Source organism: Coenobita brevimanus, chromosome 33 (assembly GCF_032717465.1).
Source record: "Coenobita brevimanus isolate Jiangsu-jjx chromosome 33, ASM3271746v2, whole genome shotgun sequence".
In the NCBI taxonomy this organism is placed as follows: domain Eukaryota; kingdom Metazoa; phylum Arthropoda; class Malacostraca; order Decapoda; family Coenobitidae; genus Coenobita; species Coenobita brevimanus.
In genome coordinates, this window is record NC_136986.1 from 108867 (window position 1) to 253045 (window position 144179).

At 40.7% G+C, this 144179-nt stretch overlaps 1 protein-coding gene across 1 annotated transcript; it reads left to right on the forward strand.

Moving 5' to 3' along the window:
- Positions 1-6680: 6680 nt before the first annotated feature.
- Positions 6681-104669, forward strand: LOC145395703 (ionotropic receptor 93a-like). The gene is made up of 12 exons (XM_080269244.1): positions 6681-6752; positions 16507-16623; positions 16955-17187; positions 62423-62559; positions 63254-63428; positions 63966-64137; positions 66749-66825; positions 68872-69031; positions 73116-73381; positions 74285-74419; positions 82200-82386; positions 104391-104669. The coding sequence occupies exons 1-12, from the start codon at positions 6681-6683 to the stop codon at positions 104667-104669; spliced, it is 2010 nt and encodes a 669-aa protein (XP_080125370.1).
- Positions 104670-144179: the final 39510 nt, after the last annotated feature.

Sequence of the window (144179 nt, forward strand, 5' to 3'; positions counted from 1 at the left end):
TGCTACATTATGTGCTGGACTGTCCCGCAACATCTCGGCTTCGGTACGGTATTGGCGAGTGGTTTCATAATAGGGATAATGACTTTCAATTGGCAGCAGAGATTATTGCACAAGCACCTATCTCTGTGATTTTGGGGGTTGGAGCCATGTACCCACCCCCATCCTAGATTCTGTTTCTTGATTTAAAAGCACATTTCTCTGATGGGCTTTTGTTTGCCTGTGTCCTCCCTATGGGGAGGCAAATCTAAACCAACCAACCAACCCAGTGTGCACTATCTTTGCACAGGATGGATTGGCGGTGTCCCCAGTGCCATCTCCAAGGATGCTTGCAAAAAACGAGGAAGAAGACATCAGGCTTGCTCCTCTCACAATCCCAGCCTGTAAGATACCTACTGTCCACCATCATCTATGCCCAGTAGCAGTGCTTAAGCAGTGCCTGGAAGTTTCAATAGGTGCGGACTGGAGAGAGACATTGTTCTGTGCAGATTCGGGTGCCCCTGTTTTCAGTGAGGGCACTCTCTCTTAGCAGAAAGTCTACTAGTAGAGTCTATTATCACCCATGAAATAATAGCAGAAGTAGACTTGGTAAGTGATCCGTGAACACACGGTCTTTGGGGAATAGCGGCATCCCTGGCATTTCTCTATGCACACACTCACTCTCACTTGCACAAAGAGGTGGCCGGTGCAATTCAGCGTCATCCTTCATCATAACATACATAAATCACGCCTGGGGGATGCCCCATGCATAGCAGTAAGCGTTTTCCCAGGCAATAACCAAGAAAAATAACACTGTGCTCCATATCCTCACAGAAGTGATGCTTACGCTCTCTCTCACCGTCACGCTACTCCATACCAGTTAGGAGATGCCTGTGCAATGTGCTCCAGTCCACCACTGGGTGAGGAGGGCAGCAGGCGTCCATTCATCACAAGAGGTAGCGTGGTGCACCTCCCTTGTGCTCTTTATCACAAGATTATTTCTCTGGTTCGTTTGTGATCTCGGCAGACAAAGAAAAAAAGAATTCAATCAGTGTAAGCGAATGACAGTGAAAAAATAAAAATAAAATATGGGTGATATAATGTGAAAAGGTGAAAATTAATGTGTACCAACTGTACGTCTCTTGTGTGCTATGCGATCCATCAATGTGATGACTTGGCCCTAGGACCCCTTACCATGCACATGCCTTGTGTCAAATCAGGCACTGAAAAATTTATCTTTTACACACGCTGTTCACATAAAAAAATGAGAAACAGTGAAAAAAAAAAAAAAAGTGAATGTGTCAGATGAAATGTCCAGTGCTATAATACGTAGCCTCCGAGCTATAGTCTGTGATCCTCAGTGCACAGTATATGTTCCTGTCAAGCATTAAACCTTACAAAAAGGACACTGTGTTGTTTTATTATCTCTTTCCATCCTTTTGGTATGGAGCTACTCTAACTAAACGCAAACTCCTCAGCCTTGTCTTAACACCAGCTTTGAAGATGAATGTGAAAAGGCTCTATGTCAGGGGTGAGGGGGTGTTCACGTTTATCATGATTACCCACCCCACTTCACATCCTCCCCAAAGGTGCTCTGGTGTTATGACAATGACCTGCATTAAGCAAGCGAAGGGCAGAGATGGGGTGAGAGGGTAAGACTATGGAGGGGATTTTACACGCATTTGTTAGTTTTGTCAATGTTTTGGTGAACATCATCCTTGGCATAAATAGGGATTTCGTCTTAAACTTCAAAGCCAGTATTTATATAAGTCACAGCAACTAGAGGAAAAAGCAATTATTAACTTATTACAGAAGTGCTTTACATGGATATGAACCTTTACTTAAGATACAACAGCCGTACATTAATATACATTTGGAAGCCCTTTGAAATGTTTCTTATATTTCCAATGCGATATACATTTTTTACAAACTATATGGTAGGTAGGCGTGGCCACCATCCATTTCCTCCATGTAATGCATCTTTCTGGTGACTACCTGAGTGGCAAGCCAAATGGTTTCTTCTAATCTAGGGAAACATATACCATGATGGGAGGTAACTGTTTAACCAAATCAACGCTTTCTGGTCTATTGGATTTCCAGTCTGAGGGTTGTTTCGGGATCACTGCTAAAACAATGCCTCTCGGGCTTATCAGGGTTTGTCACCCTTGCCTTAAATGCCTGTACTTAGTATCGTGGCACCAGACCCGTAACTACTGATGAGGAAAGGAGTATTGTATGACAGATACATGAACTTTCCACATTGTTAAAAGGCTGATTGCCTTCACAGATATTGGCCCTAAGGATGATGAAGCTTGGTCTGCTGCTGATCATCTTCTCTGATGCTGCATGTGATGCAAGGAGCTCTTTGCTTACGCCTCTTGCAGGTACAGTTGCTTAAAATACACACATTCAGTGCACACATATACCTATATGCATATATGGTAATTATTACATGATAATCAAATAATTTTCACTCACATATGAGTCGGTCTCACACTATACCTTCTTGGGCTCAACCAGCACATACCTAATTTCCCTTGTGAACCTGTTCATTGGATCCTTTTCCCCCACTGGCCTGTTTCCTCAGGAGCTTTTTGTCCCTCATGGCCAATTATCTGCCTCTTACCCACACCAATTTTTTGCCACTAACTCATTTCCTACATGGTGGTTATACCTCCCCCTGAACTTATGTTTCCCTTATACCAGATCAATCTCTGGACTAATTTTCGTCATGGAATTATTTAACTTATGACCTGTTTACTACATGGAAGTATTTCTGATCTGTGGAGACATTTTTCTACATTCATATTATCCTGAATGGACTTTTCTTCCTTCATGGGTGAATTTCCTCAAGTAATTAAGTTTCCACAAGAGATCTTTATTCCCATAGGCCAATTTCCTTTCCACAGAATAATAGTAATGGTAATAGTAATAATAGTACTAATGCCAATTCTGATAATAATCTATCTATCTATCTATAGCCCGACGCCCTAATCCCGCAAAGGGTGGCCGCAGACAAAACGCCTCCAAGTCACTCTGTCACCCACCATTTGACTACCCTCCCCCCAACTCACCCCCCCCTCCCTCATATACCTCTCAACTCCATCCCTCCACCTCATCCTCGGTCTACCCCTCCCTCTCCCTCCCTCCCTCCACCTCACCTACATACACCCTCTTAGTCAATCTTTCATTCTCCATTCTCTCCACATGTCCAAACCACCTCAGTGTATTTCTCCTAATCTTCTCAACCACATCCACATCTACCCCACAACGTTCCTTCACTTCTTCATTCGTCAACCTGTCCCTCCACGTCACTCCACATGCTCCTCTCAAGTAACTCATTTCCACTGCTCTCACTCTTGACTTGTTCCCCTCTTGCAAGGTCCACGCCTCGCTTCCATACGTCAGGGTAGGGATCACAATAATAATAATAACAATAATAATAATAATAATAATAAGAAGAAGAAGAAGAAGAATGAATAATAATCATACTCTATCTGTCTATCTATCTATCTATCTGTCTATCTATTGCCAGACGCCTTAATCCCGTAAGGGGTGCCCACAAACAAATCGCCTCCATGTCGCCCTGTCCTCCGCCATTTCATTACCCTGCTCCCAGCTCACACCCACCTCTCTCATATACGTTTCCACTCCATCCCTCCATCTCATCCTTCGCGTCCCCATCCCTCTCCCCCCTCCACCTCACTCACACACACTCTCCTTGTCAGTCTCTCGCTCTCCATCCTTTCCACGTCCAAACCACCTCATTGTGTTTCTCCTAACGTATTTATCACATCCACATCCACACCACAATGCTCCTTCACTTTCTCATTTGTCAGTCTGTCTCTCCATTTGACTCCACATGCTTCTCTCAAATAACCCATTTTCACTGCTCTCACTCTTGACTTCTGTCCTTCCAAAAAGATCCAAGGTTCACTTCCATACGTTAGAGTTGGTACCACAATACTGTCATGTAGTAACTTTTTCACTTCCACGCTCACTTCCTTGATTCTTATCACTGCTTTCAAGGAACCAGCAACCTTTCTTCCTTGTTACACCCTTTCAAGCACTTCACCCTCTGAACTTCCATCCTTACCCATCACACTACCCAAGTACTTAAAAGTACATAATATTGATAATATTAATAATAATACCTAGAACATGGCAAAATTGTCCAAGGAATATTTTGATAAAGAATAACTTCCCATAACCATTACCTACTAGAAGCCGAGCTATAAAGGGACCTTGAAGTCAAGGTTTCTGATATTTTACCAATTTTGGTGGCTGTATAATCCTTCATGGAAGATCAAGTGACATGCAAAATATAGGGAAAAACTCCGTTTTTTTTTTTTTTTTTTTTTATACCCCAGCCGATCTCAGGAAATAATCAACCGAGTAGCACCATATTTCTTTCTGCACTGTGCCTGCATTCAGTCTATGTTTCAGTAAAATTTTAGCTTCCTAGCTTAAGCGGCTCTTGAGATAGGATGACTAAATCACTTTTCTATGTTCGGGGTAACATCCGGAAAGCCAGTTGACGGATTGCCGCCGTTTTTGGACAATAGAAAATAGACAGTTCTTTAAGCTGACCAAGATACAGGACTCTAGGCCAAACAGAAATTAAAATATCGACTTTCTGCTAAAGTGATGATAATAATAATCACTAGAAAAATAAACCCTTCCACAGCTTTGTGGAAAGTCTTGATAAAAATCATTTGCCATCGGAATCTATCTTTAATATTTTATAGACTTATGTTTGCATTTGGGCCTAAATACCCAAAAACCTATTACTTTACGGGGCAGTTCCAGCAACGGATCATTTATCCACGATCCTTTTCCCGACTGGACCAAACTTACACACACACACACACACACACACACACACACACACACACACATATATATATATATATATATATATATCATCAGCCATAACTAGTCCACTGCTGAACAAAGGCCTCCCCCAACCTTTTGCACGAATTCCTTGACTGAGCCAATCTTTGCTACGTTTTCCCTGCAAATTTCTCTATCTCATCTCTCCATCTCCTGTCTGGCCTTTTTCTGCTACGCTTACATTCTGTCGGTTTCTAGTCAGTCAGCCTCTTGCTCCATCGGTTATCCCTTATTCTTGCTATATGGCATGCCCACCTCCATTTCTATTCTTTTATAACTTCTATAATATCTTTGACTTCAGTCTGCTCTCTCACCCATGTTGGTCTTTTCCTGTCTCTGAAAGATATTCCCAACAATGACCTTTCCATTGCTCTCTGAGAACGCATTAATTTATTTTCCATTGATTTTGTCAGTTTCCAGCTCTCACAACCATACGTCATAGCTGGAATTATACACTCGTTATATACTTTTCGTTTCATATATACTGGCAAGCTACTTTTCATAATGTCTCTATGTTTACCGAAAGCTTTTCATCCAATTGTGATGCGTCTTTTTATTTCATTATCATGATCTTTCTTTAATTTTAGTATTTGTCCCAAATAGTTGTACTCCTCAGCTTCTTCAAGAATTTCATCGCTTATTCTGATGACGCTCTTTGGTGTTTGTGGATTAAACATTAGTTTTACTTTGGCTCATCTTCAGTCCTACTTTCAGACTTTCTTTGTTCAGATTATTTAACATTTCTTGCAATGCCTCTGCTGTTTCTGAGATTAGGACAATGTAATCTGCAAATCTTAAATGGTTTAGCTTTTCTCCATCAATGTTCACTCCTTTGTTTTCCCAATCTAGCTTTCTGATAATACTTTCTAGGCATGCTGTATATAATTTTGGTGAAATTGTATCTCCCTGATGCATGCCCTTCTCAATCTTAATTTTTTTGTGAGTCCTTATGTAATATAAGTGTAGCAATTCCCTCTTTATATATGTTTTCGAGCAGGATTACAATGTTCTCATTCACTCCTTGTTCTCGCAATGAATTTATAATTGCTATGTGCTCCGCTGAGTCGAAAGCCTTTTCGTAATCAACAAAACCTAAGCATAGTGGTTTATTATAATCTATAGTTTGCTCAGTTAGCTGGTTCATTGTATATAGATCATCAATGGTTCACCGTGGTCCTCTCGCTGCCTTTATTAACGTTTCCCAACACACGTACATACACCCCCCCCCTAACCCCTACACAGTTCAATCCCATCTCCTTGCACAAGGCTAGTGAGAACTATCGTGAGCTATCAACTGCGTTCCCCCTTGGACACGGGTTAAGTAGAAATTCGTCACCATCGGAAATAAGTGGGAGGTGTTCCTGTAGACTGTCTCGGGCGGTATGGTAGTGACGATAGTAGGCTAGATCCATAGGTAGGCTGTTCCGTTTGTTACTATCAAAGTACAGAGTGTTGCGTACTTAAGTGATAATTCCTCTGTTGCGCAGTTTTCTCTAGTTTACGGAGTGTGAGTGCCGGGGTCTGCGTTATTTTCATAACGCAGTGGAGGCCGATCATCTAAAACTACCTTGTTGTCTTTTTGTAATAGCCCCGGGCTGGCGCTACCGAAACAATATATATATATATATATATATATATATATATATATATATATATATATATATATATGGGCTGGCGTTACCGAAACAATATATATATATATATATATATATATATAAGAAGAGAGGACAACTGCAGTAGGCCGGTTGGCCCATGTTAGGCAGCTCCTAGAAAATTGAATGAACTACTAGAGTGAGATAAGGATAGGAAAGATGAAAGCTCTCCCCCGTCCTCCAAACCCTCCAGATAAAGCCGGCGGGAAAAAGTCAGAAGAACACCACGCAGTATAGAAAAACTGGCGTGGGGATTTTATAGGAGTGTCAAACGAGAAAGAGAGACTATCATAGTGTAACCTGAAAAGGAAAAAGAATGAATTAGTGTTGGTTGTTAGAATGTATTTTTCTGTTTAAACTCATCCCTTATTTGTCATATGTTTATCTAGCCTATGCTTGAAACTCTCAATGGAAGAGGCAGCACCTACTCTACTAGGTAGCTTATTCCTTTCGTCTACAACTCTATCACTAAACCAATTTCTACTTCTTTCCTTACCAAAACGGAATTTTTATGGTTTGAAACCATTATTTCTAGTTCTCTCCTGGATGCTCACTTTAATTAAGTACCTTGCTAATATCTCCCTTATTTATTCCCTTCGTCCACTTAACCACCACAATTAAGTCCTCCTTACTCAACGCCTCTGTAGTGAGTGCAGACTTAGACTTTTTAGTCTGTCTTCATATGGCTGGTTCCGAACATCATGTATTATTTTTGTCATTCTTCTCTGTACATTTACTAACGAGTTAATATCCATTCTATAGCAAGGACACCAAAATTGTACGGCGTAGTCTAAATGTGGCCTTACTAGTGCTACATCAATTTACAATATTACTTTTGCTGAGCTATTGTGCACGCTTCTCGAAATAATTCCTAGGCCCCTATTTGCATTATTTCTCACATTAATACACTGTTGCCTTGGTTTGAGGTCTTTGCTAACCATATCTCGTAGATCTCTCTCGCATTCTGATTTACTAATTTCTTTGTTATCAAAGCAGTATTTAGTATCTCCAATGGTCTTACCTACGCTAAAAACTTAACCATTTTCAACATTAAATTCCATTTGCCAAGTTTTACATCACTTGGATAATATATTGAAGTTCTTTTGTAATTTATGGCAACCGTCAGTCAAGTTAATCACAGTGTGGAGTTAATGATATGCCATATTTTTGTATCGTCGGCAAATATGCTGATACTACTAGTGATTCCTTAGTCCAGATCATTTACAATTGCATAATAAATAATAAGGGACCGAATACTGAACTCTGTTGTACACCACTAGTACTAATCCCCAGTCTGACTTAGTTCCACTTATTAGTACTTATTAGTAGAAGAGAGAAAAAGTGAGCAGATGGAGAGAACACTTTGAGAAATTGTTGAACATAGAGGATGGAAGTAATGCGAGTATAAGTGGCTGGAGAATGGCTGGGAGAAGGAGGGAGGTGAGAAGACAGGAAGAAATCAGTAGGATAGAAGTTGTGGAAGCAATGAAGAAAGCTAAATTGGGGAAAGCCCCAGGAATTGATGGAGTGTGTGGTGAAATGTTGAAGCATGGGGGAGAGATAGTAGTAGAATGGATGTGGAAAATGTGCAGATTGGCCTGGGAGGAAGGTAGAGTCCCGGAGGATTGGAAGTCAGGTATAATTATTCCCTTGTACAAAGGAAAAGAGGAAAAAGAAGTGTTTGGTAATCATAGGGGCATTTGTCTTCTTAATATAACAGGAAAAGTGTATGGTAGGATACTTATTGATATAGAGAAAGAACAGAGGAATTAGTTGGAGAAGAACAGGGAGGTTTTAGAAAGGGAAGAGGTTGTGTAGATCAGATTTTCATTCTTAGATCTTTAGTGGAAAAGTTTCTAGAGAAGGGAAAGAAGTTGTATGCAGCTTTCATGGATTTGGAGAAATCATATGACAGGGTGGATAGACAAGGATTGTGGAAAGTATTAAGAATATATGGAGTAGATGGGAAGTTGTTGAATGCTGTGAAGAGTATGTATGATGGTGCTAAGGCTGCAGTGCGTGTAGATGAACTAAGTGAATTTTTCTCTTTGAAGGTTGGGTTGAAACAGGGATGTGTCATGTCTCCATGGTTGTTCAATCTGTATATGGATGGGGTAATAAAAGAGGTACAAGGAAGGGTAGTAGATGTTGGAGTGGCCCTGGTGAGAGAGGATAGTGTTTGGAAACTCCCTGTATTATTATTTGCAGATGATACTGTGTTGTTGAGTGAAGACGAAGGGGAGCTGCAAGACTTGGTGGACGAGTTTGGGAGAGTCTGTAAAAAACGGAATCTTAAGGTGAATGTAGGGAAGAGTAAATTGATGGTCTTTGAGAGAGGTGAAGTCAGTGAATGTAGAGTGAGGTTGGATGGTGAGGAATTGGAAAATGTGAGGACGTTTAAGTACTTGGGTAGTGTGATGAGTATGGATGGAGGTTTGGAGGGTGAAGTGCTCGAAAGGGTACAGCAGGGAAGAAAGGTTGGTGGTTCCTTGAAAGCAGTGATAAGAAAAATGGAAGTGAGAATGAAAGTGAAAAAGTTACTACATGACAGTATTGTGATACCAACTATAATGTATGAATGTGAAGCCTGGACGTTGTTGGAAGGACACAAGTCAAGAGTGAGAGCAGTGGAAATGAGTTATTTAAGAGGAGCCTGTGGAGTCACATGGAGAGACAGGCTGACGAATGAGGATATAAAGGAGCGTTGTGATGTGGATGTGGATGTGATAGGAAGCGTTTGGAGGAATACACTGAGGTGGTTTGGCTATGTGGAGAGGATGGAGGGTGAAAGACTGACAAAGAGAGTGTATGTGAGTGAGGTGGAGGGGGGAAGAGGGAGGGGGAGGTCGAAGATGAGATGGATGGATGGGGTAGAGAGAGATATGAGAGAGGGGGGTGTGAGTTGGGAGCGGGGCAGTGAAATGGAGGGGGACAGGGCGACGTGGAGGCGATTTGTTTGTGGCCACCCCGAACGGGATTGAGGCGTCTGGTAATATATATATATATATATATATATATATATATAGATAGATAGATAGATAGATAGATAGATAGATATATCCCGCAAAGGGTGGCCACAGACAAAACGCCTCTAAGTCGCTCTGTTACCCACCATTTGACTACCCTCCCTCCAACTCACTCCCCCCTCCCTCATATACCTCTCAACTCCATCCCTCCACCTTATCCTAGATCTACCCCTCCCTTTCCCTTCCTCCACCTCACCTACATACACCCTCTTAGTCAGTCGTTCATTCTCCATTCTCTCCACATGCCCAAACCACCTCAGTGTATTTCTCCTAATCTTCTCAACCACATCCACATCCACCGCACAACGTTCCTTCACTTCTTCATTCGTCAACCTGTCCCTCCATGTCACTCCACATACTCCTCTCAAGTAACTCATTTCCACTGCTCTTACTCTTGACTTGTTCCCCTCTTGCAAGGTCCATGCCTCGCTTCCATCCGTCAGGGTAGGGATCACAATACTATCATGCAGTGACTTTTTATCTTCCATACTCACCTCCCTATTTCTCATCACTGCTTTCAGTGAACCAACAACCTTCCTTCCCTGGTGTACCCTTTCACGCACTTCATCCCCCCAAAGTTCCATCCTTACTCATCACACTACCCAAATACTTGAATGCACTCACATTCTCCATATCCTCACCATCCAACCTCACTGTACATTCTGTGACTTCATTCCTCTCAAACACCATAACTTTACTTTTGTTTACATTAACTTTCAGCTTCCTCCTCCTACTCACTGTCCCAAATTCATTCACCAAACCTTGCAACTCCCATTCATCTTCTCTCAACAATACTGTATCATCAGCAAACAGTAACACCGGAATCTTCCAAATCTCACCCTCATTCATTAGAGCCATCCCCACATCCACTGCCCTCCCTTGCACCTCCTTTACAACCCCATTCATGTATATATTTAACAGCCATGGAGACATCACACAACCTTGTTTCAGTCCTACACTGAGATCAAAGAACTCACTCAGCTCACCATCCACTCGCACCGTAGCCCTAACTCCTTCGTACATACTTTTCACAGCACTCAACAATTTCCCCTCCACTCCATATATTCTTAATACCTTCCACATACCTTGCCTATATATTCTGTCATAAGCTTTCTCCAAGTCCATGAAGGCAGCATACACTTTCCTTCCCTTCTCTAGATACTTCTTCACTAAACATCTTAGAACAAATATCTGATCTACACACACTTTTCCCTTCCTAAATCCCCTTTGTCCTTCTCCAACTAGCTCCTCTGTCATATGCCTAACCCTATCAATGAGTATTCTACCATATATTTTACCAGTCACACTAAGAAGGCAAATACCTCTATGGTTACCACATATTTGTCTCTCCCCTTTTCCTTTGTATAAAGGAACAATCATACCTGATTTCCAGTCCTCTGGAACCCTTCCCTCTTCCCGGGCCAATCTACACAACTTCCATATCCACTCCACAACAATCTCACCCCCATACCTCAGCATTTCACCACACACTCCGTCAAGTCCTGGGGCCTTTCCCAACTTGATCTTCTTCATTGCTTCCATTACTTCCGTCCTACTGATCTCTTCCTCCATCCTCTCATCTCTTCTTCTCCCAGCCATTCCCAGCCACTTATACTCGCACTGGTCTCACTCTCTACATTCAACATATCCTCAAAGTGCTCCATCCATCTCCTCAATTTCTCTCTCTTCTCCACCAACAATCTATTATTCCTATCTTTCACTTCCCTACTATTTCCCCTTTCACACTGCCTTACTTTCTTTACGTCCTTCCAAAACAATTTCTTACTCTCCCTCCATTTTTTCACTCAGATTCCTCCCAAACTCTTCATCCACTTTCTTCTTACTCTCCTTCACCAGTCTCTTCACCTCCCTTCTCCTGCTCACATATACCTCTCTCTTCTCTCTCTCATCTTCTTCTCTACCTCTACTCGCTAACCATTCACTATATGCCTTCTTCTTTTGTTCCACAGCTCGTTTCACTTCATCATTCCACCATTTGACATTTTCAATCCTAGGCATCATAATCATGTCGTGTTTGTATTTTTATCATAGACATGGTGTTTACTTTGGTTTTTATTATATTTTCCCTAAGTTTCAAAATGACAAATGAGTTGTCGAAACGTCACCGATTTATAAAGTTGTTCCTGGTCATGTAGGTGTTTACCTATCTGTCTATCTGTCTATCTACCTACCTATCTATTTATCTATATGTATATAAATATCTGTCTGTCTATATATGTATGTATGCACTGTATCTACAGTATCTATCTTTCTCTCTCTCTCTCTCTCTCTACATATATATATATATATATATATATATATATATATATATATATAATGGAGAGATAGATAGATAGATAGATAGATAGATAGAGAGAGAGAGAGAGAGAGAGTCATTATTTCATTACAGATTCTAGAGATCGTCTGTGGGAATCGGTACAGATGGTTGGATCAGTGTTGGAAACTTGGCTGCAAGGCAGTTGTTTTTCAATGCTGCTCACGGACTACCTAGTAGCAAATAGCACCATAATAAAGGTAATACGAAAGAATAAGTTCAAGGATGTTAAATTAGGCTCAAGTAATGGATGAGATCCATACTTTGATATCTTATTTAATTACCAATCCGATGGTCTCACAGCTAGAACTGAGTTTTTATTTTACACTGAAAGTTTCATTTACTACTCAGTAATACGTAGATTTTTTTTTCTTTTGTCAAAGACATTACTGTACTGTAATAAATACCTTGATAATTAGGAAGGAGGTAAAGAGAGACAAAGTGATAAAGAATAAAGTAGGGGAGTGGAAGATTAAATGACTGATTGCTAGTGGTGAAGGGAGAAAAAGTGAACAGATTGAGAGAACACTTTAAGGAATTGTTAAACAGAGGGAATGAAACTGATGTGAGTGTAAGTGGCTGGGGAGTAGTTGGGACGAGGAGGGAGGTAAGGGACGAAGTGATCAGTAGGTTGGAAGTGGTGGAAGCAATGAAGAAAGTCAAAATGGGGAAACCCCAGGAACTGATGAAGTGTGTGGTGAAATGCTGAAGCATGGGGGAGAGATATTAGTGAAGTGGATATGGAAGATGTGCAGATTGGCTTGGTAGGAAGGCAGAGTCCCAGAGGATTGGAAGTCAGGAATATTTTTTCCCCTGCATGAAGGAAAATGGGAAAAAGAAGTGTGTGGTAATCATAGTGGGATTTTTCTTCTAAGTGTAGCAGGAAAATTATATATATATTTTTTTAAATAAAACAGATGGAGGAAAAACAATTAAGTAAAAACAAATTAGTCCATTAACCAGATTACTCGTGTCCTCCATTCATAAAATATCTGTAACATTTGAACACGAACTGCTGTTGGTTGAAGTTTGGAGGGAAACAACTCTGGGGAAGAGAGTTCCAGAGAGATGGATTTCGGAGAATTAAAGAATTCTGAAAAGCAGAAGTTCTGCAATATGGCTGAGTGACGTTCCAGTCATGAGCGCTGCCAGATGCCCGTGCAGCACAAGGGATGGCATGGAGAGGTGGCACAAGGGACGCAACTTCGTCTGAGCATTTGCCACAAAAACACCTGTAAACTATTGCAAGGGAGGCAACACTCTTTCCATAATGGCAGGGTCATTAACATTTCCAGCTGCTCTTTTGTGAATTTTGTCTACCTCTCCACATCCACTCCACAAGGGTGAGCAATATTCAAGCTAAGAGCGCACATGACTCTTATAAATTATAGCTAACTGCTTATCAGTGAAGAAGTTACAGACTGTACAATAATCCACGTTTCTTTGAGGTGGTTTTGGCAAGTGATCTGACAAGAGAGGTCCAGCTGAGGGCACTGTTAAGCGAGACACCAAGAACTTCAATACTTTTGGAGATGGGAATATTAGTATCATTGAAGGTCATATACGAATCTTTCAATATCTGTCTATTAGAAAATTGTATATATTTACCTTTACTAGCATTGAATGAGACAAGGTTGTTTTGTCTGCATTCACTGATCGTAATAAGTCTTGATTTATGGAGACGGCTGTACTGAGTTGAGAATTAGAGATAGTAGACTTTGTAAATGGGTGTCTGAGTGCGAATGAAGCATGAAGTGTTGAGTCCTATGCGTATGAATGAATGGGATTGCTGGTAACGGACAAGAGATCGTTAATATGAACCAGGAACAGGATTGGCGTCATAACTGATCCCTGTGGCACGCCGGCATTAATTGAGTGGAAGTTGGAATATACATCATCTACTGTTACGCTTATTTTTTTGTCGCTGAGATATGAGGAAAGCAGAGGAACAAAAGATCTTAGTCCATAGCAATGGAGTTTGGACAACAGGGAACGGTGCCATACTCTGTCGAAAGTTTTAGAAATACCAAGGGCTACTGCATAAGTTTCTCCATGTAGGTCGATTGACTGATGAATGGTATGAGTCAGCAGATTGAGTACGTCAATGGTGGATCTTTCGTGGCGAAAACCATATTGTCTATCACTAATTAAGTTGTTGGATTCAAGATGTTTAACTATTTGCTTATTAATTAAAATTTAAAATACTTTACTAAGAGAAGATGTGACAGCTATTGGTCTGTAATGAGAGGGGTCAGAGGAACTTTCTTTCTTTGGAATTGGATGGATGTTGGCTTTTTTCCATGAATTAGGGAATGAAGTACGTATGCTTAGTGTGAATAATTTAGCTAGAACAGAGGCAAGTTCTGGGGAACACTTTTTCAAAACAATTGGCGGAATTCCATCTGGGCCTGAAGCTTTGTTGGTAGGTAAATTGCCTAGAATGGATTTTACGTATCTTGTCTGTATTTTAAGTGGGGCAATTTCGGGAGAGTCAAGTTCTAGTACTGGGACATTCTGGCTGGTATCGTCTATGGTAGAGTTTCTGGTAAACGTACTGGCAAACATAGCTGCTTTTCCACGCAGTGTTAAGAATGTTAATCCCGCTTGATGTCAGTCGTAGGTGAATTCAAAGTCTCGGAGCAGTTTTCTAATAATATATTAAGCACCGTCTTATATCTCCACACAACAGCCGTATGTACACCAGCCTTATCCGTCCCCAGACCGTTGCTAACTGCTTGACTCTTACCGGCTAGGGCGGTGGTGCGGCCTCAAACCCATGGTTCAGCAAATTTGAATCAGGCTAGACATTAGTAAGTGATCAATAGTGCCCTACTTGGATCACACTTAGAATACTTACATGCTGTACCTACATACTACATATTATTACAAATGGTTACAAACATCGGGTCATTTATAATGTTACCTTCTGAAGATTTTAGTGGAGGAATGGATGATGTCTTGTTAACGTTATTATTGAAAGAATCTAGCATTGACTAGAATATTCTATTGTCATTAGGGTTGGCAAGGTTTACCACAGCCTTTGCATAGTTTCTAGAAATTTTAAACAGAGAGAGTAATTCAGATGTTTTTGATTTTAAGTAAGAGTTACATGCTAATGACTCTTGGGCTGTTGCTCCGGCACAACCGCTATCAAACCATTTTGGAGAGTTCGATATTTAAGTGAGCTGTTGACTTGGTATGAACAAATCCACACCAGCTAGTATTCAGTCGCAAATGTGGTGGGATTCTCATTGACAGAGTTAGGGAAATAACAGTGGAATGAGTTAGAGAAGAAAGGGAGGTTTTAGGAAGAGATGAGGTTGTGTAAATCAGACATTCGTCCTAAGATCTTCAGTAGAAAAGTTTCTCAAAAGGGAAAGAAGTTGTATATGACCTCCATCGATCTGGAGAAAGCATACGGCTGAGTGGATGGACTAGGAATGTGGAAAATATTAAGAATACATGGAGTACTGTAAGTGAGAAGCTGTTGAATGCCGTGAAGAGTATGTATGAGGGCGCTAAGGCTGCAGTACGTGTGAATGGTGAACTGAGTATATTTTTCTGTTTGAATGTTGGATTGAAACAAAGACTTATCATTTATCAATGGTAGTTCAATCTGTATATGGATGGAGTTATAAAAGAGATACAAAGTTTGGCGGTGGATGTTAGACAGGTCCTAATGAGAGAAGTCAGCATTTGGAAACTTCCTGTTCTATTGTCTGGAGATAATACTGTATTGTTAAATGCCGACGAAGGGGAATTACAAAGCTTGGTGACTGAGTTTGGGAGAATGTGTAAGAAACGGAATCTAAAGGTGAATGCAGGGAAGAGTAAAGCTGTGGTCTTAGACAGAAAAGAAGTCACTGAATGCACAGTGATGCTGGATGATGAGGAAATGGAAAATGTGAGTTTATTTAAGTACTTGGGTAGTGCGATGAGTAAGGATGGAAATTTGGAGGATGAAGCCCAAGAAAAAGTACAACAGAGAATGAATGTCCCTGATTCTTAGAAAGCAATGATATGGAATAGGGAAGTGAACATGGAGATAAAAAAGCCTCTGCATGATAGGATTGTTATACCAACATTAACACATGGAAGTGAAGCTTGAACATTGTTGGAAGGGCACAGGTCAAGAGTGAGAGCAGCAGAAATGAGTTATTTGAGAGGAGCATGTGGCGTTACATGGAATGACAGACTGACAAATAAGGAAGTGAAGGAGCGTTGTGGTATGGATGTAGATGGGATAAAAAGCGTTAGGAGAAATACACTGGGGTGGTTTGGCCACGTGGAGAAGATAGGGAACGAGAGAATCACAAAGAGAGTGTATGTGAGTGAGGTGGACAGGGGGAAGAGGAAAGGGTAGACCAAGCATGAGATGGAGGGATGGAGTGAAGAGGGATATGAGAGAGGAGGTTAGAGCTGGGGGAAGTCAGCAAAAAGTTCGGGAACAGAGCAACGTGGAACCGATTAGTTTGTTGCCTTCCCTTGCGGGATTCAGACGGCTGGCTATAGACAAAAAGATAATTAAGAAAATATTTTAAAGTAATAATACACTTTCCTAGCTGGCATCGTAACCCTATGAAAACTAATTTACTATGAATAATTATATACTGCTTTTTATTAGAGTATTGGTGATGTTGGAGCAGCACAGGGTGTGGGTGTGTTCGAGGCGGGTGTGGACGGCCAGGACGCTAACGTGACACAGGCACAGCTCTCCCCGGTGGTCAGCCAGGCTCGTCGGGTAGGTCACTCTTACATTCATTTGCTCAGGTGGGTAGGTCATTCTAACACTTCCGCTGTGGTGGGTAGGTCACTTTCACATAACTCTTGAGGCAGTCAGGTATTCTCTCATTACTACTGAGGTGGGTTTGCCACTCTCACATTACTGCTTAGGAGTGGTAATGCGTATAGGTCACTTTCACATTAGTGTAGAGGCAGGTAGGTCACTCTCAGTACACTGCTGAGGTGGGTATGTTATTCTCACATTACCGCTGAGGTGGGTTGGTCAATCTCACATTACCGCTCAGGCGGGTAGTTCACACAGCTAACCTGTACCATGGTGGCGTCAGCAGCTGCGGCAGGTGTCGTGGTGCGTGATGGTGGTGGTGGTGAGTGACGACCCAGCCTTCCTCACTGCCTTCGCCGATTGGTCCCTCAATGGCCGCCTCCTGGTGTGGTCGACGAGGCTCCTGGTGATCACTCGCCTGCCCAGGGAGGACCTCAGGGCTCTACTTGTTTCCCACTGGACATTTTCCATGATGAACACCTTGGTTGTAAATGATGAAACCTCAGCATCTGACAAACGGTATGTTATTCAGCAATGAAGAATGTACAGTCTCCAGCAAAAATAGAGCTACCGGCTCAACGACCAGGTTGGTATATGTGGCACTGCCGCACCCCCAGTTTCAACCCCTCCCCCTCCGGGGCTGTTCGGCCAGACTGCTTAGGGAACAACTACTACTACCCCTCTCCTCCCCCCTCCTTCGTTCCCATTCATTCGTCTACCCTCCCTCCCCACATTCAACAGCAAGAGAGTAAGGTCTACTTGCACTGTCTCAGCCACCCTTCCATCATCCACCTGTCTTGGGAAATAATGGTATTGTTGTTATAACGAATAAAAATACATCACACAGTGTTTTACTCCACAGTATAGTTATTTATACACCACGATCTGAACTCAGGGTGATATAAAATAATAATGTATTTGTGTGATAGTGAGGTTTGTAATCATACTATTTATCATTTTGACGGTTGTATCCGGTCAGTGTGTAACATTAAACAGTCGGAAGCTATAAGTAGATACTTGTAGTGGTCGGTGGAGTGTGTGGTGGAGGTGGGGTAGCTGGCCGTCACACGTTGTGGTGGTGGGGGCATTAGGAAAGAGAGATGGGCCTGGGGGTGACGACTCTGCCTGGGATGGATAGTGTATGTGTGTGTGTGTGTGTGTGTGTGTGTGTGTGTGTGTGTGTGTGTGTGTGTGTGTGTGTGTGTTTTCTCCACCAATGCTCATAAACACGTCTTTATCACCATGAAGTGTGCATTACAATACTGTCCACTGCGCCATATAATTATGATATTTATAGTTTTAACGATATGGCAAATAAGCATTTAATGATCAGTACACAGTAAGACCTTATTTTCTATATGTTATTCAGTCAGACATGCAGTGCAATAGCAGATTATAATACATTAGTTTGAACGTAGCCTTTAACTCTGCAGTGTAAGTCATGCTAAAACACCAGATATCTAATAAAACATTCACTGTTATCACTATACCAAATGTTATTGTAGGACTACTGGAACAGGGTGATAACAAAGGTGGTGGGTGATCCTACTCGGTGTTGCCATAGTTACCTTATCACTCGCCAAGTTACCCACATCATTCCATTATCATATAAATCCATTGTCTGAATCATTGTTTCATATCGGTTTAAAATGTGTTCTTAAATATACCAGTAGTCACTCAGTCTTCCTTATCAAATATTTGTGTAACCAAAACTTATTGTCCATTTGAACATCCATCCCACTCTGAGCCAATTGACGTTTCGGCTGACTATAGTTAATGGGAAAAACCATGGCCACACAGAGATAGAGGAAAGTAGTAACAGACATGGGACACAAGTTGAAGAGCAAATAATAGATCGCTAAGTCTATAACGTTGCTATAAGTAACATTGACCATTGTGAACTGTAACTCGTCAAACCTTTGTTGAAAACGTTCTCATTCAAAACCAATAAACTGAATTGTCTGTTGTATGGCACGGTAATGTTGATTAGAGTAACCTGGAATTGAGACAAGAATGTTTGGTTACTATGTGGATCATCCATTCGGCCAATTTAGTTATTGGTTACCCTTTTTTCGAAATACGTCGTGTTATAATCGTGTGAATCGCAAATTACACCCTACTGCAGTTATAATTATGTAAGGTAAGGTTATATTCCTGATATTGTTATCAGGTGGTGGTGGGTCCCTCGCTAGAGTGAGTGGCGGTCAGTGGCTGAGGCAAGGGGTGGAGGGGGTTGGTTGTATGCAGCGCCGGATTACCCATGCTGTGGCTTGGTAGGCAATGCAGACTGTTGGTCTGCATCATATAGATCTCTTTTTTCCGTTGTTTCCAGTGAAATTTTGGCATGACATATAATGGCCTTTATGATGATCTGATGGGTGATGACACTTATTTGGACGCCCAAAGCATATATTTATTCTGCTCTGGAAGTCTGGATGGCCTGTGACAGGCCGTGGCCTGGTAGGCAGTTGCCCATTTTGCCTATACCTGGTAATCCAGTTTTGGTTGTATGGTGTGCACGGGGTCAGCACACCACACGGCTCACTCTACTGTTGGCTGTCCTCTGTATGAAATTGACCTTGATACTTATAATACTGTCAGCAGCGGTGAATGGCATCTAACTATTGACTGACCTTTGGTAATACCAGCAACCACGTCATGGCCTCGGCTTGACCAGCTTAGGCAGTTTAATCACCAGACATGCTGTCATCCAGTCCCTGTTTCCCAACTTTATCCGATAACATGTATTAACCCACCGCGTCCCATCGATGTATGAGTACGTTGCAACATTTTGCATTTGCCAGTCCCGTCGACGTACCGGTGCGTCGCGCAATTGCTAGGTGCATAATTTCCACAATTTTCAAATTTTGCGCTTGATTTTCGGTACGTAGGGTCGCTCGACCTTCCCCTACCTGCCACCAGGTGGAGACACTCGGCGACCCCGCGTGACCCGCACTCACCCGCGGCTCGGTCACTCACCTGTTAGCAATGGTCCTGCTCAGACATGGCGAAGAGAGGTCTCTCACAGGACGAAATTCAAGCCGCCCTGGACGCCTTTACAGGCGACAGTGATTCCCCACTGAACGACGAGGTTGTAGACAAAGATTGTGTGCAGCCAGAGAAGGAGGAAACCACAGGCAATGATGAGGAAGGCCCGTCCCCCAGGAAGCGGCATTATGTGACTTACCGTGCTGCTAGAGAGGGGTAGCTGGCCAAAAAACAACATGGAACATTCTCTGCCCAGCCCCAACGTGACGTGGAGCCCGAATTTGATGACGAGGACGAGGACGGAGCCGTGGGACGTGCTGCCACATGGCATGGACGTGAGGTGATAAATCATCGTGGCCCCGAACGCACACCACGTCAGACGAGCAGGTATGGGCCTAGTCTTTTGTTTGGGGAGGTAGGAAGTGCCGTGGAGGGAGTGGGGAGTGGAAGGGAAAGTGCAGGGAGGAGTATGGAAAGTGAGAGTGGTGGGAGTGAGTCAGTGCTCTCCCATGGTGGTGTGAGGCGGCAGAGTGTATCACGTGGGCGAGTGAGGGTGCGTCCTGAATCACGTGGGGTTGTGATGGAGGGGGAAGGTGGGGAGGAACCACTCCCCAGCATGTCTTATGCCCCCCAATATTCCCAAACACATGGGTGAGTGAGGGTGCATGAAAAATCACGTGGTGTTGTGATGGAGGGGCAAGGTGGGGAGGAACCACTCCCCAGCACGTCTTATGCTCCCCAATATTCCCGAACTTCATCCCCACAACCCCCTAATGTTCCTCAAGGCAGTAAGTGTAAGGGAAAGGGAAAGGGTAAAGGCCGAGGGAAGAGGAGTGTGAGTGGAGAAGCCCTCCACACTCCTTCTCCCCAACCTCCCCCACCAGCATCTCCTCCCCACCCAGATGAAGGCGCTGATAGGGACGATGAAGACGAGGGATTTGTGGGATGGAATTGGGAGGATGGGAGTGATTTTTCTCCCCTCATTCACCCCTTCACTGAGCAGGGGCTGCACTGCTCCCGGAATTCACCCTAATTGCACCAGGCTGGATTTTTTCCACCTGTTTTTCAGTGAGGCTTTCGTGGAGCAGATAGTTGACCAAACCAACTGTTTTGCAAGCAGCCAGTGCCGTGAGAGTGAAAGACTGGGAACAAGGAGCAGGCATTCTCTCATATATGAATACCCTGTCTCCCTTTCAGAAATGTCCTTATTTTTTGCCCTGGTCCTTTTGATGGGTATTATACGAAAGAACAGAATTCCGGCTTACTGGACAAGGGACCCTGTTATGTTTACCCCAATATTTGGGCAAGTGATGAGCCGTAATCGCTTCCAACAAATTCTAAGTCGCCTCCACTTCTACGATGCTGATGATCCTGCAAATGCGAATAACACAGAGAAGATGAGGCGAATTAGGTTGGTCTTTGATCACCTGAGGCAGACATTTCGTTTGTCATGTTATCCCTATAGAGACCTCGTCATAGACGAGAGTCTCGTGTTGTGGAGAGGCAGTATTTCATTTAGGCAGTACATACCCAGCAAAAGGCACCGTTTTGGGTTCAAGATCTTTGTTATGTGTGACTGTAGGACTGGTTATGTGCATGACATAGTCTTGTACACCGGTGCACAGACAAACATAATAGAAGATCGGAGTATTGGACTGTCGGGAGCAGTGGTAAAGACAATGATAGAAGACTACCTTCATCGTGGTCATGTCCTCTACCTGGACAATTGGTACACTAGCCCTCTTCTCGCTCGTTATCTACACATGCATGAAACGGGAATCTGTGGTACCGTCAAGGTGAACCGGTGTCACATGGTCAAGGTAGGGCGGAAACTTGACAGGAATGAGGTTGTCTTCTTCAAGGCCAACAACATACTTGCAACTGTGTGGAACCATAATAGAGAAGTAAGCCTCTTGTCCACGGTTCACTGCCCCTTGATGCACTGTACAGATTCCGTTGATTACCAGAGCGAGAACAGGCGGCACATATGGAAACCTGAGTGTGTCCTAGATTATAACATAAACATGCGCCTGGTGGACCAGTCAGACTCCATGATATCGACGGTCGAGTGTGCCAGGACCACGATGAAGTGGTATAAGAAACTGTTCTTTCACTTGCTAGATATCACTGCTCTGAATTGCCACCACCTGCACGCCATGACAACAGGAGTTCAGGAAACCTTTGAAGGGTTTGTGAGGGAGCTCACAAGAGAGATGTTTGCACGGTATGCTGTTGAAAGGCCCCAACATCGCACCCGCACTGCCCCTATTGCCCAAACTCCCCTGAGAATATCTGGCCACCATTTCCCCACTCCTATCCTTCCCCAGCCCAATAGACCTAGGCCCCAACGCAGGTGTCACGTGTGTAGCAATTCCCGGGTGAGACTCACCACACAGAGGAAAGACACTCGCTATGAGTGCGTCGAGTGTGACATGTGTCTCTGTGTTCACCCATGTTTCAGCGAGTATCACACCTTGATGCAGTTCTAATATGGTGTGCATGTAATAGGACGCTGTTACTCTGAAGTAAATGCGACAAACAGACGCTCAGTGTAACTATAAGGCCTGTTGATCTGTAAATAGTTGTATGAAGTGGATATGCGTATAACATAAGTGCAAAAATAGTATGTCAGTGTATAAATATGACCTAAGTGGAAAGATACCTAGTGAGGCTATTTTGATGCGATATTCTGACGCTTAGTGGAATAAATAAGGCCCGTAAATATGTAAATATTATTATGGAAAATGCACATGGGTGTAATATAAGTTCAAAGTTTGGTAAGTGCTGAAATATATTCTAAGTCAAAATATTCCTAGCAAGTGTATCTAGATGCGATTTCCTGACGTTCAGTTGAATGAATAAAGCCCGTAAATATGTAAATAGGAGTCTACAAGTGGAAACGGGTGTAATGTAAGTGAAAAATTAGTATGTAAGTGTTTGAGTATTATCTTGGTCGAAACATTCATTGCAAGGGTATTTTCGTGCGATATTCTGATGCTCACTAGAATAAATAATGCCAGTATGTACAGTATAGTGCAGTATAGGGATGTAAACGTGTGTAATATAAATGGGAAAGTATATTTGGAGTGAAAAAATAAAGTAGAAGATGAAACACTAGTGTTTGAGATTGTGCTTGCAACGTGAATATGTGCTAGCATTTCGCTAAATGCCCTCGTAATGAATGTAAAGAACTGAAAACATTTACAGTGGTGGAGGAAAGGTTCTATGTAAAGAAAAAAATAATAGGAAAGTGATAAAACAATTGGGTATGTTGAAATACGAGTCATAGCGAGTGCACTTAGTAAGCAGATGTGCACTATACTGTACATATGCTACATGTCATCGTAATGAATGAAAACAGCTGAAAACATTTACAAACAGTAAAAAATGGTAAAATGTCATTGAAACAGAAGTATACAAGTAGAAAAAATGATATGTTGACTGAAGCAAGAAACTTAGCACATAGGATGTTACCACTCGGACCTAACTCGTTATGCTCGTGCGAAGGTACAATACTTATTTTTCATATATATGTCATTAAAATTCATTATATTGTTATTCTTTTTGTTTATTAGTTCAAATCCAATAAATGTAGAGGTGTTGTTGGTTGTTTCTCCCAAAATTTCCAACATAGAAAACGTGAGCGACTCACACGTCAATTAAAGAATACGATACCTGGCGTGGGGGACCTCACCTGTTCCGACCACTTATGGACCACGGTAAGCCCTTTCTTGGTGATTTTCCTTCGTTTCTCAACAAAAGCAGAAGTTTTAGCCAAAATCTTTTTTTTCCAAAATAGCTTGGGATTGGGGGGTGTCGGAGGTGCGAAAAACCTTGGAACGTGACGGGTTAAGACACCAATAACCAAGATATAACTGATTATGTGTTTTACTTATCAGCAGCACTTTGGTATTATCACACATAAGGTATTAGTAGTAACCAATGGTACTGACCTATAACAGGGTTTATAAAGTAATAGTGATTACATCGAGTAAAGGAACAAGCACACCACCGTCCACAACAAACATCTATTTATAGCTTCCGACTGTTTAATGTTACACATTGACTGGACACAACTGTCAGAATGATGAATTGTATGATTACAGACCTCACTATCATACGAACATATTACTGTTTTCACCCTGCCTTCAGATCGTGGTGTAGAAATAACTATGCTATGGACTGAAACACTATGTAATATTTTTTTTCATTATCATAACAAAAGCACTAATTCCCAGGACAACAGGATGACAGAAGAGTGCTTGAGACAATGCGACTAGACCTTACTCTCTTGCCGTAGGATGTGGGGAGGGAGGAGGGTAGACGAATGAATGAGAACGAGGGAAAGGGGGGAGGGGTCGAAACTGGGGGTTCGGTGGTGCCACATATACCAACCTGCTCATCAAGCCGGTCGCTCTATTATTGCTGGAAACTGTACCTCTAATGCCAAAATTCTAATTTGTGGTTTTTTGTAGGATGCCACGTATTTGAAAGTGGTGTATGGTTACTTTTTTTTTTTGCCATAAAAATAAAATTGATTATATCCTTTGCTAATCTAATACTAATCTTGGCCTTGTGTACTAAACCCACCTGTCTTCAACACTTAAACATTCTAATCTTTTATAATCATTCGTCTCAGCTCATGCAACCATTTTTAGTTTCCTGTGTCTCACAAAGAGTTTCTAATCAAAATCTTAAATAAATTGCCTGCGCTACCTTTCTTACAGTACCAGTCTACAGAAAGTGTAGATCTACTCAAGCCCCGTGAACAGGGCTTCAGTCACCATCGGTACCACATCTGTCCATTATCATATTACCAACAGCTTCAGAATGTAGTTTCCCAAGTATTACGCTCACTTCAATCTTAATCCCTAAATCTTCGGGTTCTTGCAAGCCAAGACCATTGCGTATGCATTTTTTCCTTGAAAGTAGGCTTTTTCAAAGTCATGGTTGCATAGTTTCAGTATACTGAACTTTCAATTAAAGACCAGATTATTCACCTGTCCTTCATCTTCCCACTCTAAATGTCTCCAAGTCGGCTCTAGGTGGAGGCATTGTGGAGGTAGGAGGTGATGAATGGAGGTAATTTGGGGAGTCCTGAAAGGATGTTTTCGTACAGGGGCGAGTTAGTAGTTACAGCCCACAGCCCTCGGCTGAGCTGGGACAAAGAGGGATTCCGTGCTTGCATACACTCATGCATCCACATTCCCGACTTGTCCTTGACACTCCTTTCCACTGCCACATGAATGAATCATCACCCCTTATACGTTTGGCTAACTCAGTTTACTTGCCCAATTTTTCCGGTTTATTCAGAGTAACAATGTTCATGTTGGATGGGAGAGAGAAAAGAAATACCAAGGTTTAATACACATGACTAGGCATTACAATTTATTTTACTTTCTCTGCGAGTATGTTTTCTGTGTCGCATAAATCACTTGAGCTATCCCTGTGGTCATGTCCATTTCCGACACGTGTAGTTTTCATTTTTTTCTAAAGCACTTATTTGGCTAAGTTCTTATTGCACGAGAGGAACCACACACACACACACACACACACACACACATACACACACAATACTAGTCTACTATCACAAGAAACCCAGTTTCCATGTATGATGCACTATATTGCAGTAATTCCTTATTTTAACCCGAGGCATCCCATTGACGTATGGGTACGTTGCAATGTTTTGTCACAGCTAGTCCCGTCTATGTACTGATACGTTGAGCAATTGCAAGGTTTATAATTTGAACAATTTTCAATTTTCACGCATGATTTATGGTACGTATATGCGGGACACCTTCCTCTATTCCTCTACAAGATGCCAGGCAGGGACAATGCCTTACACCACATAACCTCCCCCCCCCTGCACGCCATTGTTTCAGCAATTCACCTCTTACCAGTGACCTGGCCAATAAAGACATTTAGGGCCAGAGTGATTCCCCAATCGATGACAATGTGGAGGACAAAGTTTACATAGCATTAGAGGAAGAAACAGTCAGAAATGATGATCAGGTAATGTCGCCAAAAAAGGTCAGGTATGATGATGAGTTAGTGAGTGAAACAATGCTTATAATGCCTATATTACTGTTTGAAAACCAATATACTCTCGTACTACATATAAATTCGTACCAAATAAATAAATAAATTCCGTTTATGAGTGGTGTAGAATAGTTACCCTCCCATAGAACTCGTTTTCTTTGGAGCCAGCCTGATAGAAAACTCAGTAATGTAAGGAGGTACTGCTTCCTGTATCGAGTATTTTAAACCTCAGGTGAGCGATTTCTCTATGAATTTTCGATGTTTCTCACCAAAAGTGGAGGTTTTAGCCAAAAAAAAAAAAAAAATCGAAAATAGCTCGGGATTGGGGGGTGTCGGAGGTGCGAAATAGCTCGGGACGTGTTGGGTTAATGCAAGAAAAAAAATAAAAGCTACAAGGCTGCAAACTGATTCCCCTCAGCAAAAATAAATACACGATAATAAATTCCCAAATTGAGGATCTGTTCAAGATGCTTGGACACACTGCATTTAAAAAACTGGAGGTCATAGGCAGTAAAGAATACATACGGAAGAAGGCAGTTCCAGAGCTGAGCTGCTGTACACATAAAGGACTGGCATTAACAGTTAATTTGTGCATTAGACGTTTGGACAGAAGAGGGATAAGAGTTTGCATCTAACCTGGTGCTACTTGCCTGCCATAGTGGTTGAGGGATGCAAGCAGAGAATTCTGAGGACCAGTGACCATTGAATTAACGAAAGAAAAGAGTCAAAGATGCAACAGCACGGCAAAGAGATAGGGGTTGAAGGCAGCTAGTAAGAGGAGGAGAGTTAATGAGATGAAAAGTCTGACTTTTGTTGTATGTTGGGGGCCCTCCCCACACATTAAAATAATGGTGTACACAAGGGCAAATAAAACCCCTGTATAAAGTCAACAACTGTGCAGGGGTAAAGAAGGTACAGAGTCAACATAGCACACCTAATCACTTGGAAGCAGATTTTAGAAAGGGAGGTAACATCATCTTTTAAAGATAAATTCCGAGAGAATCAAACCCCAAGTATGTTCAAAGATGATGCAGGATTGAGTTGGGTATTGTTAAAAAATAGAGAATATTCCTATGGCAGATTTTAATGAGTCGTAATATGTAAGAACTGGGTTTTCGATGCATTAAAAACAAAATTACTTTTACCTGAATCAGAGGTATGAGCCATGTCAGATATTAAGTGTGCCATAGACTCAGCCCTCATTTGTTGAAGTAACTGTTGAGATGGATGCTGCGGGAAGTAGATGGAAAGGTGAGGGGTAGAGTCATCAGCATATAAGTGATTAGGGTTACATGTAAACCTTGGTGGGTCATTGGTGAATAAAAGGAAAAGAGTTAGTGACAGACCGGTGCCCTAAGGAACACCATTATTGATAGCTCGAGGAGAAGAACGGTGGCAGTCTACAATGGCATCTATAGAACGAGTAAATGCACATATAGGATTGAAACCGTTAGAGGCCAGTAAATTAAAGATTTATGCCAGACTCGATAGAAAGCTTTTGAAATGTCCAGCTCAATGGCAAATCTTTCTCCGAAGTCCCGAAAGGAGGATGACCAGGTGTCTTGAAGGAAGGTGAAAAGATAGCCAGTGGAGCACCCCTGACTGAGCCCCTAATGACAATCAGAGAAGGTTATGATAGGAGAGGCGCTTTATTTTTGTTTTTAATTATAGAATAGTTTCAAATACTTTACAAATACAGGAGGTTACTGTAGTTCTGTAACAGCATGTATTTCAAAAGTTTTTAAATCCATTCTTAATCAAAAAATTTTAAAGGATCTTTCCTGTCACAACGTTCTTTCTGATCGTAAGTATGGGTTTCACCAGAGATGCTCCACTGGCAATCTTCACACCTATCTTTCATATTTGTGGTCATCCTCCTTTCGGGACTTTGGTGAAAGCTTTGTCATTGAACTTGATATCTCAAAGGCTTTCGATCGAGTCTGGCATAAATCTTTAATTTCCAAACTGCCCTCTAATGGTTTCAATTCTATCTGTACCTTTATCTACAGTTTCCTGTCTGGTAGTACTATAACTGCTGCTGTAGACTGCCACCGTTCTTTTCCTAGAGCTATCAATAGTGGTGTTCCTCAGGGTTCTGTCCTACCACTAACTCTCTTTCTTTGGTTCATCAGTGACCTTCCATGCTGTACATCTAACCCCATCCACTCATATGCTGATGACTTCACCCTTCACCTTTCCATCCATCGCAGCACGCACGTCAACAAACAAGGGATGAGGCTATAGCACATCTGATGTCTGACTTGGCTCATATCTCTGACTGGAGTAAAAGTAATCTTGCTTTTTTAATGCATTAAAAGCTCAATTCTTATATCTATCAACCCAACAAAATCTTCCACGGGAGTACCATCTAATTTTCAACAATATCCAGCTTAATCCTGCATCATCTTAAAACATACTTGGGGCTTTATTCTTTCGGGATTTATCATGAAAATAACATATTACCTCTCTTGCAAACTCTGCTTCCAAGAGATTAGGTGTGTACAAAGTACAAAGGAGTACAAAGGAGACCAAACAGCAAAAGACTTTATTGTCCTTTCAAGGCTGTTTGTTACAGAGTAGACTATGACTACGAGATCTAACTCTACATGCTGAAGGATAAGGATAGTAAAGCAAGAAGGCTTTCTCCACCTCCAAACCCTACAGTTAAAACAGGCAAAGAAAAGTGAGAGGAATCACCATGTAGCATGGAAAAATTGACATGGAAATTTCATAGGAAAGACTGAAAACGAAAAGCTACATTCTATAATACATTATCTATAAGCTACCAGTATGAATAACCTGAAAGAGAAAGTAGTAAAGTAAAACGAATAATCGGAAAAATAACTAATGCATGTCACTATGTACGGGTACATTGAGTTGATGGGGCGTCTGCAGACACAGTACGGAAATTGCACAGTGCACAGTGTGGATATTAAGGGGCGGTGCAGCAGCCTTGTCTGGCGTTATTCAGGTAAGCAGCAGTCAATCAGGCCCCAGCTCCATTGATTCCACTGAGCTTAGAAACTCTCCCATGCGGGACAAGCTCGCAAGTCACCTCCTGAAGCAGTGACCCCTGGTACATGAAATAATTCCTGGTGGTGGCCACTTAATTAAAAGGGACCCTCAGTGATCCACAGCCCATCACAGATCGAAAGTATGAGTAGTGACCGTTAACTCATGGCTATCTGTGCATATCCTAGTCTGTGAATATACTATCTTTGCATTTAATAAATTGATCCAGGCTCATAAAAAAATAAAAAAATAAAAAAAGTTAAACATCCACAAGTGCTTTATTCATGGGTAAACATACTCCCCATGGGGGTAGGAGGGTTTTCCAAGAATACTCCCCCAGTATCCCTGCTTGGCGTAAAAGGCGACTAAAAGGGTTGGCGGAGGGTCAGTGCTCCTCCCCGGAAAACAACTAACTAAAAAAACAAACAAGAAGCCTCGGACAAGGACTTACCAAATGATGACAACCCAGGACCAAACAAAGGACTTGGTAATGACTGCGTGGAATGTAAGAGGGGCGAATGATGAGGTGAAAGAGAGAGAGATTGTCCAGGTGCTTGAGGGTGCAAAAGTGGATGTATGTGGAATGACTGAAACAAAATGGAGAGGAGAAAGTGTGAGAGAATGGGAGTATGGATGGGGTATATGTGCAGGAGTAGGTGAGAATGTCAGGGCAAAGGAAGGAGTATGTATAGCTGTGAGTAAAAGATGGAAGAAGAGCATAAGACAGTATGGATCAGTTGGATCAAGGATTATGTGGGTAAAGTTGAAAGTTGGAATACAAATGAGGGCGATTGTGTGTGTGTATGCGCCAACGCAAGATCGTGCTACCAGAGTGAGAGAAGAGTTCTGGACAAATGTGAAAGTGTGCATGGAAAAGTTTGGAAGGAACGAGAGAGTGTTTTTGATCGGTGATATGAATGGTAAAGTAGGGAATGTGAAGGTGGATGGAATAGTTGGTGAGTAGGGTGTTCCTGCTGTGATAGATGAGAATGACAGTGCGTTAGTGGACATTTGTGCTGGTAGGGGGTTGATGATAGCCAATACCCTCTTCAGGCATAAAATGATCCACAGGTATACATGGTGAGTGATGAGAAGGGTGGGTGGTGAACTGAATGAAAGGAAGGCAATGATTGAATATGTGTGTGTGGATGAAAGGATGCGAAGATGTGTAATGGATGCAAGAGCTTATAGAAATTGGGGGAGTGGACTTTCTGACCACTACTTGGTGGTGGCCAGAATTAGGATTCAAGTAAGATGGAGGAATAGAAGAAGGGAAAGACGAGAGGAAGGAGTAGTTGCAAGGAGACTGGAAAAGTTACATGAGGATGAGAAAAAGGCAGAGTATAAGAGAGAAGTGGAGGAACGATTCGGCAAATATGAATTGGAGCAGATGGGGGATGTGGAAGGTGTGTGCAGGATATTTACAGAAGAAATATGTGCAGCATGTGATGTGGTGTGTGGGAGGAAGAGAAGACGGAGGGGGGGGTGCAAGGAACAGCGTGGTGGACTGAAGAGGTGAGACAGGCTGTGGCACAAAAGAAGAAAGCATACAATGAATGGATGAGATATAGGGGCGTGGAAGAAGTTGAGAGGCGGAAGAGAGAGTCATATGTAGAAAGGAGGAGAGATGTGAAAAGATTAGTAAGAGAGAGTAAGAAGAGAGTGGATGAGGAATTTGGAAGGAATTTGAGTGTAAAGTGGAGGGACTGTAAGAAGATGTTCTTGAAAGAGGTGAAGAGAGTAAGACAGGGTGGAAGTGAGGTTAGCAGGGGAGTGAAAGATAAAAATGGTAGATTACTATTGGAGAAGGGAGAAAAAGTGAGCAGATGGAGAGAACACTTTAAGAAATTGTTGAACATAGAGGATGGAAGTAATGCGAGTATAAGTGGCTGGGGAATGGCTGGGAGAAGGAGGGAGGTGAGAAGACAGGAAGAAATCAGTAGGATAGAAGTTGTGGAAGCAATGAAGAAAGTTAAACTGGGGAAAGCCCCAGGAATTGATGGAGTGTGTGGTGAAATGCTGAAGCATGGGGGAGAGATAGTAGTAGAATGGATGTGGAAGATGTGCAGATTAGCTTGGGAGGAAGGTAGAGTCCCGGAGGATTGGAAGTCAGGTATAATTATTCCCTTGTACAAAGGAAAAGCAAAGGAAAAGGGGAAAAAGAAGTGTGTGGTAATCATAGGGGCATTTGCCTTCTTAGTATAATAGGAAAAGTGTATGGTAGGATACTTATTAACAGAGTTAGAGAAAGAACAGAGGAATTAGTTGGAGAAGAACAGGGAAGCTTTAGGAAGGGAAGAGGTTGTGTAGATCAGATATTCATTCTTAGATCTTTAGAGGAAAAGTTTCTAGAGAAGGGAGAGAAGTTGTATGCTGCTTTCATGGATTTGGAGAAAGCATATGACAGGATGGATAGACAAGGATTATGGAAAGTATTAAGAATATATGGAGTAGATGGAAAGTTGTTGAATGCTGTGAAGAGTATATACGATGGTGCTAAGGCTGCAGTGCGTGTGGATGGTGAACTAAGTGAATTTTTCTCTTTGGAGGTTGGGTTGAAACAGGGATGTGTCTTGTCTCCATGGTTGTTCAATCTGTACATGGATGGGGTAATAAAAGAGATACAAGGTTGGTTAGTGGATGTTGGAGTGGCCCTCGTGAGAGAGGATAGTGTTTGGAAACTCCCTGTACTGTTGTTTGCAGATGATACTGTGTTGCTGAGTGAAGACGAAGGGGAGCTGCAAGGCTTGGTGGATGTGTTTGAGAGAGTGTGCAAGAAACGGAATCTAAAGGTGAATGTAGGGAAGAGTAAAGTGATGGTCTTTGAGAGAGGTGAAGTCAGTGAATGTACAGTGAGGTTGGATGGTGAGGAATTGGAAAATGTGAGTACGTTTAAGTACTTGGGTAGTGTGATGAGTAAGGATGGAGGTTTGGAGGTTGAAGTGCTTGAAAGGGTACAGCAGGGAAGAAAGGTTGCTGGTTCTTTGAAAGCAGTGATAAGAAACAGGGAAGTGAGCATGAAGTGAAAAAGTTACTACATGACAGTATTGTGATACCAACTCTTACGTATGGAAGTGATGCTTGGACATTGTTGGAAGGACACAGTCAAGAGTGAGAGCAGTGGAAATGAGTTATTTAAGAGGAGCCTGTGGAGTCACATGGAGAGACAGGCTGACGAATGAAGATATAAAGGAGCGTTGTGGTGTGGATATGGATATGATAGGAAGTGTTATGAGAAACATACTGAGGTGGTTTGGCCATGTGGAGAGGATGGAGGGTGAAAGACTGACGAAGAGAATGTATGTGAGTGAGGTGGAGGGGGGAAGAGGGACGGGGAGGCCGAGGATGAGATGGAGGGATGGGGTGGAGAGGTATATGAGAAAGGGGGGTGTGAGTTGGGAGTAGGGCAGTGAAATGGCGGGAGACAGGAGGACGTGGAGGCGGTTTGTTTGTGGCCACCCCAAACGGGATTGAGGCGTCTGGCAATAGATAGATAGATAGAAACATATTACGTTAGGGGTACAAATACTTATCTGGGCGACCTTTAAAGGTTTATACTGTATTACAGTTTACTACACTGGTGGGCAATTTATTCCATATATTTACAACTCTATTGAAGAAGAAATGCTTAGCTTCATGCGACTGGAATCGTTTGCCAATCATTTCGTGCCCATTGTCTCTAGTATAATTCAAGTGATCAACTGTGAAGTATTTATCGACAGCCATGTTATCATGTCCTTTGAATATCTTGAATACTTGAATTGAATCTCCTCGTATCCTCCGTTTTGTTATGGTAAAGAGATTCAGGGTTTCTGAACGTTCCTCGTATGGAGTATTTCTCAATCTAGGTATCATCTTAATCATCCTTCACTGCACTCTTTCGAGCTTTTCCATATCCTTTTTATAATACGATGACCAAAACTGAACGCAATACTCCAAGTGCGGGCATACTAAGGAATTATACAAAGTGAGGACAATATTATCTGATTTATATTCAAATGCTCTGCCTATTAATCCAATCAATTTATTAGCTTTTTTCACAGCTTCTGTACACTGTTTGTTTGGTTTCAAATTATTTGTTATTAGCCTATAACTCCTAAGTCTGTTTCATGGTTTACTGTATCAAGTTGGACATAATTCATGCTATAACCTGATCTTATATTTTTACTGCCAGTGTTTAACACTTTGCATTTATTAATATTGAAATCCATTTGCCAGATTTGGGCCCAGTTAAACAGTTGATCAAGTTCTTTCTGAATTGTCTGCCTTTGCAGTGCTGTATCTGCTCTGTTACCTTCTTTAGTATCATCAGCAGAATTTGAAATCGTGCAACACAATCCTTCGTCAGTATCATTTACGTATATTAAGAAAAACATAGGACCTAACACTGAACCCTGCGGCACTCCACTTGTAACGTTTATCCAGTCTGACTATTTTCCACCATTTGCGGGATTAGGGCGTCGGGCTATAGATAGATAGATAGACTATTTTCCATTTATTACAACTCTTTGCTTTCATCCGGTGAGCCAATCTTTTACCCACCCGAGAACAGTGCCGCTGAAACCATATGCCTTTAGCTTCTGAAGGAGTCTTTTATGTGGAACTTTGTCAAAAGGCTTTTGAAAATCGAGGTAGACCACAAACAGATTTAGTCTCGTCGTACATGTTCATTATATCGTTGAAAAGTCCACCAGATTCGTGAGGCAAGAGTGATTATTATGAAAACCCTGTTGCAAATCATTTATGAGACTGTTTGTTTCTAAGCGTTTCACAAACTTGTCTCTGATAATAGTTTCAAGCAATTTGCAAACCACCCATGTTAAACTAATTGGGTGGTAGTTTTCTGGTTGGCCTCTGGTGCCCTTTTTGAATACTGGGGTTACGTTAGCAAGCTTCCATTCATGTGGCACCTTACTGCTCTTAAGTGATAAGTTAAAAGTTCAGATAAAGGCTTTGATATTTCATTCTGTAGTTCCTTCAATACACTTGGTGATACTTTGTCCGGTCCTTGTGCTTTATTTTCTTTTAATTTGTTTATTGCAAGCAGTACGTTGCAATCGCTAACTGTAATGTCAGTGAATATGTTGCCCTCATCTATAGGAATGGGGGAAACAATAGGAATTGTATGTATATTTTCTGTTCTAAATACTGACGTGAAGAAAGTATTACGAATTTTCGCCATCATACTTTCATCATCAGTGTGCTCTCCTTTATCTGTGATTAAGGGACCGATTGATGGAGTTATTACCTTTTTGCTTCTTATGTAACAGAAAAATTCTTTGGAATTTGATTTACTGATACTTGCAATATGTGTCTCAAGGTTTTTCTTACTGCGTTTAATTATTTTTTTGGGCTTTTCGCCGATGGGCATAGTATTCATTTTTATCACTTTGACTCACTGTGGTATTATAATTCTTATATGCAAGGTATTTTGCTTCTAGACAATGTTTAATGTCAAAGTTCCACTATTTAGGTTTAGAAGTTTTGGTGGGCCTTCCACTGTGCAGTGGAATACATAACCTGACAGCACTGTTGAGAGGTTCTGTAAAAAAATTCCATGCATCATTCATATCTAATGTTTCGACGATGGGATGCCAGTCACCTGCACCTGCGATTGCCTTTAATTTCTTAAAATTTGCTTTCTTAAAGTCGGGCACTTTCTCCCAACTGGCCTTGACACAGTCTTCACTTAATTTAATGTTAAATGTAACTATGCGATGATCACTAGTATTAAATTCTTCTCCTACAATAACATTACTCACTACATTTTCTGATGTGGCTAAGACAAGATCTAGGATGTTAACTCCACTTGTCAGATAATTTACAAATTGATACAAAGAACTTTCTTGCAAGTTTGTATATAGGTCTGACCCTGTGTGTGAGGATAGGGTTTCTCCCTGTTTTGGAACAGGTAAATTAAAGTCACGAAATATTACAGTGCTTTGCATACAAGATGTTTCGGCAATTTGATTGTACATTTCATTATCGATGTTGAGTGGCTGACCAGGTGGACGATAAATTAACCCAAGAGTGATTTTATGACAAGATTCATTTCTAATCTGAATATAAATAGTGTCAATGTTTTCAATACATGGCTTGGTAATTTCGACTGGATGAAATCCTGATTTAATATATAGCAACACTCTGTCCCCTGCTTGATTCATCCTTCACTACTGAAAATATGATAGTCTGGTAAATTAAACTCTGCTAGAAAATCTCTGTTCAGTATTTATCCACGATTCTGTTCCACCAATTACATCATAATCTTCGGTAAAGACAAGGGGCTCTAAATCAGAAAATTTATTATGTAGACTACGCGCATTTTCAAGGATTGCTTTAATGTGTTTTCGTTTCCGATGCGGGAAGCTTCTATTATTTACTAATTTATCAGATCGTAGGACACCTACGTTTGCCTCCCATGATGCTTGTTTTTTCTCCAGAAAAAACTTATGGCATCACTAAGCAAACGACCGAGACGGGCAGAACCAATGGCATTCAAGTGTTGTCCATTGTTCACAAATAGTGTTCGCTGCTCGTAAAACTGGTTCCACATATCAGTGAACTCAACTCCTTCCTGTAAGCAAAGTGACTTGACTGTTATTTATACTAAATGCTCTGCTGATGAAGGCATTCCCTGCATTAATCCTTGGAAGTATGCCTGAAATTAAAATATGGTTAGTTTTCTCCTCGTAGCGTCGAATCATCTCTCTGTACTTCTCCATCAGCTCCTCTGATCAGGTTCATATGACATCATTGGTACCTGTACGAATAACAAGGCTGTTATTTTCCGCATTCTAAAAAACGTCATCGACAGCCTCTGTTACGTCATCTATTCCTGCACCTGGAGTACAAAAACGCTTTAGTTTAGAGGGTGCCCAGCCGCAAAATTCCACCAGCTGATCACAGATGATGGAGTCCTCCACAACCCGTGCCTAGTGGGGCTCTTCCTCTACTTCTGCGAGAATCTGAAATTTGTTATATGTAGTTACTGGAATGATGCTCCTTTTTCTCACAAACCTGGCACCATTCCGCACTGGCTGGAATTCATTCTGTATGGTGGTGTAGTAACTACAGCGGGAGGATGATGGCCAGCCTGGACAGTGGTTGGCTGAGCAGTGAGGCTATCCTCCAAAGTATGTCCAACGTTGCTGGCAATGAACTCTTCCAGCACATGAACTTTATGGGTCAGGCTGTTACTTTTATTTGTGGCTTCGTTCAGCTTGTTTTCCAAGCTCTGACGTAGTTTGCACATCCTGCAAACAAAGGAACGGTCTGTATAGAAGGATCCAGTGAAACTACCGGAACAGGCTATGTGGATAATGTTCTGCGGCATTCTGAAGTTCAAAGTTACTGCAAAGACTTATAAGAGAAACGGAATCAGATATTGCTGATTAGCACCTGGAGGAGATACTGGAACAATAATCAGTTACTTTACAAAATCTGCTAGTAAAACAAGTACAATTTATATAATTGTGACAAGTGAAGGTCTCACTGGTGTGGGTCTTGCTGTTTAAAACTGCACAGGAATGACTACCTTGCTGGTTAGCAACGTACCTGCAGAGTATTTATCAGTAATCTATTCCAGAGAAAGGAAAGCTAACTGTTATCTGGAATAAAGAAACAAAGTTATACTACAATCATAAATATAACAGTAATGTAATGAAATATAACAATTAAGTCACAACACGGTTACCAGTAAAGAAATGGGAGAGATATTTCACTGTAAAAATTAGTGCAAGTAGAAAGAAAAAATTGTTTGACAATGACAGCAAGACTTGCCTTGTGTTGAAAATGTAAACAAAAGCTGTCGTGATCCCTTGTTTTACTAATTTATCGTTTACAGTGATAAAATAATGGATCACTGGTAAAGAATCCTATCTTAATCCATTAATAATAAATTAGTTCTGAGACCAAAACATAAATATACAAAGTGGAAATTCTTATTGTTTTCTGAGGGCAACTTGTCCGGCCCTCTGGCAGGAGACGGCTGAAGTAACTGCGTATCAGGGACAAAGAGACGGTGCCAAGGTAAAACAAAACAATTTATATGATATAATTTTTTTTTTTTTTTTACCTTAGAGCGGTACAGATCACCATCCAAAGCACACTACATTCAGTCACAGAAATAAACTGAGTCTCTTATTCAATATCGTCTATTAAACAAAGCTAATCAAACAGAACGGATCAGGAGGACGTCTTGCTAGTAGAGCGGTGAAGCCGACTTCGTGCCTTCATTACCCCTGCATAGTTGCTGACTTCATACACGGATTTTATTCACCCCTGTGTAGAGTACAACTCTCATGTGTGGTCAGGCTCCTCATAAACAGCTCTTCTCAACAAGGTGGGGTCAAAAGCTTTTTGTCTCATCAACTCTCCTCCTCATACTAGCTCCCTTCAACCTCTGTATCTTCGCTGTACTGTTGCATCTTTATCTCCTTTCAGTCGCTACTTCAATGGTCACCCCTCCTCTACTATGGCGGGTGTGTAGCATCCGTCAAACAAAAAAATCTCATTCCTTTTCTGTCCAGCTCTCTAATGCAAGAGTTAACCGTTACTCCCAGTCTTTCATTTATGCAACAGGTCACCTATGGAACTGTCTCCCTCTGTCTGTACTTCCTACTGCCTGTGATCTCCAGTCTTTCAAACGCATTGTGTTCAGGGACCCCAAAAGGAACAGTCTTGAATTTGGCTCTCTTATCTTGTGTTTATTTCTCTTGGAGGGAGAAATTTACAGGCTTCTGGCCTTTTGTTGCTTCTTCCTTGCATTAAAAAGATAGGACGACAGTTAGAGGACTGAAAATGATCAACCTTCCATAACAGGAAATTTCCAGCAAGAAGGAAAGGTACAAGTTGAGACAAAGGCAACAGAGTTTACCTAGGCAGGATATATGCACAGAAGAACAGCACTTGAGGACAACTGGAGGGACTCCATCAGCACCCCATCAGGCTCATATGCCTTGTCAGCATTAACGCCAGTGGTGGCAGAAAACACAACTGAAGAAATTTTAATGTCAGCCATTAGGATGTAAGAGGGAGGAAGTGATAGAGGAACAGCACCAGAATCGTCTAAGGTGGAAATGAAGGGGGTAGGGGAGTTTTTCAAGAATACTTCCCCAGTATCCCTGCTTGTCGTAAAAGGCGACTAAAAGGGTTAGCGGAGGGTTAGTGCCCCTCCCCGGAAAACAACTAACTAAAAAAACAAACAATAAGCCTCAGACAAGGACTGACCAAACGATGACGACCAAGGACCGGACAAAGGACATGGTTATCGGAACGTGGAATGTAAGGGGAGCGAATAATGAGGGGAAAGAGAGAGAGATTGTCCAGGTGCTTGAGGGTGCGAAAGTGGATGTATGTGGAATAACTGAAACAAAATGGAGAGGAGAAAGTGTGAGAGAATGGGAGTATGGATGGGGTATATGTGCAGGAGTAGGTGAGAATGACAGGGCAAAGGAAGGAGTATGTATAGTTGTGAGCAAAAGATGGAAGAAGAGCATAAGACAGTATGGATCAGTTGGGTCAAGTATTGTGTGGGTAAAGTTAAAACTGGGAATACAAATGTGGGCGATTGTGTGTGTGTCTGCGCCAACACAAGATCGTGCTAGAAGACTGAGAGAAGAGTTCTGGACAAATGTAGAAGTGTGCATGGAAAAGTTTGGAAGGAATGAGAGAGTGTTTTTGATTGGTGATATGAATGGTTAAGTTGGGAATGTGAAGGTGGATGGAATAGTTGGTGAGTGAGGTGTGCCTGCTGAGATAGAGGAGAATGGGAGTGCGTTAGTGGACACTTGTGCTGGGAGGGGGTTGGTGATACCCAACACCCTCTTCAGGCATAAAATGATCCACAGGTATACATGGCGAGTGATGAGAAGGGTGGGTGGTGAACTGAATGAAAGGAAGGCAATGATTGATTATGTGTGTGTGGATGAAAGGATGCGAAAATGTGTAATGGATGCAAGAGCTTATAGAGGTTGGGGGAGTGGACTTTCTGACCACCACTTGGTGGTGGCCAGAATCAAGATCCATTTAAGATGGAGAAATAGGAGAAGGGAAAGACGAGAGGAAGGAGTAGTTGCAAGGAGAGTGGAAAGGTTACAAGAGGATGAGAAAAAGGCAGAGTATAAGAGAGAAGTGGAGGAACGATTGGGCAAATATGAATTGGAGCAGATGGGAGACATGGAAGGTGTGTGTAGGATATTTACAGAAGAAATATGTGCAGCATGTAATGTGGTGTGTGGAAGGAAGAGAAGGCGGAGGGGGGTGCAAGGAACAGCGTGGTGGACTGAAGAGGTGAGACAGGCTGTGGCACAAAAGAAGAAAACATACAATGAATGGATGAGAAATAGGGGCGTGGAAGAAGATGAGAGGCGGAAGAGAGAGTTATATGTAGAAAGAAAGAGAGAGGTGAAAAGATTAGTAAGAGAGAGTAAGAAGAGAGTGGATGAGGAATTTGGAAGGAACTTGAGTGTAAAGTGGAGGGACTGTAAGAAAATGTTTTGGAAAGAGGTGAAGAGAGTAAGACAGGGTGGAAGTGAAGTTAGCAGGGGAGTGAAAGATAAAAATGGTAGATTACTAGTGGAGAAGGGAGACAAAGTGAGCAGATGGAGAGAACACTTTAAGGAATTGTTGAACATAGAGGATGGAAGTAATGCGAGTATAAGTGGCTGGGGAATGGCTGGGAGAAGGAGGGAGGTGAGAAGACAGGAAGAAATCAGTAGGATAGAAGCTGTGGAAGCAATGAAGAAAGTTAAATCGGGGAAAGCCCCAGGAATTGATGGAGTGTGTGGTGAAATGCTGAAGCATGGGGGAGAGATAGTAGTAGAATGGATGTGGAAGATGTGCAGATTGGCCTGGGAGGAAGGTAGAGTCCCGGAGGATTGGAAGTCAGATATAATTATTCCCTTGTACAAAGGAAAAGGGGAAAAAGAAGTGTGTGATAATCATAGGGGCAATTGTCTTCTTAGTATAATAGGAAAAGTGTATTGTAGGATACTTATTGACAGAGTTAGAGAAAGAACAGAGAAATTAGTTGGAGAAAAACAGGGAGGCTTTAGGAAGGGAAGAGGTTGTGTAGATCAGATATTCATTCTTAGATTTTTAGTGGAAAAGATTCTAGAGAAGGGAAAGAAGTTGTATGCGGCTTTCATGGATTTGGAGAAAGCATATGACAGGGTGGACAGACAAGGATTGTGGAAAGTGTTAAGAATATATATAGAGTAGATGGGAAGTTGTTGAATGCTGTGAAGAGTATGTACGATGGGGCGAAGGCTGCAGTGCGTGTGGATGGTGAACTAAGTGAATTTTTCTCTTTGAAAGTTGGGTTGAAACAGGGATGTGTCATGTCTCCATGCTTGTTCAATCTGTACATGGATGGGGTAATAAAAGAAGTACAAGGTAGGTTAGTGGATGTTGGAGTGGCCCTGGTGAGAGAGGATAGTGTTTGGAAACTCCCTGTACTGTTGTTTGCAGATGATACTGTGTTGTTGAGTGAAGACGAAGGGGAGCTGCAAGGCTTGGTGGATGAGTTTGGGAGAGTGTGTAAGAAACGGAATCTAAAGGTGAATGTAGGGAAGAGTAAAGTGATGGTCTTTGAGAGAGGTGAAGTCAGTGAATGTACAGCGAGGTTGGATGGTGAGGAATTGGAAAATGTGAGTACGTTTGAGTACTTGGGTAGTGTGACGAGTAAGGATGGAGGTTTGGAGGTTGAAGTGCTTGAAAGGGTACAGCAGGGAAGAAAGGTTGCTGGTTCTTTGAAAGCAGTGATAAGAAACAGGGAAGTGAGCATGGGAGTGAAAAAGTTACTACATGACAGTATTGTGATATCAACTCTAACGTATGGAAGTGAAGCTTGGACGTTGTTGGAAGGACACAAGTCAAGAGTGAGAGCAGTGGAAATGAGTTATTTAAGAGGATCCTTTGGATTCACATGGAGAGACAGGCTGACGAATGAGGATATAAAGGAGCGTTGTGGTGTGGATGTGGATGTGATAGGAAGCGTTATGAGGAACACACTGCGGTGGTTTGGCCATGTGGAGAGGATGGAGGGTGAAAGACTGACGAAGAGAGTGTATGTGAGTGAGATGGAGGGGGGAAGAGGGAGGGGGAGGCCGCGGATGAGATGGAGGGATGGGGTGGAGAGGTATATGAGAGAGGGGTGTGTGAATTGGGAGCAGGGCAGTGAAATGGCGGGGAACAGGGCGACTTGGAGGCGATTTGTTTGTGGCCACTCCAAACGGGATTGAGGCGTCTGGCAATAGATAGATAGATAGATGACTGATATTATATTTAGCAGAGTGATGAACGGACTTAACATGATTCCAGCCAGAAACGTAAAAGAGAGGCGATTCAGGGATGGGTTGGCTCCAGTACCTTTTTGAAGGCCCTTTCTTTGATGCTGACGGCATTTGAACAAGCATAATTAAAGATTTTTTTACATTAGTCACAGGATAAAAGAGAGATATGTATGTTTCCATACCTGAGAGAATAACCTATGTAATGCAAGAGGCACACTCAGATTACTCTCGGCCTTGGAAGCAATAATCACTCCAGTGAAATAAATTATATGTACTGTCAGAGGCCCTCTCAATGAGCAACTTCAAAATGCCAAAGTAGCTGCTTATTGGGATGGTTCACAGGCCTTACTGAGGTGACAGGACAGTTAAGGTAAAAGACTACAATCAGAGGACCCCAATGAAAAGAAAATATTAACTGCATAAGCAGAAGGATTAGATGCAAGGAATTGGTCAGGTATGCTGGGACTTTCTACAAGACTGTTAGCAATATGGGTCGGGTGCTGTCCAAGCTGCACTTGGTCATTAAGGATGGAAAAGATGTAGCCTTGTACATGGATCAGTGATAGGAGAGGAGAGCCAAAGGTGGTGGTGAACAGTGAAATCACCTAGAATGGAGACTTCAGGGAAAGAAGAGACTGACAGGATGTTCCATCTTAGAATTAAAAGTGTCAAAGAATTTGTCATCATCAGCAGAAGTAGCAGATAAGAAACGGTACAGATATACTTAGTCAGAGAATGGTAGGATAGACGAACCTAGAGACTAGAGAAGTCAGAAGACTGAAGTACAGGAACATGGGTGCACGATATGTTGAGATGTACATATACGCAACAGCCACTTTTTGCTTTGAAGTGAGTATACAGAAAGTAGGAGGAAACAGACGAGGGTTTCCTTTAAGTCGCCTTAGACAGCTGAGTCTCAGTACTGGGCAGAAGGTGAAGTTTTGAGGAAAGGAGGTGGCGTTCAGTATAGATTAAAATAAAGGAAAGGTTGCGATTGTCAGAAATAAATAAAAGTATCAAAACAAAACCAGTTTGCACTAATACTACACTATATTACCATAGCACATATTTGCACTTGTAATGCAAGTTCATTTCCACTATAACCTGAAAATAATTTCTTTATTTCTGGCACTTGTACTGGGAGTTCATGCACCATATCCTGAGATCATTTCCTTACACCCGTACTTTTTCTTATATTCTAAATTCTTTTGCGGTAAATTCACTTGCTAGGGCAATTTCTTAGTGCACTAGAGGAATAGCACAAGGTAATTTCTAGTTTACTATCATAACAAATCCAGTTTGCATATATATTGCACTGTATTACCATAACACATATTTGCAGTTGTACTGAATGTTCACTAGCAGTGTAACCTGAGTGTTTTCTTAAACCCATGCATTTTTTATATTATAAACTATTTATATGGTGGGTTGGGGCGCCCATCATGCACTCACTCAATGTAAAGATGCCATATGATCTCTACACTGAGTGACAACCCGAATGGTTTCCTGTACCCAGGAAACCATTTTACTACGCTGGATGATATTCATATAACCGGGGTTTGTGGCAGGGTTAAGTGTCCCCCAGATTCGCTTATCCAAAATCACTTAGTCATGGAAGTCGTTTTAGAGAGCCTCGGAGGGCCCAATATCTGCCCAGGGCCCCAGCCAAATGGGCAGATTCGCCATGTGGAATGTGAGAGGTATGAATGACGAGAGCAAGAGGGTGGAAGTGGTGAATGTGTTCAAGAGTGCGAGATATGCCGTGATGGCATTATGGGAAACGAAGATGAAAGGGTTTGAAGAGGAGTGGGAGGGTGTGAAATGTGTAAGATCGGAAATGGCTGGGCAAGGAAGATGCAAGGAAGGAGTTGCATTGTTCATGAAGGAGTTGTGGCAGAGTGGAATGAGAGACTAGAAATGTGTCAGCTCAAGGTGTATCTATGTCAAGTTCAAGTTTGAGAAGGTGAAAGTGGTGATTGTAGCATATGCACCATGTGAGGACAGGAGTGAGAGAGTGAAAGACAGGTTTTGGGATGAGCTGGATGAATTAGTGGGAGAAATGGCCAGGAGATATAAAGTGATCCTATGAGAATATGCATGGAAGAGTAGGCAGTGGTCCTGAGGATGACGTAATGGGATGTTATGGAGTACAAGGAGAAAATGATAATGGGAAGAGACTAAAGGATATGTGCCAGGAGAGGAGGTTGTGCATTTGTAACTCGTATTTCAAACACAGAGATGCACATAAATATACATAGCATAGAGGGAACGGAGATCGTGTTGAAAGAAGCCTGATTGATTACGTGCTCGTAGGGAGGTCACGATGGGAATGGTTGCTGATCCGAGGGCCGTGAAAGGACGTGTGGAGGGCTGTCAGATCATATGACTGTGGTATGCAAGATCAAGCTGAGAGGAGTGAGGTGGATCAGGAGAGAGAGGAGCAGTCAGTGAGAAAGACTGAAAGTTAAGAAGCTGAGGATTAAAGAAACGGCAGATGATTACAGGATCAAAGTAGAGGAGGAGATATAATTAGTGAATTGGAATGAAATGGATCTGGACAGACTGTGGAATGCATATAGGGACTGCTTAGTTAGGAATGCTATAGAGGTGTGTGGTGTGGAAAGAGTAACAACAAAGAAGAAATGTAAGGCATGGTGGGACGAGGAGGTTAAGAGGCTGGTGGAGGAAAAGAGGAAGTGGCTAAAATGGTTACTGGACAAGGGTTCAGTCAAAATAAGCACTGAACATGTTCAGAGCAAGAAGTGCGTAAAGAGAGTAGTGAAGAGGAAAAAGAAGATCAAGGATGATACAGAAAGAATAATGAATGCGAACTACTCTAAAACTGGAAAATAGTGCGGAAATGTAGAAGTGAAATTGGAAGGAAATGTGATGGTCTGAAGGATGTAGGTGGTAGATAAGTAACCCATGGTGATGAAGTAAGGACCAGATGGAAAGAATATTTTGAAAGCCTAATGACTGGGAACAGAGAGAGCAGAGTGGCTGTAAACATGATTGGTTTAGGGGGTGTGCAGAGAAGGAATGCTTTGCCGGGAGACGTGATACTTGCACAGGTGAAGAGTGCTATGAAGTGACTGAAAAAAGGGAAAGCAGCTGGGGTTGATGAGGTGTATGCAGAGATGCTTAAGTGTAGTGGAAAGAGTGGAATGAAGTGCTTGTTGGAGATATGTAAGAAGGCATGGATGAGTGAAACTGTGCCTGCAGAGTGGAAAAAGGCCGTGATTGTACCCCCATACAAAAATAAAGGTGAGCGGAATGAGTGCAAGAAATATCGTGGCATAAGTTTATTCACTGTGGTAGGGAAGGTATATGATAGAATTATTACAGAGAAAGTAAGAGAGATATCAGATGTCCTAGTGAGTGCTGAGCAGGGTGGCTTTAGCAGTGGCACAGGATGTGTGGATCAAATATTTGCAGTGAGACAGATAGTAGAGAAGGCTTGTGAGAAGGACCATAAGGTGTTTATGACATTCATGGATCTGGAAAAAGCATATGACAAAGTGGACAGAGAAGGATTGTGGAAAGTTTTGCACATGTACCGTGTAGATTGTAAGCTTCTAGGTGCCGTCAGGAGTTTTTATGATGATAGTGAAGCAATTGTAAGGGTAAATGGACATCTAAGTGAATGGTTCACGATCGATGTGGGCGTACGACAAGGTTGTGTGATGTCCCATGGTTGTTCAATATATATATATATGGATGGGATGATGAGAGAAGTAAAAACACGAGTAATGGAAAGATGGATGACGTTAGTAATGACTAACGAATGGTGATGGATGGAATATCTCAAATTTATTGTATGCTGATGATGCAGTACTGCGTGCAAGTACCAGACAAGAACTTAGTAGGGAGTTTTGCTGATGTCTGTGAGCGTCGTGCCTTGAGAGTAATGTACGAAAAAGTAAAATGATGGTTATTGAGAGAGAGGGTGACTCCCAGTGCGATGTTCAAGTGAATGGAGAGAGACTGGATTGGTGAGAGAATTCAAATACCTGGGTACAGTGATAGAAAAGAGAGGAAAATGTGCAAAAGAAGTTGAAATTAGAGTGACATAAGGAAGAAAAGTAGCTGGTGCAATGAAGACCTTGATAAGAAACAGAGGCTTGAGTGTTGTAGCTGCACGAGGCTTACATGAAGGAGTGTTAGTGCCAACTTTAACATATAGATGTGAGACTATGGTGAGGCATGAAAATGAAAAGTCCAGAGTAAAAGCAGTGGAGATGGGACTGCTGAGGAATGTATGTGGAGTACAGAGGGTGGATAGGATATGAATAATGTGATTCGTGAAAGATGTGGAGTGAGGAAGTCAGTGGACACCAGAATCGAAGAGAGTGTACTGAGATGGTATGGTCATATGGAGAGAATGGATAACAACGGAGAGGTGAAAAAGGTATATCTGAACGAATTCGTAGGAGGGAGGAGGCGAGGTTGGCCAAGGAGACGGTGGAGAGATATGATGGATGAGTGTGTGAGGAAGAGAGGGTTAGAAGTCGGTGAGGCTAGGGAAATGACAGGAGATCGAGCTGGCTGGATGAATGTTGTGAGGACAAGTGCATGATCGGGGATTTGGTACCCCTTATTAACGTGACAGCGTTTGGATTGACTCTATCGGATACGATTATGTGAAGCTACAGAACGTGGTGAATGTTTTTTGCGTATCCGATAGAGCCAGAATTCCGGGGGCTTGAATGATTAGTGAATGGAAGTTGTTACGGAACAGAAAAAGATAATGTACACTTTAAGTGAGAATACGAAGAGTCACTACTGTCCCGTAAAGTTCCAGGTTCAAAACAAAAGAGTTAGGTAAAATTACAAGTTAAAGTTTAATGCACAAACTAACAACAAAACATTCAGGACTCATAAAGATAATGTAATGGCAAATAAACAGGTTAAATATATGGTTAACTGCAATAGCCTCTATTAACACGAAATTAGCAAGAGTAAATTTTATCTAAGTCAGCCCTGATAAAATGAGATACCAGATAATACTCAGTGAATGCCAGATAAATTATTACAGATACAAACTATTATCAAAAATGACTGACATAAAGATCCATACATGAATTACAAAAACTTCACTAAGCCTACAAATTAAACTTATGCTATACAGTACAAGAAAAAATACAACAACAGTTATACTCAAATTACACACAGCTGCTAGATGGTTGGAGACTTCTTGAGCACTCACAATAATAATAATTGTACAGGGGAGGACAGAGATGTGAACAAAATGAGGAGCAGATCTAAGTGGCAACGATGCAGAGACTGAGCTCATTATATAGGGGCCGGCAGAGCCTGATACAACTTGTAAGAGGACGCGCAAATGAAAGCCATGGGGAAATAGAGTTCACAATCCCGCTCTGGACAACAGAGAGAACGACTTACTCTACTATAACGGTAGAAGGGGGGGACTGAGGCAGAACACGCTCGTGATCAAACATGCAGCAACTGTGCGTTAAAATTACACAAAGGATGATGAAATCATAGGCTGTGTAACACCTCCCCACAAAGAAAAAAGAAATTTACAAAGGAAATTTCTTATTACTCTAAAACAATCTGTATATGGCAGTACAGACCATGCAAAGGTCTTTCCTAATGTTACAAAAAATGAGATCTCCCTAGCACGTTCAGTCATAGGTACTTGCCAGTATCCCTTTAACAAATCAAACTTACTTATGTACCTAGCCTTTCCGATCTTGTCTATGCAATCTTCTACACGAGGGAGAGGGTAAGTGTCTGTTTTAGTTATCTGATTAACACGTCTGTAGTCGATGCAAAGCCTATGTGACCCACCTGGCTTAGGGACTAGAATGACAGGAGAACTCCACTCGCTCTGACAGGGCTCAATCATCTTGTGGTCCAACAGGTAGCCAAGCTCCTTCTGGATGAGAGGAACTTTCACTGGGTTCACACGGTAAGGAGGCAATTTAATTGGCTTTGCGTCTCCAACATCGACATCATGCATCAACACAGTAGTTCTTCCTGGAGTGGCACGGAACACTTGCGGGTACTCCTGCAGTAATGCCGAAAACTCCTGCCTTTCCTTGGGAGGTAGATGAGAAAGCTTAGTCTGGAGATCATTCATGATATCAGGATTCTTCCCAAACTATCACTCAGGCTCATACTGCATGGGAGAGCTTCACTTGCAGACTCGGGTGGAACAGCTACAGTGCAGACTGGATTATTTTCGTCCCGCCTGTGATATAACTTTAGCATGTTGATGTGACATAGTTGCTTGCTCTTTCTACGATCTGGTGTGGCGATGACATAGTTGACATCACTGAGTTTCTTCTCCACGAAATAAGGGCCACTAAACTTGGCTTGAAGAGGTTGCCCATGAACTGGTAGCAGAATCAAAACCTGATCTCCTGGCTGAAAGTGGCGTAACCTGGACTTCTTATCATACCAAGTCTTCATCTTCTCCTGAGCAGCTCCTAAATTCTCTCTCGCCAGCTGTAAAGCAGTGGACAGCCGTTCTTTGAAATTCATCACATACTCCAGCAGGTTGACGTCATCTTCCTCCGACAGCCAGCATTCCTTGAGTAGCTTAAGGGGTCCTCTTACTTCATGGCCAAACAGTAGTTCCAAAGGTGAGAAGCCCAGTGATTCATTTGGAGATTCTCTTGCAGCAAACACAACGAATGGAAGACCTTTATCCCAGTCTTTCTGATGTTCCAAACAGTATTTCTTGAGCATCGATTTGAGTGTTTGATGATATCTCTCCAACGCTCCTTGGGTCTGGGGATGGTAAGCTGAAGACGTGATCTGGGAGATGCCCAACTCTTTCAGAGACTGCTTGAAAACATTTGACATGAAATTACTTCCTCGGTCTGACTGTACCTCCTTGGGCAGACCAAACTTTGTGAAGAACCCTAGCATTTCCTTAACCACGTTCTTTGCTGAGATGTTTCTAAGTGGAATGGCTTCAGGATAACGAGTAGCCATATCAATCAGGGTCAACACATAAGAAAATCCTGAAGAAGTCTTAGGAAGAGGGCCCACAATATCCACCAACACACGGGTGAAAGGCGCCTCAAAAGGAGGAATGGGAACTAGAGGTGCAACCTTTTCAGTCTGATTACACTTCCCTACAACTTGACAAGTGTGACAAGACTTACAATACCAGGAAACATCCCTGAAGATACCTGGCCAGTAGAAGTGTTTCAAAATGCGTGCCACAGTCTTCCTTACTCCAAGGTGTCCTGCCAAACTGGAATCATGAGCCACTCTAATGATATCCTGCCTACAAACACGAGGGATGACAACTTGATGTACAACCTTCCATTCACAGTCGGCTGATGCTGTTGGGGGTCTCCACTTCCTCATAAGTACTCCTGACTTTACATAATAACAAGTAGAAGCACCGGCTGACTCTTCTTCACTGTAAGCAGAGTTAGCTAGACCTTTCAACTCAGGGTCAGCAACCTGCAACTCAACCAACTCTTGACGAGACAAATTATCAACACTACGGGGTACTGCCTCATCTGGTGAGTGGTCCAAATTAGCAAGAAAAGTGTCAGCTAGGATAACATCATCATCATCATTATCCTCTAAATCACCAGTAACTTTAGACTTAGCCCTAGTGACAGCACATGCAGGAACACATCAGGGACATCACAATCCTGGGACGCAGCCACTGGCTCACTAGACAACTGAGGAGCTGGACACACTTGACTTCCACCAATATCATTTCCAAGTAAGAAAGTTACACCTGACATTGGGAGTGTCTCAACCAACCCAACCATAACGGAACCATTAACAAAACCAGACTCTAAATTCACTCTGCACAGAGGGACAGAGAAGTAATTATTCCCTACACCTTGTAAGATTGCAGTTTCATCAGAGGAATTAACATTAGAGCCTAGAACACTGGTCAGCATAAGGGATTGGCAAGCACCTGTATCACGATATATTTTAACTGATTTCCTGTCATTATTGTCCAGAGGACTGACAAAACCATCAGACAGGAAATTAGCACATGAATTCTTGAGAGTGTCACCCACGTTACTGCTCAAAAGAGGAGCTCCATCATGAGAATTTAAGTTACCCCTCAAAGCAGGTTCAGTTAACTCAGTTAAAGAATTCTGGGAACTCTCAAGAGTGGACACTAGACCAATTGACTGAATATTTAAAGACTCCTTTTTGTTCACATCACGCTGTCTCCTGAAACATCTCTCCGTAGTATGACCAAGCTTACTACAATAAGTACATTTACTTTTCTGAAATCTAGAGGTGAAGCTGGTATTTACTTCCTGAGAAACATCATCCTTATTCTCTTTCCTGTTACCTGTACTCTGAGTAGAGGCAACGTACTGACTCTCAGCTTTCCTTTTTCCTCTAAAATATCTCTTGTGAGTGAGAACATATTCATCAGCTAAAACTGCAGCATCAGACAAATTATCTATTCTTTTCTCATCAAGATATAGGCTTACATCTTTACTAATACACCTTTTGAAATCCTCCAGCAAAATCATCTGCTTAAATTTACCAAAATCAGAATCCACATTCTTAGAATTTAACCACTGCTCTAACAGATCTTCTTTGATTTTTGCATACTCAACATGGGATTGCTTATCTTGCTTGTAAGTTGTCCTAAATTTTACTCTATAGGCTTCAGGAACAAGCTCATAGGCCTTAAGAATCAAGCTCTTAACTACATCATAATTATCAGACTGATCCTGAGGCAAAGATGCATAAGTTACTTGAGCTTTACCGGTGAGAACAGTTTGAAGGAGTACTGGCCAATACTCCTTAGGCCAATTAAAACCTGTAGCTACCCTCTCAAACAACTGAAAATACTTTGTTAAATCAGATTCATTAAAAGGAGGGACAAGTTTAACATTTTTAGCCACATCAAAATCATCAGAGCTAGATGATCCAGTTCCACCTTGTTTCATGCGATACTCATGGTCTGCCTGAATCCTAGCAAGTTCAACTTGTGCCTGTATCTGTGCCTCCTGAATCCGAGCCTGAGATTCCGCCTCCTTAGCATTTGCCTGAAATTCAGCTTCTTTAGCACGAGCCTCCTGCAGGGCTAGCTGTAACTTAGCTAATTCAATCTGCGTTTGCTCATTTGGAGGAGTTACATTAAACAAGCTTTTATTAATCATGCCAACAATTTGATCTTTAGAATGATGAGAGTGAACTGCAATTCCCAATTGTTGAGCAACAAGCTTAAGTTCATTCTTTGTTCTGTTTTCTATATCACACACTGTTTGCACATTTGACAAAAAATCTTTGGCTTCATCAAGTGTAGAAATAGTAGCCATCATGAATATATCACAGTCACAAAATATCAAACAATATCCTTATGATAATATCCTGAATATCCTGATATGAGGTCGCCAAATTTATGTTACGGAACAGAAAAAGATAATGTACACTTTAAGTGAGAATACGAAGAGTCACTACTGTCCCGTAAAGTTCCAGGTTCAAAACAAAAGAGTTAGGTAAAATTACAAGTTAAAGTTTAATGCACAAACTAACAACAAAACATTCAGGACTCATAAAGATAATGTAATGGCAAATAAACAGGTTAAATATATGGTTAACTGCAATAGCCTCTATTAACACGAAATTAGCAAGAGTAAATTTTATCTAAGTCAGCCCTGATAAAATGAGATACCAGATAATACTCAGTGAATGCCAGATAAATTATTACAGATACAAACTATTATCAAAAATGACTGACATAAAGATCCATACATGAATTACAAAAACTTCACTAAGCCTACAAATTAAACTTATGCTATACAGTACAAGAAAAAATACAACAACAGTTATACTCAAATTACACACAGCTGCTAGATGGTTGGAGACTTCTTGAGCACTCACAATAATAATAATTGTACAGGGGAGGACAGAGATGTGAACAAAATGAGGAGCAGATCTAAGTGGCAACGATGCAGAGACTGAGCTCATTATATAGGGGCCGGCAGAGCCTGATACAACTTGTAAGAGGACGCGCAAATGAAAGCCATGGGGAAATAGAGTTCACAATCCCGCTCTGGACAACAGAGAGAACGACTTACTCTACTATAACGGTAGAAGGGGGGGACTGAGGCAGAACACGCTCGTGATCAAACATGCAGCAACTGTGCGTTAAAATTACACAAAGGATGATGAAATCATAGGCTATGTAACAAAGTGTGGCCCATTGGTCTGGGCAAATTTGGGCTGTCTGGACACTGCTACTCCTCACCATGTGCTAGGGTGGGAAAGGAGAATCCGGATGATGATGATGATGATGATGACAAATTCTTATGTAGTAAGATTATACACTATTTACACTTTCCCACACACCAGTGACTGAAGAAATCTCCATTAACTCACTGCACTGGTAAAGCATTTGCTTGTACACCTGCTGCCATCACTGATAGTTCAGGCAGACATGGCACTACCTGTATAGTTTTTAACCTGCAGGTGCCCAGGTTCACCATTCGGTGACATGTGAGGTAGCCTGCCTGGGTGACCCTGTCAGGCATTACTGCAGCAATGTGTCCTTGATGCAGCAGTTATGCCAACAACCTGTCTGAACAGTATGAATGCATTCACAAGTGATAGCAGAAAGGTGTAGGAACACCTTCTTTTACCACCTGCAGCACACCCCGCTTGTCATGCCAGTGGATGACCAACATGTTACTACATTTCTCGATGAGTAATGCATCATTCTTGGTTTTGGCAGGGAAAACAGGGTAGTGCTTCCTACTTGGCTTGACAGTACCGCTGGTTCCTGTCCCATCTTCAAGGAGAAACTTGGCAGTTACATCATACAAGGAGAAACGTAGGCGATTACATTATCGTCTTGCTAGATGAGCGATAACTACAAAGTTCATCATCTTTCCAATCTTTCAGTCACAAGCAACAAAGACCGAGGCATAAGCGATGTCATCGGACGATGTGTACTGGATAAATGCCAGTCAACCCCAGAACAACACATGCAACTCAACTGACACAGCTCTATAGAATGACGAAAAAAAAAAAAATAACATGGTCAGAATTGGGCGAATTTTCCACACCCTGTCTGTGGGTAAGGGTCACACGTTTGGGGAAAAGTGCAGGAACCATAATATGGCAAAGTACCCTGGAATGTGCCATGTACCTCCCAAAGACAGGTGTGGCTGTGAGGTCGTCCATAATCCAATAGTCCTGTATAGCATGCCTTTATTCTGTGTGCCATCAGTACGGTCACAGCTTGCCACACGTATAATTCTCCGACTTCAACAGGATACCATTCCGTCATGTTTGCTCTTGTCACAGAAGGGGATAATCCAGTGTAGGGAGAGTTTCTGGTGATAATGATCCTGTGCCCAGGTGTTCCTTTACGGACAGTGAAAATAAAAATACCGTGAAAAATCCATGATGCACGAATTGCATGTCCCTGGAGAATGTGCCCAGATACTTGCCTGAGGATCATCAAAAGCAGCCTCCGCGGGCTCAAACCCTTTCCCCTCCTTTTACACAGTAATTTTGGTTGTCCCCACTCTTTTAATGCTAGTAAAACTAAATATATACAATTTACTAATAGACAGATATTGCCAGATTCGTACATTACCTTCAGTGCTACTAATATTCCCATCTCCAAAAATATTGAAATTCTTGGCGTCTCACTTAACAATGCCCTCAGCTGGACCTCTCATGTCAGATCACTTGCTAAAACCGCCTCAAAAAAACTTGGATTGTTGTACAGAGTCCGTAACTTCTTCGTTAATGAGCAGTTAGCTATAATTTATAAGAGTCATGTGCGCTATCAGCTCGATTATTGCTCACCCTTGTGTAATGACTGTGGAGAGGTTGCATTAACAACTAGACAAAATTCAGAACAAAGCTGTTAGATTATTAACAATCCTGCCATTACAAATAAACTACCTCCTCTGCAAGTAGGAAGGAATGTTGCCTCCCTTGCATTATTTTACAGATATTTTTTTGGCAAACGTTCAGACGAATTTGCGTCCATAGTGCCACCTCTCCAAGCCTTCCCTTGTGCTACACGGGCATCTGGTAGCGCTCATGACTGGAATGTCACTCAGCCATACTGCAGAACTTCTGCCTATCAGAATTCTTTCATTCCCCGAACTGCATCTCTCTGGAACTCACTTCCCCAGAGTTGTTTCCCTTCAAGTTTCAACCCACAGCTGTTCAAGTCTAACTGTTACAGATATTTTATGAACAGAGGACACCAGTAATCTCGTGTATGGATAATTTTTTTTTTAATTTTTTTTTTTTTCCTTCCTCCGTTGTTAAAAAAAAAAAAAAAAAATGGCTGATGGCAACTAGGGCAATGGGCACGAGCACCACGTACACCACGGCCAAAGACATGCGTAAATATCTGTTATTATCTAGGAGTCCGTATTCCCCTTTGTAATTTATGTGTACTGTCATTTGTCTCAAGTGTCCATTGCCTTACCAGAGTAGATTCATTCTTTTTCTTTACGAATTTTGAGTGGGACACCATCTTATGCCCTTGTGTGTCATTTAAATGGCTTTAAGAACGGCGAATACGTAATCATAGACGAGATCATAGCACCTTCAGAACCGTTACGTCTCATAAATTTCAATCGAGAGTAAAACCAAAGAATTTAAATTGAGTTTGGGAGAAGTTTTCGCTGTGAATGATTTGATGGAGGCTATTTTTCACTCCTATATATAAAAACTCTCCAAAGTTGAATAAAATCATCTAGCGGTTGTAGGAATCCCCCCTCCCCCAAAAAATTGAATAAATAAAAGACGCTGCACTATCTAGGTGGCTAATATACACGAACACTTTTGAGCAATGGTATCTGCCAACCCTCTAATTTTCCCAACTAATACAAGGAAATCGTAGCCAGAGTTCCATGCTGAATAAAAGCCTGCTGTCCAGTGCTGAGTTGGTAGTTCAAAGCTTTGTTGGACTGAAGAAAGAACAATGTACAATGATATTATTACTTGTCCGTCTGTATTCTCATTTTTTCCCCTTCATTATAACTTGTCCCAGACTTTTTTTCCTTTTGCATCGCATTTCACACAGCTAAGTGGCAGAATAACAAATTTGTGGTTATATATCCTTTCATTGACAATTTTCATGACCAGCAACATATCATAGTCCTGATATCTAGTTATAGCTAAGCCTTCAGGATGGAGAGGTGATAATATTAGGCCAAGTTAAAGTGAAAAGAGTACAGTAAGTGGTCTTTATCCCGTGAGAAACCCTGAATACGACTTTGTTTCGGCGAGAGAAAAACAGTGACGAGTATATACAGTAGAACCAATGGCTCACGTAGGAAGCAAATAACTGAGCAAGATTTATTACTAGAAAACATCCAAGGCCCTATGTGATGAACAGACTATAAGTGGAATTAACTTCAAATATATATTTTTTTCGTTCATTCCTGCTACCGACAGAATATTTCACTCAGGAGACAATTTTCAGACTGAGGGGGGTTACGTTTTTTTTTTATGCGAGGAAGAAGGACCCAAAGGCCATGAGCCTGCAATATCAGTTCCCTCCAACAGAAAAATAAAATACAATAGAGAGCCAAATTCAAGATCCATTCATTTCGAGATGCCTCGACACACTGTGTTTGAAAGACTGTAGATCATAGACAGCAAGAAATACAGACAGAGGGAGACAGTTCCAGAGTTGACCTGTTGCATCAATGAAGGACTGGGAGTAACGGTTAACTCTTGCATTAGAGAGTTGGACAGAAAAGGGATGAGAGTTTGCTGCTAGACGGGTGCTATGCGCCCGTCGTAGAGGTGGAGGAATGCATTCAGACAGTTCAGAGGAGCAGTGACTATTAAAGTAGCGATAGAAAAGAGATAAAGATGCAACAGTGCGGCGAAGAGACAGAGGTTGAAGGGAGTCAGTAAGAGGAGAGTTAATGAGACGAAAAGCCTTTGACTCCATCCTATTGAGAAGAGCTGTATGTGGGAGGCCTCCCCACACATGAGAGTTGTACTCCACACAGGGGCTGATAAAACCCCTGTATAGAGTCAACAATTGCGCAGGGGTATAGAAAGAATGGAGTCAGTTTAGCACACCTAATCTCATGGAAGCAGATTTTGCAAGGGATGTAATATGATCTTTCCAAGATAAGTCCCGAGTAAATGAAACCCCAAGCATGTTCAAGGATGATGCAGGATTAAGCTGAATATTATTAAACATTAGTGGGTATACCTGTGGATGATTTTGTCGGGTTGATAGGTGTAAGAATTGAGCCTTAGATACTTTAAAAACAACCAGATTATTTTTACCCCAGTCAGAGATACGAGCCAAGTCAGACATTAGGTGTGCCATAGCCTCATCCCTTGTTTGTTGAAGTAACTGCTAAGATGGGCGTTGTGGGAACCGAATGGAAAGGTGAAGGGTGGAGTCATCAGTGTATGAGTGGATAAGGTTAGATGTACAGCTTAGAAGGTCATTGATGAAAAAAAGGAAGAGAGTTGGTGATAGGACAGAGCCCTGAGGAACACCACTGTTGATAGATCTAGGAGAAGAACGATGGCCGTCTACAACAGCGGCTATAGAACGACCAGAAAGGAATCTAGCGACGAAGGCAAACATAGAAGGATAGAAACCGTAAGAGGTCAGTTTGGAAATTAAAGATTTATACCAGACTCAACCGAAAACCTTTAAGATGTCAAGTGCAATGGCAAAGCTTTCGCCAAAGTCCTGAAAGGAGGATGACCAGGAGTCATCCCTGACGGAACCCGTACTGACGATCAGAAAGAATGTTGTGATAAGAAAGATGCCTTAAAATTTTTCTATTGAGAATTTACTCGAAAACTTTTGAAATACAGGACGTTAAAGCAATTCGACGATAGTTGGAGGGTTGGGAATGGTCACCCTTCTTTGGGACTGGCTTAATGATAGCAAACTTCCAGCAAGAAGGAAAGGTACAAGTTGACAGAAAAAGGTGAAAGAATTTGCCTAGGCAGGGTGTAAGTACAGAAGCACAGTTCTTGAGAACAACAGGAGGGACTCCATCAGGCCCATATGCATTTTTAGTATTGAGCCCAGTGATGGCAGAAAATACATCAGCTGAAGAAATTTTAATATTAGCCATGAGGAAGTCAGAGGGGGGAAGTGCTGGAGGAACAGCACCGGAATCGTCTAAGGTGGAATTGGAAGAAAAAGTCTGTGTGAAGAGATCTGCTTTATCAGTAGAAGAAATAGCTACAGAACCATCAGAGTAGAAAAGAGGAGGGAAGGATGATGAGGTAAAGTTTTTATAAAGGTTTTTGGCAAGGTGCCAGAAGGAGCGGGAAGAATTCGAGTTGGAGAGTTGAGAGCATTTAGTACGGATGAAATTATTTTTAGCAGAGCAAAGAACAGACTTAGCACGATTCCGGGCAAAAACGTAAAGATGATGTGATTCAGGGGTGGGTTGGCTCCTGTACCTTATGTAGGCCCTCTCCTTGATGCGGACAGCATTAGAACAAGCCTGATTAAACCAATACTTTCTTGGATTAGACAAAGGATATGAGAAAGGAATGTATGCTTCCATGCCCGAGAGAAAAACATCCATAATGCACAAGGCACACTAAGTTGGCTCCCGGCCATGGAAGCAAATCATTCCAGGGAAAATCAAAGAAGTACTGCCTGAGGGCCTCCCAATCCGCGGCTCCAAAATGTCACAGACAACGTTTCACTGGAGGGTCCACAGGCCATACCGGAGTGATAGGACAGGATAAGGTGATAAGGTTGTGATCAGAGGAGCCCAACGGAGAGAAAAGATAAACAGTGTAAGCAGAAGGATTAGTAGTAAGGAAGAGGTCAAGTATGTTGGAGCTCTCTCCAAGGCGGTCTGGGATACAGGTTGGGTGCTGTACAAGCTGCTCTAGGTCATTAAGGATAGAAAAGATGTAGGTTTGTTCACCAGGTGGATCAGTGAAAGGAGAGGAGAGCCAAAGGTGGTGGTGAACAATGAAATCTCCTAAAATGGAGATTTCAGAGATAGGAGAAATGGATAGAATGTGTTCCATCGTAGAAGTAAGATAGTCAAAGAATTTTTGAGTCAGTAGAATTAGGAGATAAGTAAACAGAACAGATATATTTAGTCAGAGAATGACAGGAAAGCCGAAGCCAGAGTGTAGAGAATTCAGAAGAATCGAGATCAGGAACACGAGAGCAAGACAAGTCATTGCGTATATATACACATCAGCCACCTTTGGCTTTGAAATGAGTATAGAGAAAGTAGGAGGATACAGAAAAGGGTTTGCTGTCAGTTGCCTCAGACAGCTGAGTTCAGTTAGAATGAGAAGGGGAGGTTTAGAGGAGGGGAGGTGGTGCTCAACAGAGCAAAAGTTAGAGAAAAGGCCGCGAATGTTGAAGAAATGAAGAAGTGACTCAGACAGTGGTTCCAGGCAGCTCAAGTCATCACCAGGAGAGGGGCGGAAGGTGGGAGAATTTATGCCCCCCCTCCCCCCGGGAACTCCGAGGCTGAGTGTTGAGACGCTATTAATTTTTTTGAATTTTTGAAAAGGAAGTGTAGCATGTACTGTACATGTAGTTTGGTGTACATAGTTAGAGAAATTTGTATTGGAGAGCATGCTGGCCTACTCTCTGTGTAACTGAGACACTGAAAAAGTTCAGCAAAGGGGAATGGTCAGGAACTAGTCCTGAGGGCTGATGAAACAGGAGCTCCAGCTCTCCCTGTCATCAGCTTTCCATCCACATCGGGAGTACTACCCTGCTCGACTGGTGCTACAGTCTACTCCTACTATACTTCTTAACCCTAGATAGGAAAGGATACACGGCCAGGGTGCGTATAAGTTTCGCGGTTAATGGTGTCCAGAATAATGGGTAATGGACAACTTTATTTTTTTGCACCAAGCAATCCTAAGCCAGTCTATGCTGTTTCTGCTAGCGAGCTCACGTTCCTACCACTGCCGACTCTTTGGTGAGTACTTGTGTATCCAACTGGCACATGTCCTTCTGTAGCGTATATTTTTTGTAATAACAAAAAGGAAGAGACAGGAGTAGGATACAAAAATCCACACTGGCAGACGAAAAAAGATGTATTCCAAACAGTTTCGGCAACAGCTGTCGCCCTCTTCAGTGGATCTACAGACAAAGATGGTACATACAATTGCTGAGAAGCTGCTTATATGCAGGGTGAGGACACGTTTTCCCAACCACACCTGATGTGACCTCACCAGACGCTCCCTCTACTCTGTCCACGACCTGAGTGAGGGATTACAAGGGGTGGCAAGGACCTTGCCACTAATTTTCTTGTCACTGGATCTAATTTATACATTCCTTCACTATGGTTAATATTATTATATCTCTCTATACATACAGCTTCCACTATCCTACTTTTCTTATGGTTACTATATTTGTACAATTTTTGGCTAGAATTCCAGTTGATTATTTGGTCGTCTTCTGAAGAATGAACGTACACTGCGTTATTTATGTTGCCTATCTTACAAGCATACTTGTGTTCCTTAATACGAGTGTCCAAATCCCTTCCAGTTTCACCAATACAAACCAAATCACAGTCTCTACATTGAATTTTGTATACCCCTGCAGTTTCTTTACTAATGGGTTTATTCTTTACTAACATTGAAGGTGGAAGTATATCTAAATGCAATGTTTACATCCAAATCATGACTCACAGACTTCACCAAGCTAAGATTTGACACATACGGAACTGTGATGTATGGCTTATTTTGTTGACTTTGTGATGTTGGTCTAGGTACAAAAAAGGCTTTTCTGACTTTAAAATACGCTTGCCTTATAAACCAACTGGGATATTTAAGAACTAAAAATATTTTCCATATCTTAGCGTTTTCCGTATCCAGATGTTGGGGACTACTAATTCTGAGTGCTCTGAGGAACATAGAAGAAATAACTGACATTTTAGTGGAACTGTGGTGATATGAATAATAATGTATATACAAATTGCACTGGGTTGGTTTCCTGCGTACAGAAAAGATAAGTGTCCCAAGTTCATCCCGGTGCACAAATACATCTAAAAATGGAAGGGAACCATTATTTTCCCATTCAACTTTAAAATTAATTGAGGGAACTAATGCATTTAATTTTGTAAGAAAATCGTCAAAGTTAGCGTATATGTCTGGCCAAAATGAAAACACATAATCAACATATTTATACCAAATTAAATTTTGAGGAGATATGGTGGTAAGAAGGGTGGATTCAAAATATTCGATGTACAGGTTACTAAGAATGGGAGAGAGGGGCGAGCCCATACCCATACCAAACTTTTGCATGAAAACCTGATCAAAAGAAAATGCATTACATTGCACACACACCCTAATAAGTTGGAGAAAGACATCATGTGGCATGCCGAGATCAATGTTACAATTAGGTAATTTTCTTCCAAGAAACTAATTACATCTTCAATAGGAACTTTAGTAAAAAGCGAATCAAAACTAACCAACCTGCCACTGGAGAAACTGAGAGACTTAATCTTATTAATAAAATCAGTAGAGTTTTGGACATGGGATTTAGAGAATGTTCCAGCCAATGGTGCTTATTTGTTTGCTAGAAATTTTGAAAGTTTGTAAGCGAATGAGCCACACTGTGAGATGATAGGACGGAGGAGAATCTGTGGTTTATGTGTCTTTGGTAATCCATAAATGTAAGGTAATTTTTGATTAATTTGAATGAACTTACCTGCATCAATGTTTGGCACATCCTTTAAAAGGCTTTTGACTTTCTTATTAAAGTCTGTGGATAACCTCTTGAGAGGGGATAACAAGTTTTTCGTAAGTGGTGGCATCACTCAACAGGTGGTTCATCTTTTCCACATAATCAGGTTTGTCTAAAATGACCACACAATTACTTTTGTCCACTTTTGTAATAAGAATAGAATATTTTTTCTTGAGACTTTCATTGGCCAAACGAAAACGACGTGGTATGGAGCCATTCGAGCTGAAATTTCCTATGAAACTGTTAATTATTAAATCAGTAAGGTATGGGATGTCCAGCGTGCTATTAAGGGTAGAAGAAACAAAATCAAGTGCTACATTATTTCCTGGTTTCAAGGCAAAGGACAAACCTAAATTTAACACTTGCTCCTCGACACGACTCAATACATACGTAGAAAGATTTAAGATGGAATTCGGTAACAAACACATGCTCCACAGACTTTGGTTACAAAATCACAAAGTTTTTCTTGCAATAGGATACGTGTGAAATACGTTTCTCTGTTGCATTTCCTGTCAGCTGTTTCACATATTGCTTGAAATAAATCATTTGGCAGTTGTTGCTTGAGGAAACTCAACGTACGTCGTAGATGGTAGTATACTTCATCAATTTCTCTTTTCACGTTGCGAATGCCGTCCATCTGCACGGATGACAAACATTGATGCAGGTAAGTTCATTCAAATTAATCAAAAATTACCTTACATTTATGGATTACCAAAGACACATAAACCACAGATTCTCCTCCGTCCTATCATCTCACAGTGTGGCTCATTCACTTACAAACTTTCAAAATTTCTAGCAAACAAATAAGCACCATTGGCTGGAACATTCTCTAAATCCCATGTCCAAAACTCTACTGATTTTATTAATAAGATTAAGTCTCTCAGTTTCTCCAGTGGCAGGTTGGTTAGTTTTGATTCGCTTTTTACTAAAGTTCCTATTGAAGATGTAATTAGTTTCTTGGAAGAAAATTACCTAATTGTAACATTGATCTCGGCATGCCACATGATGTCTTTCTCCAACTTATTAGGGTGTGTGTGCAATGTAATGCATTTTCTTTTGATCAGGTTTTCATGCAAAAGTTTGGTATGGGTATGGGCTCGCCCCTCTCTCCCATTCTTAGTAACCTGTACATCGAATATTTTGAATCCACCCTTCTTACAACCATATCTCCTCAAAATTTAATTTGGTATAAATATGTTGATGATGTGTTTTCATTTTGGCCAGACATATACGCTAACTTTGACGATTTTCTTACAAAATTAAATGCATTAGTTCCCTCAAATAATTTTAAAGTTGAATGGGAAAATAATGGTTCCCTTCCATTTTTAGATGTATTTGTGCACAGGGATGAACTTGGGACACTTATCTTTTCTGTACGCAGGAAACCAACCCAGTGCAATTTGTATATACATTATTATTCATATCACCACAGTTCCACTAAAATGTCAGTTATTTCTTCTATGTTCCTCAGAGCACTCAGAATTAGTAGTCCCCAACATCTGGATACGGAAAACGCTAAGATATGGAAAATATTTTTAGTTCTTAAATATCCCAGTTGGTTTATAAGGCAAGCGTATTTTAAAGTCAGAAAAGCCTTTTTTGTGCCTAGACCAACATCACAAAGTCAACAAAATAAGCCATACATCACAGTTCCGTATGTGTCAAATCTTAGCTTGGTGAAGTCTGTGAGTCATGATTTGGATGTAAACATTGCATTTAGATATACTTCCACCTTCAATGTTAGTAAAGAATAAACCCATTAGTAAAGAAACTGCAGGGGTATACAAAATTCAATGTAGAGACTGTGATTTGGTTTGTATTGGTGAAACTGGAAGGGATTTGGACACTCGTATTAAGGAACACAAGTATGCTTGTAAGATAGGCAACATAAATAACGCAGTGTACGTTCATTCTTCAGAAGACGCTCATATAATCAACTGGAATTCTATCCAAAAATTGTACAAATATAGTAACCATAAGAAAAGTAGGATAGTGGAAGCTGTATGTATAGAGAGATATAATAATATTAACCATAATGAAGGAATGTATAAATTAGATCCAGTGACAAGAAAATTAGTGGCAAGGTCCTTGCCACCCCTTGTAATCCCTCACTCAGGTCGTGGGCAGAGTAGAGGGAGCGTCTGGTGAGGTCACATCAGGTGTGGTTGGGAAAACGTGTCCTCACCCTGCATATAAGCAGCTTCTCAACAATTGTATGTACCATCTTTGTCTGTAGATCCACTGAAGAGGGCGACAGCTGTTGCCGAAACTGTTTGGAATACATCTTTTATCGTCTGCCAGTGTGGGTTTTTGTATCGTATTTCCTGGTCACGATAGTGTGACTATTCCGCCGAGAGACAGGAGGGCCATTCTGGTCAAGGTCGAAGATTTGAACGCACATTTTGAGTGTTTCAGGCACAATATGACCATGTACATGCATGTAACATGCCCCACTATAAGCAGTAAAAAGTAGTATATATGGTTTTCTTTGTTTTTTAGTGAATTTGTGTAGATAATGGAGGCAAAACAAGCTAGGTAGCTGTCCGACACACAGCTGGCAGAATATTCTGAAGCTGGAGTATTTCAAGAAGACTGTTTACATCACATTAGAACCCCTGAGTGACACAGAAACCCTTGACTGCTATTGTGGATGATGGGAAATTGACCTAGTGTAGCAGTGACCCCGTAATGGGGTGGTTTTAGGGATCAGTGGTGGCTGGAATAATGGATAATTGGGAAATGTTATTTACAGGTGTGTAGTCATGGGCCCCAAACGAACAAGAAACCTGTCAGACGAAGAGCTGGCAGAGTATCTGCAGTCAGAGGAGTTCTGCAAGTCTGTTGACACCACACTGGAATCCCAGAGTGACAAAGAAACCCTTGATGTTAGTTAGTGTGGGTGATGTGACTCTGGCTGAGTGTACCAGTGACCCTAGTGGTGGGTTGACGACCATCATTACACCACACAAGGCCCCACAACAGGAGCCTGACACACTTATTGAGTGCTTTGAGGGTAGCAGTGTATATATTTATTACCTGTTTCCATTTATGCCAGGCTCCCAGTTTTCTATGGAACCCAGGTTTGTCAGGCCGACTGTGTGATATTTAGGTATTAGATTTATAGGCTGAGGTAGTTTTATTGCTCAGTTCAATTAATATGCATCTCAGGAAGAGAATAAGTCAGTATTACTTTTTCCTTCACTAATTTTTTTTTCAAGTAACTTATAAATGTATTTATTTTAGTTCAGTTTTATTAATTCCTATTAATCTGGTCTCCACAGGAGTTATATTTGTATTTCAGCTCCACTAGTATTGCATAAAACATCTTTATATATATATATTTTAAAATTATTTTCCTTCACTGTATCCAATTGGCACAGGTCTTCGTATCCCGAGGTCAGAAGGGACGTCTTCCTATCTAGGGTTAACGAAGGGGTTAAATTATAGACTCGATTAGATATAACTTCCAAAGAGTACATGAGTGTCTCTTCATTAGCTAAAGGAAATGATATATTACACCCATTCAGTGTACAAGGTATAGAGATAATTCATTCTGCCTGAAAACTATAAACGTATTGTGCAGGTACAGCATGTTGGTTCACTTGCCGTACAGTCCTGACGGTGCCCGGGTGCTGCAAGTGGCTTCCTGGACCCCCACATCAGGTCTACGTTATCTCACACCTCCCACCCTTTTCCCGGAGAAATACACCAAGTAATGTGTACAGATTACTGGCCATTTCAGAACTGGAGGATCTTATGTACTCTGCTGAAATTACTGGGCATTACAAAACTGGAAAAATATAAGTAATGTATCCAGATAACGAATATAGCCTGAGCTATACCCATTACATTCTAATCTGGCTTAAAAATATCATTTCTTCTTGAATGGGTTTAACAAGAGATTAACATTAGACTATGGTGCAAGTCATGAGAAGGTGTTATGGAAATGAAGTAGAGACAAAGCATCTAAGGTATGTGAAATATGTTGTGAAAGGTTGAAAATCTAGTGCAGATTAATGTAACACAGGTATAATTTGTGGCTGACAGTATACATGTTATAGGCAATGTAATCAAAGAGAACTTCGAGCCGAGAAACAGTTACTTAAATGAAACTAATATTAGTAATCCAGTAATAATGATCAAAATTTGTCATGGAGTACCTGTACTTGCTTTGAATTATACGCAATAGCCTTTATTCCCGCAGGATTATCATAGGCTGAATAAAGTCACTTCCACCTAATGTTGCATTGCAACTTCCGTCCGATCAGAATACAGTATTACAATATTTTTGGCAGTTTCTATGGCGCGACGATAAACGTGACGGCGTTTACATATGAACCCTACTGGAGAGAGTCCACCGAGGGCAACACCACCAGGTACTCAGGCACTGACTACAACCAGCTGGTTACGGTTGCCCAGGCCCTGAATTTTACTTTCCGTGTCCTTCCGTCGCGCACCTGGAACGAGGTGAGAATAATATACTTGTCTGCATTCAGACTTGTGCTGTTAGTATCTGTAGCTGTTTTAAAGTAATTAATTTGAATATTACATCGGATTTTAATATCAGCATCGTTTTGTAATACTTAGTAGCCCAATCACTTTCTTATGTGACATGTTAGCGATTATCTAAAATACGATCTCAAAAGAAACTGCATTGTTTTCCACAAAACTAAGATTCAAAAAGTATTCACTGGAAGGGTTTGGATTTGATCCCAATTTGGCTGTTACTGCCAGAAACCTAATTTCAAATAACATGTCATCTCTTTCAAAGTGTTATTCAAACTCGATTCAGCTCCAGTATATCAGTGTCTACAGTATCATCCTAGATGCAATGTGTAATCATACTGAATCAGCACTTTGACTTCTCCACTGCCCTCAGTGATGATCAATGAAACATATAGTACAAACTGTCGCTGGAATTGGTCTCGTCAGTGCCACCTAAAACTACATGATAAACCCCAGGGATATCCTATTTGGTGTCTTTTATGAACCCTCCATATGTATGTAGATACTTTCAACCATACTGCACCGCTATTTGTGAGTGACGTCGTTTTTTCTTGATTTGATATGCACCGATGGGTATCTTTCGACTCTAACTCTGTTATGATACATATGTCATTATTTACACGATGTTATTAAATTTATTATTTACAGGGTGTTATTATATTTCTCTTATAAAAGTTTGGTACCGAAAGCAAGAATTTATGTTTCATTCTGACTATTTATTCCCTAATTGGTAAAACTAAAAAATAAAATGAAAATTGCCTTAGATCGTCTATTATCCCTGGAGAGTTTGCTGGCTTTGTCCAAGAGATAATTTTGACTCTGTAAGGAGTTCTCTCTCTCTCTCTCTCTCTCTCTCTCTCTCTCTCTCTCTCTCTCTCTCTCTCTCTCTCTCTCTCTCTCTCTCTCTCTCTCTCTCTCTCTCGTATTCAAAACACAGTGGAGGTAAAGGAATACCTTCCTGTCATCCCCTGCTTCTTTGTGGCAGGGTGCTTCTAGCACTTCACTGAAGCGTTGCATATCCTGCCATAATTTACTGACGTTTCAAAGATCATTACTCTTCTGAAGTGAATGTCTCTGTCCCTCCCCAATAACGGAAGCCATATAACACCCGCCAAGCAGTGAACCCTAGTCCCCGTTCCTGTTTGCAAGGGTTACCAGGTTTTCTCAGTCCTCGTGTATAAAAATAATCAAATAAAAAACTGTCATCATGCCGTATTTCACACTGCCTGTGACCTCTAATCTTTTAAACTATGTGTCCAGTCCAGACATCTTGAAATAAACGTGACGATTTTTTTCGCTCTTCCTAGGAAGAACAATACATTATTATACTTGGAGCCTTTGGGTTGTACTTTATTGTGCACTAAAGTGATCAGTTTCTTTCAAATTAGGAAGGGCATCTTGATAAGATTTAAGGAATGCTACATCATAACTTCTAGTTCGAAACATTTACCTGAAAGAGTTGATGGTAAAAATGACAAACGAGAATATATATATATATATAGATAGATAGATAGATAGATAGATACAGATAGATATAGGTATATATATAGATATAGATATATAGATAGATAGATATATAGACATATATATAGATATATATATAGATAGATAGATATAGATAGATATATATGTATAGATAGATATATACATATAGATAGATAGATATAGATAGATAGATATAGATAGATAGATATAGATAGATAGATATATATACATATATATAGATAGATAGATAGATAGATATAGATATATATAGAGAGATACATATATATATATATTGTATATAGATAGATAGACAGATAGATAGATATAGATAGATAAGTAGATAGATATAAAGATAGAAAGACAGATATATATATATATATATATATAGATAGATAGATACATATATATATATATAGATATAGATATAGATATAGATAGATAGATATAGATAGATAAGTAGATAGATAGATAGATAGACAGATATATATATATATATATAGATATAGATAGATAGATATACATAGATAGATAGATAGATATAGATAGATAAATAGATAGATAGATAGATATAGATAGATAGATATGTATATAGATAGATAGATATAATATAGATAGATAGATATAGATAGATATGTATATAGATAGATAGATATAATATAGATAGATAGATAGATATAGATAGATAGATAGATATAGATAGATAGATATAGAAAGATATATAGATAGATATACAGATAGATAGATAGATATAGATATAGATTGATAGATAGATAGATAGAAAGATATATATAGATAGATAGATAGATATAGATAGATAGATAGATAGATATAGATATAGATTGATAGATAGATAGATAGAAAGATATATATAGATAGATAGATAGATATAGATAGATAGATAGATAGATATAGACATATATATAGATATATATATATAGACATATATATTTAGACATATATATATAGATATATATATATATATATATATATATATATATATATATATATATATATATGTGTGTGTGTGTGTGTGTGTATAAACTGGGGCTTTCATTTTTGTATATTTTAATGTTATATTTACTTGCAGGTGACAGAGCAGGTGCAGATTCGTAAATCATTCATGGCAACAGTGATATATCCTATTATTCCACAAGAACTAGAAAGGTGAGATTCTAAACTAAGGGTAACCTTTGCACTGTTGTTATTGATAATCCGGTTCAATTCCAGATAGTTTTATGCAGCAAAGAAAAGCTATATATTGTCAAAAGATAGAGATAGCCTATCTAATCTGAAATTGCCTAATGTCTTATTAATTGTAGATAACGTAAGTGATGAGGAAAATAATTTTTGAATTTTGTTTTACTTGTAAAGCGGAGAAACTAGAAAATGAACCTGTCAGTGCACAGAAGTCAACAGCATTCTTCTAATGACTGCCTAGAAATGCGTAACTGCATTCTATATATATTGCCTTCTTTTGCTTGTTCACAGTAATGACACTTCTTTTGGTTCACTTATGTTACTAAGCAACATTAGTAAGCCTAAGAAAGTCCATCCCATAATGAAGGGGTTAGAAACTGGCTCGGTTAAACCATCTTTTAAAAAGACCCTTATTTCAGCCAATTAAAAAATGTCAGTATCAACATGTTATAGTCTGGTAGTGCATCCAAGAAGGACTATAGATTCATCTACGAGAAAAATATTTTACCTGCACCTAATTCTTGGTTATTTTCGTCTTCCCAACATAATAAACAGAACTGGGAAGGATAGATGGATGGGAAGATGATGATGGAGTTGTAAATAATATACCATAGCTTCTTGTAGTCTGACAATGTTCGATGGTAAAGGAAATGATCTGGAGGGTATGCATGGAGCCATGGGAAGATGATAAAGCTGGAAATGTAAAAAATCTGTAATATTTCGGTAGTTTCTAGATGGGACTTCAGTTTCAGCTGTAATAATAATAATAATCATCGTCATCATCATCATCATCATCATCATCATCATATTATTATTATTATTATTATTAATTTTATTATTAATATTATTATTAGCTGCAATAGCGAAACTGGTATTGTTTTCAAATCTGTCCCTCTTTCTGTCTGTTTGTCCGTGTTTCTGTTGGCACGATAACTTCGCAACCCCTCAAGATGTCATTACAAAATTATACAGGTCTGTAGTGGAAAAAAAAATCGATGAGTTCGAAATTGGTGAAGTAGGTCAAGATCTGTGTGTCTGTTACCATGATAACTTTGCAACCGCTCAAGATATCATTACAAAATTTTACAGGTGTGTAGCAGGGATTAAAACCTACTAGTTAGAAACTGATGAAAGTAGGACAAGGTCGTCATATTCCAAGCCGTGCTAGATATGTATCGGCTTGCGGGTGGTGTGATTCCCCCGTTGAGAGGACCTCTAGTCATCGCCCACCTTACGAAGTGGAGCAATAATGTTTTTCCCTGCCTCAGTGTGTGTGTGTGTGTGTGTGTGTGTGTGTGTGTGTGTGTGTGTGTGTGTGTGTGTGTGTTTCCCATTATACCTCATGAATGGCTTGAGCTATCAACATGAAACATTCAGGGCCTCAAGATATGGCCAAAATCTTGGCCAAGTTCAAAAGTCGCCACATGGGGTCAAGGTCAAGGTCATTAAAATGGCTGCCAAAGGTCAACTACTTTTTATCACCCGCCTTTAGCACCATTATATCTCATGAACGGCTTGAGCTATCAACATGAATCCTTCAGGGTATCAAGATATGACCAAAATCTTGGCCGAGTTCGAAAATGGGCACTCAGGGTCAAGGTTTAGGTCAGAATCATGGCTACCAAAAATCAAGAATTATTTACAGCACGCCTGTGGCACAAGTATATCTCATAAACGGCTTGAGCAATCAACAGGAAACCTTCAGCATATCAAGATATGGCCAAAATCTTGGACTTGTCCAACAGCATATTCTGGTGGGCAATTAGCATCCGGATTTGGAGTGCTTTACTTTCATTCTTAATTATTATTATTATTGTTATTATTGATATTATTATTATAACTATTATTATTTTTATTATTAATAATCTATTATTATTATTATTATTATTATTATTATTATTATTACCATTATTATTATTGTTGTTCGAGAACAGATTCTTTCTCATGGCTGGATGTAACAAATGGCTATAACATCCGCAAATGTAGCCTCTATATTTCTAACGATGTTTCCAGATGGGATTTCACTTTCGTATATGATCAAACTTCTGCTAATTTCGCCATGGCCACGCCGGTCATAACACCCAGTTGGCTGAGCTTCCACTACCCACTGAGGGGCCAAGTGTGGATCGGTGTCTTGGCTTGTACGCTGACTGTCTGCTTCACACTTGTCAAGGTAAATGAGCAAGTGGTCAGGCACGGGCACATCCAGTATTAGTAATGACAGGCAGCAGAACACCGTTCCTTATCTTATTATTATTATTATTATTATTATTACTGTTGCTCGTGTTGTTGTGGTTGTTTATCATAATTAAGGTAGACGTGGGACATTCTCAATTTGCAGCCCGGGGCTGTCTTCCAGTGTTAGTCACACACGAAAATATATTTTCACAAGGCAGTGCTTCTGTCTAGCTCCTTCAGTTTTTTTTACACAAATGTGCTTTACTCTAGCGACGCACAATATGGTTCTTCATTTTAGCGAAGTCCCGTATGGTGCCAAATATGTCTATTGCCGTTGTTCTTTATTGATTTACAATCATCGAGGACAATGACGCATTTAACCCTCTCATGGTCGCGTTTTCTTGTTCTTCCCTTTTATAAAACATGAGCCAACAGTATACGATTTACATTTAGGTGAATGTGTCAGTGGAGACAATTCCTTATTCTAGCACCATGAACACTCGCTTGGTCAGGCTAATTCTATTATCTTTCCAGTTAACTCCAGACGATAGGTTCAAGTGAGTGTTTAACATGTAACTCACAGGTGAAAATCAGAGTGAGCGAAGAAGAAATAAATTGTAAAAATATTAGTTTCATTTTACGGCTATAAGTACAAATGCTCTTCTTGGATGATGTTTGACTCATGCAATAAGAAATTAAAGAATATATATATTGCTGTTTTTATACAACATATCCTTAAAAACTTTCCTGGAATATATATTTATGGTATAGATGAGTAAAGAATGGGTTCGGATTGTTACATCCACCCCGAGCCTCCACTACAGCCACCACTGTCATGTAAGTGGTAGGCTACTTCACACTTGTTGATTTCTTGAAACCACAACATGGAATTGTTAATTAATTTTGCTTTCATACAGTTTTAATTTGGTCAGCCTTTTTTGACGAAGAAAGAAGTTTAGCCATGCCTAATCAGATGAATTTAAAAAAAATTATAATACATCATATCTTCACTATAACCAATATCTGACTATTCCATGACATTTTCATCATTTTAGAGCACGCTATATGTAGCCGAAAAATTACGTTAAGAAATGTAGCAAAAGATCAAATTTACTTTACGAAACTGGACATACCACGCAGCTCTGAAAAAAAAAAAAAAGAAAAAAAAAGAAAATGGTGCGAATGACATTATTAGAATTGTGTGTCTTCCTGATGGTATGCTGTCACCTCTGCGATCCAGCCTTTTAAATGGTCAACAGGGGCAGAAATCAAATCACTATTGATGACCACTGTGTGCTGGAATGGTTGGGAACTCAGATTGATGGAGACTCTCTCCCAATAGCGGCCTCTTCAGTTGTGTTTATTACATTTCAAGTGGTTATGAGTGGTAGCATGCCAAAATGACGGGGCCAGTCTCCAACTCGGCCAACCCAAGCCCAACCTTCGCAATTTCCCTCCAAAATGCTTCTAAGGTTACACATTAACCCGTCACGTCCCGAGGTTTTCCACAACTCCGACATCCCCCAATCCCGAGGTATTTTTGAAATTTTTTTTTTTGGCTATAACCTCCACTTTTGGTGAGAAACATCGAAAATTCATAGAGAAATCGCTCACCTGAGGTTTAAAATACTCGATCCAGGTAGGAGTTCCTCCTTACCTGACTGGGTTTTCTAACGTGCTGGCACCAAAGAAAACGAGTTCTATGGGAGGGTAACTATTTCACACAACTCATAAACGGTATTTATTTATTTACTTGGTACGAATTTATGTGTAGTATGAGAGTATATTGGTTTTCAAGCAGTAATATAGGCATTATAAGCATTGTTTCACTCACTAACCAATCACCATACCTGACCTTTTTTTGCCACATTACCTGATCATTATTTCTGAATGTTTCTTCTTCTAATGCTATGTAAACTTTGTCCTCCACATTGTCATCGATTGGGGAATCACTCTGGCCCTGAATATCTTTACTGGCCAGGTCACTGGTAACAGGTGAATTGCCGAGACAATGGCGTGAGGGGGGGAGGGGGGAGGTTATGCGGTGTAACGCATTGTCCCTGCTTGGCATCTTGTAGAGGAATAGAGGAAGGTGTCCCATGTAAACGTACGAAAAATCACGCGCGAAAATTGAAAATTGTGCAAATTAGGGACCTTGCAATTGCACGACATACCAGTACGTCGCCGGGCCTGGCAAATGCAAAATGTTGCAACGTACCCATTCTTTGACGGGATGGGGCGGGTTAACAAACTACTAGGTAAGCTCTATACCACAATTCTCAAGGGTTATACAAACACTTATGTTCGTGTGGGAGGAAATGTATATTAACAAGCCCAAAAGAAAGGTAGAAATCTTCCCCAGCTACTTGCTTTATAGATTAAACCTGAATCAGTTGGCACGTTGTTAAAATATTATATATATATATATATATATATATATATATATATATATATATATATATATATATATGGTCCTAATATCAAATCCACAAAACCTAGCCTCTTTGCCCCAGTCCAGTGTGTTTCTTCATAATTGTCCCTCTGAGAAGATAGTTCACTGGTCCAGTCCTCTGCCACTCCCGACCTTGACTTCCACACTGAGACCTTGACTTCCACACTGAGACCTTGACTCATGCACTGGGACCTTGACTCACTCACTGGGACTTCGACCTCCACACTTGAACCCGCTAGAAGTTATTATGTATAATGAATAACTATTCTCCCCAATGCAAGTAATCCCTTCACATGATCAGGAAAGTCCCATAATAAAGAAAAATGAGTTACAACACTCGGCATCCCAAGTAATAACAGAATAACACATGGCACTACAGACATATATGTCTGCTCAAAATAATACTTATTGTAGGGATAACTTGGAAGAGGAAGTACTATAACAAATACAGTATGCATGAATAACTTTAACCATGAAAATCATCATTGCATCGGTATCATTGTGCCTCACAAAGTAACTACGTGGACATTAACTCACAACATAGCCCTAATAAGTACTGAATTGCAAAATCATCCCAACACATTAATAAATAATTCACAGTTCCAGGGCACCTGATATTTGGTCCACAAAAATCACACACTAATCTGAGGGTCAGACAGTTACACACTAAATAACAAAATAAAGTACAGTACACAAATATATGGGAAATACATCACTATTCAGCTCACAGAATACCAGAGTGATGAGCGGGAAACTCAGGACTCGCTCTTCCAATGGCTAATACCGTTACACACTTTCTGAGGAACGATAACACTTGATTCTACCTGAGTCTATTTCTTTATTTCGTCACTATTATCACTCGTGGAGTATCACTTATTCGCATTTCATCGTATCAGACATAAATATAATCAAATTACTTATAGAATTCCTAGGGAGGGGGAGAATTACGACAGTACCAACCATCTGCTACGTTTCACGGCTGGTAAGCGAGTGAAACACGCCAAAACTACGTGATGGAAAGGGGAAGGGGGGCTTACACTATTTAGAATTTCATTACTACAGACTCGTGATAGACTCAATGTGATGTTTTTCCCCTTACAATCGATTACCCCCAAAAAATGGCATTCTCTAGTTACAATAATTACTCTACAACAATCTCTCTCTTTGCACTTGCATCGAAAAAACAATGAAAATCATCGTGCTTCACACCACTTGGTGCATGCGTACAATGCTAGATTACGTGACCAAGGCACATATTCCCATACTCTAGAGTTTTTATATATTAAAGAGACAATACTAATAAATTACAGTAAGGGAAAAAATGACTTAGCAACTAGGTAACTTAATCTATGTTCTGGTCACGTCCACATGGCAACAACCATACCCTGGCCACACACTCACTAAACCGAACTTTTGGTCGTAAAATAAACTAGATACAACTCATTATCTTTTCCGGGCACTAAAATGGCAGCAGATGCGAGGAGGTGAAGTTTCTTTCATGGCTCATATTGTCAAAACCATTCCACTGTCCAAAACATCACTGCTCGCCCCTATGACAACAAAGAAACAGCTACACGTTCATAAAATTGTATATGTACGTATATCACTGTATATGTAAGTTTTACAGATTACGAGGAGGAAAACGTGGCAAATGCGGCATGGAGAACTGAGTACTGGGTCGGTGATAATGGAGTCTGTGGGCACCCTGTTGGGCCAGGGACTGTTTGGACGCATCTCAACCAGCCAGTCCAACCAAATCCTGGTCGGCACTTGGTTGTTCTTCGGTGTCGTGGTGGGCACAGCATATCGCGCCAGCCTCATCGCTTCCCTCACTCTCCCAAGGCTGCCACCCAGACCAGAGACAGTTGAGGAGCTGGTCAAAGTAGTTGACAGGTTAGATATCAAAGAACAAACGTTTGGATGCAAAGGTGTTAGATGATATTGAAAGGTAAGTTGATGCTGGGCCCTTTGGTTATGCTCTATCACTGCATCAAAGATCTTAAACCCTTATTAACCAACACATTACACAGTGAGTTAGTTTCCACCCAGCAGCTGGTGTTTTATTCAAATCCTTCGATACGGTACTTTCAGTCCTGATTGTTCAGAAGCAGGGCAACGCTGAAAGAATCAGTAAATGTTGTTCTCAAGTACCAGGTAATTCATCACCTGGGTTTACTTTTTTCTTTTAATTTTCTTTACCTTTGTGCTCACTGCTCTCGTAACCTTATTCACTTCCACAGGCATTGTTCTCCAGAGACATCACTGCCGTATGGTCTTTCTCTAATGCTTCCTTCACTGTCTGCTTAATACGTGGACTAGATCCGCACATCCTATAGCACTTTGGAAATTATTCAGTTCATTGCATATCATATATTCAGACAGTTGTATAACTTTATTATTATTATTCCTATACTACAATTGGATAAATGCAAGGAATGTGCTGTAATAAACAGCAGACAGAAAGACCAAGTAAAAACACTATAGCTCTATAGGTCTTTCAGTTTAACTTGCCACATTTTTTTTTTATTTGTAGCTTATTTCACGAAACTCAGTGGCAGGAAGAGACAATACTACGTCTTGTTTTCTTCCATAGCATTTCTTCGTGACTAGCATCATATCTTGGTTTTAGTTAATTTTCACAAGTTAGCATTCGAGATGCGAATATGGCAATTTTAGGCCAATTTTAAGTTTAAAAAAATACTAAACGTATCTTGAAGTTAAGTTTTTGGTGTTGCATTATTCTAGGGGCCTCAGTAGTAATACTAATTAAACAATTTTTACTTGTCCATGTTACAGGGTGACAATAAGATATTCTAATGGTACATACAAGAAGTTCTATTTAAACTCTGAATTAAGTGCCTTTAGAGAACTTGGGAGCATGATGGTCGAGGAAGATGATACGGACGGACTCAACGCAGTTCTGAAGATGAAGTAAGTTGGTTTTGCTTACAGATACTTTTTTTTTTTAAATAACAGAACAGAGAAAGGAAAAACAAATGACTAAAAAAATCCATACGCCAAACTACTTGTGTCCTCGATTCATAAAAATCTGTAACGGTTGTGCTTGAAAAGCTGGAGGTTCAAGTTTGGGGTGAAACAACTCTGGGGAAGCGAGTTGCAAAGAGATGCAGTTCATAGAATAAAAGATTTCTGATAGGCGGAAGTTCTGCAATATGGCAGTGTGGCATTCCAGTCATGAGCGCTACCAGATGCCCATGTAGCACAGGGGAAGGTATGGAGAGGTGGCACAATGGATGCAACTTCGTCTGAGCAATTGCCATAAAAGTATCTGTAAAATAATGGAAGGTAGGCAATACTCCTTACCTGTAAGGGAAGAAGTCTTTGTAATATCAAGGTTACTGATAATACTAAGAGCTATATTCTGATTTTGTCTAGTTGTTTTAGTGCAACCTGTCCCTTTCCATTCCACAAGGGTAAGCAGTATTCCAGATGACAGCGCACATGACTCTTATAAACTATTGCTAACTGCTCCTCAGTTAAGAAGCTACAAACTCTGTACAATAATCCAAATTTCTCTGAGGCAGCTTTAGCAAATGATCTGACATGAGAGGTCCAGTTGAGGGCATTGTTAAGTGAAACACCAAGAATTTCAATACTTTTGGAGGGAGGAATATTAGTAGCACTGAAGATAATACAGGAACCTGGCACTATCTGTCTATTAGTAAACTGTATATATTTGGTTTTACTAGCATTAAATGAGACAAGGTTATTTTGTCCCCATTCAGTCATCCTAGATAAGTCTTGACATATGGAGATGGCTGTACTGAATTGTGAGTTAGAGAAATTAAAATTTGTGAATAGGTGTTTAAGTGTGAATGAACTGTGAAGTGTTGAGTCATCTGCATATGAATGAAATGATTATGAGTGACAGATAAGAGATCATTAATATGAATTACGAATAGGTTCCAGCCAGAACTGATCCTTGTCGCACGCCATTGGTCACTGAAGGATATTTGAATATACATCACATGGTAGTAGGATGAGTGAAAACGGAGTGAGGTTTGGAAGCTTCTGTCTAGCAAATGACTTAGTCATCGGGGGCACACTCTTTCAGCATTGCAATATACACAAGACAACTTGGGTGTCGCCGTGTGGAAAATATAAAAATCAGATTGATCACATCGCTATCAGTAGGAGGCATAGAAGTTCTCTGCTAGATGTTCATGTTAAACGGGGAGCGGATATTGGTAGTGACCATCAACTCAGCATTGCAAAACTAAGGTTTAAACTTAAAAATCAGAAGAAGGAAAAATCTGGTGTTGGTAGATACGATATTGTTAAGCTTAGAAGGGAAGGAGAAGAAAAGGAGGAATTCAGATTAGAATGCAGAAATAGGTTTTTGGTGTTGGAAACGTTGGAAGAGGGGGAGAGAAGTGTAGATGAGATGTGGGAGGATGTGAACAAAGTTCTGCATGAGACTGCTGAATGTACGATTGGAAGGAGACATAGATTCAGGAGAAAGAAATGGATGTCAGAGGAAACGTGGGATATGATAAAAAAGAGAGGTGAGGCTAAATTGAGGAGTGAGATGCAATGCGTTGATGAACAAGAGATTGAATTAGCAAGAGCTGCGTACTGGAGTTTGAATTCAGAAGTAAGAAGGTTAGCTAGGAGAGATAAAAGAAGATGTGTGGATGAAAAGGTTGCAGAGACTGAAATCTTAATAAACAAAAATGATGGACAGAGTCAAAGAATAGCATATGAATCGATTAGAGAACTGAGTGGTAATGCAGGTAAACGCAAGGAAATACCAGTTAGAGACAGGGAAGGAAATTTATTGACCAAAGATGGAGATATTAAAAATAGATGGAAAGAGCATTTTGAGACAGTTCTTAATAGACCAATACCACCAGAAGAGGATATACCGTCTGCTCAGGAAGATTTAAATATAGAAACAGGAGAGTTGAGGCTTGCAGAAGTGGAGAAAGCAGTAAAACAGTTAAAGAATAATAAGGCACCAGGGGAGGATGGTTTATTTCCGGAAATGTTTAAAGTTGAGGGGGATAGATTAATAATGATCTTGACCAAGCTATTCAATAAGATATGGGTGACGGGGTTACTACCATCAGTTTGGAAGAATGGTGTAATTGTTAAAGTTCCGAAGAAGGGAGACCTGAGTGAATGTGGTAATTGGAGGGGAATCTCTTTGTCACCGATAGCTTTGAAAGTTTTCAGTAGAGTGTTGTTAAATAGGTTGGAGCCGGTGGTTGAGGGTATTCTGAGGGATGAACAGGCTGGTTTTAGAAAGGGACGTGGTTGCAATGATCAGATCTTTATAGTTAGGCATTTGATGCAGCAAGTTAATGAAATGAGAGTACCGTTAAGTCTTTGTTTTGTTGATTTTGAAAAGGCTTTTGATAGTGTTTCGAGAGAGACTATGGGGAAGATCATGAGACATTATGGAATACCAGAGGAGTTTGTGAGGGTCATTATGAACATGCATGAGGACACATTTTGTAAAGTGATGGTTGATGGTTGTCTGAGTGATTCGTTTGAAGTCAAGTCAGGAGTAATTCAAGGTGGTGTTTTATCGCCTTTACTATTTATATTGGTCATTGATTACATTATGAAACGCGTTGGAACAGAAACCGGTGCAGGTATACTTTGGGGAGAGAACAGGAAACTTTTGGATTTAGATTATGCAGATGATATAGTTTTGATTTGTGATGGGCCAGAAGAGATGCAGAGAGTGTTGGACTGTTTGGTGAGTGAAGGTCGTAAGGTGGGTTTGGTTATTAATTGTGGAAAAACTGAAATAATCAATATGAATATGGAAAATGCGCAGGAATGTGTAATTGGAGGTATGGTTGTAAAGCAAGTTGATAGGTTTAAATATTTAGGTACTTATTTAGCCAAGGATGGTTCTTTGAACTTTGAATTCGAGGAAAGGTTAAAGAAGGCTAATCAGGCAATGGGAATGCTTAAAAATATTTGGAATAATAACAATTTTTCTGTGCATACAAAAATCAAACTTTATAAGGTAATGGTTAGGAGTATCTTAATTTATGGACACGAGTCTTGGTACAGCACAGTGACTATGGAAAATAAATTCTTGGTGTTTGAAAATAAAGCACTTAGAAGAATATTAGGAGTTAAGTGGTGGGAAAGGATACCAAATAGTAGAATTAGAGAAATAACGGGAGTGCAGCCGATCGATGAATATGTTAGATTCTCACGATGGAAGTGGCTAGGACATGTGTATAGGAGACAGGGAATAGTACGAGGTACACCAGGGTGGGTGGCACTTGGTAGGAGAGGTAGAGGAAGGCCAAAAGAGACGTGGGTGAGGACAATGAGACGGGAAGCTGGAGATGAGTGTTGGGGAGATCTTGAGGAGTTAGCACAAGATAGGATGTGGTGGTGTGAGTTCATCGAGGCCCTATGCATCCCCGAGAGTGCCACAGGAAATGATTGATTGATTGATTGACTTTTATATTTCTGTCGCTGAAATATGAGGAAATAAGAAAAACGAAAGATGTTAGTACATTGTTAGGGCGTTTAGATAGCAGGGAATGGTGCCACATTCTGTCAAAAGCTTTAGAAATATCAAAAGCTACAGCATCAGTTTCTCCATGCTGTTCAACTGATTGGTGGATGGTGTGAGTCAGGAGACTTAGTGTATCAATAGTGGATCTTTCGTGGCGAGAACCATACTACCTATCACTAATTAAGTTGTTCAATTCACCATGTTTAATCATGTACTTATTCACTGCAATTTCAAATACTTTACCAAGAGAAGACCTGATAGATATTGGTCTGTAATCAGAAGGGTCAGAGGAACTTCCTTTATTCAGAACTGGGTTGGTATTGGTTTCTTTCCAAGAATTAGGGAATGAAGAAGTACGTAACCATAGCCTGAATAATTCAGCTGGAACATAAGCAAGTTCTGGGGAGCACTTTTTCAAAACAATTGGAGGAATTCGACCTGGGCCTGGAGCTTTGTTGGTTGGTAAATTGTCTAGGATGGATTATATGTGTCTAGTCTGTATTTCACAGCAAGTGGAGCAATTTTGGAAGAGTCAAGTTCTAGTACTGGGACGTTGTAGCTGACTTCTTGTAACACAGCAATTCTTGCAGATGTACTAGTAAGGATATTCGCTTTACCACGTGAGTTATTGGGAATGTTATCGTCTGAAGATTTTAGTGGGGGAATGGATGATGACTTGTTACATAATTTTTTGTTTTTTCAGAGACACGTTGACTGACATATGATAGTTAAAGTTACTGGGATGCTTGCATGGATAAATTTGATTCTTTTATGTATGTAAATCTTTTGTCATATACATTTGCAGTAGAAAAAAATAACTATTGTACTGTATATCAACAAATGAAAAAGAAAAGGAAAATGTATCAGCATTATCAATTATTTACGAGTATTTTTTGTTCTTTGCATACCATATATTATACATTGTCTTACGTTACTGTTTCAAGTAAGATCATTTAACCTGTCACGTCCCGACCACTTTCGCAGCTCCTACACCCCCCAGTCCCGACCATTTTTGGAATTTTTTTTTTTTTTTGGCTAAAACCTCCGCTTTTGGTGAGAAACATCGAAAATTCATAGAGAAATCGCTCACCTGAGGTTTAAAATACTCGATACAGGTAGGAGTACCTCCTTACCTTACAGGGTTTTCTATCAGGCTGGCTGCAAACGAGTTCTATGGGAGGATAACTATTCCACACTACTCCTAAACGGTATTTATTTATTTATTTGGTACGAATTTATATGTAGTCTGAGAGTATATTGGTTTTCAAACAGTAATATAGGCATTATAAGCATTGTTTCACTCACTAACTCATCACCATTCCTGACCTGCTTTTGCCACATTACCTGATCATCATTTCTGACTGTTTCTTCCTCTAATGCTATGTAAACTTTGTCCTCCACATTGTCATCAATTGGGGAATCACTCTGGCCCTGAATGTCTTTATTGGCCAAGTCACTGGTAACAAGTGAATTGCCGAGACAATGGTGTGCGGGGGGAGGGGAGGTTTTGCGGTGTAAGGCATTGTCCCTGCTTGGCATCTTGTAGAGGAATAGAGGAAGGTGTCCCATGTATACGTACGAAAAATCACGTGCGAAAATTGAAAATTGTGCAAATTAGGGACCTTGCAATTGCAAAACGTACCAGTACGTCGACGGGACTGGCAAATGCAAAATGTTGCAATGTACCCATATGTCGACGGGACGTCTCGGGTTAATATCACGATTTTTGAAAATGTATCCAAATCAGGGTGTAAGCACCAGATCCTGTTCCTTGAAGTCCAGCAGTCCCTCTACATACTGCTCCATACACCTTCACATGTCACCACTTCGGCACTAACATCCGCCATTCATATTTCAAACATGCTAAGGCTGTCACACACAGGACTGGTGTACTGGTATCAGCAAGGTTGTCGTTTCGATGTGTTAGCGGGTCTGATAGCAGGTCAGTAAAGACTGCATTTTAACAAAATTCAAATCCATAAACTGTTCCCTGCCCCAGCAGAGATTTCAACCCACACACATTGGGATTTGAGGACACCTTTCTACAGACTTGGCCACCGATAGATAACGATAATTATCACCCAGGGTCCGTTTCTTAAACCTCATTACCGTCCACCTTTGGCAAGGTGGAGAGAAAATTTTTTTTTTCTAGCGTCTGTGTCTCTGCGGATGTACAGAAGCCTATTACTTTTGGTGTGGATTTGATCAATGATGGCCGAATGTCAGCTGCCATATATTTTTAAATATCGACCTGCTTTTATGCGAAGCGCGGTGACTGAATTCCGTAGAGTTTGTGAATCTTCTTCAGTTTCGTTTTGTGGGTAATTTGTACCTTATCCAACGACATATTTTGGAAGGTGATTAGCATTCGGCCTTCAAATGCATTTGTTTAATATATTCATGTTACCTCAGACGACATTGGTTGGCTTTAGGGAGATCTATTGTCAAGAAGTGGTAAATGGATGACCGAGATGTCCTCACCATTCTGAAAAATCTCTCCAGACCTGAATGACATTGCTTGGAGACAGCATGGATGAAAAGTCAAATGTCACCGGACTGAAGGTAACAGTAGAACGTAGGGGTCTCGCTAGTGCTTTTGTCGACTGTATTTATTCTCGACCATTTATAGCAGTGACTTCCATGTGATGTAATTACTTAAAACAATTACTTATTATCCGGAGAAGACAAAGCATAATTCTGTATGGTGATAATTTGTTTGGTATTTTGACCTCACAAAGAGTCATGGCAATATTTTATGAACAAATAAAGCTGGAGGAACACAAATTATAACTATAACAGAGAAAAACTTATGAAGATTTTTTTTTATTCTTTTGTAAATTTTCACAATAGGCTATATCATAAACACATTTTTGCCTACGGTTTTGGATCTCCAAAACTGTATCCTACTGATCGAGAGTTTAGAAAAATGCAGGTAAACACACTGATACAATTTTCCAGAATAGCGAAAAAGTACTTGCTTTAGGTTTAGTCTGTTTCTCAAAGTAATGCATCTCATTCAGACACAGGCTGTATTCTTGTTGGGTAAGAAAGCTCTCTAGCACCTCATTTGTAGCTACTTATTTTTGGATGTGGCTGATTAATATCCTTTTGTACGTTGTTTTATGCAGAGAATGGCAATGTTTGGAGGATTTATATAACACGGAGTATAACAGTAAAGTACAATAAGCAAAATAAATCGCTTAGGAAATGATGTTATGGAGCTTCCTTAGCCAACGATAATACTGGCCACAATAGCTATTTCAGCAGTGATCCCTGTTATATGAACTAAGTCTGCTACATGTCATTCAGAGTGAACTTAGAATACTGTCTGGCATTACTGTCAGTTATTACAGAGAGAAAATACAACACGTTTATAATTGATTTTTTCCTTTGCAATAAAATATTCGGTGGAATAGTGACAGAAACCTCTAAACTAAGACACCGTGGACTAAATCGCTACAATTCATGTTAGGTGTCGCACTACATTTGTTCACCAAATACCTTATGTTAACATCTTACTATCCCCACATGATTATAGTGAAGGCCTTTAGAGGCTGAAAAGCCGGATACAGCTTATACTGAAGACCTTTAGAGGCTGAAAAGCCAGATACAGCTTTCAATAATCCCTTCACATCAGGCTGAATACAGTGATCTGACTTTAAGTAGAACTAAATAGGAAATGTGTCCTCCAAGTAAAGGAATTAAAAGAAACCTTGAAAATGAAAGAGTTGAAAAGGAAAAAAAAAAAGAGAGATGTTGTACAGCCATTGTTTCATCGTTTCAATGTCCATATGTCTCTCATCTGAATAAATATTTCCTGGTTTGAGCCTGAATGAACCATTATTTATGTCCATACTAGCAGAAGTGGTTCATTTGCGTGAAGGGTATGAAGTTGTTTATTAATACTGAATATGCTCTTATCGTTTTTTACCTTTTAATATTAACAGCCAGTTGAAAAAACATTTGTCAGCTGAATTTGAAAGAAAAAACGTGTAGATGGTTTGGCATGTGACGAAGCACCAGGATTCCCGAGGACTGAATGATGTACGAATGATTATGTGGCCCATTCTACTGGGCATGCTATGCATTATTCTCCCAGTGCCGAATATTCCGACCTTATATATCATACCTCATGCTGTTTGTAGGTGGGGAAAGCGTCTGGGTTAATTATTATTTTTTGCTATTTTTTTGTGTTTTTTTCAGGAGTGCCCATCTTGCTACCCGTCCAAACCTGCAGCTGATAATATCCCGGAACTTTGCTAAACTAGATGGCACTTCCCCCTTGTATATAGGCAAGGCAAGGCTGGTACAGCTTTCGTTAGCCTGGCCAGTGCCTCATGATGCCCCCTACACACCTCAGATTGATAAATGTCTGGGGATTGTATCCCAGGTGGGTAAGAGAATTTAATCTTTTGACTTATGTTTTATACACGAAATCACTCCTTATCTGAGTAACAATAACTGAAGATAGCAATATTTTTAAAGATATCATTGTAGTAAAGAAGTTATTTATTTCACAAGGATGATGTCTTACATATTCTATTTTTGCAACCTCCAAGCACTTTTACCCAGTTGCAGATAAATCTCTAGTAGTGAACGAGTCATCATTAATGCCAAATCTTCAAGAGTTATATCCTGCTATGAATAAAAATTTTCCGTAGATTACAAGAGAATTAAGCTGAATTATTGTGGCGCTGCAACAGCTCGATTGTGTGATGCAGAATAAACGTTAAAACCTGTGTAGGCTACTCAAACAAAGTCCATACCTCTAACAAGGAATAAATGGCAACACAGTGAGTCAATCATGAATCAACTATAAAAGGTGTAAGAAGTTCACATCCTTAACCCATTAGCCCCCAAAGTTCCTGTGGGAGGCATTTTGGTGGCAGTGTACTAAGCTTACCGCCCTCCACCTATTGGCACATAGTCGCGAAGCTCATAGGTCCCTACACTGGGGTTCCCTTCTTTATTAAATTTTGAAAAGCCCCACCTTCGTCCTATATTGAGGATGCTGGGCGCAAATGGGTTAAGAAAAGAATATCAATCAGAGAGCCAGAGGCTCCTCCAAGTATGAAGGACAGTGAGAAGGAACCATCCGTCCTGCCATGCCTATGGAGAAACCTCCACAGCAGGTCCCCCAGACTCGGACATAGGACTAGCATGTGACGGAAAGTAAGGGGAACGAAGCAATCAGCTCAATACGGTTGAGCCCAAGCACACATTAGGGACTAATGACTAAGCCATGAGTGCCCAGTGTGTAACTGGGCAACAGCCACCTCCAATCGCTAAGACATGGAGGGGAGAACCCTCGGTACTACACCCTCCGAAAAACATCCCTTGATTTATTATTAACAACAACATCCCACAGACTTTGCCAGTGATTAAGAATCACATACTTCATGTATGGTCTCATATCGGAAGCAGGAAGGGGATAGTTGGAAGGGGTCATCGAGAAAAAACGGATTTTGCAAATGTATCTTCCATCTCATTGCCGTCCACATTGACATGCACATGAACTCTTGTGTTACTCGAGAAATGCAAGGACAGGGGATGAGCTGAATTAAATTCTAATGTAAAATTAGAGGAATTTAGAAAAATTCCTGCCCTTACATGGGAAATTAACCCCAGACCTGATACCAGTGTCTGACTCTGAATCATCTGTGTATACAAGGATGGTTTCTCTGTGAACTGACGAATGTTCCTAAACAGCTGATGGAGAGCCCAAGATGAGGCAGAAGACTTCGTAACCTCAGAATCCATGCACACCTGCACCTTAGGAAGGCACCATGGGGCAATTTTTCTGAGCTGTACAGGACAGACACACTGCAGAGAAACCTACATCTCTCATAATAGGCCTGACCCAGTACACAAAGGAATGTGGAGTGCGACGATGGAAACAATAAGTGTGTCACTTTGAACCATCTTTATATACAGGGAGGGGTGCCTCTGTGAATGGAATGTTCCAAAAATAGCTGATGGCTGATGAAGCGCCACAGAAGAGAAAGAAAATTCAGTATCCTAAAAATCCCTGCACACCTGCACTTCAGGAAGGTACCATTGTGCAATTCTTTGTAACCGACTGGGGCAGACAGGCTATGCAGAGAGACCTAAATCCCTCATAACCCTGTACCCACATGTGGAGTGTGAGAATGAGAAACATGATACTGAAAAAATTACTGCCATGATACACAAGCAGCAATAAATGACTCTGGACTATATCTTACACGATTCCAGCAGCAACTGATTAGTCACTTGTGCTGTACACAAAAGAAAGGAACATCAGCTTGCACAAACTAGGAATCGGGTAGGATATGAAAGCACCAGTGGCAAGACAGAAAACTGCCTGATGCAAAGGACTGAAGACACTAACCTGCGGTAAAGCACAGGAGGCGTAGACCTCGCAACCATAGGCAAGCTTAGATCCCATTAAGGCTTGATACAAGTGAAAGAGTGTACTCTGACCAGCACCCCACTAGGTGTGAGATACAGAGACAGTACCTTCAACAAATTCATTGCTTGGATACATGACACTCAGAGAAGTTTCAAATGTAACACTCAAGTAACCTGACAGTCAAACGTTAAGCCAAGAAACTTAGTCTTCTCCATGCACTGTAGCAGGTGCAAGCCACTTTAATCTATAAAAGTGGATTGCTACACTCATGCTTGAAGAAAAATGGAAAGCTCCCCAGTCTGCCCAGCTGGCGACCCTTTCCAGCACCAGCTGCATCCTCCTTTCAGTAGCACACGTCTTGGAAGCAGAAAACCATATCAGTAGGTCATCCACATAAAAGGAAGGAGACACCCTCTGTGGCAGGGAATCAAGTATGCCATTGATGGCAACAGCATGTAAAAGAACACTTAGCACACTCCTCTGTGGGACACTTTCCACTTGAACTCGTAGGACAGAGTGAGGAGAGCACACAGACCTGAAACCTGCGGTTCAACTAGAAGTCACTAAGGGAAAATGGCAGGTGACCATGCAGTGCCAAACTGTGAAGTTAATTCAAAATGCCATGGTGCCATGCTGTATCATATGCTTTTCAAGGTCAAGGAACAAAGCTACAAGATGTTGCCCAGATGCAAAAGCCTCAAAGACTGCTGACTCAGATCTGATGAGGTAGTCCAATGTGCAGTCACCAAACTTTCCACCTGGGCAACCTAGCCGTGAGAGGTGGGTAACGGGTGCTGGCAACAGTGTATCTGTTTGTTTGTGTGTACATGCCTGACGAAAGTTCGAATCATCAACTCTCGTGTTCCGTAGCGAACCCAATGAACTCTATAGAATGGAAAGGCTATCTCCGCAGCGAACGTGTGAGTTTGGCCACTATAGTGGAACACGAGCACTCAAATTCAAATTCAAAAACTATATTTCCACTAAGCAGTGGTCATTAATAAAGATACACTCGTCGCATATAATACAAAAACATATATGGATTATGATTATTTTTCTGCCTAGTTCAAAGAATCATATCGGGTACATTTAGCTAGTGAGTATAAAACAGGGATACTGAGGAAGAATCTTCCCGCCCCACCCTAGGGGGCAGTAATTAGCAACAAGATAGATTTCTTGCTTGTGAAATGTAATGCCATCTCTCTTCGATGAATTCCTGTGCCCATTTCTGTATCCGTAAGCTGCACAGTGGACCATGGCACTATATTTTCCGGAATCATTGGCTGCTTTCAAAAACCCACAGAGCAGCTCAATACAAAAACGCAGGTATCAGGCATGGTGTAACATGGCTGCTGCTACACTAGCGCCGCCCTGACGGTGGCTACATAAATTATGCTGTGTTACCCATGAGAAAGCCTCTCCATATTATAGGGCTCAGTGAATGAACCTCAGAGTTCATCCCAATATTCAGTCAACAATTTTTAACCGATAAAATTTCAAAGGAACTTCTTGAAATTATTTGATAATGTGAGTACTGAAAACAATAAGTAAAATAATCTAAAAGACCGCATCTTTACATATATCACATATTAATAAATGTGTTCTTTTTCACTATTACATGATAAACCCATGGCTAAAAATTGTCTACTGAATACTAGGGAGAAGAACCATCGTGAGACTGGCCCTTACGGTAGAAAAACAGATGCCAGTGTCTGTTCATTTTGCATTTCGCTAGTCTTGGGCCAGTCTTGATTGAACCTATTGAAATATCATTCTTGATCCGAGACATGATTAGATAAGTTAGGTCATTTATCTTTACAGGATTACTCACTGGGATTATATTACTTTAAACTAAGTAGGAGAGACAGGAACTGTATATGTCAGAGGTTGAAACTCGTTCGTTGAGGCAGAATAGCCTACTGCCTCGAGTCAGCTAGTCATGAGCCAGCCGACGTGATGTATCCACCCCTGAGATTATATATAGTAGTATACATTTATTTCATAATAGTATAAACATTACCTTAATATAAATTTAATATAGTCATGGTCAGCTCAACCTGTTGCACATAACAATTTTCCGTGCAACCAGTTATATTTATTTGGCCTTGGTCAGCGCGACCTGTGGCACATAACAATTTTCCATGCGACCAGTTTCATGCAAGTGGCTGAGCCGATGGGAGAGCTGCTTTACTTCTGAGACATTTTTCTCCCCACCCAACTCCGTACTCGGCCATCTATGGGATGAACTCTGAAGGAGGTTCGTTACAGACGAAGAGAGTTGATGATTCAAACTTTCGCCGAGCATGTACACATTCACAAAGAGATTCATTGTTGCCAGCACCCGTTAGCCACCTCTCGCGGCTAGGTGGCCCAGGTGGAAAGTTTGGCGACTGTACATCTCATCCAATGAAACCCTCTTTGTCACAGAGAAAAGAAACATCTTCTTTAGTTACTAAACTAGTCTGCCACTAACCATCTTCTCAAGCAGTAAGTATACACAAGATCTCAAACAAATGGGACGATAGTTAGACTCATTAAAATAGTTTTTAAGTGGCTTAGGAAATAGAAGAACAATACTCATCCCCCAATTAGTGGATACTTATCATATTGTAAATTACTAATAAAACTAGAGAATCGTACAGCAAATGGTAAATCATAGCATAGGGAATGTCATTAAGTCCAGGAGCAGAGTCATTACACTGCTGGAGGGCAGCCTTGAGTTCACAGACGACAAAGAAAACATAAGGATCCAATTTAGTATACAGAAATAAAATACCTAACATTTCCTGTTGACGCCGGAATAAGCTGAATGGTTTGGAGGGATCTGAACAAAAAGCATTGTAAAAATGCGCTACCAGGGCTGAAGCTACTTCAGAGGACATGGATAAAGCAGATCTCTGAATTTTAAGCACAAAGGGAGGAGAAGGTGATTACTTACCCGTTATTTTCATCACCTTCTTCCTGATCAATGGTAAAAGGAGTGGATAAGGTGATTGAGAAGACATAGGTTCTCCACAAGGTTTGACAGAAGTTCCTAAGAACCCACAGATACCGGGTACAAGCTTTCTTAAGCTGAGTTTAACAGAAGACATTTTTTTTTTCCTAAGGTTCCTACAAGCAGCTATATGGACACACCTACCTAAAGCACACTCCTTATCCCACCAAGGCACAGATCACCTGCAAATCTTTCCAGACGTTCGTGGAATAGAATAAAGGCCAGTCTGATATACAGTCGTTGTGAAATACTGTTCTGCATCATCAGCCCTTTGAGGTTGGTAACACTTCAGGCAAGACTATAGGGTTCTGCAAACTCTCCCCAGTCAGCCGAACCCAAACACCAGGGAGGGACACCTTCACCAGCACAGAGTTGCATGGTTTAACCACAAAAAGGTGATGATCAGTACCATTCAAGTGAGACAAAATCTCATGTAAAATGTTCAGCGAAGAATCACGGCAGACCAATGTAAGATAAATAGCAGAAAGCCAGTTAGTACATGAAATGTGTCAGCTCTCCCGTGGTCAGAGAAACCAGATCCAAAGTCTCAACAATAGATGCCAAGAGATCACCAAAGGTGTTACATATACTGTAGTTTCACCCCACGAAGCATGGCAGAGATTTACGTCGCCTAGAAGAACAAATGGTTTAGGAAGCTGACGAATAAAGTAGTCATGGTACAGAAGGGCATGAAAGGGGGGGGGATAGATAAAGAAAACAGAATATGAAACTCCCCAGGTGTAATCGAACAGCCACAGCCTGAAGGCAAGACAGGCAGTAGGCTACAGCAAAGCAGAGGACAGCCACCTCGAGTACCACAGTCCATAACAGCTCGTGAGTGGAGAACTGTATATCCTCTTAGAGCAGGAACAGTCTTGTTTCCGACCATAGTCTCCTGAAGGCAAACACAGATGAAACTCAGACATGGGCGGTTGAAGTTTCTCCCAATTTGCTCAAACACCTCAACAGTTCCACTGTGGAGCAGCTATTACAGGACGAGGCATGGCAGGTTATCTTCACACAAATGATAACAGAATTTTGCTGCAGCTTCTAAAGAATGTCATGAAAGATGGGTTACATACTCTGCAGCAACACTTAACCCCCCAAAACACTGAGTTGCTGCAGATGGGATTTTGTGGGGAAGGTTCTTAACCCCTTAACCGTGGGGCGTCACTTTCCTGATGCTCAGGAGCAAGGGATCATACCACGAGGTGTCACTTTTGTGATTTTGTGTTATTTTGAATTTGCCCAGGCTTTCAAGTGGAGGCTTGTATCATCTATCAGTACTACCAGTGTCCAGCTATACTCAGTTCTGCTAATGTCACCTGTACTCCCATCCACTGTTCACAATTTAGTCATTTTTTCCTGTCCTTGACTCCCCCCTTCCTTACCTCCCCTCCATTACCCTCTCTTCCCACCTGACCAGCTGTGCTGCGCTACACAAATGGTGGATGGATTTTTCCGCTCATTTTATCCATTGAAATGTGCCCTTTGCCCTAGTCTTATAAAAAATAATATAAAGAAAGAGAAAAGGTAATTGATACTGCCATACATCTAGAATGGGCTAATTATCACCTGGCAACATCTCACGTGTACTCGTTCGCTAATTTTCCCTGTTTATTTCCCCTTGAAATATGCCGTATGACCTGTTCTCATAATAAAAATATATACAAGAAAGGAAGGGAGAAGCCTAAGTGATATTTACATTCAATACCTAATTTATTATGTTTAGTCTAGATTTCCTGCCAATCAATTCATAGCATATACCGTATATTAGCAGCTGTCACCACGCTGACACTGGCAGCCCTTCACTGCCCCTAGGCCACAGCATTCAGTTCACTGTCGTCTTTCAAGGTGAAACCATGTCAGATTCACGCCTGTCCAATTCCGCCACTTTTTAGCCCCATGCAAAGGGCCCTGTGACCTCTACCCCTACTAAACCTCATGTGGAAATGGGCAAAGGGCTAAGTGACTGCTGTGGAACGTGAACTGGCTAATTTATCATTGATAATGATGGACAGTGACTACGATCTTTCTGGTGACTCTAAAACAGTGCAAGTGGAACTGTAAATAATGTGTATATAATGTGTAAACAGCAAGTGAAAGCAATGAATGTAAATGTAACTGAACAGTGGAAAATAGTTTCATAAGTTACTACAAGTGACCCCCCTGGGGGTAGTGGGGTTTCAAAAATACTCCCCCCGTATCCCTGCTTGTCGTATGAGGCAACTAAATGGGTTGGTGGTGGGTCAGTGCCCCACCCCGTAAAAAGAACTAACTAAACAAGCGAATAAAGTGCCTCGGACCAGGACAGACCATATGTCGACGACTAAGGAACGGACAAAGGACATTCTGAGGGTGGGAACTTGGAATGTGAGAGGAGTGAATGATGAAGTGAAAGAGAGAGATTGTTCAGGTGCCTGAGGATGCAAGAGTGGATATATGTGGATTGACTGCTGTGAAGAGTACTGTATGTACGATGGTGCGAAGGCTGCAGTGCGTGTGGATGGTGAACTAAGTGAATTTTTCTCTTTGAAAGTTGGGTTGATACAGGGATGTGTCATGTCTCCATGGTTGTTCAATCTGTACATGGATGGGATAATAAAAGAAGTACAAGGTAGGGTAGTGGATGTTGGAGCGACCCTGGTGAGAGAGGATAGTGTTTGGAAACTCCCTGTACTGTTGTTTGCAGATGATACTGTGTTGTTGAGTGAAGACGAAGGGGAGCTGCAAGGCGTGGTGGATGAGTTTGAGAGAGTGTGTAAGAAACGGAATCTAAAGGTGAATGTAGGGAAGAGTAAAGTGATGGTCTTTGAGAGAGGCGAAGTTAGTTGAATGTACAGCGAGGTTGGGTGGTGAAGAATTGGAAAATGTGAGTACGTTTAAGTACTTGGGTAGTGTGATGAGTAAGGATGGAGGTTTGGAGAGTGAAGTGCTTGAAAGGGTACAGCAGGGAAGAAAGGTTGCTGGTTCTTTGAAAGCAGTGATAAGAAACAGGGAAGTGAGCATGGAAGTGAAAAAGTTACTACATGACAGTATTGTGATACCAACTCTAACGTACGGAAGTGAAGCTTGGACATTGTTGGAAGGACACAAGTCAAGAGTGAGAGCAGTGGAAATGAGTTATTTAAGAGGAGCCTGTGGAGTCACGTGGAGAGACAGGCTGACGAATGAGGATATAAAGGAGCGTTGTGGTGTGGATGTGGATGTGATAGGAAGCGTTATGAGGAACACACTGAGGTGGTTTGGCCATGTGGAGAGGATGGAGGGTGAAAGACTGACGAAGAGAGTGTATGTGAGTGAGGTGGAGGGGGGAAGAGGGAGGGGGAGGCCGAGGATGAGATGGAGGGATGGGGTGGAGAGGTATATGAGAGAGGGGGGGTGAGTTGGGAGCAGGGCAGTGAAATGGCGGGGGACAGGGCGACTTGGAGGCGATTTGTTTGTGGCCACCCCAAACGGGATTGAGGCGTCTGGCAATAGATAGATAGATAGATAGACTGAAAGTAAATGGAAAGGTGAAAGGGTGAGAGAATGGGAATATGGTTTAGGTATATGTGCGGGAGTTAATGAGAATGAGAGGGCAAGAGAGGGAGTATGTCTGATGATAAGCAAGAAGTGGAGGGAGAATATAAGAGAGTATGGAACAGTGGGTGCAAGGATTGTATGGGTGAGGATGAAAGTAGGTATACAAGCGTGGGCGATTGTATGTGTGTATGCTCCGACAAAGGACCGAGTCGCAAGAGTGAAAGATGAGTTTTGGGCGAGAGTAAAAGCATGTGTGGACAAATCTGAGAGGAGTGAGAGAGTGCTTTTGATTGGAGACATGAATGGCAAAGTTGGGAAAGTACGAGTGGATGTAGTGGTTGGTCAGTGGGGTGTGCCAGCTGAAATAGATGGGAATGAGAGTGCTTTGGTGGACATCTGTGCTGGTAAGGGGTTGGCAATAGCCAAAACCTACTTTCGGCAGAAAGATTATCCACAGGTATACATGGAGAGTAATGAGGAGGATGGATGGTGAACTTGATGAACGAAAGGCAATGATAGACTACATGTGTGTGGATGAGCGAATGAGAAGACAAGTGTTGGATGCAAGAGTGTGGAGAGGGTGGGGGAATGGAGTCTTGGACCATCACTTAATGATGGCCAAGGTAAAGCTGCAAAGGAAATGGTTGAGGAGATGAAGGGGAAGACAGGAGGAAACAGCTCCTGTGAGAAGAGTGAAGAATGTGCAAGATAGTGAGAAAATGGCAGAGTATAAGACCATAGTGGAAGAAGAAAGAAGAGAGAAGTTTATGTGAGCAGGAGAAGGGCGGTGAAGAGACTGGTGAAGGAGAGTAAGAAGAAAGTGGATGATGAGTTTTGGAGGAATCTGTGTGTGAAATGGAGGGAGAGTAAGAAATTGTTTTGGAAGGAGGTAAAGAAAGTAAGGCAGGGTGAAAGGCGAAATAGTAGGGGAGTGAAAGATAGGAATAATAGATTGTTGATGGAGAAGAGAGAGAAATTGAGGAGATGGAAGGAGCACTTTGAGGATTTGTTGAATGTAGAGAGTGACAGCAGTGCAAGCGTAAGCGGTTGGGGAATGGCTGGGAGAAGACATGAGAGGAGGAAGGAAGAGATCAGTAGGGCGGAAGTAGTGGAAGCAATGAAGATCAAGTTGGGAAAGGTCCCAGGAATTGATGGAGTGTGTGGAGATATGCTTAGGTATGGGGGTGAGATTGTTGTGGAGTGGATATGGAAGTTGTGTAGATTGGCTTGGGAAGAGGGAAGGGTTCCAGAGGACTGGAAATCAGGTATATTTGTTCCTTTATACAAAGGAAAAGGGGAGAGAGAAGTATGTGGTAACCATAGGGGTATTTGCCTTTTTAGTGTGACTGGTAAAATATATGACAGAGGAGCTAGTTGGAGAATAACAAGGGGTATTTAGGAAGGGAAAAGGGTGTGTATATCAGATATTTGTTCTAAGATGTTTAGTGGAGAAGTATCTAGAGAAGGGAAAGAAAGTGTATGCTGCCTTCATGGACTTGGAGAAAGCTTTTGACAGAATAGATAAGCAAGGTATGTGGAAGGTATTAAGAATATATGGAGTGGAGGGGAAATTGTTGAATGCTGTGAAGAGTATGTACGAAGGAACTAGGGCTACGGTGCGAGTGGATGGTAAGCTGAGTGAGTTCTTTGATCTTAATGTGGGACTGAAACAGGGCTGTTATGTCTCCATGGCTGTTTAATATATACATGGATGGGGTTGTAAAGGTGCAAGGTAGGGTAGTGGATGTGGGGTTGGCTCTAATGAATGAGGGTGAGATTTGGAAGATTCCGGTGTTGCTGTTTGCTGATGATGTCATAAAGACTTTGTAGTTAATTGTAGAGAAGTATATTTTAGACTTGTGGTCGAGCGGCTTTTATATCTTGTAGTAGTTTCCCCACCAGATGTCATGTAGTGACGGGAGAGGTAAAGAATAGTATGGGACTATCTTTATTTGTCTTGGAAATATTAAACAGGTATAATAGTATAAGTCCTGGGTAGCTACCTCCCTGTCTCGCTATCTCTCTCTCTCTCTGTTCTCAAGCTAATCTCCGTCTCGACCTCTCTATAGGGTCGCTTGTCTCCTTCTAAACTCTCTTTCCTAAAATCTCGTGTAGTAGGGTGTGTGTGTCCCGCACCTTCCTCATGGCAACAGAACCTTCTCACGAGAGGACTGCTGACAGCTATGAATCATCTCCTTACTGGCCGCTGTCGTCAGCTTTCCCCCGTGTAAGCGTTTAGCGCTGCTCGCTTCGCAAACACAACACCTTCTCATCATTTGACTTCCTGCTTCTATCTGTCTCTCTATCTATCTATTTATCTATCTATCTATTATGTAGTCCTATATTTGCTCGGCCGCGCGAAAATGACGTACCATCGACATTTAATAGTTATAATATATTAATACATACTACATACACATTATAATGAACTTATAAGCTAATTAAGTGAAATACATAATATTGTAAAGTAACATAATTGTATGAATATTGTATACATATATTATGCATAGTAAATAGTGATTATTCAGTAATATTACATTTTAAATAAGTTGAATACATATTGGAATAAATGCATTAAAGTAAATTATTTAACTGTAATACAGTATGTACTTGGGTTATTATAGTGAAATGCATACATGCAAGAATAAAAATAGTTTAAAATTAAGATTATTGTAAGAGTTATTAATATTTCATTCAAAGATAATGGTACTGGTTTGTCATATATGGGTCATTCTTCTTTGTGGTATTATTATTATTATTATTATTATTATTATTTTTTTTTTTTTTTTTTTTTTTTTTTATATATATATATATAATTAATACTATATACAAAATATATACACTTCATTCAGGGTGGTTAACTGTGATGTTAACTCTCCCCCCACTAAACAATGACTCCAAATTAGCAATTCTTGCATGCATTCTGTGCATGGCCAACAGCAATACTGCAACCACAATGCAGATAATTATGAAGACAGAAGGTGCTTGGCTATACACATAATATGGGTTGAACATACTCAAACTCAAATCTTCCCAGGGCTTCATTGTTTCATTGATCAGCTGCATAGTTTCAAACTTAGGTGAAGTCAGCTTAATACTTGTGCTCATGTTTAAGTCCATATCAGGCAGTGGGTGGAAATGTTTGTGTGTATGGTTGAGGATGGCGTAGTGATTGATGGTGGAAAAAGTAGACATGGATGGTGTAAATACCGCACAGTAGTCTGGTGCTATGTATAATCCTGAGGCTGATGTATGAGATGGTGGTATATCTGGACAGACTATGTAAACTGATGTGTTATGAGGGAAATAAAAACTGCGAGTGTCCAATGCGTTGATGGTGTACAAGTTTATCTGGAGCAAAAGTGAAGTTGCAATGATGATGAATATTGTTATTGCTGATGATAGCCATTTCACAAGGGACCGTATCAGTAGGCTGAAACGTGAAAATGTACGCAGGACAAAGATGAACAGCATGTAAGGATGTGCGGCACTTTCGCTCAATCGTTGACTCACTTGCGAAAGTGACAGTGTCTCGTCTCTTGGAGACCATGATGAGTTCGGTGTCTGTGTTGATGTTGATGATGACTAAAGTGTTGTTGTTTCTATAGGGGAAGGGGTGTATTTGGTATACTGTGAACAGGTCTTCCGTGATGAATGGTACATGAACTATCACTGATGTTGGTGTTAGTGTTGCTTCCAAGTACGGGTAATATTGCATAAATTCCCTACTGCGGAACAATGGCTTCAATTTATGTTTATGTATGCCTTGACTAACTATCTGACGTAGCTCATGAACTGGGAGTAAGTCATTTGTGATCTTGCCATCACCAGCATTCGAAATTCCTTGCATAAGTGCCCTGAAATGATCTCTAGTGTTCTCTAATTGTAGTAGAATCGTGTCAATATGTTCTGTGATGATGGAGAAGTGCTGGAAAAGGGTAACGTTACCCTCCAAGTTATTTATTTTATCTATACTCTCGAGAGCTACGTTTTCTGCTTGTTTCAGATTTTTCACAATTGTTTTCATTGCTGAGTTCTGTCCTGTGATGAATTTATCTTGGTATGTTAGTACCTGAGCTATCTTATTAAATTTTTTGTTTATTTCTTTAAGGTCATCCTCTGTAGCCAATCCAAAGATGTTCCCAAGAATTGCGCCGCCCAGATCGAACAAACCGCGCTTTTGGCGAGTACGTGTGATGTTGTTCCTGTCGCTCAGCACCTCTGTTCCATAAGATGGGAGATCTTGGATCATGACGAGCATAGTTGACTTCGCCTGTTCTAGTTTCCATTTCGCTAACTTCACCATTTCATCCACCTCCTTGGTGATATGTGATTGTGAAACATAATTCCCTATCTTGAAGTCCAGAGTTCGCATCGGCGTCGCAAGTCTTTCTATATAAGTAGGTAAGTCATACAAGTAATCTAGACTTATTTCAGTACTCATGACATCCTTGACGATTGTAGTCGTGGCCGTTGGAGCTATGAGGCATCCTTGTCGTACTATATGCTTGGGGTCTAGGTGCGCATATACCCTTACTATGTATAGGAGAATCCATAGCATAAGTCCCTTCATCGTAACCTACCGAAAAAAAAAAAATCTATTAATTTCCTATAAAGCTGCGGTTGATGATAGTGATGATGTGCGTTACGGTTGGCTGTTATTTCATTTATAGAAGGAGTTTAAATCGATATTTAATTCCCGTAAATGATGTACTGTAGATTTCAGTGGAATAGTTGCACCTATGTTCGATTGTTTGGTATATGACCTTAATTTCTTTTTGTAATCATTGTTGTGTTCTTGCTTGGTTTCTTGAGGTACGTTCACCTGTTCGGTTGTATCCGAGGCTGAATAATTATGTGATAATTCCCTTGAAACTCGTTTTAAATGGTCAATATGAACATGTTTTTCCTCGCCACTTGAAAGTGGCTTAATTAAAACTTTGTTTGCCTTTATGTTAATTACTCTGTATGGGCCACCAAATGTCATAAAGACTTTGTAGTTAATTGTAGAGAAGTATATTTTAGACTTGTGGTCGAGCGGCTTTTATATCTTGTAGTAGTTTCCCCACCAGATGTCATGTAGTGACGGGAGAGGTAAAGAATAGTATGGGACTATCTTTATTTGTCTTGGAAATATTAAACAGGTATAATAGTATAAGTCCTGGGTAGCTACCTCCCTGTCTCGCTATCTCTCTCTCTCTCTGTTCTCAAGCTAATCTCCGTCTCGACCTCTCTATAGGGTCGCTTGTCTCCTTCTAAACTCTCTTTCCTAAAATCTCGTGTAGTAGGGTGTGTGTGTCCCGCACCTTCCTCATGGCAACAGAACCTTCTCACGAGAGGACTGCTGACAGCTATGAATCATCTCCTTACTGGCCGCTGTCGTCAGCTTTCCCCCGTGTAAGCGTTTAGCGCTGCTCGCTTCTCGCAAACACAACACCTTCTCATCATTTGACTTCCTGCTTCTATCTGTCTCTCTATCTATCTATTTATCTATCTATCTATTATGTAGTCCTATAATGATACAGTATTGTTGAGTGAAGATGAATGGGAGTTGCAAGGTTTGGTGAATGAATTTGGGACAGTGTGTAGGAGGAAGAAGTTGAAAGTTAATGTAAATAAGAGTGAAGTTATGGTGTTTGAGAGGAATGAAGTCACAGAATGTACACTACAGTGAGGTTGGATGGTTAGGATATGGAGAATGTGAGTGCATTCAAGTACTTGGGTAGTGTGATCAGTAAGGATGGAACTTTGGGGGATGAAGTGCGTGAAAGGGTACAGCAGGGAAGGAAGGTTGTTGGTTCACTGAAAGCAGTGATGAGAAATAAGGAGGTGAGTATGGAAGTTAAGAAGTCACTGCATGAAGTGAGAACAGTGGAAATGAGTTACTTGAGAGGAGCATGTGGAGTGACATGGAGGGACAGGTTGACGAATGAAGAAGTGAAGGAACGTTGTGGGGTGGATGTGGATGTGGTTGAGAAGATTAGGAGAAATACACTGAGGTGGTTTGGACATGTGGAGAGAATGGAGAATGAAAGACTGACTAAGAGGGTGTATGTAGGTGAGGTGGAGGGAGGGAGAGGAGGGGTAGACCGAGGATGAGGTGGAGGGATGGAGTTGAAAGGTATATGAGGGAGAGGGAGTGAGTTGGGGGGAGGGTAGCCAAATGGTGGATGACAGAGCGACTTGGAGGCGTTTTGTCTGCGGCCACCCTTTGCGGGATTAGGGCGTCGGGCTATAGACGGAGATAGATAGAATAAATAGAAATGTAAATATGTAATAATAAAAGAATACGAGTATATATACTAGGAGTAATGAAAGTGAAAGTTTCACTCTAGTGTGTATGAATACTGGGAATAATGAAAGTGAAAGTGAATACAGAATGAGAAAGTGAATGCCTGGAGTGAAAATAAACTATTAGTACTGAAAGAAACTTATAGATGAATATTGTATATATAAATAAGTATAATAAAGTACTAGGAATATAAAGTGTGAGTGTGTTTATAAGTAATAAATGACAGCTCCGCCTCAATACCATCGGGGAACCAGCACAGCAGGAAAGCTCGTATGCGCTCATAATTTACATTGCTTTCACAGTGTTTTTTTTTGGGAATATGGATTCCAAACTACCTGAAATTCATAGAATAGTGTTTGTTGTTATAATATCAGGCAGTGGTAACCATATTACGAGGTATCGGGAAGTGTAAAGTGGAGACTTCGTTACCCAACTTCAGAAGTCTCCACAACTCCTACGGTTGACGACGAAGGCTCAACAAACATCCCAGGGGAAAGCCATATGCATATGTAATTTTGATATTCTAGGACTAATAACTGATTTTTGGCAAATATTATTAAAAAGTCAGTCGGAGCGTGAATATCCTCGCAGGACGCGCAAGGAGCGCAAAAACATCCCCGTGGTAGGGGTTAACTTACTACCATTCATCTATCATGTCGCTGTACCAAAGATCATAGGACCCTTCCTGGGGTTCCCCATCTCTATCTATTGCTGAAATATTGTCCAAAATGCAGTTTGATGTATGACGGCTGATATTCAGTCACCTTTGATCAAATTCTAATCAAAAGCTAATCACTTATGTCCATCCACGCAATTGTTGGTTAATTATGGTTTGGTGAATGTTCTTCCACAACTTTTAGATAACTTGGGAACACACACACACACACACACACACACACACTTCATGTATATCCAATGGAAGTATATCAAGTAGTCAGAGCCCTGAGGAGTTTGCCGCCGTTAGCAGACAACAGGAGCTGCGTCGGGTAAACAGATGAGACCACGGTAAATTCCAACACTGACGGAAAGGAGATGTTAAACTGTAAGTAGAAAGTATATTTCTATAAGTTGGCCTACTTTCAAGAAGTACAACTACTGTAGGTAAGAGGAAGGGAAACAGTAAAAAACAAAATGATGACTACACAAACCTGGTGGAACTGGTTACATTTAATAAATTAGCTGAGAAAGTGAACAAGTTGGAAGAAACTTTCAAACTGGAATTGGACGAAAAAAGGAAGGAACTGTGCCAACAAAAGGGGAAAAAATGAGGAACTGGTAAAGGAATTTAACAGAAAAGATGCACCAATAATTGACCTACAAGCTGAGGTAGACATTCTGAGGAAGAAAATGAACGAAATGGGAAATACAATAGTCACCCATGAAAGAGTTTTGGATAATAATTAGACAAGCAGGTAATCTCACAGAGCAAAGTAGAGACATTGATAAGATAACTCAGGCAAATTAAATTATGATAAACTACACAGAGGAAGTATAAAATAAATGGGCAAAAGTAGCCAAAACAAGTCAAGATCTAAAAAACAAGGCTGATGCAAAAGCCATGAGATGAGAGGTAAAAGACATCATAATGAAGAACCCAAGGCTAATAAAGGAAACAGCTGGGATTAACAGATCTATAGTCATCACTGGTAGAGATGAAGAAGAAATAAGAATCACCAGAGATAACAAAGAGATGGTAAATACAGTGAACATATGGAAAGTAGTATCAGACGTAATCTGTGAGAAAGATGCAGAGGAATTTATGGAGATTAGGGAAATATTAGATAAACAGGTCAAAGCCCCTTAAAGTGTGAACACTGTAGAAGAGTTATCAAAAAATGCTAACAAAATTAATGAATCAGAGTAAGACAAAGAAGTGTGGAGTAAAAGGTGCCTGACTCAAGCGAAATGGGGATTACTAAAGGAAAACAGGGAAGAAGCAAAAAAAAAAAAAAAAATGACGCAAGATCAGATGAAGAGAGAAGTATTTGTTTCATAAAGTAGTAGGATAGCATGTAAAAAAATGGCACATAAACAGCAGGGACGAAATAAAAGCAAGATAGTAGACTCAGCCATTGTCAAATATGTGAACAAAATGCCTAAGTTAATATACTCAAATGTAGTTGGAATGGTACCCAAATTATTAGAGATAAAAGACTGTATCATAGAAAATGAGCATCATATTGTTTGTATAAGAGAAATAAAATTCACCTCAGGGATATCAAAGGACTCTTAAAATTTGGATGAATACAATATTTGGCGAAATGACAGAAATTAAAAAAAAAAAAAAAGGAGGAGGAGTTATGATACACACAGAGGAAAGACTCCATGTAAAAGAGATAGAAATAGACATACCCTCATATAGTTGAATTAGTTGCAGTAGAGATTAGTACATCAAAAGGTATAATAATTGTGGCAAATTTATAATTGCCACCCAAGACTAACACATGGGATAGAGGTGAATATGAAGACCTGGCAGAGAAGGCATTTTAGAATTTAAAAACCGTACTCTACAGAATGGAAGAAAAAGCTGACAGAATTATGCTAATGGGAAATTTTAACATATATATACAGTGGAATACATTAGATGCAAATAGCCATAAAAGTTGTTGGGATCATAAGCATTTGGATCTTATACAGGAATGCTTTCTAACACAATATGTAAATGAGAACGCCAGAAAAAGAGGACCAGAAGACCCCTCATTATTAGATCTCATAATCACTAGGCATGAAAATGAAACTGACAATAAAATCTGTCACCCGCCATTCGGCAAGAGCGACCATACAGTACTAGAATACAATTTCAGGATAGCATATGATATAGTTAGAGATAATGGAAATTACAGAAAGAGGCTAAACTACAAAAAGGGAAACTATCACGACCTAAAGAAGTACTCCAACGATAAATAGTGGGAAAAGGAGCTAAGAGGACAGGTTATAAATGTTATATATATAAAAAAATATGTGAAATATACGAAACAGGAGTCCATAATTATGTCTCATTGCACAAAGATACGAAAATAAAGATAAAGAACTGGTTTAATACTGATTATAAAAATGCAAAAAAGAAAAGAGATTTGCTGTGGATCAGATACAGACGACACAAACGTGAGAGAGCATATAGCAACTACAAGAAGGCAAGAAATGATTATGCAAGGATAAGGAGAGAAGCTCAAAGGTAGTATGAGGAAGACATTGTAAATAAAAGTACAGGTCAGCCGAAACTGTGTTACAGCTACATATGAAGCAAATAAAAAGTTAAAGGTAAAATATCATCCATTATGGATAAGGGAAAAATCTGTATCAATGATGAAGATATTTGTGAAGTACTAAACATAAATTTCCAGTCAGTTTTTACTAAAGAAAGTAGATTTGTGAGAGATGAAGACAAACAAGCATTCCCACACATATTAACAAATATACAAATAGCAAAACAAGAGGTCCAGGAAGAGATGTGGGAATTAGACAGGAGAAAAGCCTATGGCCCTGACGAGATTTAATTTTGGGTATTACAGGAATGTGCAAAAGAGCTAAGCTGTCCATTACAATTAATATTCAAAGAATCTTTAAGACAAGGAAAGCTACCTGATATTTGGAAGAAAGCAAGCATTGTGTCCCCTTTCACGAAATGAGATAGACGAAATCCACTTAACGAACAACCAGTATCACCTACCAGCGTCGTAAGCAAGATGTCAGAAAAACTGATACAAAGAATTTACGTAAATCACCTGGAAAAACACAACATGATAACAGAAAGACAATTTGGTTTTCGAGAGAGAAAATCATGTGTTACCAACCTATTAAGTTACTATGACAGAGTTGCAGAAATAATACAGAAAAGAGATGGCTGGGTAGACAGCATACTGTATATTTGGATTTCAAGAATGCATTTGACAGAGTACCACACAAAAGCTTTCATGGAAACTGCAGAATCAAGGAGGAATCCAAGGCAAACTATACGACTGGATGCAAGATTTTCTCAGTAAAAGGGAAATGAGAACAGTGCTAAAGGGAAATTACTCATCATGGACAGAAGTGACAAACTGAGTTCCACAGGGCTCGGTGCTGGCACTAGTTATGTTTTTAGTATATATAAGTGACACAGACAACTATATTAGAAATGGAGGCTACCTAAACATGTTTGCTGATGATGCAAAAATACAAAGGGAAATTACACAGACTCTTGCATAGAGCTACAAGAACAATTAAATAAGCTTCATGAATGGAGCAATAGATGGCAAATGGAATTCAGTGTGGACAAATGTTATGTAATGAAATTTGGTAAAAGTGAAAAAAGACCAGACTGGGATTATAAGTTAGTAAGTTCAACCCTACACACATCAGAAAGGGAAAGACATTTAGGCATGATTATCAATAACAGATTATCACCGGCTGACCACATAAATGAAAAAGTAAAGAACAGGTACACGCTGCTTGCTAATATAAGGGTAGCATACACATATATAAATGAAGACATGCTGAGAAAGATAGCAGCATTCATCAGACCAACTTTGGAGTATGCATCAGTAGTTTGGAATCCACATCTCAAAAAAAAAAATAAATAAAATAAATAAATAAGATTGAAACGGTACAAAGGGCTGCTACAAGATGGGCACCAAGTTTAAGGGACCCAAGCTATGAAGAAAGACTCGAAAAATTAAACCTACCAACATTACAGGAGAGAAGGAAAAGAGGAGACATGATTATGTTATATCAATGCATAACAGAAAATGGGTTCATAACCTATGGGAAAGCAACATTAAGACGACACTGCAGAAAACTGTACAAAAAGGTAATACAGACGTAAGGAACTTCAGTTTCCCAAATAGAGCAGTTGATCAGTGGACTGCACTACCGAATGAAATAGCGTGCCAAAATAATTCATAAATTTAAAAACATGTATTATAAAAATGTTTCAAAACACTGACAGTACGAGCTTCACTCATTCCTGTAAACATACAACTAGGTAAGAACACACACACACACACACACACACACACACACACACACACACACACACAAAATCTATCGCCTCGCCTGCTAAAACCAGACGATAAAAATCATTACTTGTCTGTAGCATCCAAGTTCCGTTTATGGGTCTGGTAAGAGTGTGTGTTATGAAGAAGTATGATATCAAACTCTAATACCAGAATTATGTTATATAACAGCATGGAAAGAGAAAACCATGATGTAACACGGATATATAACTGATCTACTTACAGTATGTTGTTATTTTCCTCTCAACACAACCCAGTGACTAAGTTACTTTTATTATAACACCCTTGTTACTCCATCTGAATCGGTTGTTACTCCAGTGACAATTCCAAATGATACGTTAGGCATTTTTTTTTTTTTTTCACGTATAAGATCTGTTGTATCTGGAATCATCTTCCAGCACAGGTAGCTGACACTTTGTCAACAGAGCAGTTCAGGATTATGCCCGACCTGACTTTGTGGTTCATTGAATATTTCTTCCAGTTTCATAGCCTATCCTTTTTCCCTTGGGTTAGGTGTACTTCCTTTTACGTGCCCGTTCCGCAGGGGGAGGAGGTGGGTGGAGAGAGCCTTCATCTCTGCTATACTTTCGTCACACGAATTGAGTAACATTCATTCATGGTACCTCTGAGGTACAGGTCGTAAGACCTTCTGAGATGTTACTTCTTGGAAAGCTCCCCCCCCCCTCTCTCTCTTTGTGTTTGTTTAAGAAACATTTCCTATAATGTATTTTCCCAGGGATCCTATAGGCGAAAATCGGTGAAATCTGCTTATACAATGACTTTATTTGGGTGGCATAACAGGTGAAGTTTTCTTTGATGACCAAAATATGCATTTGTCATGCAAGGCATTTGTAATGCTTTATACGGGCATTTTATCAGCATAAACTAATAAATGACTGATTATGCCAGAAGTGTTAACGGACTGTTCTAGTGGCTTTTCATGTCCCCGTAGGAGCAGGTGTGTAAACAGTTATGTCTATTCGTGGCAGGAGGCCCTTGAAAACGTGACATATACTTCAGATGTAGCCCAAACGTGTTATTCATTGAAAATTATACCTGTATCCCCCAGTGACAGTGGAGATACATGGGAATATATCAGACGGCTTTGTAAATCACATTAGTCCTATATAGGCTTATGTACCGAAGAAGTATCAAAAGTTCGAAACATGAAAGTAATGGTTTAAATCAAAAGATTAAGAATTTTGAGGATTGTTAGCATTTACTTGTATACAGGTAATGTGATGTGGTTCATGTTTGAACCAAAGCTATATGAATTAAATGAGATAATCTGTTCCAAAGAAGACTCCGTTCAGCGATAAAACACCAGTGGTTTACATATTTTACTGAATGTAACTTGAAACTATATCAGCATTGACATTGTTTAAAAAGTGCCTTTTAATATTTTCATACTGTAACAAAGTAGCAAACATTCTTTTCAGATGCATTATACAGCATATTATGTAGATAATTTTCCAGTATTAAAAAGTATAGGATCTCATTTCATTGCACTAAGATATCTTTTTTAATTTTCCAAAATACTGCACTCATTATCGTATTTGTACGATTCACATGCACCGTACCATTTTCCACAAAAAGTATAAAGAGGATAAATTGGGGACGAAGAGTAAGTTCCTAATTATAAAATAAAGAAGTAATTACTGACAGTGTGGCCTGACTGTTCAAAAGCATGCTACATAGGAAGAAGCAGCGAACACATTGTTTTAGGCCACGTTACGGTATATCAAATTAGTCCAAACAGCCCGATAAAATGTGGTGTTGGTACCACGGAGTACGAGGGACCGGTACTGTATTCTTAGCAGTTGCCTTAGTTATAGCCCGAGCAGCCACTTTTCTTTGAATGAGAGACAGGAGTGACCAACCTTGATTGATGCATTATATTTAATGATTTTGCTTTATCAGAGTTGTAGAAGAGATTGTTAAATCGATTCTTAACATGTTGTATTGTCATAATACACTGTCATGTACCGCTATACAGTAGGTATAACTGGTGACTACGCATAAATTCAGTATGTCCAATGCATTAGAATACAGAAGAGTAAATATCAATATTATAATACCATTGGTGAAGAGATTCCTACAAGTTTTACATAAAAACTAGAACATTCATTACAATAGGACCTGACGAAGTCTATTATAGGTTCTTCCACGACTCACTACTGCAATTGTCTGTTTTCAGGCTGGTTTGTATGAGCAATGGAAAACGGAAACAATGGAAGCTGCTGCACGTGAAGGTCGAATGAAACAGAAGGAAGAAATAAAACAGCAAGGGCAGGATGGAACACAACACAGCCAAACTAATTTCAGGAGTCTGTCTATTATCCATGTGCAGGGACCTCTGCTGCTTCTCCTGGTGGGCATCACCCTGGGCAGTGTGGCCTTTGTAGTGGAGAGGCTGCTGGTGTCGAAGCCTCACCCTTCACATACACCTGGACCTACGAGACAAATATTAGACTGATTAATTTCCCTTATGACCCCCGCACGCTGATTTTTTAATAACACAAAACAAGCTGTAACATAAGTCAGTATCTGATCTCTTCAGCCTTGGGGCATCATTACTATTGCATTCATAATATCAGTAATCATTTGCAGGAAACATGAGTAATGTAGAAAAGGCATCCAGGGGTACACAGTGTATTAATATAGCATTTTTAGTCCAAAGAAGAAAAAACTAGTTCGCGAGTCGTTTTACTCTTCTGAGGTGTATGTAAAGTCAGAATCAGAATAAAATAAAACGAATTAATTCACTTTTTTTTTTTCCGTCTGTAACAGCTCGTAACAGAAAGGTGTTAACATTAACTATCCTTGCTACTTTTAGGCAATGAATATACTATAAAGTGAAAGAGATATGACCCAAATTTTTAACGCACTTTTTACTATTTTATTTATAGCAGGAAATAGAAATGCGTCTTTTTTTCTTCTTCACCCTTCATGCATTGAATTGCTGACAGTATAGCAAGATAGATATGTTTTGTTGACATATGACAAGCCTATTATCGAGAGGTATTAACCCGCCCCATCCTGACCACTTTTCCACCATTGACTTCCCCCAATCCCGACCATTTTAGGAACATTTTTTTTTGGCTCAAACCTTCGCTTTTGGTGAGAAACATCGAAAATTCATAGAGAAATCGCTCACCTGAGGTTTAAGATACTGATTACAGGTAGGTTTACCTCCTTACCTTACTGGGTTTTCTATCAGGGTGGCACCAAAGAAAACGAGTTCTATGGGAGGATAACTATTTCACACCACTCATAAACGGTATTTATTTATTTACTTGGTACGAATTTATATGTAGTATGAGAGTATATTGGTTTTCAAGCAGTAATATAGGCATTATAAGCATTGTTTCACTCACTAATACCTGACCTTTTTTTCCCACATTACCTGATCATCATTTCTGTTTCTTCCTCTAATCCTATGTAAAGTTTGTCCTCCACATTGTCATTGATTGGGGAATCACTCTGGCCCTGAATTTCGTACCGTGGCATGACATGGCTATACTGGCCAGTTCACTGATAACAGGTGAATTGCTGAGACAATGGCATGCAGGGGGAGGGAGGAGGTCATGCTGGGTAAGGCATTGTCCCTGCCTGGCATCTTGTTGAGGAAGGTGTCACGTGTATACGTACCAAAAATGACTCGCGAAAATTGAAAATTGTGCAAATTAGGGACCTTGCAATTTTTTCGCGTTTATGTACGTCAACGGGATTGGCAGTGTCAAAACGTGAGGACGTTAAAGAACGTTGACGGGATGCCGCGGGTTAAAGAAAGAAGCCTTCAAGATGCGGCATCGATATAATTGGGCAGTTTCATTGCCTTCCTATAAACGTCCCTTAACACCCTGTCCCCCGAAATGGCAATGCTGGATCTCAAGAAAAGGACAGCTTTAAAATTCACTCTATTGAGTTTATATTCAGATGAACCTGCGGCAACAAAAACAGCAACAACAACGAAATCACCACCACTATCCACCACCACCACCACCACCACTAACAGTATCAGTGAAGCAGATGGTTCAGATAAAGACATCAAGTATTTCAGAATTTTTAATTCAACTCTTAAACATACAAGTAACTACTGCCACTGTGGCTCACGACGACAAAGGAGGAAACCTACCTACAACACTGAACAAGTACAAATGTAGTACACATATGGACTGTACAGGATATTGATAAAGTCAGGGACCATGTAGGGATTCGCAAGGGTTAATAACCTGAGTCGTAAATCCTTAGGAAGCTACACTGAAACATCAAATGGGGCTTAATAAAGCTGAGTTCCTTGTTTACGAAAATCCTTTGTCGCTAAAATGAAGCATTATATGAGGCGTCGTTAGAATCAATCGCCTTGAGTGTGAATTCTTTAGTGGTGCCTGAATGACTACAGTAGATAGTCCAGTAAGCTTATAATCTGTAGCAACAATCATCTATCTATATACCTAGGCTGCTTCCCCAAAGAAAGGGGGATAGCCGAGACAGGACAACACACCTCCAATTTACTCATTGACACACACACACACACACACACACACACACACACACACACACACACACACACACACACACACACACATTTACTCATATCTTAGCTGGAAAGGGAAAAGGGAAAAATCCTCACCATACCACACCACACCAGGGTCAACAGCACAGTGCAATCAGTGACATCTGCAGCAGGGCCCAACAGCAGAGCTGGTTTACCCTGCCACATCATGATGGACCCATCTCCTTATCCACACGTGACCTGATCAGCTGATCAGACAAAATACAGGAAAATATCTCCTCGCAGATGCGTCACCATTTACTCATTCACAATTTCTCTCCAGTCATCCTTACCACGTGCAGCCACTCTTCCCTGCTCTACAGACGTCCCTCTTGCATCTAACACTCTTTTTACACTGTCCATCTATCCTATTCGTGGTCTTCCTCTCAGCCTTACACGTCTCACATCCGATTCTGTTATCTATCTCACCAATCACTCTTCATCCATTCTCTTCATATGCCCAAACCATTGCAACACCTCTGCTCAACTCGATCATCCATCTCCCGCAAAACTCCAGTTCTCTTTCTTACTTCATCTTTTCTCACTCAATCCATATGCATCACCCCACACATACTTCTCAGACATCTCATGCACATTACATTGAAATTCCTCCTCTCTGCTACACCCAAAATCCAAGTTTCAGCCCAATATAATGCAGCCGGTACGACTACACCCTCATGCAGCCTTAATTTTACATCCATTCTAAGCGAACAGCATCTAAACACTTTTTTCATTCCTCCTAACACCTTTCCTACTTCATTCATTCTAAACTTCACCTCTACATCTATTTTTCCATCCACAGCAACATGTGACCCTAAATACTTAAAACACTCTACCACCTCAAACAACTCACCATTCAAAACTACATTCATCTTTCTACTGTCTGCCAACCTCGTACACTTCATCACTTTACTCATATTCTCACATACACTCAATTTCCTCCTTTCACACACCCTTCCAAACTCCTCTACCAACTGTCTCAACCACTCCTCTGAATCATCCACCAGTGCCATGTCATCTGCAAACAGCAGCTAATTCAGATTCGACTCTCTACCATCAGCATTCACCAGACTCAAACCTGGACCTAACACTCTTGCATTCCACTCTCTACCTTCAGCATTCACTAGACTCAAACCTTCACCTAATACTCTCACATTCACCTCCCTTACAACACCATCCATATAAATAGTAAACAACCAAGGCGACATCACACATCCCTGCAGCAGCCCAACTCTCACGGGAAACCAATCACTCACAGTATATCCCACTCTTACTCACGTTCTACTATTTTCATAAAAACTTTTCATTCATTTTAACGATCTGCCATCAAGTACATACAGTCTCAAAGCAGTCCACAAATCCTCCTTATCAATTCTATCATACGATATCTCTAAATCCATGATCGCCAAAAACACATCCTTCCCTTTCGCCAAATACTTTCCACACAGCCGTCTCACAATAAACTCCTGATCCGTGCACTCCCTCCCCCACCTAAAGCTACACTGCTAATCACCAATTACTCCCTTTGTACTCTGACTCTCTTAATTAATGCTCATACACCTTACCTATAACACTTAACAGACTTCTACCCCTAAAACTAGTACATTCATCCTTATCACCCTTACCTTTATACAGCGGAACCACACATGCACTTGCCCAGTCAATCGGCTCCATACTGCTCACAAAACACACATTCAGCAATCTTACTAACTACTCAATAATAGTAGCTCCACCACCTTTCTGACATTCCACAGCACACCCACCCACACCTGCAGCTTTCCCTGCTTTCATCTTCTTGACTGCCTCCTGCACTTCTTCAGTCATGATCAAAAAATCATTCCACTCTCCAACACATTTATTCCTTGCACTCTTCAATCTGCCACATTCTCAGCCTCCCTTTCCTCCTCTACATTTAACAGTCTTTCAAAATACTCTGCCCATCATTTCCTTACTTCATCCATCTCAGTTAACATTTTTTCCATCCTCTGCTTTTACTCACTTTCCTCTTCCCAGACTCTCCCCTTCGCACTCTCTTCACCTCCTTCCAAAACTTTTTTTTTTTTCTATTCAAAATTCTGTCAACCGCCTGCCCCACCTCTCATCTCCTCCCACTTTAGCATCGTGCACAGATCTTCTTCCCCTATGCCTCTTTTCCTTATCTCTCTCATATGACACCTCATCATACCTCTACAGCCACACTTCATATGCACGTCTCTTCTCAGCTACAGCCATACTTACTTCCTCACACCACCATCCACTTCCCTTTCTTGCACCAATACCTACTCGTCTCACATCACACATCTCTTCCGCATACCCCACCACAGCACACTTAAACAACTGCCATTCTTTCTCCACATCGCCATTTTCCTGATATTTCACTGTGTTCCACTCATCTTTCAACTTTTCCTGATCTCTCTTATCCAACTCACTGATTTTCAAAACCTCCCTATCACACGTAAGTTCCTTTGATTTCACCCACCTCATACCTACCCTCATCTTTCCCTCCACCAGGTAGTGGTCAGACATACCTCCACCCTCTTGTCTCAAAACTCACACATCCAACAATCTTTCTCCTACATTTCTGGACACAACCACATAGTTCATCAATTCTCTATGAACAACTCTTCTCCCTGCCTGTCTCACCCATGTATACTTATATCTTTCTTCCCAAAACAAGGTATTTCCAATCGCCATCTCTCGCTCAACAGACATCCATGTCATACTTTCCCCATTATAAATTTATTTCAGGCACACCATGCATACCAACGAAACCTTCAACTGCTACATTTCCCACACTAGCATTCAGATCTCCCATCATTACCACATTCACATTTGCTCCAAAACTCAGCAAACATTCATCATTCCAGAATAGCTCCCTCACTCCTTCATCCCTTTCCCTACTAGGCCCATATGCACTCACAAAAACCCACAACTCACGTCCAAATTTTGCTTTCACCCACATCAGTCTCGACGACACCTTCCATTCAATCACACACTGCTGCACTTCTGGGCTCACTATCAAGACCACTCCTTCTCTCAGTCTTCCTCTGTCAACATCTGACATCCTTCCAGGCACACTTTCAAACTTAGAGTACAGTAGATTCACCTTTCTCTTTCATCTTTGCTTCACTCAAAGCTAACACATCCAACATTCTTCTAACAAAAGTTCTCCCAATCTCCTCCCTTTTAGCCAAAAGTGTACAACATCTACGCACATTCATAGACCCAGTCTTCAGAGTACGGGGATAACTCAATCCCCCTTTCTCTTTCAATGCCCAGTCTCACTGTAGGAACTAAAATTACAGAGAAGCTGGTCCCTAGTCCCTTCAGCTCGTCCCTTTTAGTCGCCTTTTACAGCAAGCAGGGAATACGATGGCAGAAATGTTCCTAACACAACCAGCTCGCAGAGTGATGGTACCATCCCATCATGCGGCTAGATTTTGTCCCCTACGCCACAGGGACGGACACAACCGTGAATACTAATAAGGAAACAGGGAGAATGCCAATAGTGTGCCACTAAAGGGCAGGTTAATCGCACATGTCCACCATCACCCCCCATCACACACACAGAAACACTCTCTTTATCCCCACCAAAGCACTGATTTGCAAAGTGGATGAATTGGAGATCTAAAGCTTCTCTCTCTCTCTCTCTCTCTCTCTCTCTCTCTCTCTCTCGCTCGCTCGCTCGCTCGCTCGCTCTCGCTCTCGTGTAATAATAGTTTCATTTATCCCATCACGTTTCTTGTTACTTGCATAGACGCACCTTCACTTCTATGTGAAGAAATTATTTTGAAGTTTTAGCAGGATTCTGTAAAATAACCCAAGTGTACCATATATTTATTCAAATATTTGTACATCGTCTTCTTAACGATACACTAAAATCCAGGCAAGAGAGACATATTATATGATTACTAGCTGTATAAGTCCATCAACTGCCTTGTTATCTGGGAAGCCACATATTTACATACCCACTCTTCCACCTACTCACGCACCCCACCAAACACAACCCCGCGGTGGCTGAAAATTTTTTTTCCTTCGGCAGCACTCATTCATTCAGTCCTATTGGCAACACTGGACTGAGTTCAGTGTGAATGGTTCGGCAACGTCACACCTTCGCTTTTGATTAGATGAAATAACTGGGGAAATTGGTCTTGCACAAGGTCTTCTTCATAAGGTTTTCAGTAACCATTGCTTGGTAACGGTCTTCAGTAAACGCACCTCGGTAATGATTGAGAATTGAAGCCCTGTACATCAACATTTATACCCTCCACCTGACAGAGTCTGAGGAGTATGTTGTTATCACGGGGATCAATAACGGCAGGGCGGCTGGCTGGGCATCGAGATCTCATTTCCGGGCCAGAACTCAGAAAGTATTCACTACAGAGTCATGAAATTTCACATGATTATGTGTTTTATAGTGAACTGGCGCCTTTTGATAGGTAGAATGCTGTGTCTTAAGTTGTTATTATTTTTTTTTTTACTGAAAAAGTAGCAAAAATAATTTTTCCCTAGATTTCATATGCAACCTGTGCAAGGAATCTGAAGGGCCCATTTTATGGGTTCTCAAGGCGTTCTCCTTACTGCCACCTTTAAAAGAAAAGATTGGGAGGGTGAGGGCAGTTATGTGCTTGGTTAGGTGTGCAGGGAGGTGGGAGGTATGTGCTTTGTCAGGTGGAGAGTTATAAAATCGTAGTGTTGCTCATGTTTTACTTAGAATTACTTCATATATTTTTTCCTAAAGTTATGCCCATCTTCCACAATACCCTGCATATACTGGTATTTTGTTCGTCTTACACCTGCCAGACGATTACAGTCAATTTAGAAGTAACTTCCTACTTGACAAGTTAGTGAGGGCTATGTCCAACTTCTTGAGTTGAATGGTCTCTTTAAGGTAAATGAAGATGTTGGAGGGGGACGCCTTTATGTAAGGGCACAGTCCGTAGCAGAATTAAAATGGCGATCTTTGCCAGGATAGCCTAATGATTTTGGTCTGAACCTAATTACATAATTATCTATCATGATGTTGACGAATATTGGTGATGTTAGAGCATGTTTGCAAACTGACCCTAGACAGTATAAGCAGAAAATCTTGCTAAATTTGACCTTAAGCCGACTACAAAGGTCTTATGAAACTTCTCAGTAATAATAAGCTTAATTTAATTAGTTTGATTCATGACTCAGTGTTTAGAGTGAGTGAAGATGTTGAAATTGAGCAAACTACAACTGATCATGATCTCAGGGAACATGAGCCATCTGTTCAGTGTTGATAATGTTCAGAATCCTAATCTTTTGTACCGTACCAACAGCCACATATTCACAGTCATACTACACAGAAATAGATGTTAATGTCTTAAATACTAATGCCAGTGAACAAATTGAAATAGCCAAAATTCAGTTGCAAATGAGACACCTTCAAGCACGAGAGAAATACCGTGAGCTAATACATGAGTGCAGACTGAGGCAGCTTGGCGGTTCACCTAGTCCTTGTGGTGCCTCTTTAAGGAACTCTTTTGATGCTGCCGAGAACATTTAGTCTTTCATTTAGGCGTAAGGTGTCACTAAATATTTCCAAATGTTTGAGGTGCCAGCTCATGTTTCCTGGCCTAGTAACTCTTGATCAATATTACTTCAGATTGCACTTTGTGTACAGCACAGGAGGTCCATATTGCTTTATCAGCTGACCAGTATGCTGATTATGAGGTGGTAAAAGATGCAATATGCAGGGTTTATGAACTTGTACCAGAGGTATACAATCTCAGGTTTAGAACCATGTACAAACAAAAAGTTCAGGCAAATGTGGATTTTTTTTTTTTTTTTTTAATAACTGGAGAGGAAAGAAAAAGTGAATTAAAAAATGATTTATACATCAGATTACTGGTGTCTTCCAGTCATAAATAATCTGTAACAGTTGGACTTGAACAGCTATTGGTTGAGGTTTGGAGGGAAACATATCTGGGGACGCGAGTTCCAGAGAGATGCAGTACGGGTAATTAAAGGTTTCTGACAGGCGAAAGTTCTGCAATATGGCAATGAGACAGTCCGGTCATGAGTGCTACCGGATGCCCGTGTAGCACAGGGAAAGGCAAGGAGAGGTGGCACAATGGATCCAACTTCGTATGAGCATTTGCCATTAAAGTGTTTGTAAAATAATGCAAGGGAGGCAACATTCCTTCTTACCTGTAGACAAGGCAGTTTATTTGTCATAGCAAGGTTCTTAATAATCCTAACAGCCTTGGTCTGAGTTTTGTCTAGTTGTTTTAGTGCAACCTCTCGACATTCATTCCACATGAGTGAGCTATATTCCAGCTGTGAGTGCACATGACTTTTATAACGTATATCTAACTGCCAATCAGTAAAGAAGCTACGAACTCTGTACAATAATACAAATTTCTTTGAGGCGGTTTTAGCAAGTGATCTGACATGAAAGGTCCAGCTGAGGCATTGTTAAGTGACGCACAGAGAATTTCAGTACATTGGAGATCGGAATATTAGTAGCATTGAAGGCAATATAGGAATCTGGGAATAACTGTGTATTAGTATATTGTATATATTTTACTAGCATTAAATGAAAAGGCTATTTTTTCCCCATTCAGTGATACTAGATAAGTCTTGATTTATGGAGATGGCTGTACCGAGTTGTGAGTTAGAGATATTAAACTTTGTGAATGGGTGTTAAAGTGTGAATGAACTGTGAAGTGTTGAGTCATCTGCATATGAATGGATGGGATTCTGGGTGACAGATAAATGCTTGTTAATATGAATTTGGAATAAGGTTGGAGCCAGAACTGATCCTTGTGCACGCCGGGGTTAATTGAGTTGAAATTGGAATATACAGTACATCATCTACTTTTACTCCTATATTTCTGTCACTGAGATAAGAGGAAATCAGAGGAACAAAAGACTTTTCTCCATAGCAAGGGAGTTTGGATAGCAGGGGACGGTGCCACACTTTATCAAAAGCTTTACAAATATCAAGGGCTACTGCATAAGTTTCTCCATGTAGGTCAACTGACTGAAGGATGGTGAGAATCAGGAGACTGAGTATATCAGTGGCGTATCTTTCATGGCGAGAAGCATACTGTGTATCACAAATTAAGCTATTGGGTTCAAGATGTTGAACTATGTGCTCATTCATTCCAATTTCTAATACTTTACCATGAGAAGACGTGACACCTGTTGGTCTTCAGAGGGGTCAGAGGAACTTCCTATCTTCGAAATTGGGTGGATACTGGCTTCTTTGCATGAATTAGGGAATGAAGAAGTACGTATGCATAGTCTGAGAAATTTAGCTAGAACAGAAGCAAGTTCTGGGGAGAACTTTTCCAAAAAAAAAAAAAAAAAAAGGAGGAATTCCATCTGGGCCTGGAGCTCTGTTGATTGGTAAATTGTCTAGGATGGATTTTACGTATCTAGTGTGTATTTTAAGCGGAGCGATTTCGGTAGAGTTATGCTCAAGTACTAGGATGTTCTGGTTGATTTCCTGTACTGTTGAGTTTTTGGCAAATGTACTGGCAAGGATATTGACTTTACCGCGTGGGTCATTTGTAATGTTACCACCTAAAGATTTTATTGGGGGAATGGGTGATGGCTTGTTAAAGTTATTATTGAAAGAACTGAGAGTTGACCAGAATATTCCCTTGTCACTGGGATTGTTTAGCAGTTTGGATGCTTCGTTCTAAAGAAAGTTTGATTTAGAGATTTGTTACTGCTTTTGCATGGTTTCTAGCAATTTTAAATTGACTGAGTAATTTAGATGTTATATATTTTAAGTAAGAGTTATATGCTAATGATTTTTGGCCCATTGCTGTGGCACAATTGCTATCAAACCATTTTGGGGAGTCCGATCTGTTATTGAACTGTTAACTTGGTATGAACAATTCCATACCAGCTTGTATTGCCATTAATGTGGGCCTGGTAGATTTGATGTCAGTAGAGAAGAAAGACTGCCATGGAATGTCAGCAAGATCACTTCTGAATCCATCCTGGTCTGCCCTATCAAAGTGCCATTCAGTCACCCTCACAGGTTCAGAACAGGGAGGTTTGGAGGAGCTGACTAATGAGGCTTTGATGAGATTGTGGTCAGAGCATCCAAATGGTTGCAGTACTTCTATCCTGTGTTGATCTGGATTCTTTGTCAGGAATAGATCCAAGAGATAAGCGTTACGGTTAGGATTATCTGGTATTCAGGTTGGCTGCTATGCAACTATGTGAGATTAAACGATTCTGTGACCAGCTCACAGTCTAGACCAGTATCGTCAGTCCTGGCAGAATGCAGTAACCATTCTATATTATGTACGTTAAAATCACCCAAAACGGTAATTTCAATGCTAAGGATAAGTTTGAGGTTAGTCAACTGTCTGGATATGGAGTCAGATAAACTGGGTTCTGAAGAAGGATAGGGAGGGCGATAAACTACACAGATATATTTGGTAATCTTGAGATAATTCAGTTTATTCAGTGAATAATCAAAATTAGTTGCAGTGGAGTTCAAAACAGTGTCAATTGCAAATTCAGATTTGATGTAACAACAGGTGCCACCCTTGTTACAAAAGTTTGTGAGGAGATGATAACCAGAACAAAATAAACATATTTCAGTAGAGGGAGAGATTTAGAATTCTGTAAGGAGCAGGGCTAGAGGGGATACTAACTGAAGAAAAAAATGAACTGAATTGAAATTGGTACTAATACCAAGGATATTGGTGAAGTATAGAACCTAACATCCGCTTCTCTGCAGAAGAGGATGAACTGTATTTGCAACACTCGCTGTCGTCACAGTCGCTTGACAGCAAGTGAGAGGACGCTGTGCTGCCAACCCTATCCGGGCAGTGGTGGCAATCCGAGATACCATCGCGTTTTTCTGGTGTTAATGCAGCGGCCATTGCTAAGGCTGAATGGAAATAGGTGTGATATCTAATGTGCATGTAGTGTGGTGTAGACAGTTGAAGGTAGAGGTAGTATGGGAGTATGGTGGTCTACTCTCAGTGTAAGTGAGAGCACTGAAAATCTTCAGCAAAGGGAGATGGTCAGGACCAGTTCCTGGGCTGGTGAAAAGGGAGCTCCAGCTTTCCTTATCACCAGCTTGCCATCCACCTCGGGAGTACCGCCCTGTTCGACTGGTGCTACGGTGTACTCCCTTGAGTACTTCAAGATTTTGATTAGTGGCAGCACTCTAAAAGAAAATAATATTAATAACGATTTTACTAAGCTGGGAGAACATATAATCATGGAGAACTTCACAAGGAATAAGAGTATTGCCAAGCACATTGCCACTCACGTAGTTAAGAAAGAGGTGGATAATATTGCTGAGGCAGCTGTTGTGACAGATAATTATACTGTTATCGAAATATACGATTCTAAGCGTCGTTCAATTGGTAGATATAGGTGAGTGGATCAATTAAACTCAATAAATCCATCCTATTGCAACGAAGTTAAGATTATTTTAGATGACTTCCACTGGCAAAAACTGTGACCCCAAAGCATGTTAGTTCGACTACAGAGAATGGAAACATTGTTGCTAACGGACCACGAAGCATTCCCAAGTTTTTATTGTTTCATAAAAAGAAGGGTGGTGTGGAAAAATGAAAGGAAGTCATAGAACTAAAGCAAATGCTCTGCTAAATACTTGGAGGATTGCTAATGCTGAAGCGAACAACCACATTAAAAAGACCGAATGGTAGTCACACACACATTTACATTAGTGTTAATAAGTGTGAAGCCAGAGTGGCGCACTCAACTGTTGAAAGTCAAAGTCCTGAAGAGCTATCACTGAACATTAATGAAACTGGGATTCGAACCTGGGTCCACTAGGACTGCAGGCCACGTCTCTACCGTCTCGGCCACCGCCTGCCCGTAAACCCGAAACACTCCTCGGTTGTCTCACAGGCCACATCCGATCATGGTACTTTCACCAGTAGACCGCCAGGCCTTAATGCGGTTGTTTGGACTACACGAAACCATTTGGGTTGTCAGTCAGTGTGGTGCCACCTGAAGACAGCATTATACACAGTGTGTAGACGATGGGCGATCTAATTTAAGAGAGGTGCAAAAATATGTAACTGGGCAGCTTTTAAGGATACACTGGAAATGCAGAAGTACGTAGAACTGACTATGATGGTAGCAGGGCAAAGGAAGAGAGTACAGTAATTCAAAGCGACTTCAGCAAAGATTTCCTCTAGATGAAAAATGCGAAAGTACAATGCGTTCCCGTCATGGACCCTACCTTATTACTTGCTGCGTATGTAAATGTGTGTATTATTAAGCGTGCTTAAACGATTACTACTATCTACGGATTGATGTGGCCAGAAGTTGTTCGCGTAACTACAATCTATATTTGGGCTGGAAGATCATCGTTCATAGTTACGTTTCAACGTTCTACTACCGTTGTTTTCTGTGGGACTTTTTCAGTAACAGTAATGAAATTTGATACTGGAAAAAAGTAAAGTACAGCGTTCTGCATTTTTTTTTTTTTTTCTGCTTTGAATGTATTATTTAATCACAAAATCATTGGCATTCAGCCTATATGACATAGGGTCACAGTGGACGACTTGATAATGGATTGACCAATTATTTGGTTTTGCACGAAAACCTTGATGTCACGACGTCCCAAACTATTACCGATTCCTTAGTGTCAGACCGACATGTTAGAAGAGTATTTCTTTACATGATCTTGATTTGTTATGAAATACTTTGTTTAAGTCTTGAATATGAAGCAAGAAATTAACATTCATCTGTCGAACACACACACACACACACACACACACACACACACACACACACACATGCCACCTGAGTGCGGGCATTGCTACCTGTTGGTAGTTCTGCATAACTTGTACGATTAAACGTTAATTATAAGTGAAATGTTCCGTTGTGTGTCTATTAATCCTTACTATGCACATAATTTTGGAGCAAGCATAACTAGACGGACAAAGGAGACTATGTTCATTTACATTTACATGACAATATATGTGAGCCTGACTATGGATATGTGACGTAGAATATTCCTCCAAATATCAGTATATATTTTCCAGACTCGATACACTAAAGAAAGAATAATAACAACACTGATCAGTTCTCTTGGGAGGCATTTACTGTTATTTCTAAGGTAAGTTTGCTGTTTTTGTTCTCGTCACGTTGTTTATTCATCCCGGAAAACAAAATGTCAAGCCAAGCAAAATGCGGCAGAGCAGAGCATGTTCTGCGTCGTCGCTCTGTGCCTGGCGCTGATGTATAAAAGTGAGATGATCGAGAAGACACTCAGTAGGGAAGGTATCCGAGTGATGGAAGTTTCTGCTGTTTGGAAACCTGACGAAGACAAGGTAGGCCCTGCCATGCCCTTAAAGAGGTGTGTTAATACTTCGTGTTGGGATTTTTAACAGTTCCAACACACACGTTCTCTCTCTCTCTCTCTCTCTCTCTCTCTCTCTCTCTCTCTCTCTCTCTCTCTCTCTCTCTCTCTCTCTCTCTCTCTCTCTCTCTCTCCCCTTTGAATAACAGTTGGCTGCATAATAAATTTTACACTACGTCGCCAAAATACTATTCCTCAGTTTAAACGTGATCTTATTATCATTTTAACCCAGTGAAATTTCTGGTGTATTCTCTGTGCTGTGCTGTAACTGACAATATATGCAATGAGAATTAATATAACAGACTGGAGGCGAACCTGGTTAGGTAGAAGCGAACCTACTTAGTGCATCGTTAACATATTCCCAAGTATATATACAATAGTCTGTAGTGGGGAATTATGTCTGCCTTTTTTTCCTCATGTTTATTCCTCAACCACACTGTACATCAATTTCAAATTTCTAGTTAGACACCGATGAATGTTATACCGTTTCCTCTGGTGACTTCATCTCTCTCTGGCTACAGATCGTTGACCGTGACTCTCAACTCTCCTCCCCATATATCAATCCATTCCACTCCGTTTTGCTCTATACCCGCCTCACCTCCTAGATATGCGAGACTCTGTACTTTGAACCCCTTGCCTCTTTCACGCCATCATTCCATCTCCTCTTTGGTATCCCTGTTCCGCCATTGCCTCCACCTACACCTCTGCCTTAGCGACGTAATTTTGGATATGGCTAGTTAATATCAATTCCTTCGTTATTTATGATGAATGCCGTGTTATTTTAGTGATTTAAATAATGCAAGATGATATTAAAGAGTAATATGAAAAATTAATCGCATAGATGAGGTGTTAGGGAGTTTCTTAACCAACGGGAAAGCGGACTATAATGTTAAAGGGAAAGGAATGGCACCATGAATGTTGACTATTCCAGTTCTATACAACTGTACTAATATGATGAAGGAATGAAACTAACCATTACTAAATACATTAATAATATAGGCAGAAGACACAGAGGTGAGTAACCCGATTTTTCTGGAGACTGCTTCTAACACAATCACTGCGAGAGTTTTTATCATGAACAACGTCACCTGAAGGTACAGGGAATACAAGCACAGGAAACACCATATTACTGAAGGATCGAATATGAAAGCAAGCAGCAACAAAAGAAAAAAGGTCAGAGGAACAGTGTCCTCCATATTAGCGAAAAAAAAAAAAAAAATAGTGATGTATTATTGCAGTTAAACGAGTCCAAGACAGGACTGGAGTCAATGAATGTTTTATAAAACAAATATATATTACCCATACACGACATCTGAACACTGCACAAGAGACAATAGGGATCCTGCATAGAGTCGGTCATTGTGAAGGGCGTAAAGAAATGCCAAGCATCCGCACCTCCAGTACCCACAATCTCATTGAAGTCCATTTTGCAAGAGAAATAATGTTACCTTTCCCAGAGACAGCACAACACTGAGAACACTTATCGTGAGTAATTATTAAAAGAAAGAGAGTGAGATGATGGATCACATAGTAGCCAGTCCATGAAAGGTAAGGGGATAGTCATTTATGTGACTTTGGACATAGACTCAGCAGTGCATATGACACTTTCGCAGAGAAACACATCATCACATGTCACATCTTGGACATAAACATTGAATCAGTTATACTCAAACATTCTAGCCTGTATGTGATGGAATTAACGGGGGTATATTACATGACGTGCCGGTTAGTTCTGTGAAACTTTTGTGAACAGTCAGAAAGAAATGCAACTACTTATTCCGTGATTCAGCTGGGACTTATCTCACGATCAGGAATCCACTCCTCTCTCGTATTAAAATTAACCTTTAAAGAATTATACAATACATTACCTGACATGTTTTTTATTTTTCCTTCCTTAACGCCCTTACGAAGTTTTATCACTTATTTGCTGCGACATCTCGACCAGACTTCGTTACCTCTCATAAGCTGCGATAAATTCACGCTTGGCGCATATGAGGTCTTCGGAATCATTGTAACTGGACTTCAAAATGGCTGTGAAATAAAGCTATGCCGTCGACTGCCAGGTTAACAAGTGGATACAACCCTTACAGAACTTGGCAGCCGACGGTGTGGCTCCATCCCACAAGCAGAATTAGATGGACAAGGAAACCAAGAGGAACAGAGGAGATTATTAAGGATAAGGGTTTTTCTCTATTTACCTATGCAGGTGACCATTCATATTTTCTGACTGCCTGTTGCCAAGGACTAACATGATGGAAAACTGGGCTGCAAAATATTCAGTAATTCATCTGCCAACGCCTCATATGAACTCCCCCCCCCAAAAAAAAAATAAATAAATAAAAGGAGGGGGGGTAATAGGGTCTTATGATTCCTAACACCTTAATTAAGCTCGTGGCTCTTAGTGATAAAACTGTTTGGAAATATTGTTAATTTTTTCATGCCATCTGGTGGTGCATTTGTTAGTACAAGCAGCCCACAACTGGGAGAACCTGAGTTTGTTTTTCAACATTGTATTAGGGACCTGGATGTAAACTGATACTGCGGGTCATATCCTGTGGAAAAACTGAGACGGGGATAAAAGTTGTCTGCCTTAACCATCCTCGAGCTGTTAATAGACAGATCTAAAGCTCGTATTCTGGAACCTCCCTAATACCTCTTTTTATCAATTCAATTAGGGATAGTAGTGGTTAATATATATTTTTGTTGGCGTTATTTATGCCCAGTATGGCGATACTCGAAGTATTTCTGTAACAGAAGAGGACAGTAAGGTGTAAAAAAATAAAATTAATCGCCTAGGGAAAGATGTTTAGGAGCTGCCTCAGCTGACGAGATGCGGGCCTAAGTCGTTTAAACATTTCATCACGGTACTGTCTTAAATTAGTTTTCCTGCTGACAGTTAATAGTATTTTGGGAGAGACCACTAGTAGAGGTGAAGTTAATGAAGACTATATTTCACTCTCCCAGGGTCACGTTCTAGTTGAGAAAGGAAGCTCCCTAACATGTGTTCGTTAGCGATTTGTTTTTGGACAAGGCTGGTATTATCAGTCTGTATTTAATTTGTGCTGGGAATGATAGCAGTATTTTAATCATTTTAATAAGCAGAGGAGAACAGTAAAAAGTATCCCGATAAGTAAAATAAATCGTCAAGGAAGAGCAGTTACGGAGCTCCTAAACCGTCGAAAATACAAACACCAATCCAAAAAGTTTATCCTATTGCGAAAAGAATTATCTGGAGGTGTGAACAAAAACAAAATAATGGTAGTTAATAATAATATGATCTTGAAATGTCCAGGCGATTTTATTGAGGCTGGGAGAAAACAATCTGAACCTGATCTTTGGCGGTCAGATGTATTTTCCATGAACCCCTTGAAGACGAGAAATTCCTCCTGAGTTGAATATTTTTTTCTGGTGGTAACAATAAACCTATGACACCATTGTAGTGACCAGGTTAATAATCTTGACGGTTTTGTGCAGCTTGTAATAAACTAGATATGACCTTCAGTAAATTCTTCAATGTCATTCATGCTTTCAGTAAAACTGTTTACTGATTGTCTGATATATCTGAAAAAGACGCCATCGGATTGGGGTTGACCCTGTCCCTCATGTTACATCTTCTCTACGTTATTCCTAACACAGCCCGGTGTTGGAGAGGATGCTTGAGCTATGGGGAGGGATGGGGTGCTCCTCTCCCTTGTGCAAACTCCCTGACTCCTTTGCAAGTTTTGGTGTTTAGTGCTTTCAGTGTTTTATTATTTTTTTTCTTTTACTTAATCGTATTGTCTGTTTCACTGCTGCCCGGTGCCACATCAGTTCCGCCGCCATTTTTTATTCAGGTTCATCAACCAGTCACTCACTCCTTACAGCGTCAGACGATTATGGTCAGTTCTGGGAGTGATTTTCCAAACTACCTTGACTGGATATACCAGTGAAAAACTCCATCACAATTTGAAATCCTGTCTAAGTTGAAATTAAATTATTAAGACAGAACACAAATACACTGAAAGGGCGTCATCAGACGGGAGATAAATGCAGTATTTTATGGCAGATCTGCCGCATTTTGCATGCACTAGGATTTTCATCATTATCATTATCATCATCATCATCTGTACCACTTAATCCCCCATATGATGGGGTCTAATTAGAATCCATAAAGCAATATATATATATATATATATATATATATATATATATATATATATATATATATATATATACTGTATATATATATATATATATATATATATATATATATATATATATATATATATATATATATATATATTTATTTATTTATTTATTTATAAACGGAATAAACTAACGAAAGTCTGCTCAGTTGAATTGGCCTCATTCACATTTACTCACAATTCAGAATCACGGGATCCTGACTCCACCTCACAGATATTAACATCCACACTTATGCGCTTTTCCATACGTCTTTCTTCAACCAAGACACGCGTCTCCCCTGATGGCTCAGGAATATCGAAGTTCGCCAATTCGTGTGGGTCGTCCTCCAAGACTGACTCCATTAAACTACAGCAGACAGTGTAAGTAGGCCATTGTATTCACCGATCAGTTGTATAAATTTGCCATCTAGCCCATTGATTTATTTCAGTTTGAAGTTCATCTTCCAATTATTTTGGAATTTGACTCTGGCAGTGCCGCCACAAGCTCTTCTTCCAGTTAATATATCAGTCAATCAGTAATTTTATTGTCAATAGAAATCTGTCAACCTATTATTGTCTTAAGGTTCTGGACATAGGGCTTGGGAGGGATGGTTCGTAGTCTACAGTTCTTCACCTACCGGACCATAGTTGATAAACTAATTTCTTCAAACGTCAGTGATCTGCACGTTACACAGCGACCCTCAAGAAAGAGGTGTTCCGTCTGCAGCAGTACAGAGTTAAGAGTAAGATCAATACAACAGCACTGCTCTATCACGCTCCTCGAAAGTGACAGGTTGTAGCCTAAGCGTTTGTCGCCTCAGGTTCATCTGACTGAGAACCCGATGAACTGCAGGATGAAACTGCGTTTCATCTAATGTCCATCATCCTCGTTTCGAGTGATTGGGAGATTAGCTGAGGAAAGTTTGTTTAACCAGGAAGTGGAGTCACCCAGTCATATAGGTGCCACCGCGCCAAGGCGTCCCCGTGCAGAACCTTGGTACAAATAGATAAAAAAGGACAATTTACTCCTTAGTGGCGTATGATATTTTCAAAGGGAGTGGAATATACTTGTCCTATTTTCCTCGGGTATCACAAGTCAGACTTGGATAAAAGCTGAAGATCTGTAAATCTGTTTCTGCAGGAATAAATACAGGCATAGGGAGGTTGTGTACTCACATTTCCTTATCCTTTACCAAAGAGTAGGTAATAGTGGTATTGTTACCTCTATAGTAATGCAGCAATAATATTATCTCTTAATTCCAGTATATTATGCATTGTATATAAATAACCTTTAATTTACTGTAAGGTAAGGTAAGTTTCGGGAACTAGTCCAGTGATGGGGTAACATACTCAGGGTTAAGGCAAATTCAGATCTTGTGAACTTGAGGACTAAAATGAGATAATCTGCATCAGCATATACAAATGAATATACGCATACACCATACTGTATATACTGTATTAACTGCAACCCTTGGCTCACGTGAACATAAACCTGGTGGACTGTACACTAATGTTTTTCTACTGTAGTCTAGCATCTTCCAACCATAGGATTGAGCGGAAGTTGATGGAAATTTGTGCCCCGTGTGTGTGTGTGTGTGTGTGTGTGTGTGTGTGTGTGTGTGTGTGTGTGTGTGTGTGTGTGTGTGTGTGTGTGTGTGTGTGTGTGTGTGTGTGTGTGTGTGTGTGTGTGTGTAACCTCCTACATTAACCACCTTGTCATGGTGGGGTGCATGTGTACCCCATAAATCTGGTGGGCCATGCCAGTGGGGGGAGATCCCTCCGACCTCAACAGGTGGACTGGGTTACCCATGCTGAAGGGACCATCAGTGAGGGGTCAGACTAGGTCTACCCGTCCACGCTTGGATGGGTTAAGGCTACGGGAGTAAATCCCGAATGTGAAATTCGTGAGTGATGTCCTCCAGAAGGCAGGGCTCGACAGACAGAACTCCCGGCAGACTCCTGCAACCCTGATCGGTAGATAGTCTTGATGAATCTTCTTGCCACTATCACAGGCAAAGAAGGGCCAAGTAATGTGGCAGTAGGACTGCACACTCTCACCACCACACCAAATGTTTTCATTGCACAAACCTACTGCTATATTCACCTCCCATTTAATCCAATCATCAATGGCCTTTGGCTACAGGATACGATTACAGTGACAGGTCGTGGATGTGGGTGCAAGTCGCTAGTTCGAGTCCCGCACACTGACGGCATTGGCGAAGTGGTTGCTTGCATGATGACATACAGTAGAAGCATCCCATACCTTCAGCAGCATCCAATGCGACTAAGCAGACAGAAATAGATACGCAGTTGCTTAATCTGATGGGGAGGGGTTTAGAAAAGGTAACCTAAACATTTGCTTCTCAACATCTGGGCAGATAACCGCGTTTATCAAAGCATTCCACACTAAGGTCGAAGAACTATTAGAATCTCAGTGACTCTTGCTACCAGGAATATACTGACCATGCTTGATTCTGACGAAGACCCAGAACCACACAATAAGACTGCCTTTATTGCCCATGAACCGAAACGATAATAGACTGACACTGCTGCTGTACCTGAGACTCGCCTCTCAGGAGAGGACAATCTACATCTTATTTGTGGAGAGGATACTCAGACAACTTACTATAGAAGATCCAAGATTCATCTGTGGGTATATCAGAGACCCTGATATGCTAGCATAAACCACTCTCTAAAGCCAGTATATATCACTCTTCAGTGCCTATGCACCAGCGCCTGACTCTAAGAATGCCGGCAAAGATTCCTTTAACGACTCTCTGGATGCTACCGTTTCCCCAATACTACATAATAACAAGCTCATCGTGCTTGAAGATTCTAATGCCAGAATAGGAAAAGATAAACACCTCTGGCAAGCCATTAGAGGCCTCTATGGAGCTGGTAACATTAACAACGATGGCGATATACCGCTTTCATTATACTCATAACAGAATCTGGTCATCACCAACGCCATTTCTCCACTTAAGAATAAACAAAAGAGACCACGATCTAGACACAGGCACCTAATTGATTATGTCGGTATAAGGGAACGATATCAAAGAGTTCTTATAACCCAATCTATGAGAGATACTGAGGTCTCAACAGATCATAACCTTATACTCGCCAATCTACAACTAGTCATACACCCACAAATGCACCGTAGACCATCCTCCAAGAATCTAAACTTTACTATTTTAATGGATGCAGTAACTTGTAATACCGTCCCCAGCACTATTACAGACACGCTTTCTCAATACTCACCACTTGACCTAAGCAACAATGCAACAAACCTAGACACAGAATGGCCGAACATTAAGACAATGCTTCACGGCACGGCAGAAGGAACCTTAGACCTCTTCACCCACTGCCATAATGACTGGTTTGATGATCATGCTGAGGACATACATTACCTTATTGCAGTGAAGAATAGAGCACATAACAACTGGTTGGCTCATCCCTAACCCTAAAAACTGAACTCAACGATCTTATAAATGAAACTCAGAGGAGGCTGCCTGACATGGAGAAAAAATGGTGAACTGAACAAGCAAAAGAGCTGCAAAGACTAACTGATATATGTGACGAATCTGGATTCTACAAGTCCGAACGCAACACAACACAGACACTATACATTCACCCGAGGAAGAGAGCCTGAAAGACAAGGAAGCAATCCAAGAAAGATGGGCACAACTCTTCAACACCTTACTGAATTGAAGAAACCCAGGGTAGCACAATATCCTTCATGACATCCCAAATGCTCCTCAAGCAGCAGGTCTCAATGTCCAACCTACACTTGCAGAAACTGTTCAGGCCATCCGATGTATAAAAAAAAAAAAAAAAACGCAGGCACTGATGGAATACCATCTGAATTAGCCATTGAGGGTGGCCTGTTAGTCCACCAGTGCCTTGATAATCTCATTCTGAATACCTGGAATAAAGAACAAATTCCATCTGAATGGTGTATTTCTGATAGTGTAACCATCTAGAAGAAGAAATGGGACTGCTCAAATTGTGACAACAGTAGAATTATCTCCCTCCTGGTGTGATGCTTGCAAAGTACTAGCCAAGATAATGTTATCTTACACCTATCAACCCGACAAAATCTTCCACAGGTGTACCCACTAATGTTTAATAATATTCAGCTTAATCCTGCATCATCCTTGAACTTGGTTGGGGTGTCATTTACTCGGGACTTGTCTTTTAAAGATCATATTACATCTCTTGTAAAATCGGCATCTAAGAGATTAGGTGTGCTAAGCCGACTCCGTTCCTTCTTAACCTCTGCACAAATGTTGACTCTATTCACGGGTTTTATCCGCCCCTGTGTGTAGTACAACTTCATTTGTGTGGGGAGGTTCCCCACATACAGCTCTTCTCAATAGGGTGGAGTCAAAGGCTTTTCGTCTCATTAACTTTCCTGAATCTGAAGCAGCTGCTGTTTGCAGATGATACTGCACTTGTGGCTGATTCAGAGGAGAGATTGAGACAGTTGGTAGAGGAGTTTGGAAGGGTGTGTGAAAGGAGGAAATTGAAAGTAAATGAGAATAAGAGTAAAGTGATGAAGTGTACGAGGTTGGTAGATGGTAGGGGGATGAATATAGCTTTGAATGGCGAGTTGCTTGAGGAGGTAGAGTGTTTTAAATATCTAGGGTCACATGTTGCTGTGGATGGAAGAATAGATGCAGAAGTGAAGTTTAGAATAAATGAAGTAGGAAAGGTGCTGGGAGGAATGAAAAAAGTGTTTAGATGTCGTTCGCTCAGAATGGATGTAAAGAGAAGGTTGTATGAGGGTGTTGTGGTACCGACTGCGTTATATGGGGCTGAAACATGGAATATGGGTGTAGCAGAGAGGAAAAGTTTGAATGTAATGGAGATGAGGTGTCTGAGGAGTATGTGTGGAGTGACGCGTATGGATCGAGTGCGAAATGAAGTGCGAAGGAGAACTGGAGTTGTTCGGGAGATGGCTGGTAGAGTTGAGCAGAGGGTGTTGCGATGGTTTGGGCATATGGAGAGAATGGATAATGAGCGATTGGTGAAAAAGATAACTAGATCTGATGTGAGAGGTGTAAGGCTGAGAGGAAGACCACGAATAGGATGGATGGACAGTGTGAAGAGAGCACTGGATGCGAGAGGGATGTCTGTTGAGCAAGGAAGAGTGGCTGTGCGTGACAGAAATAAATGGAGAGAAATTGTGAATGAATAAGTGATGACGCAGCCCTGAGGGGATATTCTCCCGTATTTGGTCTGATCAGCTTGTCAGGTCAGGTGCTTGTCAGGTCTGTTATGATGTGGCAGGGGTAAACCAGCTCTGCTGTCGGGCCCTGCTGCGGATGTTACTGATTGCATTGCGCAGTTTACCCTTGTGCGGTGTGGTGCGGTGAGGATCTGTCCGTTCTTCCCTTGGGGCTAAGATGTGAATGAATGTGTTTGAATGGATGAGTAAATGGGGAGTGTGTCGTCCTGTCTCGGCTACCTCCCTTTCCTTGGGGGAAATAGATAGATAGATAGAACTTTCCTCCTCTTACTGATTCCCTAAACCTCTGTCTCTTCGCCGCACTGTTGCATCTCTATCTCTTTTCTATCGCTACTTCAATGGTCACTGCTCCTCTGAACTGTCTGCATTTTTTCCTCCACCTCTACGACTGGCCCGTAGCACCCGTCTAGCAGCAAACTCTCACCCCTTTTCTGTCCAACTCTCTAATGCAAGAGTTAACCGTTACTCCCAGTCCTTCATTTATGCAACAGGTCAACTCTGGAACTGTCTCCATCTATCTGTATTTCCTGCTTCCTATGATCTCCAGTCTTTCAAACGCAGTGTGTGCAGGCATCTCGAAATAATTGGATCTTGAATTTGGCTCTCTCTTGTATTTTGTTTTTCTGTAGGAGGGAACATTTATTGCAGCCTCGTGGCCTTTGGTTCCTTCTTCCTCACATAAAAAAATAAATAAAAATCAAGACTGAAAAATCATGTGACTGAGTCAACACTTCTTCAAACACAACATGGATTTGGCAGGGAAAAAAGTTCCTGTGATATGATCTTATGATCTTTGTTGCCAGACAGATACAAGAGAAATGCCAGGAGCAGAACTGTGAATTGTATATATATTGCATTTACGGGTGCTAATCTTGCAAAAGTACTTGACATTGACAACAGAGAACTTTTATGGAATGCTCTTTCAAAATTCGGAGTTGAACACAAATTTTTTACCATCCTGAATAGTCTGCATGACAACTTGAATGTTTGTGTGTCCATAGGTGGGAGCGAATCCGAGCCGGTCAAAGTGGACATGGTGATAAAACAAGGATGTGTCCTGGCTCCTGTCATTTTCAACATCTGTCTCACTGCAGTCGCCTTTTTAAGTCACCAACAAATGAATCCTGGTGATTTAATAAAAATCCATTTCCGTCTAGACGGTAACTTATTTAATCTCAGGCGTCTTCAGTAACAGTGAAAGTCTTCTTTCCTAGAGCTGAGAGCTATGCTATCCTTAAACATACCGCAGAATCCCTACGACAGATTATTGCCATCATTTCTAATATATACCATGCAATGGGATTCTGAATCTCAGTACAACAGAAAAATATATCAGAGTAACTACCTAGCATAGCCACATACATTTCAGATAAGCAACTAAAATGTAGAACAGGTGGGGAATGTTACCTACCTTGGATGTGTGTTCCCAGATAAACATAACATTGATGCAAAAGTCTTTGCAGGAATCAACCACGTCTCGGCTTTTTCTGGACGTCTCAGACCCAGTGTCTTTGAATGTGTCAACCTGAGTATCGAGAGGAAGGTTTCAGTATGTATATCTGTATGCCTCTCCACTCTCTTATACGGAACTTAATTCTAGACTACCAACAAGCTTCATATCAAACAGCTTGAGTCATTTCACATGCAGTACGTACAATGCATCCTAGGATTCAAAGGGGATGATAAAGTCCCTCACTTACAAATCCTCCAGTGGGCAAAGTCAACCAGCATAGATACCATGATGTCCTTAATTTTTTAAATGGTCGGACACGTGTTCCACATGCCAGAGCACCACTTCCAAGCCAGGTTCTGTATGGCCAACTCCCTGCAGCACGTCACAACCCAGGGAGACAGAAGAAAAGATATAATGATCATATAAGGACAACTTTGAAGAAATGCAACATCATACTAAAAGATCTTGACACCAATACCTCGGACAAAGAACAATGACAAGCCCTCTGCAGCGAAGGAACAATTCATCCTGAAGAACGGAAACTGGCCTGAGAAAGGCGTAGACAATGGAGGCACAACCAAAACAAAGTTCTCCCATCAAACTAGGATATGATGTGTCGACTGTGGGGTAAATTTTGTGGATCCAGCATTGGTCCGCACAGTCACACACGTTGACACCAAAGACAGTGAGAAACACACCATCCTAGTGAGTATGGCAGGCGTTATTTTCTACAGCAGAAGGACAGTTTTAAGTACGTGTGTGTGTGTGTGTGTGTGTGTGTGTGTGTGTGTGTGTGTGTGTGTGTGTGTGTGTGTGTGTGTGTGTGTGTGTGTGAGAGAGAGAGAGAGAGAGAGAGAGAGAGAGAGAGAGAGAGAGCAAATATGTATTGCTGTTATTCCAACATCACAAGATCGTACAAGAAATTAATGATTGTTTATTTTAAATTAATTTTTGCATCATACCTTTGCACATTAATAACGCTGCATAAGTATTTTGTCTGACACTGTAAAGTAAATTCGTAAGCGTCTAATCCTCTACCCATCTGTGATGGCAGATCGTTTGCATATAGTGAGGATTTGGCTGGAAGGCGTATCGGTGAAAGACATTGCCCTGGAGACTGGTGCAAGTGTCTCCTCGATTTACAGATGGATTCAGCGCTGGCAGCAGGAGAGAAAAGTGGATGCCAAAGCTTGTCAGAGAATACGTCAGCTCGGAACCACATCCTGGAGGACGAGTATAGTGACAGGAGACGACACACTATTCCAGCAACGTCATTTCATTTCCTTGCCCACAGTTTTTTGTGCAAAATTAAACATCGTCTCTTGGGACGCATATCCTCTTCCTTTTCATGCTTGAGAAGTCAGTACTCTTAGAATCGCCAAATAATCATTGTGGGGCTGAAAAAATGATACGAAAATCGCGGGACATCTCTTGGAGTTTCGTGCCTCGATCAGTTGCCAGTCAGTTTTGATTTGAGTTTACAGAAAAGCGTGACAGGACTAAACTGGCGGCGACACTTGAAGCGCAAGGCACTAAAAACTCTTTAGGAATATCAAGAAATGGCCGCCATTGCGTGTTTAAAAATAGGGCAAATTTTGCATAAATAATGATATATTCTGTCTATGTTTACGATCCTGAGTGTAAATCCCTTTACCTTCTTCATATCAGTCTTCCTCTCATTTGACGATTATTATTATGTTTTTACTTTCATATTTTACGGAAGGAGTTTCATTGAGAATGTTTCTAAGTCCTTCCTGGCAAGAGGAATTCTTGCTAGTAGTTAAAAAAAAAAATCTGCAGTATATCACAACGTAATTATTTAGCAGCTTTGTATATTGTGCATTAGTACCGGATTACTTTCCTTGTTTGGCAGCAGGATACCACTGTATATCTCTTAAACCACTCACTGCGATGTATTAGTTACTCTGGCAACCCACAACCTATTTCATTCTACTCGGAAGACATTTCATAGTGAAGGGGTGATTAACGTTATATCGAACCCGTCCACTTTGAAGAGAACGTGAATGATTTCACTTTCAACATATAGTTTGTTCAACATCTTCAGAATGTGAACTCGTATACCAGTAGATGAAAATACATCTCAAGTGACTCATTAGTACCCTGTCCCAGTAACTGCTTAAACTGGTCCCTGATTTTCGGTGTAATATATTGTCTAGTTGAATAAAAGTACATACCTATCTCATTCAGTATCATAACATGCTTTTCAGGTAATTTCATTGATTACTAACGTGCTAGGATGGTGGAGAATTTGGCATTACGTTCCTTCGGTTCTCTGAGGCGGAAACTGCCAAGTTGTTTATTGCGAGACACTCTGGGCTCTTGGTGTAAACGAATCTTTGTGAATATAACAATAATCCATGTTAATCATCTTGGGGGATCCAGGGAAGGTACCTGTGTCCTGTAACCATCCTGAAGGCTCTAGGAAGCCTTATTTGTGACCGGTCTGTCAGAGACTTTGACTCTGTTAGACTGGCCCCTGGGCCGGTCCATCACAAAACAAAACCGTAATGAGATATCAAGGGTTGGTGTACTCATAAAATATATATGCCAGCGTTGTAAAGTGTTTGACAGACCAGGATAATTTCTGCAATTATACTCTACCAGTTATAATAAGGGATGATCAAGATCATCCCCCCCCCCCATAAAAGACAAATTGGCAGAGGGTGAAACTGATGAACGCAATGAACACTAATATTATTTTGGCACTCACTTAAATACACTACAGTCTCCGAAAGTCCCGTTCCTCCTCCTCCTGCCGTTCAGCAATTCGCAACCTATTATTAGTAGGATTGAGGTTGCATACACTCACTAAAGTATGTTTGGTTACTTACACGATTTACTTTTACCCAGTTTCAATTACAGTTACTATATATAATGATTGAGTTACAAATGGGCAGCAGAAAGAACGAAAATTTTGAAACAAGAGTGCATTAACGTCAGTTTCAAATATAATTAAAATTCGTTGTCTTCATGTGTTTCATCCTCTCCCAATCTGCATTTTTTATGGGGGAGGCAGATGCTGACCATTGTTCTTTAACTCACTAAAAAACAAGAATAAGTGAAGGGAATAATAAGGACAGTTAATATGAAAAAAATTATCAATAGAGCTGTAAAGCAGTGAGTACCTGAAGGTCAGATGACAAAGGCTCGGATTTTCGTCAGTGAAGGAAGCTCCATATCACCACTTCCTTATGGACATCTTTTTGGAAATGGATGGTTATTATTATTGTCTACCTTTTTTGTGCAGAATAATGCGATATTGGTAGGATTTATGCAACACAAAAGAGGACAGGGAGGAGTAAAAATATAAAAATATCGCCGACCAAAAGCTGCCATAGAGCTTCCTCAACCAACGAGAGTTCGCGTCTAAATGACTGTGGGTGATGAAGCAGACAATGAACGACACGGCTTTTAGTGATGATTATACAGTCTCCTTCACCAACCCGTCTCTGCCAGGTCCTTAAGATGTACAGTTACCGTACATTCAGTAATACACCTACACTCATATTTAGTTTCAGTACACTATCATATGAGTACATTTGAAGGATATGTGTGGTGGGTATCGGAAGAGCACATGCCACAGAAGTGTGTGTGTGTGTGTGTGTGTGTGTGTGTGTGTGTGTGTGTGTGTGTGTGTGTGTGTGTGTGTGTGTGTGTGTGTGTGTGTGTTCACTGATCAAGGTAGTATTAGTGGTAGTACCAGTAACTGCAAATCCCTACTCATCAGAAATGTGAACCCAGTGGACTAGGGACTAAACATACCTTCCTCCTACATCTCAAAATTATCCTTCTGGGAGATAGGGAAGTAGATGAGGGACATTTGTATAACCAGGCAGTGGAGCCGCCTGGTTCCATCTGTGACACTGCATAAAGGCGTCCATCTATATCACTATGCAATTCTCCTTCAACTATATAATTATTACGAGTGTCTGTCTGGGCACTTGTATGTGTTTTTTCTTTATGCACGGAAGAAGGAATCAAAGACCGCGAGCCTGCAAGTTGTACAAAGGAGTACAAAGGAAAGCAAACAGGAACAGACCTTATGGTCCTTTCAAGGCTGTTTGTTATCGAATAGACTATGACTACAAGATCTAACTCTACATGCTGAAGGACAAGGATAGTAAAGCAAGAAGGCTCTCCCCGCCTCCAAACCCTCCAGTTAAAACTGGCAAGAAAAAGTGAGAAAAACCAACATGCAGCATGAAAAAACTGACATGGAAATTTCATAGGAAAGACTGAAAAGGAAAAGCTACATTCTATAATACATTATCTATAAGCTACCAGTACAAATAACCTGATAAAGAAGGTAGTAAAGTACAATGAATAATCGAATAAATAAATAACTAATGCATGTCGCTATGTACGGGTACGTTGAGTTGACGGGGCATCTGCGGACACAGTGTGGAAATTGCACAGTGCGCAGTGTGGAAATTGCACAGTGGCAGTGTGGATATTCGGGGGTGGTGCGGCAGCCTTACCTGGCGCTATTAAGGTAGGTAGCAGTCAATCAGGCCCCAGCTCCATTCATTCCACTGAGACTAGAAACTTTCCCATGCGGGACAAGCAAACAAGTCACCTCCTGAAGCAGTGACAACTGGTACATTAAAAATAATCCCGATGGTGGCCACGTAACTAAAAGGGACAATCAGTGATCCACAGCCCATCACAGGTCGAAAGCATGAGTAGTGACCGTTAACTCAGGGCTATCTGTGCATATCCTAGTCTGTGCATATACTATATTTGCATTTAATAAATTGATCCAGGCTCTAAAAAACTAAACTAAAATAAAATAGAAAATTATTCAGAAGTACACATATTAAGCTGGGGGTTAGATGCCAAATACTTATCCAGGCAACCTTTAAAGGTATGTACTGTATTGCAATTTATTACTTTGGAGGGCAATTTATTCCATATGTTTACAACTCTATTGAAGAAGAAATGCTTAGCTTCATACGACTGGACTCGTTTGCCAATTATTTTATGCCCATTGCTTCAAGTGTGATGTGAGTGATCAACTGTGAAGTATTTATCGACAGCCATGTTATCATGTCCTTTGAATATCTTGAATACTTGAATTAAATATCCTCGTATCCTCCGTTTTTTTAGGGTAAAGAGATTAAGGGTTTGTAAACGTTCCTCGTACTGTTTATTTCTCAATCTAGGTATCATCTTTGTCATCCTTCGCTGCACTCTTTCAAGCTTTTCCATATCCTTTTTATAATACAGTGACCAAAACTGAACGCATTACTCCAAGTGCGGGCGTACTAAGGAATTATACAAAGTGAGGACGATATTATCGGATTTATAATCAAATGCTCTTCCTATGAATCCAATCAATTTATTGGCTTTTTTCACAGCTTCTGTACATTGTTTGCTTGGTTTCAAATCACTTGTTATTATAAGTCCCAAGTCTTTTTCATGGTTTACCCTATCAACTTGGACAATATTAATGCTATATCTTGCTCTTACATTTTTACTGCCAATGTTTAACACTTTGCATTTATTAATATTGAAATCCATTTGCCAGACTTGGGCCCAGTTAAACAGTTGATCAAGATCTCTCTGAATTCCCTGTCTTTGCAGTGCTGTATCTGCTCTGTTACCTACTTTAGTATCATCAGCAAATTTTGAAATCTTACAACACAATCCTTCGTCAATATCATTTACATATATTAAGAAAAGAATTATACCTAACACTGAACCCCGCAGCACTCCACTTCTTACGTTTATCTAGTCTGATTCTTTTCCATTTATTACAATTCTTTGGTATCGTCCGGTAAGCCAATCTTTTACTCACCTGAGAACACTGCTGCTGAAACCATGTGCCTTTAGCTTCTGAAGGAGTCTATTGTGTGGAACTTTGTCAGAAGCCTTTTTAAAAATCAAGGTAGACCACATCAACAGATTTAGTCTCGTCATACATGTTCAGTATATCATTGAAAAAGTCCAGCAGATTCGTGGGGCAAGAGTGATTATTACGAAAACCATGTTGCCAATCTTTTATGAGATTGTTTGTTTCTAAGTGTTTTACAAATTTGTTTCTGATAATAGTTTCAAGCAATTTGCAAACCACCGATGTTAAACTAATTGGGTGGTAGTTTTCTGGTTGGGCTCTGTTGCTCGTTTTGAATATTGGGGTTACGTTAGCATGCTTCCATTCATGTGGCACCTTACTGCTCCTAAGTGATAAGTTAAAAAGTTCAGCTAAAGGCTTTGATATTTCATTCTGTAGTTCCATCAATACACGTGGTGATATTTTGTCCGGTCCTGGTGCTTTATTCTCTTTTAATTTGTTTATTGGAAGCAGTACGTCACGATCGCTAACTGTAATGTCAGTGATTATGTTGCCCTCTTCTATAGGAATGGGAGAAACAATAGGAATTGTATGTATATTTTCTGTTCTAAATACTGACGTGAAGAAAGTATTAAGAATTTTCGCCATAATAGTTTCATCATCAGTGTGCTCTTCGTTATCCGTGACTAAGGGACCGATTGACGGCGTTATTACTTTTTTTGCTTCTTATGGTACTGAAAAATTCTTTGGGATTTGATTTACTGATACTTGCAATATGTGTCTCAAGGTTTTTCTTACTGTGTTTAATTAATTCTGGGGCTTTTCGTCGAAGGGCATCGTATTCATTTTTGTCACTTTGACTCTTTGTGGTATTATAATTCTTATATGCAAGATTTTTTGCTTCTAGACAATGTTTAATGTTGGAGTTCCACCATTTGGGTTTAGAATTTTTGGTGGGCCTTCTGTTGCACATTGGAATACATAATCTGATGGCACTGTTGAGAGTTTCTGTAAAGCAATTCCACACGCCATTGATATCTAAAGTTTCGACAATGAGATGCCAGTCACCTGTACCTGCAATTGACTTTAATTTCTTAAAATTTGCTCTCTTGAAGTCGGGCACTTTCTCACAGCTGGCCTTGACACTGTCTTAACTGAATTTAATGTTAAATTTAACTATGCGATGATCACTTGCACTAAATTCTTCTCCTACAATAAAATTACTCACTCCATTTTCTGATGTAGCTAAGACAAGAACTAGGATGTTAGCTCCATGTGTCGGATAATTTACAAATTGATACAGAGAACTTTCTTGGAAGTTTGTATATACTGTAGGTCTAACCCTGTGTGTGAGGATAGGGCTTCTCCCCATTTTGAAACTGGTAAATTAAAGTCACCAAATATTATAGTGCTTTGCATACAAGATAGTTCGCCACTTTGTAGATTTCATTATCGATGTTGAGTGGGTGACCAGGTGGACGATAAATTAGCCCATGAGTGATTATATGACAAAATTCATGACTAACATGAATATAAATAGTGTCAATGCTTTCAATACATGGCTTGGTAATTTCAACTGGGTGAAATCCTGATTTAACATATAAGAACACACCGTCCCCTGCTCGATTCTTCCTTTCACTAATGAAAATGTGATAGCCTGGTAAATTAAACTCAGCTAGAAAGTCTCTATGCTCAGTATTTAGCCACGATTCTGATACTCCAATTACATCATAATCTTCGGTAAAGGAAAGGGCCTCTAAATCAGAAAATTTATTACGTAGACTACGAGCATTTCCAATGGTTGCTTTAATGTGCTTTCCTTTTTGATGTGGGGAGCTTCCATTATTTAAGAAAAAAACAAAAACAAGGTTAACAGATAACCAAGTTCAATATCCAATCATTCAGAGGTGCATGGACACACTGCGTTTGAAAGAGTGGAGATCATAGGCAATAGGAAATACAGACAAGCGGACAGTTCCAGAGTTGTCCTGTTGCATAAATGAAGGACTGCGAGTAGTGGTTAACTCTCACATTAGAGAGCTGGACAGAAAAGAAATGGGAGTTTGTTATCAGATGGGTGTTACGTGCTCGCCATACTGGCGAAGGGATGCAAACAGACAGCTCAGAGGAGCAGTGACCATTGAAACAGTGATAGAAAAGAGATAAAGATGCAACAGTGCAGCTAAGAGACAGAGGTAGAAGGGAACCAGTAGGAGGAGGAGAAGTAATGACATGAAAAGCCTTTGATTCCATCTTTTTGAGAATAGCTGTATGTGAGGAGACTCCCCACGCATGAGAAGTGTACTCTAAACAGGGGCGAATAAAACCCGTGTATAAAGTCAATAACTGTGCAGAGGTAAAGAAAGCATCGAGTCGGCTTAGCAAACCCAATCTCTTTTACGAGAGAGGTGATATGTTCTTTTCAAATTAAATCCAGATATAATGAAACCCCAAGTACGTTTAAAAGTGATGCAGGATTGAACAAGATACAATAAAAAAATTAGGGGGTACTCCTGTGGACGATTTTTCCTGGTTGATAGATGTAAGATCTGAGGTTTGATGCATTAAAAACAAGATTACTTTTACCCCAATCAGATATATGAGCCAAATCATACATTCGGTGTGCCACAGCCTCATCCCTTGTTTGCTGAAGTAACTGCTGAAATGGAAACTGTGGGAGGTGAATGGAAAGGTGGAGGGTGGAGTCATCAGTGTATGAGTGGATATGGTCAGATGTAAAGCTTATAAGGTTATTGATAAATAAAAGGAAGAGTTGGTGATAAGAACACCACTATTGATAACTCTTGGAGCATAACGGTGGCCGTCTACAACAGCAGCAAAAGAATGAGCAGAAAGGAAGCTAAAGATGAAGGCAGAGAAAGATAGAAACCATAAAGGGGCAGTTTACAAATTAAAGATTTATGCCAGTTTTAAATATTTATGCCAGACACGATCGAAAGCCTTTTAGATGTCAAGTGCAATGGCAAAGCTTTCTCCAAAGTCCCCAGAGGAGGACGACCAAGAGTCTGAAAGGTAGGTGAGAAGATTGCCAGTGGAACTTCCCTGGCGGAACCCATTCAAGTGATGAAAAGCAAGGTTATGATAAGAAAGATGCTTAAATTCTTTTGTTAAAAATAGACACCAAAACTGTTGAAATATGGGATATTAATGAAACTGATCTAAAGAGAGGGCTGGGAGTGGTCTCCACTATTTGGAACAGACTGACTGCGAGCATACTTTCAGTAAGAAGGTATAAATTTACGGACAAAGGTGAAAAAGTTCATTTCGGCAGGGTGTAATCACAGAATCACAGTTCTTGAGGACAACAGGATGGATCCCATCAGGCCCATATGTCTTGTTAATATTGAGGCTGATGATGGCAGAAAATACATCAATTGAAAGCATTCTAATTTCAGCCATGAGGAAGTCAGAAGGGGGAACTAATAATGGAACAGCACTTAAATCGTCCAAGGTGGAATTGGAGGAGGAAGTCTGAGACAAGAGTTGTATTTTATCAGTAGCAGAAATAGCTACAGAGCAATCGGAATGGAAAAGAGACGGAAGGATGATGAGGTAAAGTTGTTAGAAGGGTTTTTGGCATGGTGCAAGAAGGAACGGTAAGAACTGGAGTTTGAGAGTTCAGAGCATTTAGTGCAAATGATAATACTTTTAGCTGAGCAAAGAACAATTAGCTCATTTCTGGGCAGGAACATAAAAGAGAAGAAATTCAGGAGTGAGTTGACTCCAGTACCTTTTGTAGGCCTTCTCTTTCTTGTGGAGAGCATTAGAAAGAGCGTGATTAAACCACTTTTTTTTTAGCATTAGTCTGAAGACATGAGAAAAGAATATATGCTTCCATGCCCATGGGAATAACATATGTAATGTGCAATGCGCAATGCACACTCAGTTTGCTCCAGCACATGGAAGCAATATTCATTCCAAGGATAATAAAAAAAAGTATTGCCTGAGGGCATCCCAATCTGCATCTCCAAAGTGCCACAGCCACTGGTCCTTCGGAAGGTCCACAGGCCTTACTGGAGCGATAGGACAGGTTAAGATGATAATGTTGCGACTTGAGGAGCCCAATGGAGAGGAAAGATTAACCGTGTACACTAAAGGATTAGTTGTAATGTTGGAGCTCTCTGCAAGATGATCAGGGATATGGGTAGGGTGCTATACAAGCTGTTCCATGTCATTAAGGATAGAAAAGATGTAGGTTTGTTCACAAGGTGGATTAGTCAAAGGAAAGGGGAGCCAAAGGTTGTGGTGAATATTGAAATCTCCTAAAACGGAGATTTCTGAGAAATGAGAAATTGACAGAATGTGTTCCATCTTAGAAGTAAGGCAGTTGGAGAGATTTTCATAGTCAGTAGAAATAGGGGATAGGTAAACAACATAGATATATTTACTCAGAGAATGACAGGAATGTAGAAGCCACAGTAAACAATTCTGAAGATTAAAGTTCAGGAACACGAGAGCAAGATATGTCAGTGTGTACACCTACCAAAAAAAAAACACCTTTGGCTTTGAAATGAGTCTAGGGAAGGAAGGAGGATACAGAGAAGGGTTTGCTATCAGTCACCTCATACAGCTGGGTCTCAAGTAAGGTTTACAGGAGGAGAGGTGTTGCTCAACAGAGAGACAGTTGGAGGAGAGGCTGCGAATGTTGCAGAAAGGAAGAAGTGAGTCATATTGTGGGTAAAGGTATCTCACTTGGTCGTCACCGGGAGAAGGGCGTGGTCGGGGTTTTGATCTTTCCTTGGGGATTCTGAGGCTAGGTAAATATTTTCAATTTTTAGTTTGTAAATCTTTTAATAGGAAGTGAAGTGTGTAATGTACATGTAGTCTGGTGTTGACAGAGGAACTTGTATTGGAGAGCTTGTGGCCTATTCTCTGTGTTACTGAAACACAGTAAAAGTTCAGCAAAGGGGGATGGTCAGGAGCTAGTCCCGAGGACTGGTGAAATGGGAGCTCCAGCACTCCCTGTGTCTGCTATAAATGCCAAAAATTTACAAGCTCCAGTGCCGCATATTTGTTTAGTTTTAGATAAAGATCGAGGAAGGTTACACACACCATGTGGACATCGCTTTAGGTTTGGTAAAGGGTATGTGTGCTCAGTTTCAACAACCCACTAGAAATTTATTCAGGTTTTTATATATGATATGAAACACTGTACGCCCACAAAGAAATGCAGAAGAATTTAGAATGAATCACTGGAACTGCACTTAGACTTTCAAGTGAAGAGGCACAGCCTCTGACACTAATTATCCTGTTAAAAATATGAATCGTTTTTAGGTTAAAGGAATGGAATTTTGGCTCTATTTGCTTACAGGCTAAATTAGGTATTTGGCACGATAAGATTCAGGCAAACCACAATCCTTGACCCTCCCTCCCCCCCGAAAAATAAAGACTAATTGTTTTCAAGGTTCACGAATGAAATCTCTCCATAAATGTCGGGACTGAGTATCCCAACCCCAGGATTGTACAGTTCTGATTTATAGAATGTAATGTCTTGTGTGCATTAACCCCTGCGAGCAGGCTAGTCGTCACGATTCAGGGTGTGGAGTGCCGCCGGCTGACCAGATATGTTGCAAGCACCTTCCCGGCACCCTTTGAACTCACGACCATTTTCTATGACAAGCATAGGGTAGGCAGGTACCCAAGGTACCCCACTGATGCACGGCTCAGCCTGTACACGGCACTGGGAGAGTGTAGAGGCATGTTTTCCTTATCTTCCTCATCCGATTCAGAGTGCATCATCGACCCCCGCGAAAGTTCTGCCTTTACTGCTGGGGAAAGGGCTCAATGATTGAGCAGGAGTGTGGGAAATTGTAAATAGTAAACAGATATGCATAAGTGTTTTTTTTTATACATAAGTGAAATGTAAGATATAAGTTATATCTAGTGTTATGAAATGTGTTTTATATTAAGTTTTACAAGTGCATTGCAATAAGTGTTACTGTTTATGGTTATTTGTGAAACAATGATTGGAAATACCTTGAGTAACCCTATCTAGTACAATGAAAGAAAAACAAAAGTACATTGGAGAGAAAGATCACCTGGTTGGCTGTAACAAAAGTTTTTCTCTCGTTACTCAGCAAATAATGGCGAATATGTGAGCATTAGTGTATTTGTGATGTGAAGTGCAAGAAATGTAAGTTGTGTATAACATTGGTAATATTTTCACGATGTCTCTGATTACTACAAATTAGTCACAATTTCTGTACAAGTAATTACCTCATACTCAACCATAGTTCGTGAAACAGCCAGAGCATTTACTTCTCAAAGTGCAGTTACCCGTAATCGTGATGTCAGTTGCAAATATAAGTGCTGTAGCAGGGAGAAATTATTATAACTGATGCAAGAAGTGAGTACAGAAAATAAAGAGGTATTCTTTTCCTATATATCCACGGGGCATAATGGCACTATGAAACAGGTGGAAAAAACTATGGGGAGCCACATGGACAGGGTGATGACTCATCCTTTCGATGGTGAGTAAGGAAACATCGAAAGAATGAGTGCAATATTCCGAGAGGCCGGGCAGTTTTACAATCACCACTTCAGTCAGTGTTGCCTTTGCTAGCCAGCGAGTCCAAGGTCACTGGCAGTGGCGCGCACCTGGATTAGCCCACCAAAACATGGAAAACCAGTCATCTTTAACGTATCCTTACTCATTGATGGGACTACCAGCAGACTTTGAGATTATTTCATTTGAAAGAGGAAGAGTTGAAGAGTGTTATGTATTCTTACTTTCTTCTCTAGTTATAATAATTTGGATGATATCAGGGTTTGAAATAAGGGTACTTTCCCCAAAATCTCGGAAATCCCCATAAGGAGTGGACGATGGTGGGAAGGGCCAGGTGGATAAGGGTTATTACGGACTAAAACAGGTCATGGGGATCATTGGATGTATATACTGACCCCCACTTCAGATTCTCGATCCCTCATCACCCCTCCCCTCCCCCCAGACAAGTTCTTCAAGATCAGAAAATGAATTAGTGTGTTTGTTATTTGGTGAAGAAATGTGTGTGATTGCTGTTTCGTCCATCCATGAATTTGTCTACTTTTAAGGATTTCTAAAATACCGTCATCACTTTTCCGTAATATGGCTAACTCTAGCAAAGATGGGTAGCACTGCTAACTGCATGTAAACATAATTTGACTTAACATTAGAAACAGATGGAGGCTTAATGTTGATTTCGTTGTCAGAGGCTCATCTTTAGGTAAGTCCAATGGACTGCAGAGTGAAAGTGCCCTTTTCTTGTAGTCCACAATCTTCCCTCCTAGAGAAAAGAGGTGAGTTGCAAGATACTGTTTAAACAGACTGTGGATCCTTAGTGCCAGTGTGTGAATGTGCCGCTCTCCATTTTCTTTTGATAAAATAATATTAATGACCAGGTGGGCGAGTCAGCATTTAGTGAGCTGTAGAGTTAGCTCCTTTCACTTCTGCTGGATGCGGAAGGGAACTATATCCACAAAATCGTGGCAATAAATACAGCCTAAAAAAGGGGAAAGCTGGCAAACGTGAGTACAATCTTCCCATATCTTTACCCCATTACCCCTTCTCTGTCCTTCCTTTGCTCAACACTGGTGTCGGCAAGGCAAGTCATTCTCTCTCTCCGTGCAATGCTTGAGCAACACCTGGGGACAACAGCAATCCTCTACGAGGTGTGCACCAGCATCTTCTCGACTCTGTGCTACTACTTTCACGGTTGCATGGTAAGCCTGCATCTTGCAGGAAGTGCCCTTATTTAATTTTTTGGTCATTTGTCTTTCATAGTCTCAGTATGTTCATTTCTGGTTTGCAGCTCCACACTGTGAAAATTTCAATAGATATGACTGCACTGGTTTGCTTCTGTCATGATAGGCTGTTGGGGACTGGACTGCTGTCTTACTATACAACATTGAAAATATGGTTTTAAGTGTGGCTCCTGGCTCCTCATGGAGCACAGAGTTCATCAAGCAGGGCAAGCTTCCTGTACTACACGGTGCTCATCCTAGACTTTTCTCGCATGGAGCTGCAACATGTTGTGTTCCATTTGTGTTATTTTTCGTAGTTACATGCTTTTTGACTTAATTGCCTTAAGCCCCAAGGTCCACATAGTGGTCTGTCAGTCCAAGCAAGACGAGCTATTTCCATCACGCTATACTTTTCTTCTCAGGCCAGATTTTAGTTTTTTACTCTTCATAATGTCAATATAGTGTAGTTTTTAGTATGCTGTTTCAGAATGAGGTTCACAACTTTTTCACTGTATTCTGGCTAGGCAGAATTCTTCTGTCATGCCATACTTACCGAGGCCATAATTGGTCTAGTACAGTAGTGTGTGGCTTGCACAGTTGCACACAGTTTTCAGTGTGAATGGGCACGACGAGCTATTTCCATCATATGACGCTCACCCTTGTTTTCCTGAGGCTCCACTCATTGTTTTCTCCTGATGGACAATTTAGCATTAGTTCCAAGTTCGTTTGGTCTTTCTGGCCCATGTGGCACAAAGTGTTTACACTGAGCAAGTACTGTGAACTGCTGTCACTGTTTTAGCCCGGGGCTCTGGTCATGGTTCTGCTTCTTAAAGCTTACCTTGGTGATTACTTTCACCACATGGTGTGCAGCTTGCAATCCACATGTGCCTGGCAGGCTACCTCCTTCCCAGTTTGTTTGCCCTAGGTCATGTTCGCCCAGGTCTCTGGCCCTAGGTTCCTGCCTTGATTGTTTCTGTGGGTAATTCAGTGTAATTTTCTTTGTTCTCAACCACGTGGTTGCCGACCCCCACCCACCGCTCCTCTAGGAACAGGAGTGGGCGACTACCTGTGTGCCTTCCTATAAGGAACTTTCCTGCTTAATCCTCTTTCCCCCTCTACCTGACCTTCTCCCACTAATATTTGTCCCTGGGGTTTTCTTTCAGCTTTTGGGGCATGTGGCTAGGGAGGTTCCCTTGAACAGAACTTCCCCTAGTCCCATGTGGAGAGCGACAGGGGAAAGGGGAGGAGGTAGCAGCCCTTTTTTTCTAAATTCTGTGATTCTGTGTATGCCTCCTTCCCAGGCTGACATTCCCCATCCAAGGTCAGATTTCTCCTTCAGAGGATGCTCTGGGAGGCTATGTAGGGATGGCCATATTCTTTGTATGTCTCACACCTGATATATGGAGGGCTATGTTTTCATTTTCTAGTGTTGTGGCACCTGCTTTCCGTAGTGTGACGCCCTGTCTACTGCTCACAACTTGGTCAGCCTCCTGGAATACACCTGCCTGGTAGCCCATTGGAAGAGGGCTCAAAAGTCAGCAGCTCACCACAGAGAAAGCAGTCTGACATGAGAGAACAGTGAGATGGCTATGAAACTTGGTTTCTGCTTGTGAAGGATGTCCAGTGATACAGCTCCATCCTTCAACACCTCTGCCCGGTCTGACA

Bases quoted from the DNA above. Each gene is read 5' to 3' on its own strand.
- LOC145395703 (XM_080269244.1), top strand. From the start codon at position 6,681: ATGAAAGCTCTCCCCCGTCCTCCAAACCCTCCAGATAAAGCCGGCGGG. The intron at 17,188-62,422 runs GTATGTTATTCA...TGTTATTTACAG, and splicing joins ACCTCAGCATCTGACAAACG to GTGTGTAGTCATGGGCCCCA. The intron at 64,138-66,748 runs GTGAGAATAATA...ATTTACTTGCAG, and splicing joins CGTCGCGCACCTGGAACGAG to GTGACAGAGCAGGTGCAGAT.